General features: G+C 45.5%; 3 protein-coding genes and 1 non-coding gene across 5 annotated transcripts; 3 read left to right on the top strand and 1 right to left on the bottom strand.

Moving 5' to 3' along the window:
- The first annotated feature begins 13,652 nt into the window (after positions 1-13,652).
- On the top strand, positions 13,653-54,903 carry LOC119387080 (sodium-coupled monocarboxylate transporter 2). The gene is made up of 11 exons (XM_037654384.2): positions 13,653-15,017; positions 27,692-27,757; positions 37,434-37,485; positions 43,888-43,955; positions 44,529-44,701; positions 47,620-47,760; positions 49,383-49,512; positions 51,992-52,080; positions 52,963-53,072; positions 53,810-53,877; positions 54,748-54,903. Exons 1-11 carry the CDS (start codon positions 14,679-14,681, stop codon positions 54,901-54,903), a joined length of 1,392 nt encoding a protein of 463 aa, XP_037510312.2. The 5' UTR covers positions 13,653-14,678.
- A 747-nt stretch (positions 54,904-55,650) lies between these two features.
- On the top strand, positions 55,651-63,271 carry LOC125757652 (uncharacterized). Of its 2 annotated transcripts, none has more exons than XM_049413369.1 (4): positions 55,651-55,837; positions 57,547-57,650; positions 58,408-58,490; positions 62,898-63,271. In XM_049413369.1, exons 1-4 carry the CDS (start codon positions 55,710-55,712, stop codon positions 62,976-62,978), a joined length of 396 nt encoding a protein of 131 aa, XP_049269326.1. In that variant the 5' UTR covers positions 55,651-55,709; the 3' UTR covers positions 62,979-63,271. The 2 variants fall into 2 exon arrangements, with proteins under 2 accessions (XP_049269326.1, XP_049269325.1); XM_049413368.1 differs by lacking the exon at positions 62,898-63,271 and adding an exon at positions 59,310-59,505.
- A 20,609-nt stretch (positions 63,272-83,880) lies between these two features.
- On the top strand, positions 83,881-107,400 carry LOC119385814 (sodium-coupled monocarboxylate transporter 2-like). The gene is made up of 12 exons (XM_049414119.1): positions 83,881-84,251; positions 86,584-86,649; positions 88,719-88,770; positions 89,849-89,916; positions 95,517-95,680; positions 96,263-96,403; positions 97,450-97,579; positions 98,082-98,170; positions 102,196-102,305; positions 105,604-105,671; positions 106,639-106,725; positions 107,326-107,400. The coding sequence occupies exons 1-12, from the start codon at positions 83,883-83,885 to the stop codon at positions 107,398-107,400; spliced, it is 1,419 nt and encodes a 472-aa protein (XP_049270076.1). The 5' UTR covers positions 83,881-83,882.
- Positions 107,021-107,102, bottom strand: Trnal-aag (transfer RNA leucine (anticodon AAG)). Its single transcript has one exon. It is a non-coding gene; the product is annotated as a tRNA-Leu (tRNA).
- Positions 107,401-115,253: the final 7,853 nt, after the last annotated feature.

Here is a 115,253-nt window from a genome sequence, read left to right as displayed (position 1 = left end):
GTTCTGCAGGAAGAGTTTGAAGCTTTGTTCCTGCGCCGTCAATGAAGCGCTTCTTTAAGACCTCATTTTAGATACTGTGCGTAATATGAGGTCGTATGAGGAGTCTTGGTTGGGAAGACGTTTATTTGTCCCGAGGAACCGGCAGCGACGGGATAGGGTGAACCCACAATGATGATGATGATGACACACTACAACGATGACGATCCATAATTGAACGCATTGTGATGATGATAATATACTGATGAAGAAGGTGTATATAATAAATGCGCATAATACGTTTTAGTTTAGCAGTGACGCTTTCTTTCCTGTGCCTCAGCATGTGTAGCTGAATGCATTAGAAGAATAACGCGTGGTGTATTGCAAAAAAAATTTGCTGTGGTACTTGAACTGGACTCTCCGATATGTGTACCGCATTTTCTCATTCGCATCTCGTTGATTTTACAATTATGGGTATTATACTGGGACATCGTAGACGCGTTTGAGAATCCTCCGTAGGTCGTCGACAATGATGTTCGTGATTTCGTCACGTCAGCGATTAAATAAAGGGTTTACAAAGTAAAACCCCTCAGCCGTCATTAAACCTTCTACGTTCACTTTTTATGATCGATGATGATCGATGCTCCAAGCTTCAACTGCTTGAACTTAAAAAAAAAAAAAGAAATACGCCAGGCCTGCGCGGAAAGCGCAGCACAGTCACAGCGAAAGCTGGAAGAGCGGCATTTATAGATCGCGTTGTAAACTTTGTTGGTGATACTAATACAAGTACACTGGCAACGTACCCACTACGGCACAAGTCATAATTTTTGCGAAGTTGGGAAGCACCCACTACGCCATTATTCGTCATTCTGCGGAGAAGCGAGGTGCCATCTCTAAGGCATTATGCGCACTTTGTTGATGCGACGGCTGATGATGATGAAGAATTGTGACTGAGCCCTTTGTAATGAGTTGGAAGCTTTAAACGACCGGCGATTGGTCGTCGGCGGGCTGATCCCGGAGGCACGTGGGGTGCAAAGAACTTGCAATGCCTCCGATCCCGGAGGCATTGCAAAACCACGCTAGGTGCAAAAAGCATTCCAGGGAGGGGGGATCACTGCGATAGAATGAGAAGAAAAAGAAGGTGGCTTTCGCCTTCAAGTCGTCTTAGGCGAATACACAAGGGACCATGTGAGCTTTCATCTTTATCCGGTGTGCATGCGCACTATGCTGAAGTCACTTGCGCACGTGTTTGTTAATGGTGTGAGGTCACTCTAGGTTCGTTAACCCGTTGGTCGGTCGATCAATTTGTCAGACCCAACGGATGGGAGGTAAAGAAACACTGCACGCATTTAAAATTCTCTCGCCATTTTTTTCTCACTGTTCTACACTCGGGGCGTAGCTAATCTCTTCTTTGTTTTTTCATTTGCTGGCATTTGAAGAAAGCTGCCACCGCACTGGTAACAGCAAATTGGCATTGGAACACTGCGACAGCCTGTGCCGCACGTGGGGCAGGTGTCCTCGGCTCCACAGCCAAGGACGCTTTTGAGCGGCAAATTAGCATTATAATTCTCTCGTCGTCGGCGACATACAATAGCCAGTCGTTCGTGCCTGGCGACGTTTCGAATAGAGCCGAAAACAAAGCCGTTTAGAAAGAAAGGCTACACACGCTGTCCCGCACGTGCGCACATGCTTTTGTCCCGAGTATCCGCCAGCCACGTGAGTGACCCGTGATACTTTCAGAGTTGGTGAGAGGCTGCGCCGACGGCAACACTGTATAGAGTGGCGCACTTCTTCAGGGGCTCACACACGAAGCTTCTCCTTCTTAAAAATGTGCTCATTGATATCGACTTGCAGTATTCATTGTTGAATTGTATCTGAATTCATTTCGTACGTACGTAGATTGCTTCACAGTGCAAAGCTGACATCTTTGGGACTGAACATATTTCTTATTTCTTAAAGGATCCCTACCGAATGATGACAGGACTGGAAAAAAAGCGTCCAGCTTGTATCGCAGCTGTTCTTCTTACTGTCTGATGATGACATAAAACGAAAGCACCTGAATTGTGTAGCGTAATAAAATACAGAGGCAGAAAAAAATATATACGAAATTTATTGTTTCGCTAAGAATTTGCTTCTTTCATCGTTAAGAACGTAACCGCGCGATTTGAAAGAAAGTGCAGATGTGTGCATGCACTGTTATATACGTGTTGTCGATAAGTGAATGCTTTATCTTTTAAAAGAACCGCGACTCCTCCCCCCCCCCCCCCACCCTCCCAGAAAAAGTTTTCCCCATGAAATACAGATCACAAAATGACACTCGACCCCACTTATCTGCCCGGACCCTATGTCAGATCAAGGAGGTGCCCCCCGCCCCGAAAAAAATTTCGGCCTACGCCACTGGTCAGAGAGTATTCACTCTGCTTTCGTCAGCTCTCTGACGAAGGCAGGCCCCCCTGCCGTAACGTTAGCAAAACTTGTTTCGCACGTTTGACTGATTAATCGGTGTTTGTGGCGCAAGGGCCAGAGATGGCCAAGGAGCGCCATACAAGAGATAATGAGCTGTTAATCGCACGATCAATTGCTGGTGGTATATAGGTGTAGAATGGCTGTACAGTGGCCTTACAATTTTTGCTAAAAGCACGTAGTGTATATACATTAAAATCATGGTAATGACTGGCGAGTGCTATGAAGTGAAAGGGAATAAAACATACAAAAGGTACGACAATGAGACAATAAGCAGCAGCCTGTCTCAGGCACCCTTGGATATAAGGGTCAGGAGACACCTGCTATACATGTTTTATATCGCAGCACCAGTCTCTAGAAAGAGGCTGTGCTACGGATCAGACGGTTGGATAATTTGCAACGTTCCAGAGTCACGTACAAACTCTAATACTTGCTTTCCGTTGAATAAGGGGTCTATGCCATGAAACATTTGTGGATGAAGGGGAATGTGTTGTCTGTGAACCATAGGGAAGTGTTTTCTTTTTAGGGCATCCAGTTCACGGCATTCCACAAGGCACATGGAGTACCGTCAGAGGCTCGGCACATTTACCACAAAGAGGAGCTTCGTTGAAGGTCAATAGGAAAGAGTGTGTGCCGTACTTATGACCTATTCTAAGGCGACAGAAAATAACCTCAGTACGTCGAACTTTGCTTAATGACAGCAAGTTTTTAAGCTGTGCCTTTATGATGGGGAGCTTATTAAGCGTCTCACGGTCCTATACGCGTTGCCAGTAGCCCCTAAGTTTCTTGCGAGGGAAACGTTTCAAGTCTAAGGCTGGTACAAATATATACCGAAGGATTTCTAGTTTTTGTTGCTGTCGATGCGGCGGTTTGGTCTGCAGCCATGTTTCCCTTGATGCCTCTATGGCCTGGTACGTACCGAACATATTGTTACATGCTGCTTAGACAGATACACCGAACACAAGAGTGAATAAAGCTCATTCAAGACAGGACTTTTGCTCTTAAAAAGGCGCAATAGTGATTTTACAACTCTTAAAGAATCAGCAAATATAACAGCTTTCTGTACCTTCGTTTGTTCTATGTTTAATCGCCGAGAGTGCAGCATATACCTCAGCCGTAAATATACTCGTTTCGGTGCGTAGAACGTCCGACTCGGAAAACGATGGTCCAAGTGCAGCATAGTTTCGCAAGTTTGTCGTCCTCTGATATATATATGGAGATAGAGCACACTAGAAGGCAGAGAGGTTAACTTGAGGTAACCTGAAATCAGGGCGAAGGACGTGGAGTTGAGTACTATTCAAGAAGTTTACAACAGCCCTACTCGAGTGTTCTTGATACTCTCTAGTCGCACACAGCGGACAATGTATATAGAACAGCATGCAAAATCCAATCACGTGTAATGTTAAGTGCAATCTCGTGAAATATTTGTGCGCTAGCGGTGACATTCTTATATACTGGAATTAAAAAAAAAGCAAGTCACGTACATGCGCCAGGGGCGTAGCCGGAAAATTTTTTCGGAGGAGGGGGGGGGGGGAGAGGCTCAACCACCCTATATATGTGTTCGTGCGTGCCTGTTTGTATGCGTTTGTGTCAGGGCTGGGCAAAGATACTTTGAAATTATATCGCGATACGATACAAGATACTCAAGCAAGAAGTATTTGAGATACAGGTACAAGATACCACAACGCCGATTGTATCCGATACGATACATTCCAATTGTATCTTAAGATACTTCGATACATTCGGAAATTTGTTATGATATATCCGTATATACGGTAATGTAGCACTAAACGCCGATGCAGGAAAATGTTCGCTTGAAAGTTTATTAACTGCGACCAATTTTGTTTCATTTGTATGAAGTGTCTGCTAGTATCTTTAAAGTTTTGTATTTCTTGCTGAAGGTATATTACTTTTGTTCCGAAACAACTTAATGGGGTTGCTTTAGCTGCTTACGGTGACAGCTCTTTATACACTTCACTGATAAAGGTTTTTGCTTGCCGCTTTGGTAATTGGGTAGAGTCGATGCTCTGCTTGTCGACCAGCTAGCGGGCTGCCATCTAATCTCAACAACTTCAATAAGAAGCCTCCGCACAATGGTGCAAATACCGTTGTTAAGTTCTATCTTGCCCCTAAACATATCACGGTTTTCGCAATACCCGATCACCGGACAAGTGTACATCAGCGATAATGCTGGTAGCGACATTGTTTGCGACGCATCTTGTTTACGTAGAAGACATAAAACTGTAATTACACTTATCTTCTACTTATCTGCTGGCGTATAGCGTTCGTTAGCAACGTACTCAGTAAGGCGCGATCCTCTAACAATTTTTCTTTTATGAGAAAACATCTGCGGCCCAGAAAACGTATCAGACGTGTTCTATAGTTGGATGAAGTGCCGCAGGACACCGCTGCTATTCACACTATATTGCCGCTTAAGCTCCAATTACCTCGTGATTAGTAACAGTAAAAATATTTAGAGTAGACTAAGAAAGAAAATCAAATATAACTAAGTAAAATAGAAAAGCGGTTCTGTATCAAACACAGCGAATTAGTATAGGAACACGATACAGGCGGCACTCCCGAGAGCTAAAATTAATTGTTGAGTTTAATGTCCCACAGAACCACGATGTGATGATAGGCGCCATAGGGGAGGGCTTCGGAAATTTCGACCACGTGGTGTTATAAAACTCAAATATAAGCACACGGTCATCGAATTGCGGCCGCCGCGACCTACGGGTTGGCAGTCATGCACCACAACTCCTAGACCACTGCGGCGGGTAACCCCTAATAGCCATGACAATTAGGCATTTAAGGTAAGACCACAGAAAATTAAGTGCCTATGTAAAATAGCGTAAACCGACTCGTTGAGACGCTCGTTAGAAAAACGGAGCACTTCGTATAACAATGTTTCTCCAATTCCTTTGCTAACATCTTTGAGATGGCTCCTAATAATATATGTTATTATCATGAAATCTCAATTTCGCTATTTTACTAAGCAGTAATCAGAACTTTTGTTACTGTATACTCCAAGCACGCGCAGATTATCATATATTTGATCTCAACGTCGCCTTGACATAACAGTAAACTTAAGTAGAATATAAGTCTGTAAACAGTAGGAGAAATAATGCAGATAGCAAAAAGTAAGAATAAAGTAGAGAGCTTACGTTGCCAGCATGTTAAAGACATATTGCCGTAAGCAGAGCCGTAAAAGCAATACAGAGACATAGGTAATGCATGGGATGGAAAAGGACAGCTTAGAAAGAACTTGCACTAACAATCCAATAATGATTTTGTAAACTCATTGAATAAAAAAAAAAAATGGAGACGTACGCCAAGATAGCTTCTGCTAAGTGAATGCTTGTTCTGTTAAATCCAGCATCGGAATCGGTGGTACTGAAGCTGTTAGAATCTTATTTGCATATAAGTCAATCTCAAAGCATGTAAGTCAAATCTGCATCAACGAAGTCCTTCAAATCGCCGATGTGTGAAAGTCACGAGACGCAAAGCAACCCCTTTTCTTGCATTCTTCAGACTTCGTAACGACGCACAACGCAAGAGAAACTTCGATAACAACACTACAACGGCATCAGAATTTGTGCAAAAGACACCGCACGCATTAGAGTACGCGGCACAGTATAGTAGCTAAGAGCCAAGTGCCATAGCAACGACACAACTAAAAAGAAAAAAAAAAGAAGCCGTGAAAACAAAATGTCGCCTGGGGCGACGCTAGCACCACCACGTGACTCCGCTCCCTCAATAAGGACGCTCAAAGCTCATCACTTGCCCTCGCTGGAAAACTCTGGTGGAAAGATAAAATAATGTCATTGTCTTTAGTTTTAATCTGGTGGCTTAGTGGGAGCAGTATCAGCTTGAGAAGCGGAGTTCAACCAGCGTTTATCGTTTCGCCCCGCGGTGTTGCGATCGCAGTATCTTAATGGGAACTAACAGACAATAACGCCAAGGAAAGTATAGGGGATGTTTTTAGTAATAAATGTAAGGTAATTGTGAAGAAAGAAAAGTGGACGAAAAGATAGCTTGCCGCGGGCAGGGACCGAACCTGCGACCTTCGAATAACGGTAGAGCATCGGACGCGTTATTCGAAGGTCGCAGGTTCGGTCCCTGCCCGCGGCAAGCTATCTTTTCGTCCACTTTTCTTTCTTCCCAATTACCTTACATTTATTACTAAAAACATCTCCTATACTTTCCTTGGCGTTATTGTCTGTTAGTTCCCATTAGTATTGTGTATAACAAAGAAAACGAGCCCTTGAAATTAACACTTCTTTCCTTCGATCGCAGTATCTTGTATCTTAAGATACACGATACATTCTTCAATGTATGGGAAATACAGATACTGATGCACGTCTCGCGAGACGTATCGCGATACAGATACAAGATACCCAAAGAGTATCTAAGTATCTGAGATACATGTATCTTCGATACTGCCCAGCACTGGTTTGTGTGTATATGTACACATGCCAAATTGAAAAAATAAATCCAGCCAGCTCCATTTCGCGAACACTGTCGAAACAGCGAAGCTTGTGCCCGTCATTCATCAGGCTGTATCGTACTTCTATGTTTTTCAAGTCTTTCCTTCGCTGGCGCTTAGCTCTGGCCTCCCTTGCGCGAACATCGCGGTTGGCTCGGCGACGACATGCCCGTTCTTGCGTCAGCTCTCGCTGACGCTACCGTAGGGCGGCTTCTTCATCGGGAGAACGAGAAATGTTCGCCAATCTCAAAGCGCAGACTCCTGAACACTGGCACTGACACGCTATTTTACACTACACTGCGCCTCGCCGTCACCCCATCTTGGAGCGTTTCTCGAAGGTTCACCCCTCGACATCCTCCGTCCTCGCCCTTGCCTTCGCATCTCGCAGCACGCTCTCGCAAGAGACGGTTATCGTGCACTCCACACCCAATTTCCATTTTCATTTCCTTCTTCCTTTTAAGAATCACCTCCCGCCCCCCCCCCCCCCCCCTCGCAGCACGCCATCGCCTCTCGCAGCACGGCACAGCCCTCCCCTTCCTAGCGAGCCTGACTCTGGCCACACTGCAAGGCCAATGGCCACGTGATCAGTTCTACGCTGACATGAAAGCCTTGACAAGGAACAGCTTCGCTGTTAAAATGTTGTGGAAATGTAGCTTGAGAATCCTCCCCCCCCCCCCCCTCTCCCTGGCTACGCCAATGACATGCGCCATATGACGCCATCTGACGTTTAGGTGAACGAAAAAGGGAAGCGAGGGTGAGGGGCAGGAAGAAGGGAGAAGTAAAGCGTACATAGTAAACCAACGGGGTGTCGCGGCAAGGAACGGGTTTCGACGCTGAGGCTTTCCCTCAGCTCCGCTGTCCATTGGTGCTTGATATTAAAGCAATTAAAGTCCTTGAAATAGCAAATGCACGCCAGGCTATTCCAGTTCCTGCGTTGAGCGGCGTCGCCGTTGGCGTAACCGATAGAGAGAACGAGTACAGAAGAGAGTGAATGCGGAGTCTATCGATATCACGAGCCACTGGCCTTTATAACCTCGCTTTCGCCCTCGTCACGCGCGCTGGCCCCTCGGGCGGAGCTCGTGCGCATGCAAAGCTGGCACGTGCACTGCGGCCGACTTCGCTTGTCGAAATGGGGCTGTCGGCGTTCGCTTGGTTCGCGACGCCTGCAATGCACAGAGTGGTTCGCGTAGTACTCGAGTGCTCTTGGCGTTTCGCTTAGTTTGAGACGCCCGCAGTGCACAGAGTGGTGTGCGTAGCACTCGAGAGCTGGCAGTTCCTGCGGCAATATGGAACGAATGTTACATTGCTACAACTGCGGATAGCCAAAACTTAAAACACAGTTGGCTTTGCCCCAACACGAAGCTGCACTCATAATTCGCATTAGGCGATATCGTAATCATCTGTGAATAATTTTTTTATGACGCTAAGCGACATGCACGCGAAGTCTGATAGCACGTGTAATGTACTTGACATTTGCGGACGCAGTTCTCGGAAACGATTAGTCATGAAATACTAATTAAAAACGTTCCAATTAACTTTTACTACTTTTTATCATTTATGCTTATGACAAACCAGTTCTCGGAATCCCGCAAGGTGTTTATGTGAGTGTTCGTTTATATGTGAAACGTTAAGGGGCCAATCGTGTTTGAAGACAATTTCACCATGTTTGCGCTCGTGCGTGCTCTGAAGTATTCGTCATCCAATTTGACACCGCATCCGCCACTTTCGCATTCGGAAGAGTGTATTTCGGCACGGCTCCAGTTCCTCGTTGTGACGTGTAGTATTTGGGCATGACTCAACGTTTACGAACTGCGTGGGCGAGGCCGACAAGAGCTGCTTCTTTTATTATCGGTGACCGAAAAGAATCAGCGATTGACATTTCCCCGTCCTCTCGAGCGCGCTGCAGTCTAATCATCATGACGCTACGTCAAAATCCACGCCGTTGTCTGCAAAATTAGCTGACTAATGTCAAATTTGTTGACGAATGCTGCAAAGTAGTTCTGCAAGGCAATTGTTTGAACCTTTCGGACATACCATAATCGTGAGTCTAAACGCGCTAATTAAGAAGTCTGTGCTAATTGCACGTGCGTTGATTTTTTTTCTGAAAATTGAAACCGCTAAATGGTATAAAGCTGCCGGCCTGTACAGGCGTTTTTCGCGCAGCTTGCAGCGCATATTTATTATAGCTACTGCTCGTAAAACTTGGACAGCCCTATTTGAGAAATTTGTAAATAAGTACAGGGAAAGAATATGACGCGATTTTGCATTAAGGTGCTTGTAATGCCTTCTAACTCCCTTGTTAAAGCGAGTCACATCGAAGACGGGAAGATGGAGAGAAAAAGGAAGCATTTGTAATAGTGTCTGTAATAATCGCCATGTTGTCGACTGGCGCTTACTTAGTGACTTGTCAGGGGGTGGGTGATTCAGTCTTGCCATACGGTAATGCATGCTGACTTCGCCATACACGTAACAATACTGTCTTTGGCGTGGCCGCGCCAGTACTCGAGTGCCTCGTCTTCAGCCTTCTAAACTACGGGTCGTCGTGAAGGTATAGCTACTCCGAGGACAGGTGCATGATTTCTCAGGCAGCGTCGTGAGCGGCTTCATTCCCGGCAAAGCCCGAATGGCCCGGCGCATAGATCAAACGAACTTGGCAGCGACGAGACGGGGATGTACTTGCGAGTCTGCAGTACGGGCATCAATGTACGACAATGACTTCTGCATTTTAATCTCCGAATGTAGCTTAAGAAAACAGCCATTCTGTAACCTTTTTCACTCAAGGACGTGCTCTCGTCTGTTTCCCATTTCAATTCAAAATAGCGTTGAGCTCATGCGTTCTGAAACACTAGTCAATATAGATTGTGGTGAGGCCACTCTCTTCGGATTTCGCCATACTTTCTCTCTTCCTTTCTATCTCTTTATATTCTCAGTAACAACCCTTTCCCCTTTACTCTGCCGAACCATAACGTTAAGTCAACGTTTTCGAGATGTTTGCGTGCGTCGCGACAACAGGAGACACACTCGATCGCCAACTTGGTCTGGCTTGATGAATCACCAACTCTGGGGTGTAACGGCGAAGGCGAGTCGATACGGTTTCACGTATACGTACAGGAATTAGTGCTACAACAAGACTGAATGAACACGGCTTTTATTTCATCACGTGACTGCATGTTCTCGACTGTTCTAAAGAGCTCCGCGCTTAACCTTTCTTGCTTCTTCGGTAGCAAGTTTCACCTTTTTGTTGCTTTTTGTCTGGAAGCAAAGCTGGAATCGTGCTATAGATTTGTTTACTCGAATGTCACGAGCGTGCATATGCTATTCCGTACCTTCCTTCCGCGTGACGCCTGAGGTGCTACGTCACGAGTTGGGTGCGTGAAAGGAAAATGTTGCAGCAGGGCCACCTAAAGGTGGCTGCATAGCGTAGGTGCCCACGCCAAGATGTGATTGGGAGATCCGCCGTAGTAGGGGACTCCGGATTAATTTCGACCAACTGGCCTACTCGAACGTGCGCGTACATTTAAGTACGCGGTCATTCTCGCGATTCGTCCCCATGGAAGTTCATCCGCCGTAGTCGGTGATGATTCCTACCATCACGCAGTGCCGGTTAACGCAGTGCCTCACCCATTGGGAATTGATAATTACTTTCTGATTCGTACGTGCGTGTTCGTACGCCTAATCGAAGTGTTATCACATTCATAATCAACATGACTACGCCCACGGCAGGGTAAAGTTCTCTCTCATGTTTCTCCAGTCACTCCGGTCCTGTGCTTGCCGCGACCACGTCATCCCCGCCTACTTCTTTATCTCGCATGCCCACCTAACTTTCATGTTACACTCTAAGAAAAAAAAAAGAGTATGCGTGATTCCTTTCGGAGAGTCCTGACTTGCAACGTATATGACTCTCTTTAATGAGGCACGTGAACTCTCTTGTGGGTTACACGACTCTCCGAAGAGAGCACAATGATATCCAGAGAGAGTTGACGTCCTTCTTTAAAGAGAGTCATATACGTGTCAAGTCAGGACTGCCCGCAAGGAGTCAAATGACTCTTTCTTTTTCTAAGGGTGTAGGTGAACATATGGTGGTCATATGGTGGTGGGCATACCTTACTTTCGTGTTAGGTAGGCATGTAAGGCTTTTGTCTTAAGTATAACTGTACACTTGGACCGCAGCCATCAGTTTCGTACCAGTTTGCCGAAGCGTTTATACTAACTGCTGTTAATACTAACCTTCACTAACAATAGCTTTTTCTTACTTTTATAATTTTAATTTTGTGACATACCGTAATGTCCACTCTATCATACACAACCCTTAGCTTAACCCATCCCGTCCCTTTTACATTTTTTTACAGCGAAAACTTTTATGAGGTCACAATAACAGCCGATTTTGGTGGCGTAGTTGTCCGCCGCCGTTGTCATCGCCGCCGCCTGTGTCCGTAGCCGCTGTCGCGGGAAATAGAAAACAAGTTTGAACCCAGGCCCCCTGCGTGGCAGTCGAGTGTTCTACCACAGAGCCACGCCGTTGCTTGAAACTCCTTCCCAAAAAGACCCTATGCAGGCGTCATGTCGGGCAAGGAATCACGTTAACATATGCAGTATAGCATGGTAAAAGAGTAAATTAACAACTAGGCGTCACACAATTTGAATTGCGTAACGAGTTGGTCGTTTAAAGCTTTCAACCCATCGCAAACGGCTCAGCCATAACTCTTCACGTCATCAGCCACAGCATCAACAAAGTGCACATAATGGCTTGCAGATGTGCAGCGGTTACCTCGCTCGCAGAATGACGAATAATGGCATAGTGGGCGCTTCCCTGCTTCGAAAAAACTATGGTGATTTATAACGCAGTGGGTACCTTGCAAGTGTACTTGTAGTAGTTGCCCCAAGAGAGTTTACAACGGGCACTAGAAAGGCCGCTCTTCCAGCTTTCGCTGTGGCTGTGATGCGTGTTCCACGCAGGCCTGGCGTTCTTTATTTTTATCAAACTTTTCGGACAATTCGCAAAGGCGCTTGGCATGGTGGTCTGGAAACCTAACAGAAAGTCTCACTCGGCGCACGTGCGACTATTAACTGGTGAATATTCAACTATCCAGAGATAACAATTCGTCCTGAAATGTCATGTCCAAAAATGTATGTACAGGTTCACCGACAGGGCCCTGGATTGCAGAAATTACAGTACAGTGACTCCTGGAATGCTTATGCGATATTTATTTATTCGTTGTGCGCTTGGCCAGTAGCACGATGGAGCATGGAAGTGGAAGGGAACAATGCACGAATGAATGAATGAATGAATGAATGAATGAATGAATGAATGAATGAATGAATGAATGAATGAATGAATGAAGTCCACCCCGGCATAACGAACCGTTCGTGGGTTCACTCTTCAGGGTTGCTGCTGCAGAGCCGGGAGCCAGCTAAGGCTGCCAGAAAGAGACGACACAGGGCCATTCATGCATGCTAAACATCAAGCTTTACTTTTCGGACCCAGGTACCGACTTCTATTCTTTTCCGGCACCGATCCACTGCTCGCGCCAGCCGCGTGTTACAGGCGCCGGCGGATGCCGGTGAGCGTGACGGTGGCACACTTCTGGAACCTTGACTCCACGCATGTGCCAAGCTTCCCCACACATTCTATAACTACAGGGATTCCTCTCTATCGTGTGGGTTGCAGCGTTATAGGTTGATTTGGTCGCCCATCCAGAGGTATCGTTTTCAGTGCCATAGACGTGCGCACAGGGGGGGGGGGGCGCAAAATCTGCCCCGTACATTGACTCAGTAGGGTGGGGGAGGAGGCGTTGCGATGAACCTTTGCCCCCCCCCCCCCCTGATGGGGAGCCCTGCGCACGCCTGTGTTCAGTGCACTCCGGCATGCCCAGGGTGTACCTCGGCAGCGCGTTTGGCGAAGGAACCTTGCAAGCACACGTTGTATAACGCGTATTTGTCAATGCCGTGACAGTCACGGGGAAGAGCTTGACGTTTGCTAATACCCGAGGCTACACAGATTTTAGCATTGGCCCAGCGTCAATGCCCACCTCTGCGTAGCCCCAGGTATTCGCAAACGTCAAGTTATATATGCTACTACGCTACTGGAGTACCACAGTCGTTTGTTGAAGGCGCTGTTGTCAAGCAGCCCGTAAAAAAATTTCTCTTTGGCTTATGCATCCAGTGTTCCTCACGAATACTCGCAGATAAAAAAAATAATGTCGTTATCAGCATACGCTTTAGATCGATGCGGTTGAAATTCAGTAAGTTGTTTTTGGTATAGTCAGTAAGACAGCACTCCACAAGTCGAGAGTTTATCTATATTAAAAGCATGCAGTACACAATCCTCCGCAGAAATTTCGACGGAAAAGTGCGAGCAGCCATTCGACCGTCCCCAGAATTCCATGCCTTCTTGAATACGGACGTGTTTTAGGCGAACTCGGACGACATTTCCGCACGAGCTGCCTCATTTGGTATTCCTGCAGCAGATGCGTGCGGGTGGGCGACTGAGTGATTTCCAAATGTCACATCCTTCACGTCGATCCCTGGGCTGACTGTTGCTTCGCGAGTGTTCTTAATGAGACGCACAGAACGAGCCGCTGACGCGACAGCTGATTTAGCGATGAACTTTTCTTTTCTTTTGTTTTCCCTCGGAAGTGACCCTCGAGTCAGCGGAAGCTTTGCCAGACGTCGCGCGTTTTTTAACCGCGAGCTTCTCCTGACGTTTAACCACAACCGAGGTCCTTCCCCGCTCGTAAAGACGTGCGCGCCGTAAGTACACCGCTCTATGCATAGGCCCCTCTTTCATTTCTGGCAGCGTTGCGGAAGCATGGCGATTCCCTTTTAACTATTCACCGTCGTAGCGCGTAATTGATATTTGATCGATCTTTCGGACCGGAACCCAAGTTTTATAAACAGTTTAACGGGAAAGCTTGAGCTTACGACTGCGAAGGTGAGGAAGAACGACTCATCGGCCTTGCGAAAGAAAGTTCAACGTGGTGGTCTGCTGAGAGCGAACGAACGTCACCGAAATAGAACCGGCGACATTATCCTGAAAGCCACTGATATTACTGTTATATAGCCGCGCCTTCATAATCTCTGACGTTGGCCAGTCAGCAAGATTGTCTGTTGACGTCCGCGTCGGACCGAAGAAGGAAGAACGCGTTGCTGTGAGAAATACCCGTTATTCAGGGGCAGGCTCTTGGTCAGTCGCTTTCACCGCAACCGTTAATCTGGGAGGCCAGCTAGTACGGTGACGCTCAAGCGTGGGTTACCGTACCCCAGAAAGGTTTGCATAAAAGTAAGGCCTGCTCTGTCACCGTCAGGCCTGCTCGTTTAGATCCGAAGAAGTCACAGCTCTCACGAGGGATTGTCAGGCACTCCACTGCTAACGAATTCTCCAACCATCGTGCAGTGCCAGCGAATTGTGAGAGACTAGCCGCACGTACGCTTCGGCCAGCAAACACTTGTCTGGACACATAGGCGCTTCGACATCAGCGTGCAGTATCTGCAGCTGGCGTGGACAAAACCTTGCTGCGCGTCATCTTGCGCAGTAGACAGCTCACGACTGGTGCCCTGGCCGTCGATGCGTAACGTGGCACATGACATGCGCATCTGCACTGTCTTAGAATAGATTGGAACCAAGTTTTGACAAAGCACTAACTTCGAGGCGTCAAACAGCTGAAATCACACGTAAGAAAAAAACGGAGCATTCGAAGCAAAACACCCAGGGGCACGACCTACTCGCGGGGACCCAGCAAGCAGCGCAAGAGCCATGGCATCGACAGTGCACGTTGCCGAATACGTGGTGTTCGGCGTGCTCATGCTGTCCAACCTTCTGGTCGGCCTGTACTTTTCGTTCGCCCGTCGCTCTCGGGTCGGTGGCACCAGCGAGGCGTTTCTAGGCGATCGAAGCCTGGGCACGCTGCCCCTGTCACTCTCCGTCCTCGCGTCCCTGGTGACCGCCGTCGGTGTGGTCGGCCTGACGGCGCACTTCTACCGCTACGGGCTGCACCTGCTCTGGGGTTCCGTCACCGTCTTCTGCCTGGTGCCGTTCATCTCTCGCGTTGTGGTGCCCGTCATCTACAGGCTCAGGGTCACTTCCGTCTTTGAGGTGAGCAAACACTCTATTCTTCAGTCGATTATTGTATGTATGTATGTATGTATGTATGTATGTATGTATGTATGTATGTATGTATGTATGTATGTATGTATGTATGTATGTATGTATGTATGTATGTATGTATGTATGTATGTAGTGTGTGTGGTGTGTGTTGTGTGTATGTATGTATGTATGTATGTATGTATGTATGTATGTATGTATGTATGTATGTATGTATGTATGTATGTATGTATGTATGTATGTATGTATGTATGTATGTAAACCTGGCTATTACGCAAGTTTCCGCAAGACTTGCACTGCAAATGTCATTATCAGTAGCAAAAGCACCGAGTGACACTCTTCTCTCTCTTCCAAGCTTATCCGGTCGAGCACTTACTTCCGGTTTTAAGAATAATCACAATGTTTTTTCTCTAAAAATAGAAATCGATTATTCTGGTTCAAGTTAAGAGTTATAATGAATGCACATGATATCGCAGCATAACTTTACTTAGGATAATCGCCAATTAACTGTCGTGATAGTTGATGAAAATTAATCGATTGAGCTCACTGAAAGATTGAGAGCTGCGATCGTAGCGGCACCTGGTGGGTCAGATCTGAACCACGCGCTGCTTTATGCGTGGCCTCTGGGATACGCTTTGGAAGCGCTCGAAACGCAAAGCTAATCCAGGGAATAGACCAGGGCACATGAACTCCCACGTACGAGGGCCACTACCAGACACCCAATTCAAGAATTAGGGCTGCCTCCAAAACTTTGAGTGCGTAACAGATATCGGAAATCGAATGTCGGGCTACCTGCGGCGAAATTTTAACAAGATCCCCCTGCATCACTGAAATTACTACCACACAAAACACTATTTAAAGATGAACATGCATCATGCTGCTACCGTTTGGGAGCCTAAAGACGCTACATTGGTTAATTCTCTTTAAGTGGCCCAAAATAATTCAACTCGTTTCTTTGTTTCTAACTGCAGTCGTACGTCCAGTATGACCTTCGTGAAGAGCAGCTTGTGTGCACCATTGTTATCGCTACTACACGGAAAGGCTTTTCGCTTCTGCATTTTCCATAAAGTGTTTCATCAGTGCATTCTTCGCAGCACGATCACTTTAGCACCTACTTATCAGTCATCTCGAGTCGATCACCGTCATAATGTAAGAGGCATTTTTCGTTGCGCAAGCAGGTTTTGATGTTCAGTTATTCCACATACAACCGACGACCGGACGACTTTCCAGCTGGCGTCGTATCAATCGAAGATAGTGGATTTCTTTCCACTGAACTTTCTTTTTGCTTTTTTTTTACTTGTAACTATACCAACTGACTGCAGTTGTTCTCTGTACTCATGCCTAAGCACATTTTTTCCTTTTTTTTGTCAACTTCATTTAGCAGTTATGTTCAGAGCAATTGCCGCTAGCGTTACATAAATTTATAAGTATCGTTACTGTTGTGTGCACGCCTTTCACTTCTCTCTGCATGGCTTAGGAGCTTGAGAGGAAGTGAAAGTATATATAATAAATAGACGAGGTTGCGGATTCAGTTCCCGGCCGCGGCGGTCGCATTCCAATCGGTGTGAGTAGCAAGAACACTCGTGTGCACGGGCTTTGGGGCACGTTTAAGGAACTCAAATGAAGAAAACAATCATGAACAGTTCACTACGACGTTTCTATGTTTCCACTGTGCAATACCAGGACATTAAACCCCGTTAGTTAACTTTGTTAAAATGCTTTTCGGATATCGGTTCAATATCCGGAACCAATTTTCGGAAACAACTTCGGAAAGTATCCGGAAACCATTTCGGTCATTTGATTGAAGAGAGCATTGGACACCGTCACTCACGTACTTACGTGTGCTGTTAAGCATGACAGCACTCGAAATATGGCCAGATCTTTGCGATGGATTTGTGAGTTCTCATCACACCTCTAAATATTTGCTCATACGATTGAAGGAAAGAGTGAGGAACATATGAAAACAAGGCAACGTAATCAGCTTTTTTTTAAAGTGCGTCATGGCTGAATTTGCAAGAATGCTGCCGTTTGGATTAAGATTCTCACTTTGTGCAGATGATGTGTACATTTCGAAATCTGCGACTACCGTTCACATACTTCAAAAGAGTAATGCAAGAGGACACAACTATAGCCAGCCACTATTGAAGACAAACATCGGGAAATGAATCGCGCAGCATCAATAATAATAATAATAATAATATAATAATATAATAATAATAATAATAATAATAATAATAATAATAATAATAATAATAATAATAATAATAATAATAATGCTTCGTATTTCAAAATATGTAGAAATATGCGCTTTGATCAAACTCTTAAGGCCTGATCTCTGTTATATGAATCCACTTATTGAGTGCCACATTCCCCTATCTTTAAATAGAAATGTGGAAAGGAAGGAACCGGAGAGAGAGGAAAGGCAGGGATGTTAACGATGCTAGGATAACTGGTATGCTATCCTGCACTGGGGAAAGGGATGGGGGTGTTTGAATGTTAGAGGTAGAGATAAAGACGCACACACACAAGCATGCACGCACGCACGCGCGCACACGCGCGCGCACACACACACACACACACACACACACACACACACACACACACCACACACACACACACAAGCATGCACGCACGCACACACACACAAGCATGCACGCACGCACACAGTTCCAGTCCTCATAATCATGATATCACTATTGGTCTACAACCGCCTGCGCAATTATTTTGCCTTAAAGAATTTTAACGGTGCCTTCGTCGCCTTCATCCTCGACGATTCCTCATGACGACATTCTAAAATGACTGCTACCGTCATGGGTCTGTGGTCAAGACGAGCCAGAGCGATTGCGAGTGATCGCCTCTGCACATCGAAGCGAGGACAGTCGCAGAACTACCACAGCTGTCAGCCATCTTTACTCAAAGGTTACGACAAGGCACTGCATACACTGAAGAGTTTTTTTTTTAAAGACGATAGTCTTTCTTGGGGAACTTAAACGCAAAAATTTTGGTCTGTCTTTCTGTCTGTCTGTCTGTCTTTCTGTTTGTCGGCACGTCCCTCGATTCAGCCACTCGGCCAAAGTTGAACCACTTGCCCTAGGGCCAGCCGTCTTGAACTGGTACGGCTGTTCATACTTGTGAAGGTTGTCGATCAAAAAGTAAATATCATGCATATCTGAGGTGCAACATCACTAGGTAAGTATTAGGTGGCGTGTTCCTTTAAGAGAAAATGCATACATACGTAATTTTAAGGACCCTAGTTTCTTAAGCTGCGCTGAAAATGCATAAGAATGGAAGCTTGAGCGAGTTGGTATGCGTTCATCTTTGTTGAAACAGCGCTCACTAGACGACGACGAAGTAAAAGAAGGCACAGGACAGCCGCTGCATGTCCTGTGCCTTCTTTTACTTCGTCGTCGTCTAGTGAGCGCTGTTTCAACAAAGCTGAAAATGCGACTGCGATGAAATTTGCCTTCCTCCGTGCCCTTCGCACGAGCTCATTGTTGTGTTTCGGTTTCGGTTCTGTATTGCACTGTACGAATGCCATGGGTTGGTGTTGAAAAACTTTAGTTTTGAGAAGGCCAAGAAGGTGAAAAAAACTATTTAAGAAATGAAAAAGCAGCGTTGTGGGCGGCCTTCAGGCTGCCGGTTGTGGGCACCGCTCTGGCGTTCCTGTTTTACCCAGGCGACGTGTAAATAAAAGAGTGTGTGGAGAGTACTCGTTGAGTGCGGACGTTTCTCTGCAAAGGTCTTCGCCTGCTGCTGCGCCGAAACTACCAGCACGCAACACAGCACTCATGTTTCCCGACGTATTGCCAGATGGCGTCCATATCCCACACAGCGCCTCTTCTATCGTCTTTACACGACATTTGCAGCGAAGCACGCAGATACGCGGCTAATTTTTTTTGCGCGATACTGGCCGTGGACCGTGCTGAAGTTGCCGAATGCGATTGTGAACTTGTTGGCGAGGTCACGTACAACCTTCTTGTAAGTTTTACACATAGTGGAAGCCCCAGACGCCGATCTAAATCGATCTTAATGTCATTTGACCACACACAATTCAGCTTAAAGAAATTATTGGGTACGTGGTCAACAAGAGCCTTGAAGAGGTGCGCTATAACCTCATTGTTAACTATAACAACGGCATTGTTCGCCGCAGTTAAAGCTATTAAGGTTCTATGTACTTTGACAAATAGCGAACGCATGAGCTCGTTTTTGCGAATTTCGCGCTCCTCTTATTCAATGGTGTGCTTGTGTGTTTTTGTTCATAGATGATTGTTGTGCGTGCATATATATATATATATATATATATATATATATATATATATATATATATATATATATATATATATATATATATATATATATATATATATATATATATATATATATATATAAACATCGCGCATGTGTATTTCGTTCGCAGGAGCGCGAGGTCAAGCAGTACCAATGATACTTTACAAATCACTGTTTTTGCACCAGTGAGGAACTATGGACGAAGCATTGAATATACGGCATGTAGAATTCAGTCTGTTCAGAAACCAGGTTTCACTGTTTTAAATCGAGACTAATCCAGCTTCACAAAAGGCTTTACGTCCGTTAAGAGCAAATTCCTTGTTATTTTCATGCACAAGTTAATTATTCATCAAAAGATCACACAGTGTGCCGCCGCTGCTTAGTTATAAGGTTGTCGAACCTGATTAATATCGCCAGTGACTTTACACTATATACGCTCTAGAGGTAAGGATTCTTTCTCGCCGTTGTTTCGAGGCTGCGGGGCGGCGTCAGTGTTTCAGAAGGCGCTCTATACACGTCGATCGAAAACGGTCGCGGTCATTCGCTGTTTGCCCTTTCCTCACACCTTCCTGCGCCAACCGGTGGCACGTGTAGCGGAAGTTCAACACGGCGGTGACAGGGGCCATGGAGGAGCCAAGGAAATACGTGAATCTTTAGAAGCAGGAGGCTTACGAGTCTTTTAAGACTGCTGCTTGTTGGGCTATAGTCAAAACTGCACATTTTGTAGCATGCGGTTGCGCTTCGAGGGCACGAAGAACAACTAACGGGGAGCGCTTTATTTTCTAGCAACTGATATTCATTGTAAATATTTCCGCATTGATATGTAAATTCATCCCCAACAGCCATGCGACGCGTCCTATCGTAAAAAAAAAAAATTCGGCAGATCCCACGCATTGTGGGAATCAACTTCATTCGAAGCAGTCAGCGAGTAGCAGTCTGAGCCGTATTTTATCCTTTGAGCCAAGCGTTACGAGGTGGACCGACATCATTGTGTAAATTGAGCAGCTGAGCGTATATCGTGGGCTGACCAGGCATGCTGACCACACTTGCGTGCGAAGGATAGCCGGTGGTTCAACGTAACGCCGGCACACACGTTAGGTAGAGGCGTCAGTTTTATCACAACGAAGTGCACGCTACGGTGCGATGATATGCATATTATAAGTGACGGTCGCCGGTGTATTCGAGCAACGCTCGACTATAGCTAGCAAAGTCATAGGTATACATATGTAATGTTTGTTACAATGTTATAAAAGCGGATAGCCGCAACTGCAAACACAATTAGCGTTGCCCCGACAAGAAGCTTGCAAACGGTCTTTTTCAGAAGCACTTTGAAGCACTGGCATGGCTCTGTGGTACAATATTTTAATCCTGTGCAGAATGCATGGATTCAATTCCGGTTTGAGCAGTGACTTTTATTATTTCGTTGCGTGAGAATATTTCGCTCGTCGGCAACGCCGCCGACGCCCACGCCGACACCGCATTATCTGCGACACAAGCGCATTTACGCTATCACGTTAAGAATGACAGTCTGTTGGATGCCACGAACAGCTTACGTACGAAATTCTCAAGATTCATCACCGCGTCAAAGAAGAAGGCCACGAGGTTGACTTTCAGTGTCTACCTGGTCATTGCGAGATCAGTGGCAATGTTTCCGCAGACAATGCTGCTCGCACATCCCATCAAGAAGAGATCACCGTCCCGATTCCTCTTTCTAGGACAGACGCTGCAAGGCAGCTTCGTCACCTGGCACGTAGTCTCTGTTTGGCAAAATGGAATATGCCAAGTATAAGACGTACAAGACTCCATCAAAAAAAAAAAAAAAAAAAAAAAAACCTACGCTGGAATTCCGACCTCCATCCGGACTTCGTCGACGTGAAGCTTCGCTTCTTTGTCGGCTTTGGTTGGGGATCGCCTTCACGAAGGCATACACAACATTAATTGGAGTGACCGACAGTGCAGCATGCGAGGTCTGCAGTTCTGAGGAAGACATCGATGATCTGCTGTGCCGCTGCCCTCGATTTGCCTCTGAAAGACGAATGCTTTCTGATGCGATGCGACGATTGGACGATCGGCCGCTCTCCGTGCAGACGCTGCTGGAGCACCGTGCCCATCGCTCGTTGACCCACAAGCCAGTTAAAGTGTATTTGGGATTTTTTGAGGACCACGGGCCTTTGTGAACGCCTGTGACTATTGTACAGTGCCACCGCCACATACGTGTCCGCGCATTTATTGATCATTTATTTTTTTTTGCTCCTCTTTCTCTGTCTCTCTCATCTTTCCGCTCCCCTTTCCCTTTCCCCCGGCGTAGGGTAGCCAACCAGGCTTCTGTCTGGTTAACCTCCCTGCCTTCTTCCTTCCTTCTTGCTGTCCTTGGGTTGATATATAGACTCTGAATCACCTGTGGCGCATACCTGCATACCACGGGCCGCGGTATGCGAGTATGTGCCACACTTGACTGGTGCAAGGGTTTTGATGACTTACGTGGCAAGCAAGTCCCGTAATTCATGTTATAACCTGTGAATCGTGTTCGTCATAGAGTCACGTCCTCATATGCCAATTTTGCAATATGTCAAGTTAAGGAGACAACCACGAGAGCGTCCAGACGAAAGCGGCCAGATATATATAGATAGAACGAAACGGTCAAAGCGCCTTCGGTTCACTATGAAATCGCATTTAAAAATAATTTAAGGAAACTCGGGCAACAGGACCCAACGTGTACAAACACACTTCGTGGCCTTCGCTGATTATGGCTCTTGCCCCTACAATTTTTCGCGTACATTTATCTTTGTGATAGACGATTATGCGGTATCTTGGCTACGAGGGCAGTTACAGATTTTTTTTATTTTTTCAGGAGTACTGGACTAGACGCCAGGCTTTAGATCTACCACGGTGTTACTTGGTGATTGTATGTACGCATCACTTCCTACTATAGCCAGTATCATATTTCTTCACTCTTTTAACGCGATAGCGTTAAAGAGCTCCTTTCGCAGAAATTCCAGGATGGGCGTCTGCGTCGTTGGTTGTGAGCGAAAAATCGCCATTGCCCGTTAGCAAAATTCGAGAAAGTTGCAAATGAATAAATAAAACAAATCTTCTGTCCAACTGAGAATCGAACCCAGGCCTTCTGCGTGACAAGCACCTGTTCTAACTCAGAGGCACGCAAGAAAGAGCTTGGAACTGCTTCGTAAGAATACGCTATAATAATGTCACGTAAAAGGAATGGTCTCCTTAACGCATATAATATTACTAGAAGGGAGAATCGTAGAATCGCGCCAGGCTTCAAAACGTGTGAATTGCGCATCGAGTGGGTGGTTTAAAGCTGCCGACCTATTACAAAGTGGGCAGATGCGCGTGACACCTTACAGGCGCGCGTAGTGGGTACTTCGGCAATTTTAAAAAAGGAAGAATTATGGTGAAGTGGGCACTTCGCAACTGTACTTCCTGCCAGTTTATATTACTAATCTGTAATGGCTAAACATTTCATTTTCAACTTTTTCCTTCAGTAAATGAATTAGGTTCCTAAGCAAGGCACCGTCCGATTCATGGCCTATCTCCGGAGTGGGTTGCGCCAAGGTGCTGGGGAACCAACCAGCCAACCAACTTGCAGTAGGCATTCTATGATAGCTTGAAACAGCCGATGTTACGCACACGAAAGTTCCTTTCCTTGCGGCATGGTCCTACTCTTGAAGGCGATGCTCAAGCGTCCTCCAAGCCTTTTTCTTCCTTTTGCCTTTCTCCTGTGCAGAGTAGCAGGACAGAGCATACTAGCTCATGCTGACCATCTTTCCTCTTCGTGGCCTAATGGTTAGGGAGACCGGCTCGGCTGCGGTAGGTGGCGAGTTCGAACCCCACCGCCGGTCACCCACCGGTCAAATGGTTACAATCGATTCCCAACCCGGCGGCCGGTCGTTAAAGGGGATGATTGGGAAAGTCCCGCCGCCGGTAAATGGACAGGCAACGACCTCGTGACGGTGTGGATGGTGATTAGTAACCACATGTTTTTCTCTTCCCCCTTCTCGTAATCTCTCTCTCTCTCTCTCTCTGCATTCGCTTAGCGGTGAACCACATTTACTGCGATGTGTAGACTAGACAAGTCCCCACGTCTGTAAGGCGCAACGTTTCTTTTATCATTTTTTTCCTTTTGTTCGTGCAATCCTGTTTGTTGTTCTGCCTTCGAAAGCGCAAACAACGTACCAGTATGAATCTGTGTCGTTGCTCAACGCTTCCCTTGGCATTCGTAAAGGAACGCAAAGGCTTCTCGATCAATTTAAGGCTGCGTTTAACTCCAACCACGCTAGTGTGTCGCGGTATTGAAGATACAACGAGCCCCGCAGTTCGCTTTCGGTCTTTGTGCTTGAAAATAACAAGCGCTACAAAAAAAAAATAAGCTAGTCAGTTCTTGTTATCGTGATTACAGTTTTGAGGAAAGTAGTTTGTGAATTAAGACATTCAAAGTATAGTTATATGAAAACTAGCAGTTGTTCCGTGTACGAATACAACTGATGAGCGAAGCTCTTTAGAAGTGGGATGCAAACGACTATGCGCCTGATCTTGCTGCTGGCTTTCACGAAAGCGGTAGGGTGGGGAGCGGGTGGGGAGAGCGTCTGCTGCGCTCGGTGGCGGGAACGACTGAGCGAATGAGTGCGGCGCGCGCAGCGCAGGGAGAGGGAGAGAGGGGTGCGAGCGGTGATGTGCCGGGGAGCTTCGACGGTGGTGACGGAACGCTGCGCGCGGCGTTTATTTTTTTGCGCTGGCGCCGGGTGGGGAGAGCATCTGCTACTACCTTCGACAAAGCGCCCGTGGTGCTAGAATGATGGTTGTCATTTCACAATCCACGATAAAGGTGGTGAAAGTGAAGACGACCATTATAACCAGGTGTGCGCAAAGCTTATTTCTTTTAACCTCGAATTTCTTTTAGCAACCAAACCGTTCAAGGACTAAAAATTTCCTCTTAAATCACCGGCCACTGCAACCTAAAACGATGCTTAAGAAAAGGGAGCTTCGACGGCGCGGAGGGGTGCGAACTTAAAGGGACACTAAAGGCAAATATTAAGTCGACGTTGATTGTTGAAATAGCGGTCCAGAAACCTCGTAGTGCTGCTTTTGTGCCAAGGAAGTGCTTATTTTGAAATAAAATCACGTTTTTAGTGGTCCGCATCGCGTTAGCGCGCTTCAAATCTTCCGCCTGAAAATACGACTTTCATACGTCACTGCTGCCATGCCCAACGTTGCCCGCTTTTACTGCGCGGCCGCCGACACTAGTAGCAGCCGAGCGGAAGTAGCGGGACCCACAGTAGCAACAACGGCGCTGCGGCAAATACTTGCTAGGATGGGCACATTCAAAGCCTTCACCAAGTTGCGGTTGGTCTCGTAATCCTCAGTACGAAAGTGCAGCGAGCACACACGCAGAGGTTTTGACTGTTTAGCTCACTGGCGCAATGGCACGACACTAAGCCACTTCGAGCGTAAGGGTTCATTCCGCGGCACCCAGTGAAAAGACACACCGGTTTCCTTGCTGCAGCACTGGCGTTGTGCACCATTCGGGCATCCGGCAATTTCACACGCATGCGGCATTTTGTCGAACTTTCTGTCAGAGCGACTTTCACGAGCGCGCAAAACACGCACGGCAGTACGCGATCCCGAAACTACCACTAAGACGGGCGAGGCGCAGTCAAAGTGGTAGATATTCTCTGGCGCAGTTCGGCGAAAACGGAACCTTTGAACCACGCGCGCCGTTCCCCATGGCAACCCACGGAGGTTTTGTTTTCCATGAATCTAGTGGAAACGAACAAACAGCATTATTACGTCTTTTGATGCTCGGAATGTTCTTTTTTTACTGCTGCTAGTTTGATTACTAGTGATTTATTGTAGGCCGACTTCCATACGTCATCGGGATCACTTCGAAAATGTCCCACTCGTGGCGCTCATCATGTGATACATTTAGCTTAATTTCTCGGTAAGTAGGGCACTGCTGTTGATAATATTGCCGTTTTAGAAGTTGTCATACATTGGGCTTTCACTCTGACATAAATTGTTATTTGCCTTTAGTGTCCCTTTAAAGAGCTTCGCTCCTGAAAAAAAAAAAGCTCGTCGACAGATGATGCCGTAAATATAACTACAGCTATTTAAATATTTTGTGTCCTGCTTAATAGTTCATACGTTTCTGTAATGTACGAGGCGAGGCACCGAGCACACATTAGGGATGAAACGCTGAACGTATAGTGCCACTCAGTAGTCAAAAATACGAATGTTGGCTGTCACGCTGCTCCTTAACGTTTATCGTTGTATGCACGTCTATGCATACGTTTAGTTGTGTCATGATTCCTGAGAATCCTGAGATTATAGGATCAAGATGGATTGAAACCGCAGAGTTTGAGCTTCATACGCGCGGCCACATCATACCGTTGGACGAAAGCCTTCGTTGATAATAGTACAGTAATAGGCACGCTTGGTATCACGACCGGCTAACGTAGTCCGGCACACGAACATCGGTAACGGCAGTTATTCTTTACTGTGTGTTACTGGTCCCAGTTTAACAGCGCTAAATAAAAAAAAAATGAGGTTAGAACTAGCTCAGATTGTTCTCTACGGATACGCGAGAGCATGGTTGGAGTAAGATTCATTGAAGACAGTGTCGGTTATAATTGCGGGTAGCGTACTCAAGCCGACGCTAGTCAACACATAAATTCATTAACCATCATCTGACCAATATCACCATTCACAATTTGCGAGGAAAGGGGGGGGGGGGCGACGCTAAGATATACATTCACATTTAAATTAAGTGCGTGCGAAGACGTTAGATGCGTCAAAGTGCACGTCAGCTCATTCAGATTCCGCCTCGTGGGTCTGCCTGAGTCATAAGTCAACTCATGTGTGAGTCGCCCCGTGTTTGCGTAAGCATAATTTTGCAGAAATGAGAGTTTGTTTTTTATTATTCATTACTTTTTCGGCAGTCAACATCGCCGCGCATCGGCGGCTTTCGTCATCTAGATCAGCATGACATTCGTTTGACTTTTATAACTGTGTAGCTATATATATATCCCCATTCTATCATTAGGAACAAGCCACCTAGCCGCGGTAGAAGGCTCCGTGAAATCTACTTCAAAAGTGGCAAACTGCGAAAAATACCACCCAGTTAGCGCGTTTTCAGTGGTATTACGAGATCTTTCTTAACGAGCAGCGTCAACGGTACAGTTTGTATCGGGTATGCAGAATACACTCGAACGAAGCTAAATACCGTTGACCGTATTGTCACGGGGTCGTGACGTAGACGAAGGCAGCTGTCGGCGTGTTAGACTAAACTCTTTATTTGGCCGAACTTGTGGCCGGGAAACGGAAAGTCAAACTACAGCAATACACACTGTACACTGATAGCGGCGAACTGAACGTGCCGGCTTTTGTACATCATGCATTAAACTTTCCAGAGTTATCGCTGGCGCTTGTACAAGCTCTGGAATAATCTTGGCTATTCGCGTTCTGCGCGTAATCTTAACGGAATGATCTCAAACAGACGCGAAGCTTCTGAAGCATTGTGGCGTGGTCTGCGCCGAGCGTTGGTATGGTCGGGTTGGCGCCTCTTCGTAAATGACGTGAGGTACATATAGCGCTGACGCATGCGTCCTCACTTGAAATTCCAGGCTACCACCAAAATGCGCTTTATGCATTGCAATGCGATGATATCAGCGAGATCTGGTTTGTGTGGTAGCCGCCGCATGTGAAATATTTCGCTCTATCAAACGTGCTCATGTGTTCAAGTACACAACTTCAAGTAATATATATAATACATGGCTCAAGTGATACATCATATAACAACCGTATTTTCGTTTCTAACTTTACAAAAATAACTTTATAACGACCTGGATTTTGAGCTTGCTGGTGATCTTCGGAAATTAGCATGTGGTTGGGCCCTATCTTGTCTTGCGCTTTATGCGTCTATTTCTCGTATCTACAAGAATAACAAAAAAATTATGCGGGTGCATGCAGACATGTGCACATGTACGCAACAGTATTCCGTCGCACATTTTGGGAGCACGTGTCTCGAAACTTTTTGTCGTCCTCATAATAGTTTCCAAGTCCAGAACGTTCCTTTCTTTTTGTTTATTAAAGACATGCCGAGAAGTACGTCGCATTGTATTGTATCCTGCAAGTACTTAATTTGATCAGCTACTGTACCGGGCGAAACTTGCAGCGCGCGAACGAGGACACGGACGAAGAAAGTGAAGACAGGACGAAGCGCATCGTCCTGTCTTCACTTTCTTCGTGTGCTGCAAGTTTCGCCACGTGTAACCACCAACAAGCCCATTCTTACATCCTTTCTACGCCTTCCCGCCCCTCCCCCCGTTTAAGTAGCGTTTACCAATTTCGCGTGTTATTTGCAGTACCTGCGGCTTCGCTTCGGAAACAAGGTCGGAGTGACTGCCTGTGCCTGCTACTTCGTATTGAACGTGAGTTCCCCTTCTTTTTGGTTGGTATGGCGAATCGCTTGCAACTAGTTACACAACATAGGGAAATTAACCGTTTAAAGACGCAGGTCAGCTTGGTGGCTCGCTGTAAGAGACATTTGTTATGCTCAGACATCATACTCGTGAGATTGCTTTTGTTTTACGCTCTTGAGATATACAGAAGCATCGCGATGGAACATACACAGTTGACGACCTCCCCCGCCGAGCAAAGAGCTTGGACCGGGGTCATGCCTTGAATATAAGAGGCGTACACGCAGTGAACAATACTCTTTGCGATTGTTTTTAATTGACACGAGCCTAATGGATCGACGTGTATGACTGGCATTATACTGTGTGTCTTCATATTATTGTCTTTAATTTTTAACATATCGACCCCCTTGTCCCCTTGTCTTTAAATACATGAAAAATACTCGCATGGACTCTATATGTGGTGTTATGAGCGACACCCCCTCCCTTCTATACGTCACAGAGACATTCTTTCTAGGCATGCGATCACGTGTGCGCTTAGTGCTTTTGATTATTTCTTCGTTAAGTTTTCGTGGTTATTTGTTAGTTGAGTGATGATTCACCGGTTTTGACGCACCATGCCTCTCCATCTCTAAGCAAATAAATAAAGGAAGGTCATGCAGGCGCTAACGTACACAGTGATGTTAATTATTGCTGGTAAATTACCGTTTCAAAAAACTGTTTTTTACGTTTGCGCAAGATCGCCGATTATTGCCACAGTGAGTGAGCGATCAAAAGCCTGTACAAAAAGAAATGAACGGTAAAGCTGGAAACCAATTGTGAAAGTAAAATGGCGGACACCACGGGGAGGTGGAAATTGCTTACAAGTGAAATTTTCTTTCGTGTTCACTGCACTTTCTTCAGTTTATCGTCGCCGAGCGCTTCTTCCCCTGGTTCACTTTTGTTCGCTTGGTCTTTTGATTGCTACCAAGTTTATGACAGGTAGTGATAGGCGAGGAAGAGAGCTTAAGGGCGCAGTGTAGAAAGATCGAAGGAAGCAATTCGAAAAAGAGGAAAGAGAGATGTCTTTAACAAGTGCAAATATATTATTGTATATTTGAGCCTAGAAATAGTTCAGTCATTGATAATGCACGCAAAGCCACAAGTAAGAGCTGATTAATTATCAACTTATTGTTAATTATGCAATTGTCACCCCACCTTTACATACATTAGGGGTGTAGGGGCTAATATTCAAAATCAAGCTCGTACGCACACCACACAGTGCAGTACAAATAGTAAGCAAATTAAAGAAGTACCCGCCGCGGTGGTATAGCGGTTACGGTGCTCGGCTGCTGACCCGAAGGTCGCGGGTTCGATCCCGGCCGCGGCGGTCCCATTTCGATGGAGGCGAAATGGTAGAGGCCCGTGTACTTAGATTTAGGTGCACGTTAAAGAACACCAGATGGTCGAAATTTCCGGAGCCCTCCACTACGGCGTCTCTCATAATCATATCGTGGTTTTGGGACGTAAAACCCCAGATATTATTATTAAATTAAAGAAGTATTACAGATCCAGTTAGTGTGCGCTGAAAGTCATGGTACACAGTGATATCTCATCAATTCAACATTAGATAAAACAATATCGTTCGGTGATACAAGAACCGGTGATAATGCTAGTCTGTTCCATTCCCGCATTGTTCTTGGGACCGCCATTTTCGGCGGTTAAACGAATGTCTTCTTATTTTTATGCGTCGTGATGTGAAATTACCAAGGTCATGAAACTTCGAATGCACCAACCTAACCGTTCTGACTCGTATGCCTACGCTAGCGCTGTACGTTTAGTCGTTAAATGTAAAAAGCGGCCAAGTTAACAGCCCATAATTGCGGCACCGAAATTCACCCGTAAAATAGTTTATAGAATCTTTATTTCTCGTATAGTCTTCCGATAAACACACGTTAGTAGCGTCTGTCCTTGTCTTCATTGTTCTTTTGTGTTCGTTGAACTCACGCTAAATGAACACTAGGACTAAATGTATAGCCCAACAGTCAGTTCAACTGAAAGGGATTGCACAACTTTCTCACTTTATAAACTGTATAGCTTTGAAACTGATGCGTTGATTGATGGGCATACATACATACATAGTATAATTTTTCCTCGTATCTATTTGTGATCAGGTCTCATCTGTCCTGGCGCGACACTTTGAAAGCAACTCGTCACCTGGTGCGCAAGATTTACACAAATTCGACACGCAAGCAGGAAATCGCGAGAAATGCCAGCTTCTTCGGGGAAAACCAGTTATTCAATGATAAAGACAAACTCGCAATTGACATTAGAGTTGGCGATCACTGCCATTTACGTCGACCTTTGACGCTCAAAGATCAAATTAAACGGAGCGCGATTAATCTTACTGTGACGTCAATTGACTATATATACGCAGTCAACGGTGTGTTTCGTCATTGGATACTTCCATGTGCGTTTTCATGTTTGTGCGCGCACGTCAAATTAAGGCATTAAACTTGTCTAAAAATACCTTGCTGACGTCATTTCTGCTATTTTCCTTTGCAAGTACTTTATAAAGGCAGCCGACTGCTGCTTTAAAATTAGTTACTTGCAGGGCGGTCAACCTGTCTAATTTAGTCTGTTTTTCTCGAGGTTATGCACCACACGTCATTTCATTAAATGCCGATTTTTTTCCATGGCTTGTTGGGTGCGTCGATTATATATGATTTATGCGACTGACACGACGAGAACTCACGTGAGTTTGTCGTTGAATTCCGAGTGAACTTTCAGAGAGGAATCTGGGAGATGACGAAGCGGCGTGCCATGCTGGGCAGCTACGTCTCAGTATAGCGGAAATTTTACTGGGATGATGTGACGATTCTATGGCAATGATAATCATTATCGGATGCTGTCAGGGTGATCATGTTGACGGTAGTGTTTACGAAGCTGGTATGAGAGAAAGTTGAACAATATATATGTAACGAAACGTGGTTTCTATTTGAAGGCTGCCTCGACTTTCTCACGTCGCCTGACGTTCGCCTTCCTTTGCTCAGTTATCGCATCTTTCGATGTTCGTGTTTTTTGTTGTTTTTTTTCGCGTGACACGCACGTAATGGTGGTAGTCGTCATTACAGGGGCAAAATTAATTTGGTCGGTACCACCGTCATGCGTAAATACCAGCGGTCGGTGCGAGGCTACGAAGAGATGTAAAGCGGCTTCGACGATGATGATTATTATCTTTATAAGCATCACCTTTAAAGCACTGTGGTGGCTGCGTAATTCGAAGATTGCAGGTTCGGTCCCTGGCGGCGGCAAGTTATCGTTTCGTCCACTTTACTTTCTCCATATTTACATCATAATTAATACAAAGAACATCCCCTACACCTTCCTTATCATTATTGTCTGTTAGTTCTCATTAATATTAATGTGGTGACCAGTAGTCACCTAGTCTGTTTGTTACAATCACGCATTACTCCATATCATTACAGTCTGTCATCCCGGCTTTTTCTTTCTTTCTTTCTTTCTTTCTTTCTTTCTTTCTTTCTTTCTTTCTTTCTTTCTTTCTTTCTTTCTTTCTTTCTTTCTTTCTTTCTTTCTTTCTTTCTTTCTTTCTTTCTTTCTTTCTTTCTTTCTTTCTTTCTTTCTTTCTTTCTTTTTCTTTCTTTCTTTCTTTCTTTCTTTCTTTTAAATAACCAAGTTAAATATCCAAGGCCAAGATCATTTAATGAGTCAAGGCTGCGCACTATTCAAATAATCACGAGCGTCGTCGGCTCTATATATAGTGTTCGTCATGGGAGCGCTGACCTGTACGCGGTGCGTATGTCATGATATCTGTGAAAATGTATTATTTAACGTCACTACTGCGCTTCAAAACGGGATCATCGCGTACTTTTGTGTTAGGTTTGACGCAAATGGGCGAACTTTTAATGTTGACGCGCTGGGTAATTGCTCAGCAAAGTATTTTTGCATACACTCTGTTATTCGTATCAGAGTCGCGCGTCAGCGCCGCGGGTACATTTTATATTAGTGATATGCGCGCAATTTTATTTTCACCTACATTGCAAGCAGCATGAGGCGCGAGCCTAGAATAGAGCTACTCGGCGTCGGTACAGAGCCGCATTGGTATCCCAGGAAATGAAAGGGAAGATAAGCTATAGCGATAATGACGGCTCATAACACTTTAGTTAGATGTAACGACGCCTTTCAAAGATGGTATCCACGGATATTAGACATCGATCAGGACAGAGCGGCAGGTCGAATGGGAATCCAGTGCACGCAATAAGCAACAAATCCTTAACCTACTCTACGCGAGTTGAAGTCGTGTTGCCGTTAAAGGGGCCATGCAACACTTTCCCAAGTAATCGTCGGATGGCTTCATTAAAAGAGCGTATTGCCTCACGAATCGACTGCCGCAAAAATTTTTAGAATCGCTCAAGTACGAGCGGAGTTTCAGAGATTTGTCGCACGCTCCAAGCGCTTTCTCTCTCCTTTCGTACTGGCGAGCACGCTGAAAGCTACGCAGGGCGGGGGATGACAAGGAGGCAAGAAGATGCGTCCCTTCGTCAGAGCGCGTCATGACTTTGAGCACTTTCTTATCTTTTTGTTGTTGTTTTTTTTTTCGAACGCGCGGCTTACTTTCAGTATGATCGCGAGCGCGGGCACGTGGCGGCGTCCCGCGGCGGCCGCGGCAACTATGCAGCTCGCGATCATGGCCTCCGAGATGGAGCCCGCCGCGCGCCCTCCATCTCGGAGGCCATGCTCGCGATGCTCAAATCAGCCAGTGGCCGTGGACTTTGGGTTTATGGCGCGGTCATTTGGGTTTATGGCATCATTTGTCATTTATCTGAGAAGAGGGAACGATTTCTAGCTGACTTTGAGAACTAATTGTAAATTCCAGGCCGCGTTCTGCGCATAATAGTTGGCTCGCGTGTTCTCAGGAGCATCGACTACCGATTGGAAGCGTTTCCTGACCTTGCTGGAAAAGTGTTGCAGGGTCCCTTTAAGGGCGTTTTGTCGAAGTGTTTTCTGTCGCCTTCGCATAGCACAAACACCTTTGACTCGTAATTTTTTTCTTTATTTTTACTGCGAAGAGAACATAACCGAAGGGCGAACAGTGTCAAGAGCCTCTTTCGGGGAACCGCATTCTAACAATATGTCCGGAAATCGAGAAGTGTTTCCACGAACTATACAAAACACTCGTGTATTTCCACTCTAGTCTCCCTAGAAGGCGTTCTTAGATTTTTAGAGGTCGTTCGTCTTTTAAGCGAATCGGAAAAGACTATGTTGTTCCTTTCATTCTTTTCATTTTACATTTTCGCTGAACATTACCGCGTGGCTGGCCCATCAAATCCATTGTTGCTATTGCGCCGTAAAACTCAACTCACTAGCAGCTATTCGGATGTTCTCTCAGACGACGGCTTTTACCTATGTGCCACATAAACCGCAATCTACTAATATCACTAGTATAATATCACTAGTATCACATCAATAACTAAGGGTGATCTCGCAACCTTACATCTACCTGACCATATATAAGTTAACTAAAAAGTTGTACGTTTTCTTCCAGAGGAAATAATCATCGTAAACACCATGTGACATAAAAAATGCGTATTAAAAGCAGCTGTATTGACACAAGTATACGGCTCGCAGCGGAAGCAGTTGATCAGATGTTAAGACAGTGATAGCGATCGAATAGGTGACTATATGGTAAAAGTAAAAAGTCGGGCTATTTGTTCGCGTATACTTTGACGCGCAGCACTGAAAAACGGAAACACATGGCAGCGCCCGCCCTGCCTTCATCATGTATATGCTTCCGTTTTCAGTGCTGTATATGATAGAATGAACCAATTGCCATAACAAAGAGCAGACAAAGACCATTGTGTCAATCCATGTGGTGCGACTGTGGATCTCGCCTCGAAAGGTCTATAGCATTGGTTCCGCAAGGTGTGTGGGGCGCACGTGTACAGTACTCACGGATCCAAGCGCGACACCAATTTTTTTAGTGTATAACAACTTGTAAGCGCAATTGCTCGAGATAACCACGTCATGTCGCCACGAATCTGATCTCTAAAGGTAATGTTGGCTCTGATCTACGCGTTCGAGTCGAAACTACGCCGATGTGACCGAACTGAAGGCGGTAAACACGAAAACATGTGCATTACTTAGCCCTAAATTGCCCTATTTCAATCCGTGAGTACTGTACATCTTAAACTCCCGCGGAGAATGCAAGTTACACAGCGGCCAGCCTGTCTGATCCACTTCTTGTTCAGAGAAACTGCATATCACATTCTCGCTGTGAAGGCATTGTCCCCGGGCTTCACCTTTCAAAAGGCCAGTGCACTATGCGCAGGTCTTCTAGTGAATGTTTTGACGGTGGGATAAAAATTAATAATACTCAAGTGAAAAAAATGCCACACCTGCGCGGAAAGCGCAGCACAATCACAGCGAAAGCTGGAAGAGCGGCATTTATAGAGCCTGTTGTAAACTCTCTTTGGGGCTACTAATACAAGTACACTTGCCATGTACCCACTACACCATATAGAGCATAATTTTTGCGAAGTTGGGAAGCACCGACTACGCCACTATTCGTCATTTTGCGGAGAAGCGAGGTACCCGGTACACATCTGTGAGGGATTGCGTGCACGTTGTTGATGCGCCGGCTGATGACGATGAAGAATTACGGCTGAGCCCTTTGTAATGGGTTTGGAAGCTTTAAACGACCTACTAGTTACGTAATTCACATTGTGTGACGCCCGGTCGTTATTTCACTCTCCTTAACGTGAGAAACAGAGATAGAGAGGGGGAAAGAGCTCTATTGAGGCCCTGAGGAAATGGATCATGGGGACCCTTATGGGATTCCTTGGCTACAAATACAAATACACTGCGAGGTATACCAGCGGTGGAGGCGGCGGTCAACTACAGCGCCAAAAACGGCAGTTGTGATCTCATAACAGCTTTCGCGCTAAAAAGAGTATATTATTTACAGGCTGTGTTAACTGCGTAGGTATTAAATGGCTTAGTATTAAAGGGACCGACAACTGGGCAGAACGTGTGATTAGATCCCGGTGGAAATGGAAAGACCGCGAATTACACTGACACATTCAAGCATCCTTTTCGCGATTTGAGAAGGGTTATGTTTTTAAATTGCATTTGAGAGACACAAAAACACCGGTACGTCGCGCAGCCTAACGGAAGAGCCATTTATGCGCACCATTTATTATAGTGCTCAAAGTTTTAGTACGTATACATTATTATCCATCCGCGTTCTATTCTGTGCTGCATACGAAGTAAAAGGAGGTGACGGGAAGCGGCGCTGCCTTCGCGACAACTGTGGAACATGTTGAGCCGCAGCGCACGTGCGCAGAGTGCACGCATGCGCAGCAAACCGCATTGAGCAAACACGAACCGCGGTCGCGCTCACCTCCCACTGTTTGCAGCATGCGTTGTGTGTGTATGACATTGTGGTCGCCGCAGATAAAAAGAAAATCTGATTATAAGTGTATCACGGCGTTTTCCGCGTTAAAGGGTGGCATGGCATTGGAATTATTGCGCAACTACTTATCGCACCGCACCCAGTTTGTGAAAATCAACAATGTTAAATCAGGCGTTGCAGATATTGGGTGTGGCGTCCCACAAGGTTCCATCTTAGGCCCCACCCTTTTTCTTCTTTATATTAATGATATCATAGAAGTGCCAGAAACACTAGATATCGGATTATATGCCGACGACACAAACATTTTCTTCTCGTCTGGTAACATCTCTACTCCTATTCCTTTAATTATTAATTGGCCAGAATCGCTCTCAATATGGCTCCCGGCTAATCAACTCAGCTTAAATGTTAAGGAAACGAAGTATACGGTTTTTACTCCAAATAACAAACCAGTTGAGTTTGGACTTTATTTATTGTTTCAGTCGCAACCACTTGAAAGAGTGTCTGAATGCAAGTTCTTGGGAGTTCTTTTTCGTGAGAACTTGCGATGGAGGCATCATGTTAACTATACTAAACGAAATATAGCACAACTAATCGGCATGTTGAATAAATATCGATCGTTATTGCCTTCAAAGCTTAAGCGTTAAGAAACCCTATTAAGAATGCAGAACAAGTGTATTCGTGTTATCCATAACCTCTCCACGTGTGAACACACTTTTGAGTACTTTCAGCAGGATCGTATTTTGCATATCAGGAATATGTATAAACAAAAATTATCTGAAGAAGCATTTTTTAAATTTAAAAGTAACCGCCAGAACTTCTTTTCGACGTACACCAAAGTCACAACCAATTACACGTTAATATCTAAGAACCCTGTTAAAACGAAAACACGAACCAACTACAGAAACCAATTATTACAATGGAAAATTCCTAATCTCCTCAATGATGAACATTCGCAATTTGATATTATGGGACGTTCTCTATCTCTGTCAACATTTAGAAAAAATCAAAACTTTACTTTCTCGGAAAATAATTTGTTTTGTTCGAGTGCTACATAATGTTTTTTTTTCATCTATTTGTTGCTGTGCTATCAAAAAATATCTGGCTCCAGTTATAAAAAAATCGTGTATCTATACATTTTCATTTGTGTTTGTACTTATTCGGTTATTGCACTTTATTATGCTTCATTGAACTAATTCATTTGTAATTGTCAAATTTATGTACATGCACCTATATATGTGCATATGCCTGTGTGCGCGCGCGCCTGTGTGTGTGTGTGTTTGTGTGTGTGTGTGTGTGTGTGTGTGTGTGTGTGTGTGTGTGTGTGTGTGTGTGTGTGTGTGTGTGTGTGTGTGTGTGTGTGTGTGTGTGTGTGTGTGTGTGTGTGTGTGTGTGTGTGTTTGTGTGTGTGTGTGTGTGTGTTGTACGCTGTTGCCTGCTGTACTCGTGTTGCCAGGAGCCTAGTCAGGCGTGTATAAACACGTCTTTTGTTCCGGCACCATGACAATTCATGTCTCATGTATTGTCAAAACTGTAAATAAACTTCAAACTTCAAACCATTTCGTGATAGACACCCTGACCGGTAAGCTTTCCGTTGAACTAAATAAAACAGGTACCATAAAAATTGGTTGCCGGTTCCTTTAACACTGCGACGGCGCTTGCGTAGACGTCTTCGTGCATACAGAATGCGTGAGCGCGAGCACGAGAGGCTTTGTAGCACCGTGGTTTGAGAGAAATTGTATTGCGATGTCAACACGAAAACATATAACCATACGGAAGCGACAGTGCGTGATGAACATCATATGTTACGTTTTATGCGCATATTTGCTGACAAAGAAGGGCAAGGCATTTGGGTCTGCAGTTTAGCCGTGTGTCGCCATGAGAGCGGTTAACCTTTTGTTACACTCGCGTCCACATATGTGGACAGAACATATTAGCGAATTTTGATTAAGCTAGCCAACGTCTTGTTTCGAAAATAGATTTGAAATTTTGGCATTACTCCATGCAGAAGCTCCGCGCATTAGAGTATGCTGGAGTAATACCATCGTTTTAAGCCAAGGCGTTGGCTAGCCTAATTATAATTCACTAATATGTTCTGTCCACATATGTGGACATTGGAATACAAAGGGTTAAAAAGCAATCGACCTCTCTTTGTAAACAATGAAGTGTTTTCTTCTTGGTCTCTAATTTATTCTCCTTTTATTTACGCCTCTACGATATGTAAATGAAAGAAACTAACATCTATTGTCTTCTTCTCTTTTTTGTTTTCTTGCCCCTGAATAGCAAATGCAAGGAGCAATCAGCATATTCGCAGCTGGTGTCACCGTATCCATGTGTAAGCACTCGTTTATTATCTATATCTATCTATCTATCTATCTATCTATCTATCTATCTATCTATCTATCTATCTATCTATCTATCTATCTATCTATCTATCTATCTATCTATCTATCTATCTATCTATCTATCTATCTATCTATCTATCTATCTATCTATTCTATCTATCTATCTATCTATCTTATCTATCTATCTATCTATTCATCTATCTATCTATCTATCTATCTATCTATCTATCTATCTATCTATCTCCGCCTACGTATGGGTGCTCTTGTGGTCGCCTCCTTAAATTGGTATATACGAAAATTGGCACACTAAGTTGTGACTGTATGACGAACATGACTGACAGGTCATGGCAGGAATAACATGACATGCCTGTAGTATACGTCATGAAACCCTTTCCCAAGGTCACGTGTGGCGCATACCCGCAAAGCACGGCCCATGGAATGTCGGTATGTGCCACAAGTCGAGATGAGTTGAATAAACTTTTATTTGCCCAACCGTCGTTACGTGTGCCCTGGGCTAGGCTGCCAGGGATCCACCGTTCGAGGAACATCTTCCGAGGTCCTAGGCGACGGCCCTGGCCCTCTGGAAGGCACACTCCTGGTCCTCGAGGGCCTCGCTGAGGAGGGCGCCTTGCCATCGTTCAGCCAGGTGCACCGCTTCATAGGGTCCTGCAGTTGTCTTCCTCCTTTCTCGTGGCCTATCTTCCGCGTTTCTCTTGCATTCCCAAAGCGCATGGCTGATTACTGTCTATATCAACCCAGGAACTGCGAGATTGGACATTGGAAATCTTAAAGAAACAGCGTTAAGGAGCTCGTGTCGCAGAAATTCCGGTGCCGGCGTCGGCGCGACGTTGTCGGTGAGCGAAAAATCCCGGTGGACGCAAAGACTAAAAATCGCGATTCGAGCCGGTATCGAACCCAGGAACTCTGCGCGGCAGTAAAGTATTTTAACACAGAGCCACGCCAGTGCTTGAAATCGCTTAGAAAGAGACCGCATGCAGACGTCATGTCGCGCCAACGTCATTTGCTATTACAATGTTGGCTGTCCGCTTTTATAACAATGTAATAAAGATTACGTATGTACTCCTCGCTCGACCCCGGAAGAATATTACGCCAACTATGGCAAAGACATAATCGCAACGTAGCATGCAGTTCGTTGCGATGAAACTAACGGCTCTACTCGAACGTGAGTGCTCACGTGGGACCATAAGCTACCCTTTCCTAGTCGATGTGCCTGGTAAACGCACGATCTGTACTCAACTACAGACCGTGTCGTCGATCCACCTCGTAACGTTTGGCTCAAGGAAAAAAAAGCAGCATAGGCTGCTACTCGCTGATGCTTTGCATGAAATCGATTCTCACTATGCGTGGAATCTGCCGGAACTTCTTTAGAAAGAGAACTGTCCTGCATATATTGTTGGGTGATTCCACGTAAGATCGAACAAACGATGGCTGGTCGACCTCTCAAATTTATTTGAAAATTTTATATAAAATTGCCTGATGAGTGGAAAGCAGAGATCCGCAATTTGTTTCGCCGCCAAAAATTTTTTCGAACCACAGGAAATCAATAATGACGAAGAGGTGGAGTGGAGCGCTCATCCGCTCTGCTGTTTTGGCCAACTTTCGTTATAAATTGCACAAAATATATTAAAGTTAGGTAGCTGAAATTTATTTACCTAAATATATGCATGTTTTTGCTTCTGCTCAGGTATTTTTAGTTTTTATGTGTAGTGTAGATGTTTTTATAAAAAACCTCAAAAATGGCCCAATCGACAAAATTTTCTTTACTTTGAAGGTCTTTATCTCAAAAAAGCCTTGTAGCAGAGCGAAAAAAATTCTGCATTACGTTCTTCGCATGCTTATCTACCAAACTGCCAAATCTTGTATTATATAGCTTTTCAGTAAAGAGATATGATCGGGCTAACTTCAAGAAAACACCGAACAATGAAAACTTCTGACAACAATTAAAAAAAAACCCCATTTTTTAAATTTCTTAAACTTTGTCCACTTATTCTTCTCCACATCAGCTTTCACAATCATTAAAAACATGTTGCATAATGTCGTTGCACTAATAGTTACGGCCCCTCCAATGAGACCCTTTGGCAAGGATGGGCAATTCCGACTTCTTGCCCAGCAAGTGTATAAAATGCAGGCAGGATTGAATTTTTAATAGTATACGTTGTTGGGCTACTTGGTTCATAATCTTCAAAATTGGCTAGCGCGAAAATCGACAAGGACTAAGAAGGAACACTGATGAACACTAGTGCCTGTCCTGTACATTAGTGTTCCTTCTTAGTCCTTGTCGATTTTCGCGCTAGCCAATTTTGAAAAAGGATTGAATTTCTTTTTATTAAAAGGCCAGCAGGTACCTAAAAGGTGTCGCCGGCACTGAAGACGTTAATTTTGAAAATATTTGGTCACTGCAGCGGCCGCGAGCGCGGGGCTATCGACCAGGCGCGCGCACCCGAGATGCTCGTTGTAAGAGACGGCGCAGTGAGAGCTCGTTTTCGCGTCCTCAGACCGATTGAGTTCGAAACAGCAACACCTCTCGGGTGACTTGAACGCACGTGCACCGGTAGTCGCAGTGATCTGGTTAATTGCGTCGATTTCGTTTTCAGGGGGCATAAGAATGTCATCGTTAAACTGTGCGTTCCGTGAAGATCTTTCATTGCAGTGGTAGCAAAAGCACGCGTAGCACAAGTAGTCCGTCTCACTGACAGTCACTGATCTTTCGGGCGTTAAACGTTCCTTCAAAGCATTTATGTCTAGGTCGGTAACTCTGCGAAATTTTGGCTTCTTTGCAATAATTAAAGGAGTACTGACACGATTTTGAGACATCGCAAAAGGGACATTTTTTGCTTCGTTGGTATGCAGTGTCCACGCTGTCCACACACTGGAGTCGGAGAACACGTATAAAATATTTTAATTTGACTTCGAAGTTTTCGTCGCTGAGCATATGCAAGCCAGCCACACTGCAAGGACACTATCCCGACAAGTCAAGACAGTTCCTCCGAGTTCGCGAGTTCTGCGTCCTGCATGCAGCCTAAATCGTAGAAATCACTGTCAGGGTCACTGGACGACAATTCACTCATCGTTGTCTATTGCACCACGAGCAGATGACGGATTTCCCGCTAGTACGTCGCGAATTTCTGTATCTCCGTGACGTCACACTGCTATGAAACGACACTGAGAAGCCACCCCCTCGATATCGAAACCGAAAGTGTCTTTTTAAGGTGGCGCTAATTAAAATATATAGGATGGATCCCCAGGCACGACAATAGTCGTTTTAGGTTTCTCGACATCAGTATTTTTATTTAGAGCAACAATCCGAATTTTTTTAAATTTGTGTCAGTACTCCTTTAAGCTTCTTGTGCTTCGAAAGGTAGTCTCCACAATAGACTCTTCAGAGCTATACTTTCTCGTCATGAGACGCACAGGAGGAGTAGAGTAAGAGCAAAGCACAAGAACTATCCGCGCCGAATGAAGTGTGAACAGCGCACCGAACGCGCGGCCAGTTCACGCCGTCTGCTGCCGACATCTAATATAGACAAGCGCATCCGGTTACCGATAGTTTTGCTTTTCTTTCCTTTGACAATCCATATTTTGCTTTGCCACTGGAGCGCCACGTTCATGCTTTCCACTGATCGCAACTGGCGCAGCGCAGTTTCTGTGGCAGCAGCGTGCGTGAAGCGAGCGCTCATAGCTCCCTTATAGAGTTTTCATCTTGCTTCCATCTCCGCCGTGTTATCAGCGCCTAGCTGAGATGCGAACAGAGGGCGGATAGAATAGCGAAGCTCCAGTGCACGTGCGTTCAAGTCACCCGAGAGGTGTTGCTGTTTCGAACTCAATCGGTCTGAGGGCGCGAGAACGAGCTCTCACTGCGCCGTCTCTTACAACGAGCATATCGGCTGCGCGCGCGCCTACTCGGTAGCTCCGAGCTCGTGGCCGCTGCAGTGACCAAATAATTTCAAAATTTACGTCTTCAGTGCCGGCGACACCTTTATAGGTACCTGCTGACCTTTTAATAAAAAGAAATTCAATCCTCCCTGCATTTTATACACTTGCTGGGCAAGAAGTCGGAATTGCCCATCCTTGCCAAAGGGTCTCATTGGAGGGGCCGTAACTATTAGTGCAACGACATTATGCAACATGTTTTTAATGATTGTGAAAGCTGATGTGGAGGAGAATAAGTGGACAAAGTTTAAGAAATTTAAAAAATGGGGTTTTTTTTTAATTGCCGTCAGAAGTTTTCATTGTTCGGTGTTTTCTTGATGTTAGCCCGATCATACCTCTTTACTGAAAAGTTATATAAATACAAGATTTGGCAGTTTGGTAGATAAGCATGCGAAGAACGTAATGCAGAATTTTTTTCGCTCTGCTACAAGGCTTTTTTGAGATAAAGACCTTCAAAGTAAAGAAAATTTTGTCGATTGGGCCATTTTTGAGGTTTTTTATAAAAACATCTACACTACACATAAAAACTAAAAATACCTGAGCAGAAGCAAAAACATGCATATATTTAGGTAAATAAATTTCAGCTACCTAACTTTAATATATTTTGTGCAATTTATAACGAAAGTTGGCCAAAACAGCAGAGCGGATGAGCGCTCCACTCCACCTCTTCGTCATTATTGATTTCCTGTGGTTCGAAAAAATATTTTTGGCGGCAAAACAAATTGCGGATCTCTTCTTCCCACTCATCAGGCAATAATATATAAAATTTTCAAATAAATTTGAGAGGTCGACCAGCCATCGTTTGTTCGATCTTACATGGAATCACCCTGTTAATTCATACAGTCGTTGTCTTTTTTAACTGAAACGAACGGATAATCTGCCGGCCAGCAGAGACACTGCAGGCGAATGTTCATTTGCGTAGAAATTTTTTCCCTGGCAATCAAATATGTACAGTAAAACCTCGCTGATACGATCACGGCTCGTATGAATTTGGGGGTGATACGAATTTTTCTGTGGTCCCGGCCAAGGCCCATTAGCCTGCAATGTATTGGAGTGCGCTTGTGAACCGATTTGCACCCCACGACGTTTGATACGAACGTACGCTGGCGCGCAGGTACGAACAGGTGCTGTCCGAAGACGCGGCAGTCATGCGCGGGCGCGGACATACGCGCTGCGTGACCCATGAATGGTGCGTCGTTGCCTCCGAGATAGTGCGCGCGAATCTTGGAGGCCTTTATGCGACTTCGCGTTTAGATTACAGATGACGTTGACGTCGCGCTTTTTTTTTTTTTCGACGCGTTGACGAGCGCTTCTGTGCTCGAGGCAGCAGCGTCGTTGCACTGTGTTAACACGTGCCTGCCACGTCAATGCAAGCCATGTCCCCGCAATCAGACGTTCTATGAAACAATACTGAAACTTGGGCTGCGGGTCCATCATAAAGTCCCATGAAACGTGGACGAGCATCCCAAGAGACGAAGCGGACGGTCTTCGCGAAGGAGCTTGGCCTCTATCTATCCTGTGCAAAGCGCTTCTTAAGTCTTTTTCGCCGCAGTACTTTGGTGTCATGCAAACAAGCGTAGTAAAATTAGGAAGGGGCTACTAGCGGTCGCGGGCCACAGCACATCTGGTTCATTAATTACAGACGCGCGCATGCACCGTATAATTACGAGTACAAGTATGATCCTTGACATCTAAAAACTTCACTGGCAATCATTCAGAGCTGTTCATGACGTCGCTGATGTCCTGAGAAACACTAAGTCAAAACGTATGCCAACTTTCTTTTGTCGCATACTAATTTTTCATGTGTTCTGGTGATACGAATTTCGGATGACACGAATATTTTTTGTAACCCCACGAGATTCGTATCACCGAGGTTTTACTTGTATATATGAAGTTTTTTTTTTTCACTCGGGGCACCTCCGCTAAAGAAACGTTCTTGAAACTAGAGGTTTCACGTGGTCGTGATGCTGAAGAAAGCAGCAGTCGGCAGGTTTAAGACGAAGCTTTTTATTTGGACGAACCTGTGCCCGGAAACGAATAGCCAAAGTACAAGCAATAGACGCTGTAAACTGATAGCGGCGAACAGTGCGTCGGCTGTCGATAATCTGATCAGCAGTAAGGCGCGTCGGCATGTATACTTGCGGCATCGAAGATTTCAGGCTTATCGTTGGAGACCACGTTAGTTCCAGAATAATTTCTACTGTTCGCGCTGCGCGCTCAAGCTTATTAACAATCCAATACAATCGCGAATGTTTGACTCTCCCGCGCGGCGCGCGCAAGACAGTCTTTACTCGTGCAACGGGTCGGTTGCACGAAAGCGCGCGTGGCAATATGACGTCGTTAGCCATACGTTGTAACATCCTGTTGTTCCCTGAATTTCGAGTATGGTGCTTGGTCAAGTGCAAAACGCTAAATGTGTGTCGTTCTGTACGCTTACACAGCTTTCCACCTGCCACTTGTATGGAGCTGCGTGGCCATCGGTTTTGCCGGCACCATTTACACTGCGCTGGTAAGCTCTCTGCCTCTTTTCGTATACGTAGGTCTTTACATCGAGTGCCCATTTCTGCTTTTTTTTTAAATTTAAAATTAGGTTGTTATTTTTTTCAACACAAATAAATACATGAGGCTAAGTGAACTTGGATTTGTGTGGAGCCCGGCTGAAATATCTGCCGTTAAAATTTTTATCATCCTTAATGTTCAAGAAGGCTTAAGCAGACAGCTTCTCATTGCTCACTTTCTGCCGAGAGTCTGAGCGTTATTATTATTATTATTATTATTATTATTATTATTATTATTATTATTATTATTATTATTATTATTATTATTATATTATTATTATTATTAGTAGTAGTAGTAGTAGTAGTAGTAGTAGTAGTAGCAGTAGTAGTAGTAGTAGTAATTTTTTGCGTGCGCCAGCGGTATGACTTTACAGTCGTTCTCGGGCCCGTTAAACATGCAATTGATTGATTGATTGATTGATTGATTGATTGATTGATTGATTGATTGATTGATTGATTGATTATTGATTGATTGATTGATTGATTGATTGATTGATTCTCAAATGTAACACACGCACTTACAGGGTGGTCTCCGTGCCGTGGTGTGGGCGGACGCCGTTCAGGGTGTGCTCATCCTAGTCTGCCCGCTCACCATCCTGGTGAAGATTCTGTACGACTCTATCTTCGATGTCACTGCCGACGCTACAGTCGCCAGGCGCCCATTCGGTGACATCGACATCAGGCCCTACTTGTTTCGGTGAGCCTCGCAAAGCTTTACGTTGCGGTGGCCTACTTCAGAGATTATAATTGTGCTGTTAGACGCATCTTTTCTTTTCGGCAACCGGATTTTGACTCCCCACCCTTCTTTTCGTCTTCCCCATTCCCCTTCTCCATGGAAAACCAGAAGTGTACAAAACCAGAAGGCTCTCTTCCTGTTAACATACCTGCCCTTCCATCATTTCTCCATTACCCGCCGCGGTGGTCCAGTTGTTAAGGTGGTTGACTGCTGGCCCGAAAGTCGCGGGATCGAGTCCCGGCCGCGGCGGCCGTATTTCTATGGAAGCGAAATGCTTGAAGCCCGGGTGTTTATATTTAGGCGCACGTTAAACAACGACGAGGTGGTCAAAATTTCCGGAGCCCTGTACTATGGTGTCTCTCATAATCATATCGTGGTTATGGTTCGTAAAACCCCAACAATTATTATTATTATTATTCTTTTTGCCCGCCTTATTTTCCTCTCCACCCTTCTTGCCGTATTCCCCATTCTCCGTAGCACACCAGAAGGTAAGGAAACCAGGCAGCAACTTTGAATGCTGGCAATATTTGAATAGTATAGGGCCCGAGTTATAAGTGGTAAAATACGTTACATTTTAAAATTTACTATACGTAGCGCATATAAGGCCGCATAACAAGCTGTTAAACTTAATAATTAATCGAACAGAACGTAATACGTAAATTTAATCATGAAGTGCGGCTTCTCGGCAGTGCGATTTTTTTTTTCAGTGGCTTCGCGGCATAGCACTACTACACCGCAGAAGAACTATCTTTACAGAAAGCTTACGTGCGGTCAATCGCACGTTTTACAGCGAAAGCTGTTATGAGATCATTTCAACGGCCGTTTTTGGTGGCGTAGTTGTCCGCCGCCGCCGCCGCCGCCGCCGCCGCCGCCGCCGCCGCCGCCGCCGCTGCCGCCGCCGCCGCCGCCGCCGCCGGTGTCCGTAACCACTATCGCTCGAAATAAGAAAAAATTTCCAGGATGGAACGGGGTTCGAACCTGGGTCCTCTGCGTGGGAGCCCAGTGTTGTACCTCAGAGCCATGCCGGTGCTTGGAACTGCCTTGCAAAACGACGCTATACAGGTCTCATGTCCAGAAGGAACCACATTAACATATGTAATTTACTGTGGTAGAAGAGTGAAATAACAACCACGCACCACGCAACGCGAATTCTGTAACCAGGCGTCACACAATGCGAATTGCGCAACGAGTGGGCTGTTGGATGCTTCCAACCCACTACAAGGAGCTCTGCAATAATTCTTCATCGTCATCAGGCACAACACCAACAAAGTGCGCATGATGCCTTACATGTTTTTAGCAGGTACCACGGCTCTCCGTTGAATGACGAAAAATGGCATAGTGGCTGCTGCCCTACTTCACAGAAATTATGATTTATAGCGTAGTGGGTTCCTCGCAAGTGCACTTGCATTGGTTGCCAAGGAAGCCCATGAGCCCATCATCCATTTCCTCAGGGTCTCAACAAAGTTCTTCCCCCCTCTCTCTGTCTCTCTTTCTCACGTCAATGTATGTTATATTGCATGGTGGGAGAGTTAAATAGCGACCGGGCGTCACACAATGCGAATTACGTAACTGGTGAGCCGTTTAAAGCTTCCAGCCCATTACGAAGGGCTGAGCCACAGTTCTTCATCGACATCAGTCGTCACGTAAACAAAGTGCACATAATGCCTTACATATGTGTAGCTGGAACCTCGCTTCTGCGCACAATGACGAATAATCGCGTTGTAGGTGCTTCCCAATTTCACAAATATTGTGATTTATGGCGTAGGGGGGACCTTGCTAGTGTACTTGTATTAGTAGCCCCAAGAGAGTTTAGAACGGGCTCTAAAAATGCCGCTCTTCCAGCTTTCGCTGTGACCGTGCTGCGCTTTCCGCGCAGGCCTGGCATTTTTTTAGTTCATTTCGAATACTTAGAAATTTCGACTAATTTAAATTCGTGTCGAAGCGAGTTCGAGTACTGTAATATTCGTTGTAATATTCGAAGCGCTCGAATGTTCGCCCATGCCTAGTAGTAAGTACTAATCATCGCAATAATTGATTTCATAAGAATGAAACGCCCTCCATTCGTCAGTTGAATAGATACAACACCGGTATGAACGTGCATCTGCGAATGACCGAAAATGTCGATTAGCACTTGTTTCACAGAGTGCACGTTTCAACAGTTTGTTGTGGGGCAGTTGGTGCTCCGTATTTAATTAGAACTATAAAACAGGTGTGTTCTTCATTTAAAGTAGAACGCTTCTGATTGGTGCGCCCTGAATGAGTTATCGGCGTACTTTATTTTTAAGTACACTTTCTCGTATTCACACTGATTGGGTGTGTTGTGAATGTGATCGACGCGTGGCATTTACTAGACGAGTTAACTTCCATGCGTCATATATTTTGATTATTATGTTTGACGAAAGTTCACATGCTGTGACCGCCACCCTAAATACAAATGTATCGTGCGGTCATGTGGACACGGGTTACTTATATGGTGTGCTCATGTGATTATGTAGATTGGAAAAAGCATTAAAGTTGTGGAGAATAACGGCTTTATCTTTAACAACGCAAGCTAAATAAGAACAACTTTCACATATTTATTGTTCACCCTGTGCGGTTAGTATAGCGATAAAACTTAATTGTTGCCCGAGTTCGATTCACTTAGAGTAGTAAATAAATAATTAGTAATTTTTACCTGAGCTGTTCGAACATCCATCCAGCATACCCAGATCTCTGTCACGTAGATTGTGTTATGTTTCCTAGAATTTTGAGCCATCGGAATCAGCGATATGTGGGGCCCTGTATAATGAATGGGAAAGCTTGCCCTTGTCCTGAATATGCGTCCTCTTCTTCTGTCGCCTTGTTTCGATCTTACAATCTTAGTAAGCGCGCATTCGCAGGACAAACCTGGACTTCACATCCGATGAGAACGTGTGGGCATGCGCGGTGGGCCTGCTGGCCAGCCACATCTACCGGGTCGCCATGGATCAGATGGTGGTTCAGCGGTACGCGGCCGCCAGGTCTCTGCCTGAAGCACAGAAGTGAGCTTCATTATTGTGATTTCTTAAAAGCGGTAGATATTGCATGCAGTTATAGATTTCACGGGGGAGCAGATGCGCATTTGTACCGGAATGCCCCCATTCGCGAAACGTCAAGAGTGTAGATGGATGGTCTAGTTGCCGGTCTAGCATTCTAGTAGAAGAGCCAGAGTAGGGACTAGTTAGTTGTACATAGTCGAAATTTGCAGTGCGCTACTAAACACACACACAAAAATGATGTAACCAATGTTCTGTCCCCTTGTGCTTTTAGGGGCGAAGCTCCTTAAGGCGGCACCCGTTCGTCCCTCGTAGTCGTAGTAGTGCGTAACCAGTCGTAACGCTAGTACCAGATCTTGACCTCCAAGGCGGTGCCGGTGGGAGATTTTTCCTGTGTGTTGTTGAACAATCAAAATTTCGCAGCGTGCGCGTTAACTAAAAGCCGAATTCTTCTGTCTCTCATTCCCCATTAGCAGCCATTGGCATGTTCCAGTAGGAAACGTTAGTAGAAGTATAAGTGTAAGTGTTAGCTAAAAGCCGACTTCTTCTGTATCTCATTCCCATTAGCAGCCATTGTTTACCTCCAAGGTAGTGCGTGGTGAGATTTCTCCTGTGCGTGATTAAACAATAAAAATTTTGTTCAAAACGCCGTTGATTGATGAAATAAACCAACGAAAGACGCCAGATGTTTTCTAAAAGCAGAACGAAAGAACGCCAGATGTTTCTAAAGCAAAACGAAAAGACGCCAGCTGCTTAATGAAAGACGCCAGATGTTTTCTAAGCAATGGTTTTCTAAACAATGAAAATTCACAGCGTACATGTAAAATTAAAGTGAGCTGCAAGTCGTCATAACTCATCGAACCTTTAGTATAAACGCGCCCGATCTCACGTCGGTGATGATGTACTGGGCAGAATTCGCGGAAGATTCACGGTTTACCGATGAACCTCCGCAGCTTCGCCCACTCATCATCATTCACTCCGTGGATATGCTGTGATTTTTTCCTGTGCGTTTTAGTATTGTGCTGCAAATTTTAACATTATGGTGGTTTAGTGCAAAGTAAGAGCAGACATCAGATACCGTCACGAAACACGAAGACTGGTGCAGCACGCACAAGGCACCAGGCTCTCTTTATGCCGTGCTTATCTGGCGTCCGTTCACAATATATATACGTATAAGCCCTTTTCACTTTGAATGAAAGATGGCTCGTTTGCCTAAACCTCCGTAACGTTAGCGACGTCGGGTTTGCGCGATTAGCCGAAGTTCACCGTGAAGCTTAAGAATGAGACAGAAGAACAACAGGAATAAACCATACTGGTGTCGCCTCGCAACGCAGATCTTAAACTTTTTTTAATGCAGAATCTCTGATTCTTATGTCGTTCTTTTTATTTAAGTGGAGTACAAGGGTTCAACCTTGCTTGTACAATAAAATTTGGTTTTTGCTCCTTCGAATCAATTTCAGTGCTCCTGAATAATAAAAGTTTGTTAATACATGCGACACCTTATAATATTGTGCCATTTCCCGGGTCATCCACAAAATGAACGTGTAGGCGCATTCGTTGGCATTCAGATAGCCGGTTTTGTGTTCGCTTATGGTGAGAGGTTTTGGAAGCTCGAGATTTCTTCACAGGACAGTGATGGCTGGAAGTGTGCTCCTGGTGGTGTCCACCGGCTTCCTGGGAGTGGTGGCCATGGCTCTGGTCTACTGGTACCGCGACTGCGACCCCATTCTTTCTGGCACCATCCACAAGATCGAACAGGTATGGTAATAGGTATCTAATAGGTATCCAGTACATGCGTACACGCTGTTGCGACCAGCCTTTGCAGGCACCGGAGACTCGGGAGGAAGATGCAGAGGCAGCATGAAGAAACTCAAGGGAAACTTAACGTGGTTTATTTGCATTATTTACATGGCGAGCCTTTCTTTCATTATAAATGGTCCCTGTTCCCTAGATCCCTAGATGGGGGAATTGCTACAAGTTAGGATGGTCCAATCACGTCAAACACACAGAATTAATGAGGTCAACGTACTCATTGCGGTGGCCCGCCCAGGTCAACGTCCTCGACGAGGGCGTAGCCACCACGCTCTCCCCTTGTGGCGCCAAGGGGTCCTTTCTTTACATGAATAGGCCGCAGGATGATGGGTCACACGCGCGGGACACCTGTACGCATCGAAAGGTCCGTCGCCCCGAAGTACCTCACAGCCTCACAAATGGTCATCATCCATGCTAACGCCGTTGTCTCCTCAAGGGAGATGTGGCGACCGGAAACCATTATGGTCGTCTCGTCGAACCTTGATGTGTCGGACTGCATGGCGCCTCACTTTCCATCTTGGGAGGACAATTCGAGTGCTTGAACGGCTGTCAGCAGGCAAGCAGACTTTCGACTAGAGCACTGCACGGGCCGGATTTTACGGCCCGGGCCCGGCCCGGGCCCGCTTTATGAAGCCCGAGCCCAGCCCGGGCCCGTGAATCCAAGCCCGAGCCCGGCCCGGGCCCGGGCGTACTTGACCGTACCCAGCCCGAGCCCGGCCCGGGCCCGGGCGTTCATTACTAAACTAATCCAGGGCGCGCTTGTTCGTGATCAGGCCCGACCCGGGCCCGCTAGAGGATATTAGTTGTTGATGATGATGATTAATGATGCCGTGCGCTTTGTAGCGGGCGATCGGACGGAAAATCCGGTGTGTACATGCATCGATATGTTGCTTTGCCCGCGGTGGTAGCTCAGCGGTTATGCTGTTTCGCTGTTAAGTACTAGGACGCGGGTGCGATTCCCGCGGCCACGGCGGCCGCAATTTGGTGGGGGCGAAATGCAAGAACACCCGTGTATATACTTATCTTTAGGTGCACGTTAGAGAACTCGAGGTGGTCGAAATTGATCCGGTGCCACTACGGCGTGCCTCGTAATCATATCGTGGTTTTGGCACGTAATACCAAGGAATATAAATGAAATGTATCGTATGTGTCAACCTCGAATAAAAGACCGAAATCTTTATGCCTCCCATGGAAACAACCGTGATCTGGCCCATTGTTAGTGCTGTTAACATATATATATATATATATATATATATATATATATATATATATATATATATATATATATATATATATATATATATATATATATATATATATATATACGTGTCACTTCAGCTTGGCACAGTATACCTTAGACCATGGAATGCATAACATTCGCGGGTGCTCGAAGGCCCGACTTACGCCTTTTAATGAGCGGGTCCGAGTCCGGCCCGGCCCGCAGCCTCAAGCCCAGGCCCGGCCCAGGCCCGCGGCTTCAAGCCCGGGCCCGGCCCGGGCCCGCACTTCAAGCCCGAGCCCAGCCCGGGCCCGCCGGAAAACGCTTCGGACGGCCCGGCCCGGGCTTTCGGGCCGGCCCGGGCCCGTGCAGTGCTCTACCTTCGACGCCTTGTTCGAAGAACAGTTTCTCCTAGAGAAGAAATTTGGTTCCGTCTTATTTCTTTCTTTTCCTCCTCCTCTCCGTCTCTCATCTCCTCTCTTCCTCTTTCCTTCCTCCTCTCCACTTCGCCAAGCAGAGTTTTCGTTTAACGCTCGCACCCGCTGTACTTGAGCTGTACTCGGTTTTGGGTCTTCCCCAATTCCTGTGGCGCATACCCGCCTGAGGATTTTTGTCCACGTTGGACGGACTTACGGTCGGCTTAAGCAGCTCCGCTGTTAAAAAATGGAAAATAAATGGGAGGAAGAATGTGACACTACTTAAAGTCGGTCTTTAAAACCAGTTGTTCGTAAGAAGCGCAGCAACACTATGAAAGCCTTCCGCGCTGGGTACCGCCTCGGCCAGTATCATAGGATCACTGACAACCAGAGGGTGATTGCTAGGTCTGTCTAACGCAATTGAAAGTAGTTAGGGTATAGTTGATGACACTGTCTCTTGCTGTCAACGTCAGTGCTCTTCAGAGGCCGAATTCACAAAGATTCTAATTCTTATGTGCTCATTGCCATTGGCCGGATGGCTTCGCTAATAATGTATCCGGTGACAGTATTGGCTGAAATTTTCTCTTGGATATGCATTCCTAGCGTACGTGAATTTTGTGAAAAGGGGCCTTGGCGCTTCGGCGAGTGTTTTCTAAAGCTCAGCATTGAATACCTAGATTCGAAACGGAACGTTTCGACATGTGTCCCTGATTTATAACATTCGCCAAAAACCTGCTTACAGTATATATAGTGGCGTGCGCCTCGTTTGACCCTTTTGTACTTGGCGCAGTTGATCCCGCTCTACGTGCACACGAGGCTCTCTGGCATTCCTGGATTCTCGGGGCTCTTTCTCACCGGCGTCGTCAGTGCCACGCTCAGGTAAGATACTGTGCGAAAATTTCTCACTCCGTCCAGATAAAGAGAACCAGATAGACGCAACCTAAGCTGAATAATTTAAAAGGAAGTATTTACGACTGCTGTGCTGACGTGAAAGGTGTGCAAGACAGAAGAACGACTATTTACTGAGGCAATGTATTTTCCTATGCCGCCTCCACCCACGATGCCGTAATAGGGTATTATGATATGTCATGTCCGACGTAAATTTGGGGCCGAATTACAATATATAAACACCGAGAAAAAGCGAAAGGACTAAAGAAAGTAAAGTAAATAGTAAGAAACGACGCCGCATCTAATACTTCAAAAACACTTATAAAAATCAACATACATTCTTTCGTTAAATTTCAATTCAACGATTGAGTATGTATGTACGGGGAATGGGTCAAGGGGCCGAAACGAAAGCGATAAATAGATTGACGGAGAGGGAGTCGGAGATGGATATCAGTCCTAGTTCATGTTGGCATTGAGATCGCGATGTTTTTACCTTGATATGTGCTCTTACAGTTTTCATAGACAAATTCGCCATTGAGGCCTTGTGGCAATGACATTGCATTGTTAGGAAGGAGGACGCGGGTTCGATTACCGGCCACGGTGGCCACATTTCCGTGGGAACGAGATGAATCTGGAGCTAATCCGGAGAAATCCAATACGCGGCGTGCCTCATCTTATAGTATACCGATGTTTTCCACGATATAATAATGGAGCAGGCCGTATATGACTTGCGATTTAAATCAGGTTTCTGGACTTGTTGCCGCTGTGGGCGGCATATAACTTGTAACGTAAGGCACTGGCAGGAAGGTTCAGGCGTCAGTAGCCTGTTTCCGCAGGAATATTTGTTGCAGCGCAGCAATGGTCTCTTTGCAGTACAGTGACGTCAGCCGTGAATTCCCTCGCGGCTACCGTCTACGTGGACATGATGGTTCCGTACATGAAGATTGAGGAACGCTGGGTCAACATAATCACCAAAGGACTCGGTGAGCGCACTTTTCACGGAGGCGTTCACTCACGGGACAACTACATCGTTGCTTTTGATAGGTTTATGCCATATGTAAAAGCAGCATATTTAGAATGTGCACACTGTTCATTAACAGCTTATTTAGATTGATACATTGTTCGTTATTTGAGCAACACAACTAACTTGTCAATATTTTACCGGTTTTTAATATATACTTTAGGTGCACGAGGTCACATACACGAAATGGATGAAGCGGTGACAAAAAATGTGCGGAAAAGGAAACAATGGTCACATTACTCTGCTGGCGGCAGTTGAGCACTACGAAACTATAAATAGTTATTTTTGATTTTTTCCAGCTATTTTTTGTTGCATGTCCGCAGCGCTTCCATAGCTTTTCGTGAAACACGTGATGGTGTCGTGTTGACCTCAAGAACGAGCAAACGTAACCCCGAATGCTTCAGCGCGCCCATAGGTGTTCGAACAGCAATGCATTACGCGCAATTATACACATCCAAATGCAACACAATGCAAAGAAAAAAAACTAGGCCTGCTCAAATAGAAGAGGGTTTCTTGCTGGGTGAGTTGGTACATTGTTACAATGAAAAAAAAATGGCCACGTTTGTTTAAGTTTTTGTGGCTTTTTTCGAGTGTAAGTACTCAAATACGTCGACCTCCAACCCCCCCCCCCCCTTTTTTTTTTACTCTGTATACGCTTCAAACTTGCGTGTGACTCGGTGTTCACGATACTTTTTCCAGCCTTTGCCTCCGGCCTATTGATGACTCTTCTGGCGCTAGCTATCCCGTATATCGGTTCAGCAGTGCGGGTAAGCCGACTTTCGTTTCTTAATTGTAGTACCGAAGACTGCGGGAATAGGTGTACAATCTCTTTTTTTCGAACATATGTAAGCGATTTTTTGCCGTGCAGGCAGTCGAGGTTAAATTGGACAAAGCTAAATATAAACATCTGGTTTGCTACCCTACACTGAAGGAATGGGGAAAGACAGAAAGGAAAATGGATGAAGACTCGCGCTTAGTTTGTTTGAACAAGGAGCAAGCGTATCATTGGTGAGAATCTTTGAAACACAACTTGTAATCTCATGGCAAATGTGTCGATAACCGTTTAGGTTAGTGATGACGCGAGAAAATAGATACGCCAGTGTTTTCCCTATAGTGGCTCCTGCAACCAGCTGTCCCTACAGCAGTCAGCATCGGTATGTCTTCACGTGCTAAGTTGAAAACGTCGGGAGCTCGAAATAATGGTTAGGAAAGTGGTGGCAAAAAGCCACGCCGTCGTAAATAAGTATCCACTGCGTAATTTCTACAGTTACTGATGGACCGTGCAGTGCTTTTATAATTTCTGTGTCGTGTCTTTTGCTCACGTGATGCTTCTGCACGTTTAATACAGTATCGAATCCGTCGCTGAAGTAACAAATCAATTTCCTTCAGCTATAATTTACATTTTATCATTTAATCTTTGCGGTTGAGGTTTATAATGACACCGGTTAAAATGGATGCGCGAGTGGTCTTATGGACAGGATGCAGGCATTGCTCGATTTGTCATAGTGCACTTCGGCTTTACTCAGAGATGTGATATGGATTACTAGGTCTCGTGAACGTTTTTGCAGTGATAGTCTTATTGGAAGCACCAATAAACATCTGTATTTCAACATGCGATTTCCTTAATTCTGCCGCAGGTGTTTATGGTTATGCAGAGCAGCGCTTCAGGACCATTCGTCGGCATCTATCTGCTGGCGCTGGCATTTCCATGGGCCAATACGAAGGCAAGCACCAGAGATATCATTGCTGGATATATTCGCCACTATTTATCTCGAATTACGCGAACGTGCTAAGCTTAAGAAGAAAGCCAGTGGGTCTCTGCTTTTGACGCATTAAACTCTGAAGTAAGGAACATTTAAAACTTCAATTTTTTCATCCACAAGGATAAAATATTCGACGCCAGATGCCTATGTTTTGTCGATGATTACGTATACTTTACAACCAATGTAATTATGAAGTTTCACATGCCAGAACCTTGGTATCATTGTGAGGCGCGCCGTAGCGATGGTATGCAGATTCCTCCCCCCTCTCTTTCTTTTTTTTTTTTGTTCCAAATCTAACCACAAAGGTACAAATCGCATTCAAAACTTATACAGAGAAGTTTGCGCAAGGACAACTCTCCGAATCTGGCTGTACGTGAAGGAGCTCAGGTTCCATGAACAAAAATAGACAATTAAGTGAGGCGAAAACGCGAAGATTAAACGAAAAATGACGATTCTTAGACAGCTACGCTAAATGTAAATGGAGGAGGGAGAAGACAATGTAATATATTAACCCGTGTCCTAAGGTGTGGGCAAACAAACGACTACTTCAAAGAATCCGATTTTTATATCTGAGTTTTAACTTCACGGCTTTGTTAGTACACACACATATTTTGCAGAAACTTCCTACTGGGGAATTGTCAGATAGTGCGCAAGCGTTATTTGTAAGTGGACACCTGTAGCAGTACACTGTGGAGAACGCAATGCGCATTACTTGTTCATGACTTCTGTCATGTCAGGTATGCATCGGACACGTACTGTGACCACAAACTGCACGGGTCCGTTCGCAGGGCGTCGTGGTGTCTGCGTCACTGACTACGGCTTTCCAGCTGTGGGTGATGACGGGCAAACTGTTCAACGGCGTCCGACCACCTGCCATGGAGGTGACGCTCGACCATTGTCCCGGGAACGCTACCGTGCTGGCCGCCACCGTTGCATCGAAGATGGCAGCCGCTGCAGCCGCCAGGTACGTCACTCAAGCTGGAGGGGTGGGGTTAAGGGCAAGCTGGTGGCGTACTGCCCAAACACGAAGGAGGGAAGAAGAAATTATGACAGGGAAGAGCTCTCTAGGAATGGGCGAATATTCGAGTTCCTCGTGTATCCGAACGAATATTGCAGTATTCGAATTTGCTTCAATACGAATTTAAATGATTCGAAATTTCGACGTATTCAAAATCAACGAATAGACGCATATTTGACCGTATGTAACCACCTGAAAAGATGGTTTCACTGTAACATGAAACTGCCAGGCTGTGAAACTATCTTTTCAGGAGAAATCCGCACTGCCGCGAAGTCGCACTTCAAGGTTATAATGTACACATTACCTGCACCTCGATTAATCTTTTTTTAAGTTTAACAGCTTATTAAGAGGGCTAAGTATAGACAATTTTCAAATTTAACCTACTTTACCGCTTATAACCTGGGCCCTATTACTATTCAAATCTAGCCTCTATTCGAATTTTCTTCCACCTCACTTCAAACCAAAAAATGACACTAGTCCACGCCTAGTTTCAATTCTTAAAAATATTGTACAAGTTCGTCGGGTCATGACAAAAATGCTCATTTTTTGTTAGATTATATGATATATACTATTCTATTCTTTTCGAAATTATTTGACAAAGCCACTATTTGCTTACAATTCGCTTCGAACCTCAAATTCGCCCATTCCTAGAGCCTTCCTGTCTGTCTGTCTTCTTCCCACCTTAGTGCTTGCGCAGTACGCCACCAGTTCGAACCAACCTGCAAGAAGTTCTTATTATGGGCGAGGTTCGTAGCGACACACTGGATCCATAGCAGTTTTATCTCGGTAGGAGGAGCGGAAGGCAGTAAAATAGGGCCACACGTTGCGCTGTCACCGTAATGTATCGTATTTATGCTTTGGTAGTCTAGGTAGATGCAGGCAAGCCATTCAAACGCCAAAGTGGCTGTGAGCAGGTTTTGTGGTCACGACTGCGTTCTTCCTGATCATTTTTTTTACAGCTGCCACGCACGAAGAACAGTCGTAAGGTATTTAAATCTCGGCGTGTAACTTTTATCTTAAGTCTTTTAAATAATACAGCTGTGTAACGTTTTTCTATCGATATGAGCGTTTGGCCTTTCGGGCATTGCTGCGTGCGCTTAAATCAAGCCTCCCTCGCGCTTTGCAGGCACAACAACGCGGAACGCTAACGTATTTTATGCACCACACATAGATACGTATCGACAGGCATTTTCCTCGGTATCCCTTCGATATACGCTTGTAATCGGCACTCTCCAGGTGATTTGTTGTTATTAGACTGCTAATTGTACATGCCATGAACTTCCCTATGTCTAGCAGTACACTTCAAAAGAACGGGCTGCTGGGCGAGTTGGTAATTCGTCTTACAACGGTGGTGGGCAAAAGCACGATAATACCAGAAGAAGGAACACGGGTACGGCAGAAACTATCAATAGTTTTATAACGATCGTTCTCTAGCGCACCATCATTATAAGACTAGTAGTACTTGCTGTTGGTCTAGTTGGTTCATGTAACAAATTAAGTAGCCGTGGTCGTATATATTGAGTGTACGACCGTAACTACGTGAGTTGCGGTCGATAGAAATGCCTGCCTCGTTTTTCTGCGCTTCCTTAATTTTCACGTTAAGTGAGATAAGAAAGTGTAATATTTTTTTTTTCTTTCCCTGTGGGTCCGAACAGCAAGCGTGACATCTTCCCGCTCTACCGGCTGTCTAGCTATTGGAGCGGCCTCATGGCTTCCCTGATGACTGTCGCCATTGGACTCGCCGTCAGCATCGCCACAGGTTTGTAGCTAAACAGAGTTTTCAAAGAAAGACAAGAACGAAACAGAAAGCAAGGGAGAAAAAAAGGCTAAAGAAAATAAACTAAGGTGCTAGATTAATATTGTTCGTATTCATTCGGATCAAAAACAAATTGCCCATGAAGGACACCACTCCCACACCTACAAAGCAAATAAAATGTCTAAATGTCAGTGAGACGGGAACAAGCAAAAATTCGTAGCACGTCTTACGCAATTTTATGCACAAAATGCGATTCTGCTGCATTTACTCATGCGCTGTTTATTACAAAGCGTTCTGCGGTCATTCAGCTAGCCTTCATGAAACAAATTACGCAAGTGTTTCTTTCAGCTGCTTACAATGAATTCAGAAGTGAAAACGCCTGTTTCTGTCCCGATAAGTTTCCGTATAAATTTACGTTGACAACAAGCTTACTGCAAGCGACAACGCCGTCACTGCAGTTGGTGTCTACGAACAAGCGGAACGCTAGAGATGCAACGTAAACTCCATCGTGGCTTCCGTGGAGATCGTACGTAAGTCATTCAGGTCTAACTAATCTGCGCACGCGCACTTCGGCATTCCGCGAATAGTCACATTCCGGCATCTCTCCCTACGGTCTTATATAAATACGCCAGCGTGCGCGTTCTTATTTAAAGCTATAGTATTCTCTTTTAATTATTGGTGTGTATGCTGTAAATGCAAAGCGTAATGACACCTACGCACATGCGTTTCGATTTATGGCTTTGCGCACGTGCCCTCGCAGGAGGCAACAGGAACACTGCGAAGCACATTCCCCTCACGAGCGAGGTCTTCCTGCAGCTCTGGGGCAGGGCGAAAATGCTCAAGGTGAGTCTGATAAAGGAGTGAGATTTTTTTTTGTAAATATACAGATTGATGTCGCGCATCGGGCGCACGTAATATTTGTCTTAACAGAAACTGACTACATCATTAATATCTCGAATCATCTCCCTACATCTCCGCAGTAAGCGTAATTTGCCCGATGGAAAGGGCGGTGAGCTACGTTAACGTGTGAAAAGTTAATGAGCTGACAATGAAAAGCAATTGAAAGTGGCATTTTAACTTTGTAAAATCGATCTACCAACGTTGATTAAAATACTGCGCTACAGTTACTGGGACAAAAGAAGTTAGGGAGGACACGCGTTACGAAGTGGACACGACAAGCGCAATCCAACATGCAAAATCAGCTAGCCCAATACCTCATTTTGCTAACGATCTATACCAACGTATTCCTTAAAGCATTAGCCAGATGCATCGTATCAGGTGTTCCCGCCGGTGTCCCAGCAGAAACAATGAGAAATAAAAGTTGTTATTCGAATCAGCTGTAACACGTGGCGCTCAGGACGAGCTGAGTTTCTTCATTACGAAGCGCCGATGTGACCCCGTTATCATTTGCCGATGATTATGTATTCAGATAATCATTTAAGGAGCCGTGGAAGACAGTTGAAAAGGTGCAGCAATTAAAAAGAAAAGTACCAGATCTTGAGACACCGCGGAAACCGCGATTCTGGTAGCATGTCGATCATGAGTTCTGCTGCTAGCTTGGGCAACCCCACGGCTTAGGTGGTGCGTCTCGGAAAATGGGGTGATGACTCGAGATATTACGGAAGCTTAAAAAACAAAACTTTCTCACGCAAAAACACGCAGCCTGCTCACGATGACTGGGACTGCTGCACTCACGCTACCACCGATGCGCGTGAACTGCGAACCATAACGGCGAACGTAGAAAGGAAAGGATGGATGAGACCATGCAGCCAACAGCGGGGCTCTCTGACAGAATCTTACTGTTCGCGCTGTTCGCAAAACGAATAAAATATGTTCTGTTGGCCGCACAGAGTTGTGTTACAGGCAGACGCGTTGCTGCCTCCTTTCTCTCCTTCAGCAAAAAACAAGAAAAAGCTTAATTTTTTATTCTTGATGGTTGTATGCAGCCGAGATACATTGAGTAAAACTGCGTGCGCAACGTCACAAAGATACGGAAATGCGTGCGTTGACCAGCCGGACTATGCACGCATTTCCCGGCTGGTCAGCGCATAGCAACGCACACATAGCCCGACTGGTCAACGCACCTTTGTAGTACGTGTTCTATTCTAATCGCAAAGTTTGAGTTGAAGCCATATAGACAGCGTGAAGTTCGCTTCGCTCGCTGCAGCGGCCATGCTTCCTTACTCCAGCGTTTTGCTTGGGTTACACCGGGTCTCGTGCTAAAGGAGTGATCTGCTAGCCTTACTTTGTATACCATTCCAATTTGTTGCTATCGCATTCGTTGCTTCGCCCTTGCGAAGAAATTGTGCGTTCTTTTCTTCTAGAGCGCAGCTCTTAGGCGCCCGTTCCTGCGTTGAGTGGCGTCGCCGTCGCCGTCGCCGTTGCCATCACCGTCGGTGACGTAAAAAAATACTCAGGATCGAATGGATTTGAACCTGGGCCCTCTGCGTGGCATTCTGGTATTATACCACAGAGCCACGCTGGTGCTTGAAACTCCCTTGCAAAAAGATCTATACAGTCGTCATGTCGGGCAAGGAATCGCGTTAACCTATGTAATATAGCGTGGGAGAAGAGTAAAATAACAACCAGTCATCATGCAATGCTAATTACGCAACGACTGCGTGGTTTAATGCTTCCAACCCACTGCAAAGCGCTCAGCCATAATTCTTCATCGTCATCAGCCACATGCAGCATTGACAAAGTGCACTTAATTACCTTACAGATGTGTAGCGGGTACCTCGCTTATCCGCAGAAGTCGAATAATGGCGTAGTGGGTGCTGTCCTACTTCACAAAAATTACGATTTCTTACGTAGTCGATACCTTGCGGAAAGCCAAAACTACAAACACAGTTGGTCTTGCCCCAACACGAAGCGGCGCTCAGAATTCGCACAAGTGAGGCAGCATCGTAATCGAAGGTGATTTTTTTTTTAATTCGAAGATGTGTAATGTAACATCACTGCATGCGACAGAACATGTGTCACCTACTGCTGTCGTAAACGGTTTTTCACTCGACTCCAGTTTTACTTCTTCACGGCGAAACAAAAGCCAAAACAAAAACCTTACTGAACAAGGACCTAGCTTATGTCGGATCAACAGTTGGTGAACAATACAGGCCTCAAGGCAAGGAACCAACGTTTCGGTTACAGGACTGGTCGAAACTTTAGATATGTGGGGACTCATGTCGAAACGATAACGGCACCATGAGACGTATTTAAAACGCCAGTGTACTTGTATTTGAGGGCACGTTAAAGAATTTCCACCTGGTCAAAATTAATCCGTAATAACCCACCACCGCATCTTCATAAGCAGGTTATCGTTTGGGCACAGAATATAATCGATTTTTTTTTATCGCACCTAGTCTCTACCATCGGTCGACCTCATGTGTTGTTCATTTTTTCACTCGGCTACAGCGCAACACACATGAGGACAATAGAAGGAAAACGGCCAATACGACGCGACAACCGAGTGAAAAAATGAATCCCAACCAACTGGCCCAACTTGCCGTTTTGCTGCATCAGGTGTTGTGTTTGTCTCGTCGTTAGTTCTCGCTCCGTCATGAATAAGCGTGCGACGTACCAGACGTCCATTATGTCGTAATATGCGCCCCAGCCCGCCCGATGTCATTTGTCATCGGCGCTTGATGTCGAAGCACAATTGCTAGCTACTTGAACTTGTTGGTACTCATGTCGAGAAAAATCAGTGCGGAAATGCCGGAATAATGGAAACATTGTCTGCGTCTCTTACATTCCGGTACGTAGATTATTTCTTTTAACAGCGAAGCTGTTTAGCAAATCGTTCCTTGTGAGTCAAGCGCTGAAAACTATCATCATCTTAACGGGTCTGTGCCACTGTGCGGCTACCTGAGAACGAGCACTGAGAGAGAGGGAGAGAAAGAAAGAGAGAGAAACAAACAGAGAGACGGAAAGAAAGATACAAAAAAAAGAGAAAGAGAAAAGTTCTTGTCCCAAAAAAATCTTCACGAGGCGTGATTCGAACCCGCGTACCCTCGATCCGAAGGCGAGCGTCCTAAACACTCGGCTATCCAGGCACGCTAGCAGACCATAGCATAGCCTTGCATAGTATGGTGTAGTAAGCAGGTGGGAAAGGGAGTCCTGCTTCATATCGATGTGTTCAAAAGCGGTCAATATTTACTCGCATAGTCATTTACTCTTTTTACCCGGTGCACCGTCTTTCACCGGCTATCCAATGTGACAAAGTTGTCCCTTGGCGTAAGGCATGCTCTTATCTCTGAGAAGTCTCTGGGAAGTGCTCTCGCGACGGGAGTACAAGGTCGGCGAACATTTGTGTACGTCCTTGAACGTACGCGAGCGCAAGCGATGTGTGATAACGCGTGTGTGAAAGACAATGCTTTTCATCGTAGATTAGATTTCTACGATCGATGGCCGTGCTCGCCGGCATTGTTGTGCTTTTATTGTTTTGCTGTACGGGTCACAAGTTTGCCCAATAAAGAGTTCAATCCTTGCTGGTTTATCTGCTGAAGTCTACACCATCACAAACGCGTTACCTTGAATATACTTCACGTCGCAAGGTTGTCAAGGACGTGACAACCAAGACAATCCAAGAGATGAGACGCTACAGTGCCTTGTCAGGTCGTTGACATGGCTGCTTACATTACAGGCCAATATGGTTAAGCCGGAAGAATCTGGGTGCAAAGTACGGTGTGCACGTGTGTAATATCGAAAACAATTAAGAACTCATTTTACAGCGAAACCGTTTATGCGGACCCTGTGCCGTCGGCATCGCTGGTGTGGTCCCGCCAAAAAAGGTCACGTCTCCTTGGTGAGGAGGAGGGAGTCTAATGAAAAGAGGAGAAGGAAAGGGGGTTAAGGCGGGCGATTCAAACAGTGGATTGGGAGGGGGTCACGTGATGAAACTTACATAATGCTGAGAGTGAGCGCAACAAAAGCAGGATCTTGTGTATCATGAATGATGATGGGTGGCGTGAGCGTGACGCCAGTTAGATTCAGCCAATCAGGATTCAGCTGGTAATATGAGGAGCTCGGGATCCTCAGAGCTCTTCATTCGGTCTTGACATAGAAGTAACTGGGCAAAACGAAATAAGAGACTTGAAGGGACCGAATGAAAGGGGCAACAGCGTCGCTGCCTGGCGGCTTTCACGTCGTGGAGCAGGCTAGACTTTTTTGCGCCCCTGCCTCTTCTGCCCACATGGTTAAGTGCTGCGCTGGTTTTTCCTGACATGCACTTTATTCTATTTCTATTGGTTGCAGGTACCCGAAGAGGAAAAAGCGCAAAAAGAGCCCCTCAAAGTCCTCAACATCTCAGAGTTGGAGGCCCCTTCTTTCGCGTAGAACAGACTTTTAGACCTTTTTACAGCTGCCAAACTGGTTGTGGAAGCTCGCTAAAGTTAAAGCACATCGAGAAAAATAATTGACACAGAACATCGTACGCACGAAACACAGTGATGTAATCTAAGAAGAAACAAACTACGCCGAATATATAGTGTGCTAACTTTCGCCATGTAACTTCTCTACGTTGGCAAACACCTGTCTTATGTTCCTTATGTACTTACATTGCTTAGAAAAAAAGATAATGTATCGAATCATATCATTTATGAAGCGTTGTAATCGGCACTTACCTTTATTATTTTTCTAAAGACACGCAAGGAACGTGTGGTACGCACGCACAGGCACCATGAAACAACTGCAAAAATTTCTTAGAGTACCTGACATACCTCGGCAGTTGTTTTCGTAGTGGGCTTGCCCTTAGACCCGCCACGGTGGTCAAGCGGTTATGGCGCTCGACTGCTGATCCGAAGGCCGCGGGATCGAATCCCTGCCGCAGCGGGCTGCATTTTCGATGGAGGCGAAAATGTTGGAGGCCCGTGTACTTAGATTTAGGTGCACGTTGAAGAACCCCAGGTGGTCGAAATTTCCGGAGCCCTCCACTACGGTGTCCCTCATAATCAAATAGTGGTTTTGGGACGTTAAACCCCAGATATTATTGTTGGGCTTGCCATTAAAAATTTTGTATGCGAGAGCAGGACGCTCTCATTTCTTCCTAATCTCTGTCATAGCCATCGCCATCAATGCTGCACCGTTAGCACAAGAAGCCGGGGAAAATGGAGGGTACCAGGCTACTTAATGAAATGAACAAGAACGTGTCAGGTTAGATGCATGCCACAGCTGTACGACATTCAAAGCTGCACTGTGTGAAAGGCGTCTGCTGGTTTAAGAGGGTGCACGAACGACGAGAATTTTTTCACTACAAAGCGTGTATTCAGAAATTGCGCAGATATACTTTCCTTGGGGGGTACTTTTTGCTTCCCCGAATCATTCATAGTCATGTCATAATTAACGAGGATAAATAAAGTATGTTACTTTGTATAAAACAACGTTTTTTTTTTTAAATGTCGTCTGCCTCTTGCTTTCGCTTATAACGTAGATAGTGATATTACACTTTGATTCGTGGCCGGTCAGACTGCGTGACTGTTCATTACATTTGTCGCGAAGCTCGCCGGTTATGTTGGTGCTCACTGGGCTTGCACATAGTCAAATAGCTATCGAGTTACACAGTTGTGCGTAATACCTAGCTGCGTATTAACTAAGCACACCAAGCACTGAGGCATACCTGATACCACATAGGGTGTTTAGCCTTCAAGTGCACATTACCTCCGCATGAGCTTGGATTCACGTAACTACGGTGAGCGAAGTTTGATTCCGGCTCATCCTCTATGGCCACTCGGTGTCGCTGGGCTGCTTCGCTGTAAAGCTCCTAGATAGCGCCACCGTTCTTATCAAGATGATGAACAGCGTGGAGCATGGTAGTTGTACAGATCTCGTTGACCCGAAAGTATGCTTGCGGTGGGGGGCCTAATGTTACACCACTTGGTTGCTGTGTTGGAGGACAGGGGTCCGATTCCTCGGTAGGGCAGCTATGCAGGTCGAATGTTATCTCTGTGACCTGTTTGGCAAAAGAGAAGGAGTAGCAGCCGTGGTAACGAAAACCCGGAGATGTTCTCAGAGAAAACTTCACCTTCAAATAGAAGAATTCACTAGGAGCAATAAAGAAGGAATTACCCACCCCACCCTCACACGCATACCTCCCTTGCATTCCTCTTATATTCTCTGAATAAAGAAAGAATACGAAATCGCTTGGTTCTCGGCATTTACGTCATCGATGTGTGCCACAATTTCCTGTCCCCGTATTTCGCACTGTTCAGGCAAGCTACCATTTTCTAGGTTATGTTGTAAAAACAGCTTTGTGCTTCGTCATGGAACACGGAAGTTCAAACAGTAAGGTATCACAATCTTGGTCCAAAATATCAATTATATCTCTAAGTTCATGCCTACTCACCGGTACAACGTGAGCTACTCCAGAGTAGGGATATATATAGCCATCACGTTGCTGTTAGAGAATATGTCGCGTAGAGACCTTGATGTTCTGTGTGATACCTTGTTATCCGAAGACGTCATTGTGGTGTGTACGATTTACCATTGTAGTCACATGAAGTAAAAAAGCGATTGATAATTAGTGTACAAGACAATACCGATTCCACTACGGCGTCTCTTATAGCATGAGTCGCTTTGCGACGTTAAAACCCAAAAACACAACCAACTGTGCCGTTTCACTTCTAACAGGAATCAGGGATTTCATGGCGTCCGCGCGGGAAAACGCTCCCTTAATAAGTGAGAGTGAAAGAGCCAACAACAGAAGCAAACACATATCCCCGCTCGCTCAGAGGGCGAAGTGGGAAAGAAGGGCTTCCGAAGCAACTCTCCTCTTCCCAGCTGGAGCGAGCGTGAAAAATGCGCTTTGTTCGTCCTTCTCCCTTTCGCCTTTGCCTCGGTTTTGCGCATTTGTTCAACAGAAAGAGATGCTGGCGTTCTCCATATTGAATTTTACTTCTTTACGACGTGCGCACTCCCGAAGAGCGACGCGTCGATCGAGACAAGTGTGTGTTTGTGCGTGTGTGTGTGTGGGGGGGGGGGGGGTGCGCGTTCGTGCGTGCGTGCGCGCTTTTCGTCATGATGACAGCCACCTCCGCTCAAGACACTAAAATGCGTCTGTACCTTTCATCCAAATTCAGTGTCACCCCTCAGCCACCTGCTACACAGATTCGCTGGTCATCCGCCTTCACGGAGTGTAATGTCTCATGAACTTTTATGTGAGCTTATACTTTTGTAATACATTTTATTTGATGCGGAAATGCCACCGACACAGATTCACCAAATAGGCGCAAACCTATTGTTCAGTAATTCTAGTTCACTAGTGTTAGTAACCGCACTAACGATGTAGTCATTGTCATGTTAGCGCCCCGCCACGGTGGTCTAGTGGTTATGGCGCTCGGCTGCTGACCCGAAGGTCGCGGGATCGAATCCCGGCCGCGGCGGCTGCATTTTCGATGGAGGCGAAAATGTCTGAGGCCCGTGTACTTAGATTTAGGCGCACGTTAAAGAACCCCAGGTGGTCGAAATTCCCGGAGCCCTCCACTACGGCGTCTCTCATAATCATATCGTGGTTTTGGGACGTTAAACCTCAGATATTATTGTCATGTTAGCAAAGTTCATAAATTTGTATTACTACTTCCCTGTACGTAGCAACGGCAAGTAGTATCATGGTAGTACAGTTACTGACTTAATACCTGCAATTACAACATATGCATTGAATTTTGTGGCAAGCGCTTGCTGCGTCAAACTTAGTGAATACCGCTATTTTTTAAGAGTATACTACCATATAATATTGCTCGCGGGGCCGTTGCACATGCACTGTAAACGTATAGTGAGATATTCCTATCGTATATAGCTTCATACCGTGCAAAGTATTTGTCAAATGAACAAGCCATCCGTGTTTTGTTGAGTTGCGCAAATATCAGGGCAGGGATTTTAATAAATGGCTTACAAGAATGGTCAGTGCTGTGACAGCACGTCGACGGGCGTTTAGTCAGTGTCCAGCATCGTTAATGATCAGACAGTGAAAGACATTCAAGCAGCCGATATGCTGCACTTCTTGACGAGTTCTTTAATTGATTGGTTTCATCATCATCAGCCTGACTGCGCCCACTGCAGGGCAAAGGCATCTCCCATGTTCCGCCAATCAACCCGGTCCTGTGCTTGCTTCTGCCACGTTATACTCATCTTAATCTTAATCTCATCTGCCCACCTAATGTTCTCTCTCCCCCTAGCGCGTTTGCCTTCTCTTGGAATCCAGTCAGTTACCCTTAATGAGCAGCGGTTATCTTGCCTACATGCTACGCGTCCGGCCCATGTCCATTTCTTCTTGATTTCGACTATGATGTCCTTAACACCCGCTTTAAGTGCGGAGCACTTTAAGGGCCCGGGCTGTCGTGTGCTGTCGTATGCTGTCGTCGCTTGGCGTAACGCAGGCAAAACCACGTATAAAAATAGAAAAAATAGCAAGCAAGCGAGAAATAGAAAGAGACAGAAAGGGAGAAAATAGGAAGAAAAACAGAAATAAATAGAAATAAAGAGAGAAGAAAGAGAGAAAGAACTGGAAAAGTGAAAAAGAAAGAAAGAGAGGGGGAAACAAAGAGAAAACCGAAGAGAAACAAGGAATGTTGCCCAGCTTCGCACTTCCTTCAGGCTTGGCACCACTCGTGCGAAGCTGACCTAATTTTTTTCCCCTGACCCACATTGCTCTCTTCTTGTCTCTTAATGGACTAATGGGGCTGCCACAACCATTAATCTCTTTAAGGACTAACGGCACCGGGTCTAACCATTAGTCCCCTTGCAGCTAACTGTTAGTCCCCACAGATCACCTCAATGAACTAACTGTAATGAAGTACATAACATTTAGTCCTCACGTTTACGCCTTACCGGGCAACCCTTAGTCCCCACAGTTGCAGCTCACCGGACGAACGGTCGATCCACTCAAGTACTCCATTCGGATGAACTTTTCATTCCCATTTCAAATGATCCGTTGATCCCCCAGGGATGATTTTCTAGAGTTACTCTCCGCAAGGCTTAATACTTTTCTCGCGTGTTTTTTTTTTTTTTCGCGGTGAGCAACAAATCGCACCGAAAAGCACACGCGAAAAAAATCTTTTCTCATGCATGTATCATTGCTTTCGACAGTGAGACAATGAAACGTTTTATTTTCTCTGTACATATAAAATTTCTGCTTTATTTTATTGAATTCAATGTAAAATGTCCAGTACAGGTCTAGCCGCGTTCTCATAGATCGTACAGTCCTTTTTGTAAGCTGCTTCAACGGAAGCGATAGATGACTGGCATTGCACGCGCCAGCGCACGCAGCATTCTGCACGTTGTGGACAACGGCTGCATCCTGCAAAGCACAAAAGGATTGCAAATAGTTAGTCATACGTGACAGAGGATGAAGACGCACGCACATGCAAAATACGTGCAAGGTGAAATAAAAACCCACGTCTAAAATAAGGCATGGAAATAATTTCACCGTGATGTCATACATCCTCAAAGACGCATTTCGAGCCACATAGCGCAACAGCTCAAGTGCGGCAGCCGCAGCCATCACGCCGAGGCGCCGCCAACCGCCGCGCCGCCAGAGTTTTTTTGCGAGCGGCGTCGTACAGCTCGAGCAAGCCCGTCAGCCGCCGCTGCCGCCAGCGAACCTCGAGCAGAAGAGCGAGCGAACGCGGTGCCGCCGTCACGAACGGCGGCGAGCTGCTTGCGAGCGAGCGACGGAGAAGCCGACGGAAGTGACCAATTTCCACAGAATTCCGAAGCACAGCTAAAGTCGGCTAGCGAAAGCCCCTCGCCAGCCCATGCCAGTGCTCTTCAAGCATGTGATATACAACCGAGCTCGTTACCGGTCACTGCAATGCGTTTTGGACGAGTCGCAGCGCAGCGGCGAGGCCTCTTCCCAATTAATATCGCGAACCCGCAGCGATCACCGCGGCGAACCCTCGATGAGCGAGCGTCCGGACGGCCGACGGCAATGGCCGCCACATTCCAGGCGGTCACAAAGCACAGGCGATCTGACTGGCTGAACTGACGCCCAAGCCGGCCCTCGCGGTGCATTTCGTGCGCGCGATATATAACACGATCGAGCCCGTTGCCGGCAAGCCGATGTGTTTTGCGCACGTGACCGGTACGGCAGAAAAGAATGCTCACTTATTTGTGAAAGAATCCAGCGCAGATTTCTGCCCAGAGTCATATCGAAATCATGCATCCGATAGGCCGACTGTCTTCTCGGCCGCCATTCCCAGCCTGTGGCGACGCAGTGCCGTGACTAAGCCTGAGATATACAGCGCGGCGTTACGACGTCTCAAGTCCAGCGCCAGACTTCATGGGCGCGGCGAAACGTAAAAGCAACACCACACGCTCATACACTTGCATAGACGCGTGCGCAGGGTTACCCTTCAGGGGGGGGGGGGGGGTGGCGAAGGTTCGTCGCAGCGCCCGCCCCCTCCCAATTATGTCAAAGTATGGCGCTGACATTGCGCCTCCCACCCCGAGTCGCAGCGCCCCCCCCCCCTGTTATGTCAATGTGTGGGGTTGACTTTGCGCCCTCCCCTTTTAGGTGAATAGAGGGGGCGGCCACCCCCCCACCCCCCCGGTCCCCCAGTGCGCACGCCTATGTCCGCGCGTACGTGTATATCTAAGGCACCGCGGCATAGTTCCTAGATCGTCGAACTCTCCGAGCGCGACACAACCGCCAACACGCCACGACGAACGCAGGTGGGAAGACCGACCCAAGAGCAAGGGCGAGGAGGATAGTTAGTTCCCTTGACAACGGTTCACAAAAGGAACGTATCTCTGCACACGGCCTGCATCTCTCGCGTGGTTGATCCCTTTGCGGACTAACTGGTTTGCACACGGCACGCGTCCCTGTGCGGTTGCTCCTTCGCAGTCTATCCGTTCACCGCGCTAGCCTATTGGGCTCCGTTAGTCCTATTTCGGGTAACTTTGCCTGTGGTTAGAAGTGTGTTTAGAAGTAAGGCTGCCTCTTCTTCCCAAAAGAGAAGCCGAGATGAAGGCAAGGAGGAGGAATAAACTTTATTATGAACCAGCAATTTAGGTTCGTTGGCCTAGGCCTCCAATACATAAAAATAAGCACCCTAGCATTCTCCTCATACCCTTCTGTTTATATTCCCTTTTCCCTCCAACCGTAGTGCAGCAGGGGGGTGGGGGGCAGGTTTTCTCAGCCAGACCTCTCATGTTTCCTTAATATATCTTCCTTCCTTTATCAAGCGCTCTTTTTCGTCGCGGACGTTCATTTATCTAAACCTAATGGTTCACCAGCTTGAATTTAATGCATACATTCACTGCGTATATTTAATTAAATCTCTGTAAATGAGAAACTGCAAAAATAAAGGCATGAAAAGAAGTTTTCGCTTTGACCACACACAGTCAAAAGAAAAGAAAACTTTGATCGAAAACTTAAAACTTTTTCACATACTTTGAAAAAAGTTACTAACCTTACTATTTACAGCTCTAAAGGGACCGACAACTGATTTTTCTCGACACAGTTTTTTACGGCGCGACAGGAAGCTCACCCTTCGTAGCGTTTGTAGCTGCAGTGGTTTATCCGAAAAGCACTTAGTAATTTTATAAGCAGTATTTTTCGATCTGAAAGGCTCCAAACACGCATGGAGGCTTGCTCCAGCAACGCTGAGAATTGATAGCGATGCCGCTAGCCCTTGTGAAAGCTGTCGTTGTTCTGCTTTCGCAGGAGTTACTGTACTATGCTTAACCACCTTTATTTGAGCTTTCCAACAATTTTTGAAAATAGCAAGCTGTTTACAATGAGATGTGTGGCTTTATACACCTTCCCGGTATTTGTAAAGTGTTGTGTGCGCCTGCGCCCAAGGTTGCCTGCGCCTGTGTCATGGATGGCTTGTCCCGGCGTCGTTACTCTCTCGATGCACAAGCCAAGCCAAGTAATCGAAAACGTAACTGTGCATATGCACGGTCGCACCGAGTAGCAGCGCGCGTCATTTCTGAGACGAAGTGTAGGTAGCAAAACTATGTCGCTCCAAAATCTTAGCGACCTGGAAACTGCGTGCCCGGTTGCATGAGCACGCTGAAAATTTGCTCAAGACGCGCTAACGAGCATGGGATCATTACGTCACGCGAAGGCAGCGCCACTTTAATGCATACTACTAACGCAGGCCTATATGTACATTATTATGGAGTAATACATTTTAATATAAAGAAAGGAACAATATTTCAATACTAACAAAAAAAATCGTCAACCGCGTAGAGCAATCAACGGTCACGTGGCCGTCTTCATCGGATAATTCATGCTTTGGCCGCCAGAGGCGCCACAGGTCATTTTTCGCGACTTTCAATTAGGAATAAAAATATAAATCCATTTCTCACGAAAAAAACAGGGTTGGTTTGAGTCAGTGCGACGGACACTCTTTGCATCAGTGGAGTCAACTCATTTCATATTCTGGGCAGTTGTCGGTCCCTTTAAAGCGAAGCTTTCGCTATCTACCATCCCGCAGGGGTAAGCGTCTTGTATGCTTTACATAAAGTTTTATTAGTTGTATCAGCTTTAAGCTTTGCCGAAGTGCTGTACATGACATGCGTGTCATGATTTTCATGTTAACTCGTGTTTTTATGTTCGTCCCACAGTCACGTCGCGCAATACCAATTTCGGGGTAGATCAAGCTAGCGAAACGGCCGCCAGCGCCCCATGAGTGTGGCATGTAAGTCATGCTGTACATGACATGCATGTCATGATTTTCATGTTAACTCGTGTTATTATGTTCGTTACACAGTCACGTCGCAAGATACCAATTTTGGTGTATATAAAGCTAGCGAAACGGCCGCCAGCGCAACCATGAGCGTGGCACGTAAGTCATGCTGTGCATGACATGCGTGTCATGATTTTCATGTTATGACTTGTCATTTATGTTCATCATACAGTCATGTTACGCCATACCAATTTTGGTGTACATTCGATTAACCAAGTGAGCAGGAGAGCACAAAGTCGTAGGCGGCTAGATAGATAGATAGATAGATAGATAGATAGATAGATAGATAGATAGATAGATAGATAGATAGATAGATAGATAGATAGATAGCTAGATAGATGAATAGATAGATAGATAGATAGATAGATAGATAGATAGATAGATAGATAGATACGCTCAAAGTCGCAGAAGTAGGTACCGAGGCGTGTCGGTGGCGCATTCCGGAAGTGACGAAGGGGCGCTGCGTGACGCACGTGCACACTATGTATACGTACGCGAAGAGCTTTCACTTATACCCTGCTTTGCAAGAGCATGATGCCGCTGTCACCTGTCCTTTTTATTGTTATTTCTCGCTCACGGGGTTAAAAACTTGAAATGAATACCGATCACGAATGTTCACATAAAAGCAATATTAATGAGAACTAACAAACAATAATGCCAATATTGCCTGTTAGTTCTCATTAATATTGTGTCTAACAAAAAAAAACTAGCCCTTAAAAGCCACCTTCTTTCCTTCACATAAAAGAAAGACGTTTCTGCTGCCGCATGGGAGCCTTGTTCACAAAGATAAATGAATGCGCAAAGAGTCCGGTTATGTATGTTTTAAAATATGAAGTAGCAACATGCGTACACGTCATTCTTGCCCGATTCTAGTCTATTTCGCGGTCAGTTGCTTCTGCGTGCTCGGCCATTGCTATTCGATGAAACCTTATTTCTTACATCATACATGTGCTGCTTGAATCTTTGCTGAAAGTTACCTCTCTCGCCGACGAAACTTTCACCCCAGTCTGCGTACCACCCTCCCCCCCCCCCTCGGTTGTCCATTTTAATTGTCCTCATGTGACACTGATTCACCTTCTCACAGCAGCAGCGAAGTGTCATACTGCTTATCAATGAAGCTGTAAAGGCTGGACGGTGGTATTTTAACTGAAACATATCATTGCCATTTAGACCACGGTACGACAAACCTTGTAGCATTATCATTCAAGTGCCCAAAGTAATACGGCCGGCTGGCTCACGGTGTATATTATATCGCAGTCGAGCCCTATCGGGACCGTATTTTTCGATCGCGATTGATCCCTTTGTAGAAGCTGGAGAACTGAGTCAATCATCGAAAATTTTCACCCCTATGTGGCTCGATGGCGATCGAAAGTGCACCGTGGGACATCCGTATTAAATTTGCGCAATAAGGAGCAACAGGTAAATATTAAGATCTTGCCGCAGAGAAACTTGTGCTTATGTGAAATGTTATTTAGCTAAAACTCCGAATGAGGCACGCGCGTGCGTATGGCTCCCTTGCGTTTGCCTCCAATCATATCAGAAAGGTTGTGGCTGCATGCAGCTCTAAGCATGCTTGGCTGCTTTCCACAAAACTGAGAATCCGCTTGCATCGTGCTTCATAGAGATATGTGTTCTAAACACTAATGCAAATGTGCGCATGCTTGTCGTGTCAGCCGTGGCCCGTTTTTAGATGCTAACGTACAATGAATTAAGTTACATGGTTGCACGCATTTCTTAGAGCAAAAATATGTGTATTAGACGCAAGCACGCGCTAAAGCCCATTTGATGCTTCAATTCGACGCAAGATGGTTCGAAACCTTCTACAAAAGCAGCGCGCTCAGCCCCCGTGGCTTCCATGTTGGCGGCCACAGCAGACGACGTCGGCAGTCAGGGCGTTGTCTAAGGTATTATGAGGGGCGTAACATTTTTTTCAGAGCAGGTATTTAGCACTCCGTATGATCGATGACGAAGCCGCCGCAGTATTTTACTGATTTCATCGAAGGGAAATGCAACGAGAATAATAATAAGGGAGACGCGAAAGCGGCTGCGGGCTCTGCGGCAGAGAGCTGGCGGAGCAATCCAACCTTGTACGTCACAGGGATGCCTCCGCATGGTGGCGCCACTGTATGTCCTCGCGCCCATATATAGCGCAGGTCGCCCGGTGCACTGTCAGTGTCAGTGGGCGACCTCCGCTCAGTTGGTGCCAGTGTACAGTGAGGATGCCACCCGCATAGGTGGCGAAACGTCTATGTAATTCTGTTATATCTTTGTTACGGTAAGTCGGAGTAAATATTTTAAAATCATGAACTCACCCGGCTTTTGGAGCATTTTTGCATGATTTTGCCGCAGCGGTAATTCAATGTTATCTAAATTAAATGTAGTTTAAATGCAGTTATCATCACCATTTAGTGGTTTGCGCAAACGTAAAGGTACACGTTTACGTACGTACGTAAATATTTACGTATGGCGAGCTAGGGACTTTTAGCTTGTACGTATACTTTTTAACGTTACCGTGTTACTATAGTTAATGTAGCTAATATTGAATTACCGCTGCGGCAAAATCATATGAGAGGTTTTCAGCGTGCTCATTATCCCGGTATACGCAAAGAGGTGTAGTAATACCGGGCTACCGGACGATGGTGTGGACGTCTTGTGACGCTTCGTGCAACCACAGTCATGGACACGTTTGTTTTCGCCTTATGTTCTTCAGGGAAAAATTATTAAAAAGACAACACATTCGTAATTATGCCGCTGCAAGGCTTTTACATTGGAAGTAGAGTGCACGAAGGTTCTGCAATAACAATTTTCTGCTTGCCTGGTTCATCCTGGCCCCGCTAGATGGCGCCAACTACCCAGACATCATCAGGGGCTTTAGGCCTCTCACGTTTACGGCTTCGGTGTTCTAGGTCGCTCTAGCCTCGGTAATCCGGCTGAAACAAGGTGGTCGCAAGTGGTGCTCGCACTTCGGCTTATTTTGACTCGGCGGCTGGAGTCTCCGCAAAGCATCGCGAGTAGCCACGAACAAAGGCGGATATGCGAGATGGGGCCGTAAACGTAAAGCCTATCCGGCGAGTAGTTTACGTTCCGTATAAGTGTAGGTTCCGTAAAGGCCCGCGCATGTGCAGATTCCTTCCGGTATGCGGTAACCCGGTAACGTAAATAAGTATACGTTCAAGCTAAAGGCCACTATTAGGGGCGTTTAGCTTGTACGTGTTGTAGTTGTACGTGTTTTAGCTTGTAGGTGTTACCGGAACATGCGTTCCGGTAACACGGTAAACGCAATGCGGTATTCCGGTACCACGGTAACGTTAAAAAGGCCCGATATGAGCCTTAGTGAGTCTGAGTGAGCCGACGCATGAGTGAGTTTGCCTACCTTTGCTCGGCCCTGTCGAGCAACGCGGGCACGCACGAGATGGCTCGAGGTTTCACAGACCGAGCATCTGACTCACCCGGGCCCGAGTGGAGGTGGGGGAATCGCTTGGTGAGCTACAGAGACATGACGCAACAATATAGATTAACAAGGAGTATGTACCCTCCCCCGAATAAATCAATTAATGGAGGCAAGAATAATTCTTACTAGACGAGCTTCGAAGATGTTTTTCTTTCTAAAAGGTAATTTTTATTATTTATCATGGAGGGAATCTGATATTTAAACACCAACATGTATTATTCTGCTCCAAATTTATGTGAAACCTTCATTTCGTCAGACACAGTGAAAGTGAATTTGCATTTTCCGTGACATTATTTTATTGGCAATTTTTAGCTCGTATATGAAGTTGTTCGTAATTGAAGTATAGGGTATAAAAATTTCATGAACAGTAAGAAAGTTCCACAGAAAACAAAATGCGCATCGCATTACGCGAGTTTAACTGGTCATTAAAATTTAAGAAATACGCGGCTTATTTAAACGTGAAGCATAACCAAAAGGCTATGCTATCGCCATTCTATGGCACTTATTTTCCAGTGAGGAGAACCTAAATACTTAGTGACCCAATTATTCTTGGCGCGGACTTCCTACAACGAACTTGTTATCCCTAGCCCTGTTTGCTTAGTGCGTGGGTGAAGACGTGAAAACGCGAAGAGTGTCGTTTTCAAGGACTCTACTATAGACTTTCACGTTAAAGGGACACTAAAGGGAAATATTAAGTCGACGTTGATTGTTGAAATAACGGTCCAGAAACCTCGTAGTGCTACGTTTGGGCCAAGGAAGGGCTTATTTTGAAATTGAATCCCGTTTTAGTGGTCCGAACCGCGTTAGCGCACTTCAAAATCACCCGCCTTAAAGCGGTGTTTCTCACGTCACTGCTGCCGTGCCCAACGTTGCGCGCCTTTACTGCGCGGCGGCGTGTCCTGGCGGCGTGCGCCATTCGGGCATCCAGCAACATCACATGCATGCGGCATTTTGTCGAACATTCTGTCAGAGCGACTTTCACGAGCGCGAAAAACACACGCGGCAGTACGCGATACCGAAGCTACCACTGAGACGCGACCGCGTGAGCGAAGCAGGGCGCCGGGCGAAGCGCAGCTATAGGCGAAAACGGAACCTTTGAACGACGCGCGCCGTTCCCCATGGCAACGCAAAAGAGGTTCTTTTTTTCATGAATCAAACAGAAACGAACAAGCAGCATTTTATTACGTCTCTTGATGCACGGAAATTTTTTTTTTATTGCAGCTAGTTTGATTACGAGTGATTAATTGTAGTTCATTGTAGATCATTTCCAAAATGTGCCGCTCGTGGCGCTCATCGTGTGATACATTTAGCTTAATTTCTCGGTAAGTAGGGCACTGCTGTTGATAATATTGCCGTTTTAGACGCTGTCATACATTAAGCTTTCACACTGACATAAATTATTTGCCTTTAGTGTCCCTTTAAAATCGACAATGTGCTTGTTATACATCACTTGACTCGTTTGCCCGCGCGAGCGATCCCCTGTCAACGCAGTTACCACCGTGTCACGGAATTAAAATGGCCATCGGCCATTTTATTCATACCTTGCGGTACTTTGAATGTTTTCCAGCGACTCTAACTACGGTTCGAGTTAGGCTCTGTACAAATGTACAGTAACTCCACTTACGGTGAGCACTGAAACGCTTCTGACGTCATGACGTCGTGAGTTCAGTAACAGCAGTGCGCGGCAGGAATGTGACATGTGCACAATTAAGAAATAAAAAACGCTTGCACACGTATACTACATACGGGCAACCCCCGCGGCGTGCTGGTTTCGATGCAGCGTTCGGAAAGAAGAACGGCATGCTATGCTCATGCGGTGAACGATCTTGACTTTGCTGCTGCTAGCAACTGTCGTTCATTGGACTGCTTATTCACGGAGCTGGATGAGCAGCGACTGGTTGTTCTGATTAGTCGCCAGATGCAATACGCACTGGAATAAATTGCTTGGTATAGACTGAGCGCTTCGACAACATCTCTCGTGTGTGGGTGACGCCGACGACTTGGAACGACATTCGAACGTAAGTAGTACGCTTATACAAGGTGTTTTTTTTTTCTATAATTCTTTATGTCGCCTGTGGCAGATATGAACGGATGAAAAACTATCACCCGCCACAGTGGTTTACTGGTTATGGTGCTCGACTGCAGACCCGAAGGTCGCGGGATCGAATCCCGGCCGCGGCGGCCGCATTTATGATGGCGGCATAAATGCTTGAGGCCCGTGTATTTACATTTAGGCCGGTGCCCGTTAAAGAACCCCAGGTGGTCGAAATTTCCGGAGCCCTCCACTACGGCGACCCTCAAAATCATATCGCGGTTACGGGACGTTGAACCCCAACAATTATTAAATCTATTGAAAAATCCTGTGGTGCGCGACAGATATAGCATAATTATATTTTCTCAGAGATGAATTATTCAAAAGGTGGTCCTTGTCTCGGCTAACTTTAATTGTATAATTACGCTACTGTGAATAATGCTAATTACTAATTGTATTCTTTGAGTGAACTTGTAGGGTATATTTATTGGGAAGGAGTTCTAGGATGACACAACTTTATTCGCTCAGTCTTCGCTGTCCTTGCATAAAAGCGCTTTTTTTCCCCCTCTTCGTGTCGTATTATCGAGCGTCGAGCGACTGCTTCAATGTTCATGCGAAGACACGCGCACGGCTCTGCCATTCACCTGAGTTCCACTCGCAACCTCTTTGGAAATTGATTGATTGATTGATCGATCGATCGATCGATCGATCGATCGATTGATTGATTGATTGATTGATTGATTGAACCGAGATAAAAGAAGGTTAAGTATCTTATTGTCAAGGAACACAATGTAGATGTGGTGGGAGAAGAGACGTGCTCAGATATAGCTTGGATCACTAAATTCCGTATGATGGCACCTCGGTCGAGGCTAATGCTTTGTCGTCGAGGGGCCCATTGTGCCGAGTCCGTGCCTCATTAAAAGAAGGGCTAATCTCTCCCCCCTTTCCAGTTATCTCCATGGCCCACTTTGCGGACGCTGACATGACTTGCATATCTGGCGATAAAAACATAGGTCACATTAATGAGTATTTCGGAGTGATTATAGTGTCTTACAAGTTCAAATACGGTACACTGCACTGGAGTAACTTTGCGGGGCTTGAAGTGTGTGACTCCGAAATTAGACGCATGTTATCGGGCTGTACGCGCGTAAAGTATAACGGATCGCTTCGGTGCGGAATACGTTAGTGTAAGCCCTTGGACACTGTGGAATGAAAGAAGAAAGGAAGAAGCAAGCGGAAAGGCAGGGAAGTTAGCCGGTTTTTAGGCCGGCTGGCTACCCTGTGCTGAGGATCGAAGAGGTAAGGGGAATGAAAGATAAATGACTATGCAATGTAGCCTGTAACATCGATGAAAACTTCTTGTTCACGATTAGTAAGAATAGCGTAGTCATTCGGCCACTTGTACGTAGTATTTTTGTATATTTCTCCGAACTTTTCAAGCAGCAATAACAAAACCAAATAATAATAAGAGTTCAGGCAGAGCAAACGCTGGAAAAACTTAACAAGACAATTTCCTTTCTCTCAGCAAAGTGACGTGTAGGTGCACCAATATTGGATGAAAGCATCCGTAACTCCTGAAAGGTTTCAACGCGTTATCGCTTGCTTCAAAATGAGTGGCTATCAATCATCTCTATTGTGCAGTGGGGCAAAGCATTTAGCCCGTCTTCGCCCAGCGCTCGTTTTATCAATCGATGTGAGGCTCGCGACTTCGAGAGCACGTACCGATAACAAGACAGTAGGCTAAAAGGGCGTAACGTTACATCGACTGTTTACGTACCGACATTATATATACTCGGCCGCATGCGATGATACCCTAAGACAACGCCGATAAGAGCAGCAGCGACTACGTTGCGGCATTATCCCCGTCAGATCTTTCGCTTTCTGCACTGCGCACGCTCGCGTAGCAAAGGTCAGCGGAGCTCGCGCTCTTGCAATCATTTTGGCGCGCTTGTACCTTGCCGGGGAAAGAAAGCTGCAAAGGTGCGAAGGCGAGATATGGATAACGCCTTTGCTTGAGCATATCGAGAGGCTTCCCCTGGCAGGTCCTGGATACTGCAGCGATCGCGCGACGTCCGGAACATCACTCTATCGTGATACGCGCGCACAGCTTCCCGTTTCAGGTAGGTAAAAAAATCTACGGCCTACCTCAATGACCACGTCAATGGCTTACCTACCGTACACGCTACATACTCTCTTTCTCTCTGGATGTCAAGTTGGGTTAATTAAATACCATATTTTACGGACATGCCCTGGGCTACAAGCGGCTTGTCGACGCCACCTGCGGCGTGCGGGACTTCAGCACACCAGGCCACCTGACTCATGCAGTGGATATACGGTCTGCATTATAGGTCAATCCTGGACTTTATGGAGGAAACACAGCCGCACAATGTTGTGTAAATTTTATTTGTGCCTTAGGGCAAACTTACGAAATACAAAAAAAAATCCGCTGAAATGAAAATTGTCTTAGCTTCCGGCGTTGTCTGGTATGCATTGTGCAGATCATACAGCGGGTTGGTAAAGTCAGTGGCCTCATTTGCATTCACGTTTTAAACCTGCAGGAAAACGTCAGAATGACTCATCTTTTTTTATTACCATTTCTTTTGTCTACGGTTTTCTTGAAGCGTGTAGAAGTAGGTGTAACAGGGTCTACATACCAATGCCTGTGCTTTGTTTTGTTTTTGCGGCGGTATGACAGAATGACGGTTAGCGACGGAACGTGCTGTCTTGCGTCTTACGAAAGCTGAAGCATCCGGTATTTTGAAAACTCCAGTGTACAAGGCCCTATAAGAACCGTATGTTTGTATAATAACTGTATGACTGTATAGAACAGTAAGAAGTGTAAGAACTGTATGGGAACTATAAGAACTGTATGTGTGTTTAAGAACTGTGTGGATGGACAAGAGTTAAAAGGCGAGGTTCTCAGCTGGTTAGACAGATTCCAGGGGGGGATGTATACTTCATCTTTCGAAATCATTCAACGTTTGCAGGTCTCTGGCATTTAAGTTGCTCGAAGTTCCTCTTTCCGCTTTTTCCACCATAAGCGACCTTTCGGAAATATCGCGAATGAAACACACACACACACACACACACACACACACACACACACACACACACACACACACACACACACACACACACACACACCACACACACACACACACACCACACACACACACACACACACACACACACACACACACACACACACACACACACACACGCACACACACACACACGCGCGCGCGCGCGCGCTCTCATTGATCAAGGAGAGTAATGAATGGGAAGTGTAGTGTACACATGAATTTTGTTCTTTACTACCCTCAAGGCTTATTGTTATTGTGTGCATAAATAAAGTGATTAATGAAGCCCGCGCCGCTTGCGGCCGGTCACAGAGAGTCCGTTGCGATCGTCCAACAAACACCACAAGCTACACAGATCCCTGCGTACGTGGCAAGTCGTGTTTTCTATCCGCTTCTGCCTTTTTCCAATTGTCTTAGTAGGGTGGCGGTTTGGGCTAGTCGGCACACAGTGATGGTCGAGAGTAGAGTGCGAACAAACGGACAACGTGGTCGACGAACGGACAAAAGACAAGCGCCTGTATTTTGTCCATTCTCCTCCACGTAGTTCGTTTCTTCCCTCTAAACGCTTAAGCGTTCCTATTGCCTCTACAATTCAGTTAATATTTAGAGCTAATCTTTCCGGTATTCCCTGGTTTCTCTGTATGTTTGCTTTATGCCATGCGCCTTTTTCTTTTACTGTAAGAATTTTTTTCTTGGTGGTTTGCTGTGGCAGATTGCTCGAAGGGACACAAGCTACATGTAACTTATAAAAGGAAATGTATAATTTGTTTATTTATTTAAAGTACTTTACAGGTACACAGAGGGCAATGCGTAAGGTGGAGTATCAAAAATGTTACATCATTTGTAGGCGACTCAGAGCAATGAAATAACATGAAAACATTGTTAATAATTGTACAACTGACAAAAATAATTGACAACGCCAAATTTTCTAATTGCGCTTTAATAAATTGCTACCCTCGTTGAAACTCCGGAATTCTAGCAGGTGTTCTGGCGATACTTAATTGTTAAGTTGGAAACAATTATGAGTACAGTGACGGCTCGCCGATCTACTTAAGGTTTATAGCGTATTATTAGTCCGTATTCATTGGGCAATAGCTAAAGATGAAACGAAAAAAAATAAGGAATTCTTGGCAGTGGTTATTTTGAAAAAGAAACTGAAGACGTGACCGCGATTTCTCGGAAGCAATGGATCTGTGTTTTCTAGATTGTCTGCAAAGAAACAATGACAAAATTTAGGAGCCATACGAGTTCGCGTAGGTGGATGAGTGATGAAGCTGTACCGCATCACAAAGCATTTTCGATAGAGGCGAAAATGCTCGAGGCCCGCGTACTTAGATTTAGGTGCACGTTAAGGAACCCCGCAGGTGGTCGAAATTTCCGGAGCCCTCCACTACGGCGTTCCTCATAATCATATCGTAGTTTTGGGACGTTAAACCCCAGATATCAGGCACGTAGGCAAGGGGGGGGCCCGAGGGGCCCGGGCCCCCCCCCCCGAAATTTTTCCAGCCCTCTATATTCCCAGGCAACTTTTTTTTTTGTTTTTGCCATGGAAAGACTGTCTTTCGAACAATTAGGCCTTCGGCCCCCCCCGAAAAAAAATCCTGGCTACGTGCCTGCCAGATATTATCATCAAACAGAATGAAAGGGCACATATGTTCATTTTAAGGGGTAGCGCATTTCGAAGCATGTGGCACCCGCTGCTTTTATATAGGTAAAAGCAGTGACGTCACACCGAACTGGGAAACCGTATTCTGAAGCATAAGCACCATTCAACTGCGCCGTTAATGTTATCAATTATTATTGTTAAGGGCGGAGAACAATTGACATCAACCACCGGTCTGCCCGGTATTGCCCTTTTCCCGGGATCTGCCCTCGCTGACCTTTCTTTTATAGTTGACATACGAACACGAATAATCCATTAAACCTGATCTATATACAGTTTCGCTATAAATAAAACACGTTTTTTAATAACAATAAGCAAAGTTAAAGAAGGATAAATGTAGATAGTGTTTGAACCTGTGGGCAAAATGTCTCCAAGTACGAGTCAGAACATATTGGCTTACAATGGGTATATGATTCTGCGTAGCAGCCATGACCTCAAGGTCCAAATTGTCTCGACACGAACACAATAACCGATGAATATCACACGGGTCGAATCCTCTATAGGTGCGTCGTCAGTGACATTTCAAGGCGCGAGGTTGGAACGCAGAGGAGATCTTTTATTTTTCCTAGAAAAGCGAACGCCCCGCGGTCCCTGTTTCACCATTTTTGTTAGATGGGCTCCTGAAAATTTTCCGTGCGTATCACCAAGCGTGCCCGTAAGCCAGGGAGAAATAAAAAAAAAAGTTTTCCAGTAATTTCCATTTAAACAAACGTCCCGAGTTTTTTTTTTTCCTGGGAAGTGACTCATCGCGTGCACGCTGTGACACTAAATTCGAACAGTTCACTGGAATCACAGAAGTTCATGCAAACATGACTCAATGGGACTGGGGCTTCATAGTATGTCCCGGGCTTCATAATAATCTTCATATTATAAATAAGGCATATCGTCAGAAATTAAACGTCCATCATTATACATCGCTAATCGCATTAACGTCGAGAACCCTCTTTAAATATACACTAGCTGGCCAATTTTCGGAGACAGTGTCTTCCACAGGCAGTCGTGGTCGTGTTGCTGCACGGCGGGTTAGCCTGGCATACATAGCCGGCAATTGTTCCGCCTGAGCCTCTCATGCGTTGAATGTATGTACGTTTGTGGCGTCACCAGTCTACAAACAGCCCCGCGTCTCGCAAGAAGGCAAACAGCAGACGCTGCACTTTCCTCCTGATTTCCGGATTCCGCAACGGGGTACGGCTACGTTCGATTTCTAACGAAATATCTCGAAGATCGCACGGTCATTGCACTCCAACTGTCATATTTACTTGCACGCTACAAGCATTCGTTAGCAGAAACTAATATTGGCTCGTGTTGTCTAACGAAGTGATGTCTATAATGTTGTCTACTGTTGGAAAATGCAGGTTAAATTAAGGCTAGGCTTGGCTAAAGATGGCTAAATAATTGCTGATACTGGCTATGTTGCTGAAATACGGCTAGTGCATCATGATTCGTGTTAGCGAAATTATAGTAAATGTTTGCTCCTGTCGAGTAATATTGGCAAACGTTGACTTCCGCTTCTGTACCACCAACATCGTCTTCATTCAATGCCAGTCCGATGATTGAATTCTCTACTGATCTTAAGGTCGGTGCTGCTTAAAAGGTAGAGGTGAATCCATGGGGATCCGTCGTCCGCACTTTCTGGCCCAGCTGCGAGAGCGAAGCCTGAAGAGAGAGAGAGAGCATGGGTAAAGCTAAGTGGGTGAGAGGGGAGCCTGGTGTAGGGAAAGAGTAGCGACGTGGAGAGGGTGAAGCTGACGTAGAGAGGAGGAGAGCAAAGGCGAAACTATGGCGAGAGCGAAGCAGGTGGTGCGGAGAGGAAGACCGGCTGATAATCACCCTGGAAAAGCTGAGGTCTCGCATTTGTTCTGGAATGTCCGCCTCGCGTCGCTGCAGCGCGCACAGACTGCCGCTAGCTGCTGTGTTGGCCCGCCTTGACGACCGACCCCTGTCGGAACAGTCAGTGCTAGAATGTCGACCCGAAGTGTCGTCGCAACGGAAATCAATTGAGGCCTTACTGGACTTTTTGCGTGGCAGTGCCATATTGAATAGGCTGTAGCACTCCCGCTCTGCGCCTTCTTTTTGTTTGTTTGTTTTTTCGCGCGCCTGCTCTTCTCTCCACTTTCCTTTCCATCTTTCTTTTCCTTTCCCTTTAGTGCAGGGTAGCAAACCGGATGCTACAATTCTGGTTCACCTCCTTGCCTTTCTCTCGTTTCATTATCTCTCTCTTACTGATGCCACCAGCTCTACTGCTTAATCAGCCATCGCGGCGCTGTCAGTTGAAACTGCGCCTAATTTTCCCTTCTTTTTTTTGTTGCCGTATACAGAGACCAGAGATGACTCCAGACATGAACCAGGACGTTGAGTACGCCGTGTTCGGCGTGTTCGTGGCGGCCAGCCTCTTCACGGGCCTGTACTTTGCGTTGGGCAAGTGTCGCCGCAAACCGTCCGATCGAACTGTCCTCCGCGGGAGCATGGCGGACGAAGAGTTCCTCGGAGGCCGAAGCATGGGGATGCTGCCCCTGGCACTGTCCGTACTCGCTTCCATGGTGACCGCCACGGGACTGCTGGGCTTCACGTCCCACTTCTACGCGTACGGAATGCACCTGCTGTGGGGCTCCATTCCCGTGCTCGTTCTCTTGCCCTTCATCGCGTACGTGGTCATCCCTCTGGTGCGGCGGCTCGGAGTCACCTCCGTCTACCAGGTATATCCTATAAACAGTGTTCTGTTAAGCGGTGTTCTATTATTATTATATTATTCTCATATTATTATTCATATTATTAGACTCTTCGTACAAATACGCACAATCTTCGCGATGTTTATGTAGGTTGTCTTATTTCACCGTTTACGCAATCTGCTTCATCAAGCTAAAACTGTTTTTACACCAAGATTTCCTGTCATACCAACGTTCAACAATTTTCCACTAGCGTGTATCATTATTTCTTGCTTACCTTTTGTTCAATATCTTTTTTTATTATTATTACTTTTTTCCTACGCACTGTCTGCTGCTTTCACTCTAAGTGGGCTGTCACCCCCGTCACGATAATCATTGCAGCACCTTTTTTTGTGACTGCTCCTTTCTTTCCTTGAAAGGTGAATGAAGCATTGAATTGAATCGAATTGAATTAAAGCTATGGTATGAAAGCTGCGGGAAAAGTGAAAAACCAAGGAAGTGTCAAAATAATGACTACGTGGCTGAGTGCCAGTCACCGATGAACAAATATCTGGGTGCCTCTCACGCCTAATGGGAACGCGCTTCTGCCCCGTTAATGCAAAACGTGAACATTAGAGGATAACTTATCGTCATTTCTTTGTAGTCAGCGCGTTTCATCTCCACGAAATAGCTCGCCTTGACTAGAGACCGATGTCGGCAACGACCATTTTAGAATGTCGTCCTGCAGTCACTGCGGATGAAGGCAAAGGAAAACGTTGCTAAAATTCTTGAAGGCAGCAGACTGTCGCCGGCGGTTATAGAATGGCGATATTGTGACTGTGAGGAGTGTGACTATGTGCGCGTGTACTTCCTCTCTCCCTCTTCCTCTCTATATCTAACTTTCAAACATCCCTATCCCCACCCCCAGTGTAGGGTAGCATACCAGTTTTGGTAAACCGGTTAACATTCCCGCCGTTCCTCTCTCTCTCCTGTTCCTTCCTTCCTGGCCCAAATTGCTCACAGCAAAGCGCAGGACGTGTATTCATTTGAATGCGCAAGCGCTGATATTGACAAAAAATTCACCGACGATTACGGTACCGCCTAATGCGAATTCTGAGCGCAGCTTCGTGTTGGGGCAAGGCAAACTGTGTTTGAAGTTTTGGCTTTCCGCAAGGTATGAACTACACCATAAATCATAATTTTTGTGAAGTAGGACAGTACCCACTACGCCATTATTCGTCTTTCTGCGGATAAGCGAGGTACCCGCTACACATCTGCAAGAAATCATGTGCACTTTGTTGATGCTGCATGTGGCTGATGACGATGAAGAATTACGGCTGAGCGCGTTGCAGTGGGTGGGAAGCATTAAACCACACACTCTTTACGCAGTTACCATTGTGTGATGACTGGTCGTTATTTTACACTTCTGCCACGATATATATTACATAGGCTAACGCGATTCCTTGCCCGACGTGATGCCTGTATAGGGTCTTTTTGCAAATGAGCTTCAAGCACCAGCGTGGCTGCGTCAACCACTGGATAACCAACATTGTGCCTACATGTTTGTGGTGTCTTGTAACATAATTCTGTTGTCCCCGTTTATGTGATGTACAACGGGAAATAAAGATAAAAAAAAACCAGCGTGGCTCCGTGGTCGAATACTCGACTGCGACGCAGGGGGCCTGGGTTCAAATCCAATTCGATCATGTGTATTATTTTCTCATTTTATTTCTTCATGTCTGTCTATTTCGCCACCGACGGCGACGACGACGCCGCTCAACGCAGGAACGGGCGCCTAAGGGCTGCGCTCTAAAATGTGGCGACGGCGTTGCCTCCTGCGGGATGATATCTCAGCTACCGTGCGCTATAGTATCTCGGCGAATACGTTTATATATCGTGCTGCGGCGGACTGCTTCACACGAGCGTGGAAAAGGAACGAAGTTCGTCGTTGAAATCATATTTATCTTGTCTTCCATATAGGTTTGTTTAAGGGATACCAGCAAACCATTGGGGTTGTTACCTGGTGACACTGTGCTCAAACAGAGGGCAGTAAAGTACTACTGTCATGCCAAGTTACGTGCTGTTTACCTGTTGGTGTAAAGGTGTCGGCCGCAGCTGGATCGAGAATGACATTCTGTTGTCGTTTGCTGCTTATTTATTTATTTTTTTTTTTTTGGGGGGGGGGGGTGAGACAACAGTCACGAAACAGCAAAAACGTGTCTTGAGGTTTGTGGTTGAATAAAGCGCCGCACGATAACGACACCTACACGCTGCTGCTGTTGCTTTCTATACTTCCCCGGAGCTTCAGTGTCCCTATTTCCTAAACTGAAGTTCAGTATACAGTGTAAGGGCAGACTTCACACCTGTGTTTTTTTTTTTCCAGTACATCCGGATGCGCTTCGGCAACCATGTGGGAATCGCTGCCTGCGTAGTCTACTTCTTCCTCACTGTACGTGCCACACTCATGCTGATATTGTACTTAGATGGATCACTTAATTCATGGACACGCGTATTATTGAAAGCACAATATTACTCACGGACTGGCGTGTTTCTGCTCGCAATGCGTAGTAACGCGTGTACGTGTCATAACGTGTTGTATGGGAGCTTTAAGATTTGCACGGGTAATTTTATTGTTTCTTGGGCAACGTAAATTGCCTCTTTTTGGTTGTTCCAGCTTCGATATATCAAAATAGCATCGCGATGCGTTCAGGAACGTTGAGTTATTTACCTCAAGATCTAGATTACAGCACTATAGTGCTGCTGCCAGCAACACGTTTGGGAAGTCGATTAAAAATGTAGTATTTTTCGTTATTATATAAGCTTTTTTAATTAAACCTGCTGGTTTATGCATTGCGTCATTCTTGCGAAGCACCTATGGCCGCGAAATCTAATTAAAAAAAAAAACTAAGCTGCAGCGCTCACTATGCGTCATTTTCAATCAACTGTTTTCATTTCGCTTTTATGTTACATATAATGTAAATCAACAATTTAAAAAGCTGCATTATGGATAAGCAAAAGCTTCTGATTACTTCTAAGCTAGCATTTTAGGCTCTGCCGCTTCACAATGTCCACAACGGCAGAAATTTACGCTGCACTTTCTGCTTCATGCTCCCTATAGATGTCGACAGTCAGGACCTTTTTCTCGCAAGCCTCATTACTATGTATCAGATATATTAGCTTAGAAAAAAGAGAGAACACATTGTCGTATGAAATTCAGAAGACATACGCCCTAGCGAAAGATTTACGTCACGATATAATTTTCCAATGGATTCCAAGAAGTCACTGTGAAATCGAAGGAAATGTCACAGCTGATCGCATGGCACATGCAGCACATCGAGAGAATGATTCATCTCCATACTACCGCTCGCGGCGTGCGACAGTGCGCGATGTTTGTTAAACTACGTGGTCGACTGTCCAAAAAAACTTGGTTCGAAAACGGTACGAAGAACTCTCAATTACAGAAAATGGATCCTAGTATGGGATTTAATATTCCGATTAAGATTACCCGATCTGTTGAAACAACAATTCATAGGCTTGCGCTGGTACTGCCTATACTGCAGGGGTCTCGAACTCATCTCAACTAGCGGGCCGCAGTTCCGAAATTTAGTCGGGACAGTGCTTGGGTATTTGAACCAAAAGGGCATTTGACGTATAATGACTAAAATTCTGAAATAGATTTTCTTGTTCTACGGTGATGTTTCAACACAAAGTGACCGCATATGGTGCCTCAGGAAAAAAATATGCTTGAGACAAGTCCCGTCGCAGTAGTTCCTCGAACAAAGCATTCTTAATCGCAATAGGCAAGAAAATAATGAGAATACTATTTAGCAAAGTCACGAAAGTTTATTCTTTGTGAAGCCGCGGGCCGCGTGTTTCAGAGCCCTGGCCTAGACTAAGAGCTTTCTGTACAAGATAAGAAAAATTAACCGCGCTACATGCTCATTTGAAGATGCAGAAGACAGAGCATTTTTCTTCTACATTGTAAAAATTATGATGTATTTTGTAATAATTTTTTGAAAAAGCTAAATAGTAAAGCTATTGTTGGCAGCAATTCTGAGCCCATGGCCAACGGAAACGTTTCAAAATAAACGTGGACGATTCAGGACATATAACTTACACCGCATCTTGTGCAGTCGAGCAGTCTAAGACGCACACGTCACTCGATGTTTCTGAACCACAGGTTACATATTTTTTTAACATCTATAGCGCACCGAAGGGACAGGAACACAAGGATGGTTGCGTCCACATGGCCTGGTAATCTTGTAAATATATTTTTGCACTCTCATGTTATCGTTGTCTACACGTCTTCAACATGTGTCATGATAATTAATAATCTCGTACTTATGCGCCTGCGTGCGTTGCTTGGTTTTTTCCGAAGTTTTGTTGGAAGTTAGCGCTGCGTCCACGTCGTTTCTTTGTATTCCTGTCCCTTCGGTGCGCTATAGGTGTTAAAAGATGGATCACCAACATGTCCAAGCTCACGTTCTGTTCTTTCAAGTTACATATTTTATTTTTCAGGAAATCCAGGGCGCCGTCAGCATATTTGCGGCCGCCGTGGCAATATCCACATGTGAGTATATGTCCGTTATTTAATCCAGAAGTTTCTTAGCAACGTTATACATAGCGATTGGTCAGAGGCCCTCTTACGGACAAGTTCCGACGGGTGTTATGAGAACGCTGATTCGTCGCCGTATTTAGACACCTAGCTGCCTATACGTGGTGATGGGCATCCTTTAGGATAACTGTGTTACTGACATCAGTCCACGAAGTGTTGTCGTCATAGTTGGGCGGTCCATGTATACAGCTGTCATCGCTGTCATCTTGACGCCATTATTGTCGCTGTGACCACAAACGAGCGCGCAAGTGTCTCCATTAGGGGAGCCAAGTTTCACCGCAGCTGTCAGTAATGAGTTGTCAGTAAAAAATTGTGCTGGCCGCAGCGAAGTGACTAAGCAGTGCACGTGAAAGTACAAGGGATGTTCAAACGAAGAGGTACGAAACGTCGTAACGACATATTAAAATAGATGCCTATGCCGCTACGGGAGAGCGTAGCGAGACATCTAAGGATGCAATTGGAGTCTCTGCCATGGATCGGAGCATGCGGGGGCGCCCGCATGCGCAGGGGAGAGCAGAGGCTCTCATAAAGAGTGCGGTCCAATTGACGCGGCAGTGCGTGTGAGGATAGGGTGGCGTTCACATCGCAAAGTGTGACGATTAAGGAGTATAGCCACGCGTCATCCGACTTCTGACAGCGGAAGGGGTTAAACCGGCCACCATTCATGGCCTGCGTTAGCAACAACTTGTAGGTTTGGGCGAGTCGGTTCATGATGCGAAAACTAGAAGCAGCGCGAAAAAAACGACGACAAAAATAGGAACACACACAACAGGACTAGCGCAACATGGCCTGCGATTTCTATGTGTCTGGTCCCCTTAAAAAACGTCTGAAAGGGAAGCGCTTCAACTCGGATGACAAACCCAAGGACGCTGTGAAGGATTGGGTCTCGTCACCGCCACATGAATCACTGGGATCGTTGTGATCAGGCACATAGTGTATACCTTGAATAAAGTCTTAATCTGTACCCACAGTGTCGTTTCATGCCTTTTCAGTTGAACACCCCTTGTACATAACTCTTACGCATCATTCACAGTTTTTCACATGCCGCTGCTGTACTGTTCCCTGGCTATCGGAGTTGCGGGAACACTGTACACCGCTCTGGTAAGTGTCTTTCTTCTGAATCACCTCATTTATTCTTCGCTGTCAATGTCTCTATACGATGCGTCATTCTTCTAAAAGCTTTTCAAATAATCTAAAACGTCAATCCAGGCTCTCTGACGATTTAATATACGTATATGCCTCATTGTGACGTTAAAAGCAGATGGTAAAAAAAAAACTTTTTTTGGTGACATCATTATGTCAGAGTTCGAACCATCCCGGCACATGCCTGTCATTAGATAAATGTTACGAGTTGGGCGTTCCTAGAGGGATCACTTCTATACGCTGTCATCAATTTGTTCAAGTCAGGAGTGCCTTGCCGATCGGAAGGCAGATGTCGATTGGAGAAACGGAGAGCGATGTTATTATAAAACGTATGTCAAATTACCGAGTAATGGCTTCAAGACAATAAAGGTGGCCCTTCTTCTAAAGAACGTTGGCGTTTCATGCAGGCACGTGGACAACATAACTTGCTGAGGTGATGTAAGCCCAACTATAGTGACTGGGGATTCCGTGTGACACCGCTTATAGTTACTGACGCGACTTAGCCTTCGATGAATAGAGAGAAAGATAAAGGAAAGACACGGAGGTTAACCAGAGGAAGCCTCCGGTTTGCTACCCTGTACTTGGGGAGGGGAAAGGGGGCGTAAAAGAATGAGAGAGAGGAAGAAGGGCCTGTGACACTGACACCAGTATGCCACAAAACAAAGAAAACAGTCACGACTATAGACCTACTCCATGTTTGTAAACAGCGGTAGGCGCCGTCGACATACTGAGTAGAGTGCCTCGATGCGCGCGAGGCGAACGAGCGCATCGAGGCACTCTAATACTGAGGCGCTTGTAGCGACGTCGCGGCGCGTAGGCTCCGCCCAGCTCAAAGCTCGCCACCGTCCTCTATCATCACGTGACAACTGGAACAGCAGCTGCCTCCGAGCACCGCGCATCGGGGCGCCTCACGCGTGTTTACAAGGGGCTGCCGGGCGCCCGCGACAGAGGAAGTTTTCATGGTCCCAAGCAGGACTGAAATGAACATATAAAAACTATGTTGACGTGCAACTCTACCTCTGGTAACATCAACATAACATCAAGTATCTTGACGCCACGAATGTGACTGATTCGCGAAATGCCATCGACGTTGCTCTAGTCTAGGTCACCCGTGTACATTTAATTTGTTAACTAATGCAAGAACCGACCTCCTAGCCCCGCAAGATGCTCTTTGCTGCGGTATGAAAATGCGTGGTGTAAAATTACGAACAGGTCCATAATCGTTACGGTAAATCCTCGCACATAAACAAATTTACCGGGTTAGTAACTGATTCAAACGTGAAGGGCGATCTCAGTGACACTTTAATAGGCGAAACAGATGCGATAACGTATTAAACAATTACTAGGTGCCATGAACAAGTCTGCTACATATCTGTCAGGTTCGCCAACCGCGGGACGCGGCTGTGCCCGTACGCTGAAGTCGAGACCGCGAAGGCCTACAGCCCGTAAACAGACTCGGAACATTTCAGGCCTGCAGTTTATCTAGTCTGACGGGCATGGAAATGTCTTAATACGTATCGCACCAGAACAGCCGTCTCGAATGCACTTGTGTTGGGTGTGTCCTCGCAGCCGCATACAATTTGGAAAAGTAAAGCCGAAGCAGTGCTTTCGTTCGCTGGTGCATTAATGAACCGAGCCACACCTTTAGTTCACGCAAGTACTGCAAAATCCTTCTGGCCCCTCTGACTTCCACATTTTTCAATCGTGGTGAATTCTCCGCATACTGCAAAGCTATCCACGCCGCTTGCGTATTTGTGCTCTGCGGTAAACATACTTCCGACGACGCCACACAAGGCTTATGCCAAAAATTGTTGTGCGAGACATTACAGTGACACACTTTTGACAAAGTTAATCATTTCGTTAGATGAAACAAGCCGCGCAAACCGCTCAAATTTTGTTACATAGCCGATGAGCCGGCGTCGCAGACGAGTTCTCATGTTTAACAGCTGCGGCAGTCGTCGTAAAAAGAAAGTGGAGAGAAGCTTATTCCGCCTCTTTTGTGCCTTCCTTCGTAAGTAACAGCAACGCATCCCGTCGGCACACCGTTTTTTCTTCTTTGCACAACGGCAAACAGCGCACGCACCAGCGAAAACGCGGCAGCAACTGCGGCAGGCACAGCGGCTTTTGCCTACCGCGCGAAACTAAACGACCACACGACAGCACCACCGCATTTTCGTGACGTATGTCCGGTGGAATTCGTCTACAGCACCGTCCAAGTACTAGGCACCGACATTGCCTACAAACAGTCACAGTTTGTCAGTCAGTCCGGTTTCTCGAAGAAACCGCAACAACGCGCTCAAAGCGGCTCCTGTTGAAGACCGGGTAACAGTGGCGTAGCCAGGAGGGGGCACACCCGGTCCGTGCCCCCTACCACCTTTGTTCTCTGTGAGAGGGCGGTTGTCCAGCTGGCCTAGTGCGATTGATATGGCCGCTATTTGGGAGCGGGTGCGCTCAAAAAGAAAGTGCGCTACTTTTCCGCTGCACCCGCATACTTCATATGACGGGCTATCAGCCATTTCAATAATAAATGAATAGGCATTTGAGAAGGCCGCTCCAAGCCACAGACGGACCCTCAGGGTAGATTCATGTCGTGAGAGGCTGGACGGGATACGTAGTTGGAGATCAGGGTCCAAAGTACGCAGCCGTGGGCTTGTGAATGTGGGTGAATCCCACAATTCCAACGTTAGGCGGCGGGCTAACACACGAAGTTCTCTTGCGGCGTCTGACCTTGAAAAGGGAATCTTGAAAGGAGAATCTTGAAAGGAGGCGACACTGCTGACGCCGTCGTGGGCGGATCGGGCAGCTGCGTCTGCAGTCACTGTGGCATTCGATGAAACTGAGCCGTTGAAATAGCAGGCTGTCCTACTGTGCGAGGTGGAAAGGACAACGCAGCCCTTTCGACCTACACATTGGGACATTTGGAACAGCTAGACACCCGCCGCGGTGGTCTAGAGGTTATGGTTCTCAATTGCTGACCCGAACGTCACGAGATGAAATCCCAGCCGCGGCGTCCACATTTCGGTGGAGGCGAAATGCTAAATACCCGTGTACATTGATTAAGTATACGTTAAAGAACCTCAGGTGGTCAAAATTTCCGAAGCCCTCCACTACGGCTTCTCTAACGTAAAACCCCAACAATTATTATTAAAAGACATATGGACATTGGAACAGTGGAAAAGTGGACAAAGGAGAGGGTGCTATAGTGACCACTAGCTGGTTCCGAGTAAAATGGTTGAAATAAACAAAAACTTGAAGCGCAAGAAAGACACAAGACGACGAAAAAGGTGACACCGCACGCGCTCAGAACTTGTGTATATGTACTGCGCGCACGGAAACATACACACACCAGAGATAATCAAAGGCAAAGCAAATAGACAACAAAAGCTCGTGTTCCACAGCAACACATGAAGTTGAGTTCTGTGTCTTGCAGTAATAAGAATGGCTGGCTTACGCACGGTGTGGCATTCTGGGTAATATGATAGGCTAGGGTACGTGTAACGTGTTCCTTTATCAAATGCGAAGAATTTCTTAGCGAACCTAAGGCACTTGGAGCGTTTCGATCTATCTATCTAGCCGCCTACGTCTGGGTGCTCTCGTGATCACCTCCTTTACTTGGTGTGGACCGAAATTGGCATGGGAGGGTAAGAGGGTTTGACGAATATGACTGTCTGGTCATGACATGAATAACGTGAAAATCCTGTCGCGTTCGCCGTCAAACCCTTTCTTTCATACACGCGTGGCACATACCCGTAACCATGGGCAGTGGTATGCGGGTATGTGCCACAGGTGATTAACATTTTATATCTACCCAGGAACGGCGACCTGGGAGCGGCTCGCAGCGTGCTAGGGCGCGTTCCGAGGGACCAAAATAATGTTCATCCATCCATCCAGGAACGGTGAGAACAGACATTGGTAACGCTGCCGATGTCAGCTTTTTTCTTAAGGCTCTCGCATTTAAATTACGTTGACCCGACTAAAAGAATAAAAATCAGGATCCCAGCAGGAATCGAACCCAAGCATTCTGCGTGGCAGTCAAGTATTCTACCACAGAGCCACGCCAGGTCTTGAAACTGCTTTGAAAAAACACCCTATGCAGGCGTAATGTCGGTGCAACGTCAGTTGTGTTTGTAGTGCTGGCTATCTAATTTTATAACAAAGCAATAAACATGACATATGTACTCTTATGAGACAGGCGTCGTGTCGGGTTAACGACATTTGTGGTTCCAGTGTTGGCTCCGCTTTTATAGCAGTCTAATAAACATTACATTTGTATAGCTATGATTAAGCAAGCTATATTCAAGCCCACGATGTGCACACAACCACTACACTTACAAAAACACGTCGATCCACCTCGTAACGCTTGGCTCAAATCATAGAGAGAGAGAGAGAGAAAACTTTTATTTGTGAAGGCCTCAAGGATTATCCTCGTTGGGTGGAGCCCTTAGTTCAGGGCCCCATTGGCTCGCGCCACACAACGTGCCCGCTGGATCAGCCGACGCTGCTCCTGCGGCTCTGAGCTGGTCAGCGCAGTCTCCCAAGAGGATTGTGAGGGTGAAGGAATAGGGCGGCAGCCCGGTGGTTGTGGACATTCCCAGGTGCAGTGATACACCGTGGGCTTCGCTCCACAATTCATAGACAATCACAAATCCACAAATCATAGACAATTACTCGCCGACTGCTTTGCATGAAACCGATTCCCACAGGGCGTGGGATCTGCTGATTTTTTTTTTTTTTTGCCTTTCGCGCGCTATAAGGGTTTTCCTTTTTTTATCTCTTTTTTTATTATTGTAGTGGCAAGGACAACTTTTCTTGGCAATGATGGGAAAGCTACGGGGACGTAGCTTCTGCACATGTACTCCTGCGTGAAGTAGTCTGGAATTGGCACACCTTTCGTAGCGCTGTGAACATTGAAGACTTCTCGAGCCAAGCATCGCGTATACCGTTTGCTTTGTCTGCTTAGACAGCTATTTGTGTGTAAAGTTCGTCACAGGTTTCCGAGGCGAGTAGACGGAATAGCCAAAAGGTGACGGACGTTCACCTGAAGACGCAGTTAAGCGTTTGAGATACACGTAAAAGGGGCGACATTTCGCGAGTACCGGATTGACAACAGAAAGTTTTAGAAGAGGGCACGCGAAGCTTTGCGTTAGTGTTTGTCGCCACTGCGCATGCGTCGTACCCCATCCTCTTGGGTACCAACGTTAAGTCACGGAAATAGCGTATGCACCGAGCGAACGCTATCTGTGTGAGGCGGCCCTGCTCGGCTGCTCAGACCTTCAGGCCCAACAGGACTCGGTACAAAGAGCCAGGGCGGCGGCTTCAACCAATGGGTGTCGGAATAGAGACTCCACCTAGTTTGTAGGAACTTCTAAAGAGGTCCCACACCTCTCTTTCGTTAATAAATGCTTTTCACCACCACCACCACATCTGCGTAAAACTGCCTACTGAACATGCGCATTATACAATTTTACTGCGCGCTATTTACGACTTACACCGTTTCGTAGACTAGAAGCAACGGTTGAATCATTCAGCCATGGTGCCGTTTTCCGTGTCTTCCGCAGGGCGGCATGCGGGGAGTTGTGTGGACGGACAGCGTGCAGGGAATCCTCATCCTCGTCTGCCCACTGACCATCCTTGGCACTATCGTCTACGACTCGTGGCACAACGCGACTTCCAGTCATCTGCGCCCTTTCAGCGACATCGACATGAAGCCCTACTTGTTACGGTCAGTTTTGTCTATGCCTACGTCCTAATGCCGCTAGGCCGTGGTTTTCTCCTGTGAGATAGGAATCGAACGTTTCTCGCTGCCAACTTTGCAAAGTGATTAGCATATAGTGTTGCACTTACCGTTACGTTTACCGTTCGGGCCAACTAACAGAGCTGAGGTATCCATTGAAAATTATAGCAGACGCTGCTTGTTCGTAGCTACTACAAGATGATGACAATCGTCATACCATACTTCTAAACTTTACAGACATGCCATTGCGTTATATGCCTAATTGATCCATGCCACCCGTGTTAGGAGAGAGGTTCAGTTATGGAACGCGAAAACCTGGTAAGCGGATGAAAACGGCTATTAAAACGTTATGTAGAATTTTTATGTTGAACTGCTCCTCTGTTTAGGTCGTGGCAGGGCAGAAATATTAAAACCAGTAAATACGCATTGTCTGTAGGTGTTCCTCTTCAATTTTTCAACTACGCATGCGCTGAAAGAGTGAATTATACTGTAAACTCCCAATGTGGAGCGCCCCCCACTGAAGCATGAATGCGAAACCGACCGTTTAACAATCGCACTAGTTCTCTGCAGGTTTGACTTGGACTTCACGAAGGACGAGAACGTGTGGTCATGCGCTCTGGGCTTGCTTGCGGGGCACGCCTATCGGATGGGCATGGACCAGATGGTTGTGCAGCGATATGCATCGGCAAAGTCACTCAGAGCAGCCCAGAGGTACGCCACCTAAGCTCGTGCGAAACATTACGCGGTTTATTGTGGCAGAACAGCGCAAAACACGGGGCCGTGAGAACGCAGGACACAGCGCTATTTTCCGTTCGTAGTTCTCGAAGGAACCTCCTGTGATGCCTGCCAGGAGGGCTCGCTTCTACGCAGGCAGCAAGAAGGCAGTCGTGAAGAAGACGAACTTGTCTGCAGCGCTTTGTATTTCAGCGCAGTGTCGTCTGTGTTCGCTGTTCTGCCATAATGTGCACGAACGAACTAGCCCAGATAAGAACCCTTGTGCATTACGAGGTTTATTGCGATTTGAGCATTAAGTTGCAGCGACGGGCAGCACTAATGTCGGCTCTGAAATATAAGGTCGCGCCAATGCTATGTGGCGGCATTTTCGAAGTAAACGATGTCTGTGCTTAGCAATGCCTCTGTAGTACATTTAGTCGTGATTTCCCTGGACATATTCTTTAAATGAACAAATTAATTAATTAATTAATTAATTAATTAATTAATTAATTAATTAATTAATGTCTAGCCACCCGATAGGAATGAGCGTACTTTTGGGTTCCTGCATCAATAAACTGTTTGGCCAACCGCCGCTGCAGATTAGCGGCTAAGATATTCCGCTGATAAGCTGGAGGCCTAACACGGTCTCGACAGCCGACCACAGCGGCCACATGTCGATGGAAGCGAAGTGCAAAACCACCATGTACTTAGCTTTAGGTGCACATCAAAGAACCTCAGCTGGTCAAAATTGATACGGAGTCCCCCACTACACGACGTGCCTCGTAATCATGTCGGTGTTGTGGAACTTAAATAATCAGTTAGGCAGCTTGGATAAGTTACACCTCATGGTATCACTTTCGCGAACGCAAATTATTTCGATGTCTTAACATCCTAGAGTCGCCGTTGTGGGCGATAAGCTAGCACGTTGACTGATCAAAATGTGGTTACGTCAGGGTCTGGAGGTATTCCGAGTGCGTGAAATTTGTCGCAAGGTGAGCGATTTGATTACACTTCGACATCTTTGTTCACACCTCTCTGGACAGGACTGCGTTCCTAGGGAGCGCTCTCCTCGTCATCTCCACGGCTCTGTTGTCCGCGGTCGCCATGGCACTTGTGTACTGGTACCGCGATTGCGACCCACTTTTGTCTGGAGCTATCAAGAACATCGAACAGGTAGGAATTACTTATCGCGTTTTGTTTCAACAATTTATTCCAGGTGTTTGCGTACAATGCACTCGCGATAACGATTCGATATTCTTCGATATTCGAAGTTTTTTTCTAATATTCACTTCGGGTCGTATTACTGATTTTCGATAGCTATTGCAGACTAGGTTGGAAGAAACTTAACAAGGCAACTTCGAAGTTAAAAGATTAATTGTTAGTCCAACTCAACCACGAACACCCTGTCACACCTATACCCACATAACATACTCACTATATGTCTGACACTCAGCTGCACAATACTGATAGGCCGCAATGTTATTTCACTTTTTCCCTTTAGTCACACTAAAGAGTTTGCTCATCGCTTCTTTTTCGGAAGCGTACATATGGCAAGATAACGAGTTTACAAAGCGCCATTTTTTTTTTGGGGGGGGGGGGGGGGGCAAGATATCGATAAAATGTAGCACGAAAGGTGATAGACGTGAAAATAAACTTTTATTTTTTCCTTTTTCAGATCATCCCTTACTACATTAACCAGAGGCTTTCAGCATTTCCGGGCATGACAGGCATTTTCCTTGCCGGAGTCGTTAGTGCCACGCTCAGGTATTTATGTGTTTCGTTTATCCAGATGAAGCATGTCCGAGACAATGTCTTAATTCCCGGGCCTCTTCCACTGCTTAGCTGAATACAGTTATGAAAGATAATTTTGAGTGTATTCAGCTTATCTCGAGTAGAATAAGCCTTCTTCGGCCACTTTACATAGCCTAGTTGCTTGTGAATCGTGTACTCATGCCATCAACACTGACTAATATGTTGGCTATTACTGACCATAGTCTTGGCCTCTTGGCCATAGTCTTGGCCAATGTCAGAAAACGTCTACAACTGCTGACTCCTACAAATGCCTGTTTATTCACCACTTGCTTTGGCGAAAATTGGTTTTCAGCCACAGACAGACAGACAGACAGACAACGAACTTTATTGGATCCTGAGGAGTTACAACCCCCTAACGGGAGGCCGTTGTAACTGCTGGCCGCGCCCACGTAGAGGACAGAACGCCGTGACGCTCCGCCCTTTCCTGGGCCCTCTGGATAGCCCACAAAAACTACTTTTTAAGAAAAGCACGAATGTGGAAAAGAGTATGTACGAACAAGCACCTCCCCCGCCCCAAATTTGCGAAGAAACAAAAACATGATTTTTTTTAACACGAAAGTGTTTTATGCCGGGGTCAACCAAGACTTCAGTGACGTATTTCCGTCACGGAAATGAAGTAGAAAAAATGTACACCATTAGATGTCAAAGAAAAAAAGCTCCGTCAACGGGCATCGAACCCATGTCCGCTCGGTCCGCAACAACAGATGCCGGGCGCGCTATCCACTGCGCCACGGTCACAGACTCTGGACGTTTTACAAACGCGCCTTTTATTGCGATAGCAATTATATGGACAGTCTCGGCTGAACTTTGCCGTCGCCGTCGCCCGTCATGCACCGTATATGTATAAGTATGTATATATATAAAAAGCCCCAAAGAAAAATAATTCCGAAAAATGCTTCCGAAGCGCGGAATCGAACCAGGTACCTCTTGCTCCGCAGCGAGTGGCGCTATCCACTACGCCACGAAACGCAGATCCTCCACGTAGCTAACGGCGAGCGTTATATACACACCATTTACCGCTGGACGGACTCAGAGACACTAGGCGCTTATAAGCGTTTCTTCATTACCAGCGAGATGGCGTTAGGAGCGCGACGGGTGGATTTAAAAGTCGTCGGCGAGCGCGCTCGCTTCTTGTTATGTTTGCGCAGGGAGAACCTGCCCTTCCGCTGTCTGCTCGCGCGGTTTTCTCGCGCTGAGGGGAAGAGGGATGTTTCACGCTTTCACCGTGATGTCCGCGCTCATGTTACGGAGCGTACGAAAGTCACTCGAGCTCAAGAGACGCCGCTAAACGAACAAACAGAAGATGAGCGCGAACTATCAAGTGTCACAGCTCGACACTTGAAGCACTTTAGTTTCCTTCGCTGCTTTGGCCGCCTTTGCAACAGGAGCGCTGTTCAAACTGAGAGTATCCATTGGCGAGTCACACTTCGTATAGCATTAGTTTCTTGCTATCGCATTCATTGCTTCACCCTTGCGGCGAAGCTGTGACTTTTTATATCTACCACTCTCCCGGTCGGCGGGGTGGTGTTGCCCTCTGGGAGCGGCAAAGTAAAGTAATTCATCATTACCGTGGCCTCCGCGATTAGTACCTGCAACGCGTTACACGTCCGTCCCTTTCGGCGCGTTTCCAATAGAAGTTAAATTTTGTCAATGCCTTAACACACCACGAGGTGGCGACCTCAGCCCAAGCGTCGAAGCGTCGTAAAAGCGTCGGCCTCGCTCATAGCATCACGCTAATCCAAACCAAAAAAATTGGCCGCGTATCTGCGTGCTTCGCTGCAAATGTCGTGTAAAGACATAGAAGAGGCGCTGTGTGAGATATGGACGCCATCTGGCAATACGTCGGGAAACATGAGTGCTGTGTTGCGTGCTGGTAGTCCCGGCGCAGCAGCAGGCGAAGACCGGCGGTGACCAACGCGACCGGCGGGGATGCCAGCCAGCCCGAAAACGCGGTTTGGCGCGAAGCGCTGAAGCAGAGAAACGTCCGCACTCAACGAGTACTCTCCACACACTCTTTTATTTACACGTCGCCTGAGTAAAACAGGAACGCCAGAGCGGCGCCCACAACCGGCAGCCTGAAGGCCGCCCACAACGCTGCTTTTTCATTTTTTAAATATTTTTTTCACCTTCTTGGCCTTCTCAAAACTAAAGTTTTTCAACACCAACCCATGGCATTCGTACAGTGCAATACAGAACCGAAACCGAAACACAACAATGAGCTCGTGCGAAGGGCACGGAAGAAGGCAAATTTCAGCGCAGTCGCATTTTCAGCTTTGTTGAAACAGCGCTCACTAGACGACGACGAAGGCACAGGACAGGCAGCGCCTGTCCTGTGCCTTCTTTTACTTCGTCGTCGTCTAGTGAGCGCTGTTTAACAAAGATTAACGCATACCAACTCGCTCAAGCTTCCATTCTTATGCATTTTCAGCGCAGCTTAAGAAACTAGGGTCCTTAAAATTACGTATGTATGCATTTTCTATTAAAGGAACACGCCACCTAATACTTACCTAGTGATGTTGCACCTCAGATATGCATGATATTTACTTTTTGATCGACAACGTTCACAAGTATGAACAGCCGTACCAGTTCAAGACGGCTGGCCCTTGGGCAAGTGGTTCAACTTTGGCCGAGTGGCTGAATCGAGGGACGTGCCGACAAACAGAAAGACAGACAGACAGACAGAAAGACAGACCAAAATTTCTGCGTTTAAGTTCCCCAAGAAAGACTATCGTCTTTAAAATAGCTCTGCGACGCGCGCCTGCCTCACCTGGCTATAACCTGGCTGTAACATCGCGTTGCCCGCTCACGCGCTCACCCCGAGAAAAATCGCGGCCCGGCTACCGGGGTGGCACGACGCGCTTTGCGTTTCCCTCTATTCCGGCCGTAGTGTTCTATCCCATTTTAACATGCCGAGGGATGGCGACCAAGTTCTGCGTCCAATATGCGACTCTCTTCTGGCTACCACACCTCGTTCTCCGATTACGCTTTCCCCATAAACTACTACAGCTACCACAAGGGTTTGTTTAATCATTTAACATGGACGTTAGTCGTCGGCATAGAGATGTACCACCAAGCATCAAAGTGAGTGCATCCACGTTAAACGGTGCTATATCTGCCAGACATCAATATACAATGTGCAAACTCTCTTATATCAACGTACAGTAAACATTCAGTTACTTCTATGAGGGCACGTTTTACTTTCGTGTTATTCCGATTCCTATGACGGAGGGATCATCCATGTTTTTTTCTAATTCTGCCTTATCCTGTTCCCTTGAGGGCTCGTTTTTCTTTGCTAGACAAAACATTAATTATAACTAACAGACAAGATAGCCAAGGAAAGTGTAGGGGGTGTTATTTACCTATTTGTGACGTAGTGTTTGTAGTATTTATGATGTAAACGCCAGCAGGCAGAAAAAGAGTGTTCCACACTCGCAGGTTCGACACTCCCAGGTTTAAATGCACATATATACCCCATGCGATCCGACGGCCGACGCCGCGGTGGGGGAGAGGGAATGGTGGCTGTACGATGCTATGAAAGGTCACCATTCCGGTTTCCCCTCCGCCGTGTCGACGTCGAATCGCATGAAAAATCGTACCGTCTGTCTCGCCAAGGTCGCAGGTTCGGTCCCTGCTGGCGGCAAGTTATCTTTTCGTCCACTTTACTTTCTTCGCATTTACATCATAAATACTACAAATAACATCCCCTATACTTTCCTTGGCTATCTTGTCTGTTAGTTCTAACTAATCTAGCTTCCCGTAGAAAAATTCGCCGTGAATTTTCCTCCAGGCAGTTGAATTTTCGTGAGGCGACAGCCATTTCTTCAAAAAAAAAAAAAGGCTGTATACATGCAACGAAGACTTCATTCAACCTCAGTATTTGTATTCTCTTTGCTGTCTCTTGTGTACTTTTAAACTCTCTTGCTCGGAGCATTTGAACTCGCGATGAAGGACCACCGACATTTAACGCATCCTTTCAGCACGGTCTCCTCGGCCATCAATTCCCTGGCGGCGTCTGCATTCCTGGACATCCTCTCTCCGTTCATAGACATGAACGACCGGTGCTCGAGCATAACCATCAAGTCAATTGGTGAGTGCTTCAGTCACGCACAACCGAAAGCATAATTGTGCGGAAGCCATAGACGATGGTCGACAATAAAAGAGAACGGCAGAACGCTCCAAGTAAAAGCTAATCAGCATCGTGCTTGACTGGACTTGTTGGTGCATCATGGGAGTGCACACTTGGTGCTGCCTAAGTGATGTTTCATTCCCTCTTATAAAAGCTAATCGCTGTAGCTATATTACAGAGATTGTCTGCTTGACGGCGTTGCATATATACATATGCAGGTAACGTTTTTGCTTTAATTGTCTCATTCTACAGAGAACACAGCCGTTAATTAACGAGCACATAGGCAGCGGTAACACGCTTGGAATAGCTGTATAATATCATCGTCAGTTAACGAACGTGCGCACGTACGTGCCCTGCGCGTCGGCGTTCTTTCATTTATTGGCGGCAAAAGCCCAATTAAGACGGGCGAAAGAGCCAAAGAAATTTATTCGATTGAAAAATGAATATATATAAAACTCTACGAGAATGAAGCCCTGCGCGCATAAACATTATCGGGCTTATAGATACGCATAAACTCTAACGTACACTTCTGCTTTCACTGTAGAGTATATACAGGGTGTTTCAGCTAAAAAGCACCAAGTATTAAAAATTAGGCATAGGCGGTACGCGTCTCCAATTAGCTCAATATTGTTCTGAGCCATATAGAGCACGTCAGAATATTTTTTCCAATCCGCCAAGCTCGGCAATTAACAAAAATTGCTTAATGAACTTTTTAAATAGTAACTCTAGAGAAAAGTTTTCAATACAAAAGTTGTAGCGCTTGTTCAGAAACATCGAATTTTTCAATCTGTGTTAAGATAACTCACCTGCCTAAATTTTTTCCGGCCTTTCTTTCAAGCGCGCGAATTTTAAAAAATACCACGTGACTGCCGCCAAAAGCGCGGTGCTTTCAGTGCCCTCAAATGTAAGTTGAACGAATTATCAAAGGCTGCTCCGCGCACGAAGTTTGATTGAACAGGCTACCGGTGACTCCTATGGACGCTAAATTATGATAGAGGCGTACCATCTAAAAAAAAAAGATCTACGAAAGAGCAGCCGTCACATGTGAGTGCATCTTTTATCTCGATCCTTCATCACGCTGTCACCCTCGCCCCTTCCAATGCGTTTCTTCATTGGTGCGAAAAGAAAAGAAAAAATGCCTACGCTGCATCAAATGCTGCCTGTCTTATGCAGCATTTGCATGGCTACCGCTTTGTCGTTGAAGAATTTTTTTTGTTGTTGTTGTTGAAACGGTATCCTCATTTTGTCGCTTAACGTCCATCGCAGTCACCGATAGCCTGTTCCATCGATCTTCGTGCACGAAGCAGCCTTTGATAATTCGTTCAACTTACATTTGAGGGCACTAAAAGCGCCGCGCGTTTGGCGGCAGTCACGTGGTATTTTTTAGAATTCGCGCGCTTGAAAGAAAGGCCGGAAAAAATTTAGGCAGGGGAGTTATCTTAACACAGATTGAAAAATTCGATGTTTCTGAACAAGCGCTACAACTTTTGTATGAAAAAGTTTTCTCTAGAGTTACTATTTAAAAAGTTCATTAAGCAATCTTTGGTAATTGCCAAGCTTGGCGGATTGGAAAAAAATATTCTGACGTGCTCTATATGGCTGAGAACAATACTGCACTAATTGTAGACGCGTACCGCCTATGCTTAATTTTTTAAGACTTGGTGCTTTTTAGCTGAAACACCCTGTATATAGATAACAATCGCTATCCACATATTGTGCCCATGCATCGGCCTGCAACGGCATTCTCGCACTTTGATTTCCTGTCGCGATGTCACGCTTGTACGCGCATGCTGTTTGTGACCTAAATTCACATGGCGAAGTTTGTTCGGCTAAGCTTCAGAAACACCAGCTTAATGCGAGATCGCATGGATACAACTTGAACAAACGTGCAAGCGAGGTAACGGCAGCGAGTACTCGGTGAAGTTTCAAGTTTACTAAAAGAATCGCAGAATACAATGCATATATGAAGATGCAACATTTTCAGAAGGAGGCCCAGACGTAAGAACTGTGGGAAGGTCTCCTATCAGAATTGGACAAAAAAAAAAATTAGTAAGCACAGGGAATAAATTGAATATGTGCTCACAAATATAATCAAAATATATGTAAAAACTCAATATGGGCAACAAAAAAAGCAATTGATAGACGAATTAATGCAATTAAAGCAGTTATGCTCAAAAACAATATAAAAACACACGGCAAAACATCAATAAAGGCAATGCAAAAACGGAATGGTATACTAATTAAAGTGACGAGCGCAAGTATGTTTTCAAAGATTATCGAAGATGGTTGGTGATGGCGTTTTTAAATCAGGGTTTAAAGTGTTCCAAATGGAAATTGCGCTGAAATAAGCAGTTTGCTTGCCATAATTCGTAGCGACTTTCGGTAGCAGAAAATTATTTGACAGAGTGAACCTGGTCGTATTCTTATTAATGAATTGATGAATTGGAAAGGCCTCAACAGAAACCATAATCGGAAAGGCCTCAACACAACAAGTGATTAACACGTGCACGTAACGCTACTGCACAACAGGTAATATCCAATGTTCTGGTAGGAAACTTCTCATAATTTGGAGCAAAATAATAATCATCGTTTTATTTCATGTCCATCACGATGAAGGCCTCCTTCATCGATCTTCTTAGCTCTGTCTTCCGTCGCCCGACTCAATCGGACTCAATCGGACTCAATCTTGGCCCACATTCTGCAACATTAATAGAACCTACACTGGTCACCTGTCAGCCTTACGCGCTGCATGGCCCACGCAACTCTATTTTTGGCTCTTAAATTCAACTTGAATATCGTCTCCCCTGTATTGCTCTAATTAACACCGCCATCTTCCAGTAGCACTTCTCATTCCATCACTCATTCTATAATTCCATCAAGCAACTTTGTTAACCTCCATGTTTCTTTCTACATATATATATGTCGGGAAGGACTGGTTGAAAAGATATTTATATGGAATATATGTGTACGTGAACCTCGTAAAGCAATTGTGTATCTAGAGAATACACCAAGACATGATTGTGCACCTTGCTCGAGTACAATATTTGGTGCGCATGTATGAAATGTAGAAATAACGTTAAACAAGAACCTTAGGCGCTCTAAGTGTGAGCGGTTTGTCTGATCGACATGTCAGAGACAGCGCTTCATAACTAAAGTTCGACGTAGATTCAGTCTATCGCAAACACCGCAGGGTTCAACGCGAGCGAGTGCAGACAGGCCCGGTGACGTGTTTCGTGGTCTCTGTTGCTTACATTCGCAGCGTTTGTCTTCGGTGCCCTGATGACTGGACTGGCTGTAGCTGTGCCCTACATCAGCTCTGCCGTGCGGGTAAGTTTGAGCTCGAAGCATGCTGTCAGCGTTCGTTATGCAACGAGTTATCCTACGACCTTTTAAAATTATTATTGTTATCATTAAAATCGTATTATTAAATTGTAACTTTAGTAGTAAGTATTAGTAGTAGTAGTAGTAGATATTAAAATCGTAGTAATAGCGAGAGTTTGGGAAGAATCCATAGTAATGCTGCTTGTAATGTCTCTTTCAACGATTACTTAGCTGAGCCTTTTAGGTCACTAAGTGCCAGAAACATAGAGATAAATCACGAAATTCCCCGCACATTATCTCTGTCAGACGACCCAAATTGCCTGCGACCATCTCATTTGAAATCACGTGGAAGTCAGATAAGTAAAATACGGGACTTTGAAGCTTTTATTGACTTGCCATTTGAAAAAAAAAGAGAAATTTGGAGAATTTGTGCCCCTATGTCAACCAGGTTACAGGAAGATCTTTTGCGCACAGCATTCCCTGTTAACTTTTGCCAGACGGGCGCAGAATAAGTACTAAGCTCACACATTGTGAGCGTACCGCAGTGACACAGTATAAGCTTTAAAAATATGTAACGCAATTAAAATGCGAGCTATACACCTTCAGACTGCAATCAGCGGGAAATCCTAGGACGCAGAAGAGGCGCCCAAGGGCTCGGTTTTTTTTTTTTTTGTTCTTTTTTTGCGTCCCCGTATTTCGCACTTTTCGCAGTTCGAATATGAGCAACCAAATATGGCCGATGCTTTCATTTTGATAAACCGCATGTTTCAGAAGAACTAAATGTGGAGGCAGGGCTTATAGCCCGTATTTATACAATGTCAGAAAACCGATATACGCTGTATATCCAGGCATGTTATTAGCCTTAATATCATTGTCGAGTCTTCAATACAAACAGTTAAGGGTGTCGTTCCCCGTCAGTTTGGAACCTAATTTTTCGTATCCTATTTTTTTTTCTTCGTTTCGTAACTGGAAGCTCATCATGGTGGTTCACAGCAGTACATCCGGACCCTTCATCGGCCTCTTCGTTTTGGCCTTGGCGTTCCCGTGGGCCAACGGCAAGGCGAGTGTAACAGGCGAGCAGTATCCTTGCCCTATCCTGCATTCGTGAAAATTGATGCCGAAATTTGCAAGTCTGTTTAGCTAACGCTAAGAAGAGCCTCAGGCGAAAGCCTATGCTTTCACGAGACATTCTGTCAAGAGCATTGTCAAAAGCTTGCAGAGTCGAGAGCTTTCACAGCGCGAACACGGTGACCTTCGCAGCGACCATTCTGCAGTTGGAATGTGAGCGCTTTACAAACCACACGATGATATCATCAAATTAAAAAAAAAGAAACGTACAAAGTAAAAAAAAAACCTGGCAGCGGTGGGATTCGAACCCACGCCCCCGAAGAGACTGGTGCCTTAAACCAGCGCCTTAGACCGCTCGGCCACGCTACCACGGACAACAGTGAAACTAAAATTTCTGAAACACCGATAGGTCAAATGGAGCAGAGGTACGTAGTTCTCCCTATATATCACATGCAAAAACCACAGCATAATAATAGGTAACACCGTAGTGGGGGGCTCCGGAATGACGATGATGATGACCGGCATCACTGAATGTGTTGACCACCTTCTGTCAGTTTCCTTTGCCTTCTTTAAAATGCGGTCTCTGCTGCAGGGTGTCAAACCCGCGACCATCGCCGAGTTTCATATCATCCTAGCTCCCGCGAACGGTACATCTAAGGATACCTGAATAAAATGCAAGGGTAATCGAATGCAAATTATGTGCACAGCCACCGCTGGGGATCGCGAACATTTGTTGCCTAACATGACTTACCTAGTGCGTGTTGTATATTATGCCTGCACGTTCGTAGCGGATTCTTTTAAAAAAATTATTTCATTGACGTTTCACTGAATGCTGCTTCTTTGATCTTCTATTAGTTTTTTTATTTTGTTACAACCTAATGTCCATCGATGCTCCTGCCAGAATTCACAGGCACTGCACGTAGAGCCTCGTGGATCATGCGCAGATGCAAGCAGAACATCTATATGCCTCCTGCTGAACAGAGCCAATCTGTCGTGCACATTTCAATCTAAAGAAAAAATATATATTGCCCATCGCGATCACAACCTTTTAGCCACTAGAAATACATCGATAGCAGTGCTGCTTTTAACAATGAGCACGTCACTGTAACTTGAAAATGCCAGGCTCCTCACAAAAGGTAAAATTCCCTTCTGCCCCATTATGCTGCCGACAATCCACCTCTCGCGATTCGGCGATCTTGCCGATAACGCACGTGGAGTGGCCATGGAGCACTGCGAAAACATTGAAAAGGTGAACAACGCAGCTGGAAAGTTATAAATGAAATAAGGGGTAAAGTTGAGCGATGGAAGAAAGAGGAAGCAGCCGCTTTTCTTTTCTTTTCTGTTTAATCATTATTTAATACTCCCACTATTCTTTAAATTTCATATGTACGCACAATTCTTGGTCAATACCCCCGCGTGGGTACGAGCCATGTGAGAAGAAAATCATTATCAGCAGCTGCAACGCAGCTGGTGGGTCATACAGTTGTTTTACACCTGTGCCGCTTACTGTCTACAATCGTTCTGTGCGTATGGAACAAGTACTCTGCGAAACAAGTACCACGCGGAAACAAGTTGGATGCGGCGCCGCAAGCTTCTGTCGAACTGCCTAGAATAGCAGAGCGAGCTACTTTCCAGTTTTTCCGGCGTTGTCGCAATCGGGCACAGGGGGTATGGTAACTGAAGACTGGCGGGGGACACGTAGACGATGCATGCAACAACAGGCAATGCGTTCGAAGCGTGCAGTTTTCGAAGAGGTCGGAATACGGCTAGCCCACGACAACGAATCATATAAAATGTTCACATAGTACCAGGCTAGAACCTCGGCAATTTGTTTTTCTTTTATTAATAACGTTTCACCATAAACACTGAGAGCTCTTTGCGATACAGAGCAAAACAGATAAAAAAGAATCGCGCAAGCAAAGACTGCATGTCGCGTATTACACTTTTTTTTTACGCATCCGATGACAGCTGGCCGTCATGCTGTCTCTTCGAGCACCTGAATTTAAACATTCTAATCGTGGCGTAAAACGAACTACGCCAAGCATGCACGAATTTATAGATATTAGTTCCATCAGCTTATAAGAAGAAGAAGCTCAAGTGAACAACGTAAGCCGTATATGCGCTGTTGTGTTGCCTCGGTTGTGCCGCGATGTTTCTATTGCTTCCTTTTTATTGCCGAGCGTAGGACCCGGAAGGCTGCGAGGGCATTGATCCAGAAGCTAGGACCGGTAGTGACGACATCTTGGCAGTGTACAAGCTCAGCCTCCGGACGACAAAGCACTGGAACGAAAAACGCCGCAAGGTTGAGCCTATAGAAGATAATGAGTACTACAGAAATTGAGTGTACAACCACTGAGCGGGAAGCGCATATGCATAACACATTCCCTATAGCGACGATGCGTGTACTGGCATTTAAACAGCACAGTTCTTCACTGAACACTGTGGATAATAGTATGCGGTAACTACGACTATGCATTATATAGTGTGAGCAACTTCGCATCAATCGCAACGTTATCCCCATTTTAACTAAGTTCGGGTCTCGATGGCTCAAACTTCTTCGATGTTCCGGTTCTGGAGCTCTATTTTTGCAGTACCTGCTTAAACAAATTTTTTATAAAAGCTGAATTTACTTAACATTAAATAGCACATCACTCGTTACAATTTTTTTTCGGATCTCAACGACATATAAGCAATATCACTTGCTTAGCGCACCAAAAAGATGGGAAAAACGATCGACAACTCTCGTATGAAGGATGAAAATGGGAGAAGGCTGGTGTAGTAATTATTTTTAATGAGCATCTACACACTTTCAACGATTTTATATACGAGTGACAACGTAACGGAGCCTCCATTATCTGTGCTCGTGCAGTGGGACGATCACCAGAAAATCCTTTTTTTTAAGCGTCTGCTGTGACGCTTCGAAACAGACAAAAAAAAAAACACACAAAGAAAACCAAGAAGAATCCTTGCCTCATGCTATCATTAAACGTCATGTGTGCACTTTATTTCTCAATCACACCTGAGGAAACGTTTACTAATTTTGTAGCGTAAGTAATATTTAGCAATTTCATAAGACGCATGTTACAAACATCACTACTTTCTCTACTGCTTGCGATGATGGAGCGAGTTATTGTGGCGTGTACATCTGTACACAGTCCTTTGCGATTATTCTATAATTTAATGCACGTACACGTGTAACTTCGCGCATGAAAACGAGCTTACGTCTATGATGACGTTGCAGATGAACATCCCACAGGACAGGTACATGACGACGTCCTGTAGACATTGAAGCAAACAAAATGATATGGGTCACTCATAATTATCATAGTTTATATATATATATATATATATATATATATATATATATATATATATATATATATATATATATATATATATATATGAGCACCGCGATCTCTTTCGCGTAAGTGTGAAGCATGAGTATATATATATATATATATATATATATATATATATATATATATATATATATATATATATATATATATATATATATATATATATATATATATATATATATATACCATCAAAATTCAAATTGGTCGCTGACCTTCCCTATGTGAAGGCTTGAAATGAAGTGCTGCGAGGCATTGTGTACGAATATGAACAACGCATGTCCAAGGGTTCGAGATTCGTGAATATGTATCTACGCTATTTGCTCACGAACGTACATATCAGTCTCTTTAACCTTATAGAAAGAACATGAATTGATTGTTGTGGTGAACGAACTACGCTCACCTTTATACGGGACATTTTGAACGCATGTAAAACACGAACACCTTTTTTTCTCTATTGTTCTTTCAGCTAATAGCCTGATCGATGTGAACTTATGCACCCGGAATGCACATGTTTGCTATATCTTGTGGTGAAAGCCGAAAGCGCTGAACTAATTTGGAAGTCCCTCGTCTACGCTCTCTCCCTTTTATTTTTTTCAAAGCGACGCGATAACAGCAAAAAGAATCTGGAATCGTTTCTTTCTTCTTTTTTTTTTTTCTCAGAACCGCTACATTTAAGAGAAAGCATCTTCGAAAATACTATTCATTGCGCAGTATTTCCTTCCTACTGTTTTATTCGCTTTATATCCCAGTATATGCCGAGTTCATAGTTCTACAGGTAAAGGAGCTCAACTGAACACTTTGAAACAGGCCATTTTATTATTGCCTCATCGGTATGTTCATTAACATTGCTGTCAATCTGAATGAGGCCACGACGACACCGGATGTCTCATTTAACGCCATGTCAGTGTGCTATAGATCTCAGACGACACCTCTTTTACACGCTATCAGCCGCGAATAATTTGCTTGTCTGTCGTTCAGCTATCGCTGCCTGAGATAAGTTGAGACACTCGCGGAATGTGGGCTGTCATTCGAGTGTGGGCGTGAAATAGCTGTAATCGTGCCGCGTCAGCCGCGATGTTGACAGAGACAACAGAGCATTGATAAGAGTATACTTCTAGGCACGATAAACTTAAGGGACCTGCACTACCGAACGGCGTGTACCCGTTCTTCGAGCAATCAGTCCCTTCCTCATAGATCGCAAGTATGTCATCGAATAGACTTGGCATGCTGCTCGTATCAGTGGCGTAACCGCCACGTTGTTCAATTGCTATGGCGTATACAATGTCGAGGGTTCGACTCCCAGGCGAAGTTCAAGAGTGATCGTGTATACATCACTTTTGATGAGCGTGGTGCACATTTAAAAGCTTCACACGCACATTGTTAAATCCTAGAACTCTTTTTTCAAGACCTGTAGATGATCGTCAGTTTTGAGAAATATAACAATACGATTCAATTTTTCAATTAAAATGACGCATTAAGTCGATCGCGTACACTCCTGCAAGTTCCTTGGCGTGATTCTACGAAATTTCAATTTTCGGATCGCTGTCAGATGAAGCACGAGAACCCCCATTTCAAACCACGCGTTTGCACGCTGTCATAAATTCGTTTATGCGAATCGCTTGCCCATTAACGCCAAATGTGTATGCACATTAATTTCCGCGAAACTGTGTCACATTCCAAGAAAAAAAAAAGAGTATGAGTGACTCCTTTCGGGGAGTCTTGACTTTCCACGTATATGACACTCTTTTAAAGTGTCACGTTAACTCTCTTGCGGGCCACACGACTCTCCGAAGAGAGTATAAGGATCTCCAAAGAGAGTTCACGTGTCTCCTTAAAGAGAGTCATTACGTGTCAAGTCAAGACTCCCCGAAAGGAGTCAAAATACTCTTTTTTTTCTTAGGGTGCATAGTCTTTTGAGGAACAAAGGTTCCTCCGAAGTCATCGAAACAAAATATTTACAATGTACGATTAGTTTGGGGAGAGCAAAGTGACTCTGTAATAGCGAAGATCGAAATAACTGACCCACAGTACATAGTGTACACCGCGACCCAACAGAAGACGAGCAGTACACAGTTTATCGAATAACGTTATGCGAAGACAGTGCACATGCCACTGTAGTCAGGTTGGCTTTACATCGTAATTAGCGTGCGTGCATGATTGCCGTAGCATTATATGTAACGACAAAATAATGATAACGAGTGTTTTCCAGTGACAAAGAATTGAATACGAAGAAGGCTGTATAAATACGACAAGCGCATAAAACTCTTTCGCAGCATGCCGTTACAGTAAACTTACCACGTCCAGCTTCATGCCGGGCTGTCGCAGCGAAGCGATGATAAGAGAAATTAAGTACCGAATACGCTGTCGCTAAATATATTCTAATCGTAAGACATTCGTAACATATTCGAATTCAAAATAAGTTGCGCATGTTATCAACGGGCTTCACAACTACATCCAGGAATCGTTGTTCCTTCATATTTACCAATACATTCCCTATCGAAAAATTTCATATGACACATACCCAGTAATATATTATGGCCATACGAGAACATATGTGATTCATATGTGTTAATAGGAGATTATTGGATATGCGGCATATGTGTCATATGAGATTTTTAGACAGGGATTTCCTCTGTCTAAAACAACCGATCAGAGTGAGAAGGTGCTGTCTTATACCTAAACTATATAACCCATCTCATTCGACTGCGTCACACGAGCCTTGAAAAAGTGAACAGGAGTTGAAGCGCATTTACCATTACGGGTGGTTTTCCGTACAGTACTTAGAAATAATAATTGCATGACAGTACCAGGAGTATAGCGACTCACTTCTTCCGGATGCGCGTCCTCATCGGTCTGTGTAGGAGAGAACAAACAGCACGTGTTACACGTCCGCCGCTTTGATAGTCTACACGTAAGCTCATCTGCTGATTGAAAAGGTAACTAGATCCGTAGACAGTTCATTTTATAAAAAGGCACGTTACGAACGTAAGACATTTCTATCTATCTATCTATCTATCTATCTATCTATCTATCTATCTATCTATCTATCTATCTATCTATCTATCTATCTATCTATCTATCTATCTATCTATCTATCTATCTATCTATCTATCTATCTATCTATCTATCTATCTATCTATCTATCTATCTATCTATCTATCTATCTATCTATCTATCTTTTTTGAGATCTGGAACCACGGTGAGAACCACGGTGAGATCTGGAAATATCCGTGCATGCGAAGAGAGTAACCGCTCCTATATTTCGTGTACACAAAAGTGCCCCTCTTGATGCTTTTGATGAACGCAGAGACGAAGGCGAGACATTTTATAATAGGGTCACATGTCAGTAGTGTACGTCTTGAAATTTGATGTCGAACTCGCGGTAATTGACTTTGCTTCGTCACGGGTGCTTTTCGCCGTTTCCGACAGTGTATGTAGATCTAATAAGTGTCCCTCTCCACGATAGTTGACGGAAATATCATGATTAAACCACTTCTACCGATGTTATCCCTTGCATCAAACTTCATGTTTGGTGCGAGATGCACTCGCTTCCTCGTTAAGACTATAGATAGGATTGAATGCAATAGTTTGTCAATTCTTATAAAAAGAACGATGATGAAGACATGTATTGCCATTTAAGAGGAAGGCACTAAAGGAGTAAGAGGAAGCAGCAAGCGCGCAGTGTTAAAAGATTGCCCTGGTCATAATGTTTACGTTTGATGCACCTATTTGACTCTCAAGTTTAACATCGTGACAATGTCTAATAACATGCACCGGGATATGGTGATGTAAGCCATCTCTTAAACGCTCTCCTAATTTCACGAATAGCGCGACTGGGCGTAGAATTTTTTAGGAGAGTCGCACGATACTGGTTCAGCGTGTCGAAGACGTACGTACTTGCGCACACCACTGCTCATTTGCCTGCATTAAGTGCAGTGCCAATAGCTTCCACGTTTGCACGCAGCACCGCGGTCGGAGCCAGTTTGTGCACGATGTCAGACAAGGATTCTCTCTGCCAGCTGCTTGGATGCAAGTTCGTTACACAATGGGGCGCGCGGTGGCGTTTCCATTGTCGTCATGCAGCACGAGGTAGTACGTACAGGAAGAGGGTTTAGAAATGACATTTTAACGTGTAATGCCGGTCACCCTGTTCAATGGGTCGTTACTGCGAGACGCTTACGGGTTACGCTTGTTTTGTTGCTCACCGTTTGTCGAAGCAACATCGGGCCGTGCAAGCTGGCGTACCTGTTGCCATGACGCTGTGTTAGAGAGATAGAGAGAGAGAGAGAAAGAAAGATATTAATGTTAGTATACCATGACATTTTAACGTACAAGATGGTACCATGCTTGCTGAACATTCGCTTCGAAATGCCGGCATCACATTACATAACAAATATTACATTGACTCGATAGCGAAAGCCTTTACTTTATATCGTAGTCATTAGACGAAACGTGCTGAATAACTTTGTAGCGAGTAAATGAGTTGCGCCCACCGCGACTGTGTGCGAACGACGAAAGACAAATTAGACATCACGTGGCTATATTCTCTTTGTGTCCTCTCGTTGGTGGGTTTCAAGATGGCGACTTTCACGATCTCGGTGTGTGGTAAACAAAGCAGCACGATATTTCAGGAGCTATTCTCAATTGCCTGTCTATTTTTTTTGCGTCCATATATAGTGTTCGCTTTCTTCCTCGTCCTTTCATTACCACCGTTAAGTGATCTCTTCAGTGTATAAAACGGCAGGAAGATGGAAGATTGTGATGAAAAAAATCCGTAAACAGTGGATGGATGGGTACTCGAGCCGACGTTTCGACAAGTGGACTTGTCTTCTTCAAGGCTGGAACTGATTTCCTTAGCGCTCGTCTGTATATGCGTATGTATTCAATGCATGTGTATGACCAGTTAGCTAAGCTCAAACAACTGCTCGATACATCTCGTCGTTATTGCTGCTTTTGGTGCCTTCACGCACGCCTAAACAGCAGCTGCGCGTCGTTAAGTAACTTCAGGGCCGATAAATGCTAATCACGCTTTAGGTATATTTTTATAACATTTAGCCCATGCGGTGCAAGATTACTCGCCGAGTGTTTGGAGCATATTTAATTAGCGAATTAAATACACATTTCCGGAAATCCACGAAACGAGCAAACTGAACATATGACG

Source organism: Rhipicephalus sanguineus, chromosome 3 (genome assembly GCF_013339695.2).
Source record: "Rhipicephalus sanguineus isolate Rsan-2018 chromosome 3, BIME_Rsan_1.4, whole genome shotgun sequence".
Lineage (NCBI taxonomy): Eukaryota > Metazoa > Arthropoda > Arachnida > Ixodida > Ixodidae > Rhipicephalus > Rhipicephalus sanguineus.
The sequence above is the reverse complement of the archived record's forward strand: the minus strand, read 5'-3'. Positions and strand labels throughout refer to the sequence as shown.

Bases quoted from the DNA above. Each gene is read 5' to 3' on its own strand.
- LOC119387080 (XM_037654384.2), top strand. From the start codon at position 14,679: ATGGCATCGACAGTGCACGTTGCCGAATACGTGGTGTTCGGCGTGCTC. The intron at 43,956-44,528 runs GTAAGCTCTCTG...ACGCACTTACAG, and splicing joins GCACCATTTACACTGCGCTG to GGTGGTCTCCGTGCCGTGGT. The intron at 53,073-53,809 runs GTGAGCGCACTT...TACTTTTTCCAG, and splicing joins CATAATCACCAAAGGACTCG to CCTTTGCCTCCGGCCTATTG.
- LOC125757652 (XM_049413368.1), top strand. From the start codon at position 55,710: ATGACGGGCAAACTGTTCAACGGCGTCCGACCACCTGCCATGGAGGTG. The intron at 55,838-57,546 runs GTACGTCACTCA...GGGTCCGAACAG, and splicing joins GCAGCCGCTGCAGCCGCCAG to CAAGCGTGACATCTTCCCGC. The intron at 58,491-59,309 runs GTGAGTCTGATA...AAAAACACGCAG, and splicing joins GCAGGGCGAAAATGCTCAAG to CCTGCTCACGATGACTGGGA.
- LOC119385814 (XM_049414119.1), top strand. From the start codon at position 83,883: ATGACTCCAGACATGAACCAGGACGTTGAGTACGCCGTGTTCGGCGTG. The intron at 95,681-96,262 runs GTCAGTTTTGTC...AGTTCTCTGCAG, and splicing joins ATGAAGCCCTACTTGTTACG to GTTTGACTTGGACTTCACGA. The intron at 105,672-106,638 runs GTAAGTTTGAGC...CGTAACTGGAAG, and splicing joins ACATCAGCTCTGCCGTGCGG to CTCATCATGGTGGTTCACAG.